The following is a 144,179-nucleotide window of genomic DNA, read 5'->3' on the forward strand; positions in this document are numbered from 1 at the left end:
ATTAACGAGTTACAAGTGATTGGTAGCTGCTAGTCAATTTAATTTTACAACTAAAAATCTATTGGAAAGTAGTTCATTAAATACTAAATGTCTCTATGAGAAGAGGATTAGTTAGCAGCCATAGAGACGCTTGGAGACAGTGAAGGAGCCATAGCACAGCAGATAGACACACTGTGAAAGTGATTGCGTTTGCCAGAAGCTATGTGGGAGATTCTAACAAAAGGTAACGCTGAGCTTTTTGTCAATTTCTGTGAAGCCGTGTTTGATGTAATTTGAACACTGCACAAAAGCACAAACTCGCCATCCGCTGCATCAAGCATGGTGGTGGCAGCATCATGCTGTGAAGATGCTGCTTTGTGGCAGTCCCCTTGTAAGCTTGTACATGGAAAGGTTAAGGTAAATGCGGCAAAAATACTGACCAATCAGAAAGAAAAACCTTCATGGGGTCTGCAATAAAGCTCTGAGAGGTGGTTTGGTTTCTAGCAAGAAAATACACCTAAAACATAAAGCCAAAGCTAGACAGGAATGTCTTCAAAACAAAGATACAGTCCAAAGACCAAACCTCAAGCTGCGGTGAGACTTGAAAAAGGGTGTTCACTCTGAGTCCTTGTACAGCAGATGAATGATTTTAGTGATGAATATGCATGCAATGCTACGTTTTATATTTGAATTCAGTGCGGACATGTTTTCCTGATGACTGGTGTGAAAACAGCGCAATCACATGCACTAAATGCAACGTAAAAGAAAAACCACAAGGCCAATGTGAGTAAAGGTTCTCTTGCATTTACCACATTACAGGCAACTAAAATACATTATTATTAAGTTTTGTCAGTGTTTTGCTCTTTATATATGGTTTATATAACAAACTTATCCTCCCATCTGTACAGCCCATTTTAAAACAAACCAATGTGCCAATTCTGCCATCCAAACGTGAAATCACTTCTACAGTCTTGGCAAGGTAATAGTATCTCACTTAATCTTGCTTACATATTAAATTTTAAGGGAAAAAAAAAAAAGCCTAAAGTAAAATTAGATCGTGCTTGTTGCAGACAATCACGCCCACTTCAAGATGTGTCACAAACAAAAGAAGAAATCAGGCCAAAATGCAATTTCAGTGATTTATTTGTACAATAAGAATTGCACTGTACAAATACCCCAGACATAAAGACAAAGGCAAGAACAAAAGAGTGTATTCTGCCTGACCTGACCATCCCTGAAACCTCACCGTGAAATTCGCCTGATGGAAACATGCCTGGGAAAAAATAAAAACAAAAATTATAAAAAAAAAAAAAAAAAAAAAAAAAAAAGGAAAGCTTTAAAAAAGAAAAAGCTACTTGCCAAACAAATTTACAGGGCAAGAAGAGAACCTTTCCAACCAAGTACCGAAGCATACTGAAAATACTGAAATTAAAAAAGGCAAAATAAAAACTAAAACGTATCATTTCCAAGCTCAACCTTTATGGCAGTGGAGCGAATATGGCCTCAGTTTAAAGAGCATGCAAAAAAAAAAAAAAAGGAAAAAAAAAAAAGAACTCACAGTAGAGAAAAACAAAAAGCATATGGTGATATCTCTATCAAGTCCAAGTGCTTATCCCTCCTGTACCAACATTGTGAGCTTTTACACATTAGACAGAGGACACGTTTCAATTTAAAAAAAAAAAAAAAAAAAAAAAAGTGGAATTGTTCCTCCAACCCGCTCCACGTAAACAAGTTTCAACAGCAATGGAGGTAACATGGTCCATTTCAATGGCATATGTAAAGTTTTCTCTCAAAGCAATATCAACTTACATTCACTCAAATTTCCATTAGTCATTCACTAATGTTACCACGGTAACTGAAAACATTGTATAAAAATATAACAGACTGAAAACTCAACAAAAATATATTTACAGTCTCAAATGTGGGGCAGGGGCTGAGCGTCACGGCCAGTAGCTCAAATATCCAATATATCATGTTATATCTGGGGACTGCATAAGGAAGTTGCACATATCAAGTCTGAGTAGCAGCGCTCTTTCCCCGCTCGCCAGCCGTGACACAGTGAAAGCCGCGGGTTCCGTCAGGACCCCTTGGCAGCCTCGTTACACCTGGTGGCAGGCCGTCAGCATTCTGGATCTTTCTACCCATCATCGGGCTACCAACTGGACTACTCTCCTGAGATGCCACCTGCTTGCGCCGCTGAACCCATGGGCTCCCTGAAGGGGTGAGACTACTGTCTGACGAGTAGTCTGCCCAGCGGCGCCCAGCCTCGGGGCTCAGTCTGCCCTCACTGGCCAAGGGAGACTTGTGTGAATGAGGAGCTTTGCGTTGAGGACAGGGGCTGCCACGGGGGCTAGACCAAGGACTGTTACGTGGAGACATACTAGGACTCAGGTGATTGTTCTGGAAGCTGATGCCTGCAGTGGTGGGGCTGAGCTTGTTGCAGGACTGGGACTTTCTGGCCAGCCTGGGGGAAGTAGGGGTGCTCTCAGTCTCTGAGGAGCTGCAGGCCGAGTCCTCCCCGTGGTACTGAAGCTCTCGTACTCTGCTGTTGAGCGAGCGACTTTTGCGCATTCCCCCCTCCTCACGTGGTCGTTCCTTGGGTACCTTCTTCTTGGGTGGCTTGGTGCCAATCAGGACCACTTTCAACCCCAGTGAACTGGCCCCTCCATCCTCGCTCCCCACAGCTTCATTGGCTTTTACAGCAGCTTCCACTTCCTCAAACTCCACGATGGCACATTCCTCGGTGCCTAGCTGGTTGTAGCGGCTGCTCAGCCTCTTTAGGTCAGCCGGCAGGTCCTTCCCAGGCTTCAGGACTCTGACAGAGGCGATGGCGCCATATGTTCCAAAGGCTTTCAGCAACAGCTTCATCAGCTGCTCCTGCTGAGTGGCTCCTCCCTCGATGCCTCCGTTATCCTTGGTGAGAGCAGCCAGCTCTGGCCACCTCTGCAAATCACTTAAAAGCAGCATGCGGCTGGGAAGCGATTCGCTGGCAAAGACAGGCACTGGGGATTTACGTCGTACTTTACGCCCCTCATCATTCAACTCAAGTATCTTTGAGTGTCTCAGCGCATAAGCAGTTGTTCTCCAGTCACGAGTCAAGTGTTTCACCTGCAAAGAGACAATGCTTATGTTACACAGGTGAGATGCACAGTGGATTAGGAGAGTAATCTCACAACCATTAGGTCACTTAATTTGAACACTTTCTCCTTCTGAGTTACAAGCCTCAACCTAAGCCTGAGTACTTTTCTTTTAGTCATGCTCCCAGATTCAATACCTCCACCATCCTGGCTTCGCCATTTTCATGTGTTACTGTTTCATTTGCTCGTGTTTAAAAATACATCACAAGCTCATATATTCAATTCCTTGGAAATAATAAAGATGAGCATGTGCGCAGGGGCTAAGCTCACTCGAGGCATAAACACATTGCAAACAAAACACAAGCCAAGAAGTCGGCATGCATGAGTCTAAAGTAGCACCAGCTGCTGTGAATGAATGTGTGATGTCATTGCATCTCCAGTCATCAGTGGCTGCTATTCAATTCTTATGAGCCTCTACTATGCATTGTTGGGAATTTAAAAAATAGCACTCTTAGAGCTTTAGGTTCCCATTGAAAACTACCCTTTTATGCAGCAGCTCAGGAGCATCATCATGCAATTGTAAGAGCACCAAGTTGGCAAAGGGCAGGTGTTGCGCACATTATATTTTGGCCATGTTAACAAAGGCTTTGTTGGTCATTTTCAGCCATATACAGCCAGGGAACCAAAATTAGTTCCTGGGTGTTACACAAGTGCTGCGCAACCATGGATACCTTTTTGAACGAGGTGAGCAGCTTGACGCTGACAAAACCGAGTTTGTTGCGTCTGACATGTTTGAGCAGAAAGGCATCGTGCTCCAGGTTCTCATCCGACAAGTAGTACTCGATCTGAGCGACCAACTTCTGCATGAGCTCTGTATCTGGGGGCTGCCAGCTCTCCTCCTCCAGCTCACCTCCACTGGTTCCTGCTCCACTGTGTGTGGGAAGAGAACATGCCTCATGGTTAGAAGAGACTTTTTTTTTTGTTAGTACATCACTCAAACCGAATGTTTCATATCCTGAACTTTCACCAATCCAACTGTTACACATTTCACTTTCATTAATACAATAAGCCAGAGGCTTACGAGTTGTTGGCTGGAAAACGATCTCATCTTGCCATTTCCCTCTGCAACATGTTGGAGGAAAAGGGCGAGATGGACTGTTTGCTACACCCTTTCAGATTTTCCTTGTAGCTTTTGAGAAGCTGTTTCCTGCTATGGTCGCCATGAATCAGTGCCAGACCTTGACATCACAGTGTCTGACCAATCCCGAAACTGCCAAGACCTCTCCATCTGAAGGGCACAGAATCACAGGCTCTCCCTCCCACACACAATATGGTGGCACGGCACATCAACCTCCAACAGTTTACAATAACTGATACAAACCCTATGTAGCGGAGGATTTTAGGAACAATTTGATCTCAAATGCAGGCAGATGCTGTAAAGCAGTCAGGTAGTCCCGCAGATTAGAGTGAGGGTCTGAGCAAAAAAAATTTGTGGATGACTCATCACCTCCTCCAGCCTCCTCCCTCACACACCCTCAGTCAACAGCTTTCCACCAGGGTGACCGCACAGCTGGCACAAGCTCACAGCTTCTTCGCAAGCATGCAAAAGAGAGTACTGCCACTCATTCAAGAAAAACAAACATCTGAATGAAAGGGGGAAGAAAAAAAATTAGATACACTGATTTTATTTTCTGTTCAGTAAGCTGAGATGAAGTTACCTTACACACTAGTAAGAAGTGCACTGATAGTCTCTGAAGGAATGTCGCACGAATATCACATCAAACAACAGCATCTGATAATCTGCAGGCCTCTCTGGTAAGTTTCGTACGTGCTTCCCATCATGTCCACCCACCTTAAAATCCTTCCTGTGTGCAAGGTGCACAAAGGTACCACGCAGGTGGCAAAACATTTTCCAGCACAGAGCCATCAAGGTGTGACCTGCAAGCTAAATTGCAACGCTTGGTATGGAGAGAAGAATTAATTTTCGCCTTTGGCCTTTATATCTCTGACTCAGTATTTGCGCAAGTAGTAAACGTATAGGCCAAAGGCTAAAAATAGCAGGCCGTGACGCAGGGGAATTAGATTAAAATGAAGGCGCCATCCTTTACCCCCCCCCCCTCCCCTCCCCTCCCCTCCCCTCCCTCCCCTCCCCTCCCCTCCCCTCCCCTCCCCTCCCCTCCCCTCCCCTCCCTCAGGTGTCTGGTTTTACAGCAAAGCTGCCTGCAGGTGAATAGACGCGTCCCAGTCACCTCACACATGAGATAATATCCGTCAAGAATGTCTGTGGAGGATTTACACTCCCGGTTGTTCGAGTCCATTGTCTTCCCCACTCATTGTGGCGTTTGCTGTCTTTGTTGTCATTGTGAGACACCTACACGTATTGCAGATGGGTTTGAACACCATCTTTCTACACAACTGGCACCGTTTCAGTGAAACAAACCGTGTACCCACGCTGCTCATGTGGTGCTGGCAGGGATTTAACTAACAGAGACTGTAAAAAAAAAAGTTCAGTTAAACCTTGATTCTATCAGGAAATCTGAAGGTTGTGTCATGTAAACGGGACTTCGAGTTGACATAATTCAACCTTTGGATAACCAAACCTTGATGACTGACAATCTTCACCGACATGAACAGGAACCGTTTTAATTCAACTCCAACTTGCTAAATCCCATTTGTGCCTTTGCACCGAACATCACAGTTTATAAAACTCTTTGTTTAGGCTACTTAATGATGCTGTCATCGACTTACATGTGGTTTATACAGCCCACCGTGTTGACAGCACTTCGCTGCCTATTAAGTCAATAGCAAATAAACCCAAACCTTGATTTGTCATGTCTTCCGATTTCGTCCTCACTACAGCTGCCTCCAAGGAAGTCAATATTATTGCATGGCACTTCCTCGGGCTCCTCGTCCTCCGCCGCTTGAATGGCCACTGTTATCGTCACCGTCCCCATCTCCTGCGTGTGCTGATCCACGGTGATTACCTCATCGATGCCCCGCTCCGCTGACGCATTTGAGGCGCACTCCGCTGACGGGCTCGGACTGGGGATCCCCGCGGACCCGCTCATGTTCCTCGAATAAGTCAAGGTGCGTCCACCCTTTCCCTTCCCTTCACCGTATGTTGTTGTTGTAGTAGTAGCAGTAGCAGCAGCAGCAGCAGCCGCGCCTCCTTGGAAGGTTTTAATCTTGTTCGACTCAAAGGCACAGACAGGATACGAGGTGCGTAAAGCTGCACGATGCTTCTTCGGGCGCCAGTGATGGCGGAGAAGGACCCAGGGGGCTCCGAGGACGCGCTCCACGGCTCGCCAGAGACCCCCGATCCAGATCAGACCCGACGGAGGGCCCTGAGGAGCAGCGGGGCTTGTAGCAGCCAGCGAGACGCAGCCTGGACCTGGTGAGACACACGGGCAGGAGCCGCCTTGTGCTTCTAGTACTGCTGCTGCTGCTGCTACTGCTGCTACTTCCTCATATGTAAGAAGCTTTCTGCTTTTGAAACGAGCTCTGGGATTGGGCCGCGACAGCGTCTCTTCGCACTCATTCCCAACCCACAAGCAAAAGCTGACACAAAGCCAAGAGGGAGGCAAGAGGAAGGAGAGACAGCGCATGAAGGCGTTCACCAAGGCGTGCATATTTCTCTCCCTCTTTCTCTTTATACACTGAGTATTACAGTTTTTCTGTTAGAACACGAAGGCCCCGTTTACATGTCTCTAAGTAGAGGCACAAATCCACGTGTTCCTTTCTGATTGAGAAAATACTATGCCAAGGACAACCTCTTCTCGAACGCTGCTAATTGGATAATTGGCTTTCGGCGTATGTTTGCGAGCAGGAGCGAATGGAACATGCACCTGAAAAGAGGGGTTACGAAAATAAGGAAGAGATCAATGGTTGCCAACCCCGGGTCTCAAGGCTCTGTGATCTGCACGTTTTCCAACTAATGCCCAACCCACCGCTGATTACCTGGATCAGGTGTGTTCAGTCAATCAGAATTTGGAAGATACCAAGTTACTTTGTATTCCCTCACTTCACCCTCGCCTAAGATGGTATCGTCCAGCCAGCTTCTGATTTACTGAACACACCTAATCCAAAGTGGGTAGTGCAAGGAAAACAAGCAGGGCAGAGGTCCAAGAGGGCCAGAGTAGGGAAGTCTGGAAATGAATTGGTGGTGTATTAAACACAACTTTTGACAATGGCCAGGATTGTAAAATACTGATCCCCGTCCAATAGCAGGTGGCATGTGTAACAAATGTCACACTGGCACAGGCAAATGGGGTGCACCTACTCTTGTAGGGTTTAAGGGTTACTCTTGGGTCCATAAAGATGTAATTGTAAACAAATTGGAACATGCATGTTCTTGGCTTATTTTAAACCTTTACATGTTGTTGACTGGTTTTAGTATGTGTTTCATGTTGGAATATACTCTCTGAAACTTTAAGATACCATCTTGCCAAGGCCTCTGTTGAAAATAAATATAATCTCCTTGGTAATCTACCTAAAATCCAAGAATATTAAGACAACCTGAAAAAAAACCTCTTGCCATGTGTTTGCTTCCACATGTAAAAAGTTATAGACCCATCATTGCCGTAAAGCTGTGTATAGTCCTATAAAATCTCAGTGGTGGCTAGGCCTGCTCTAGGTCTGGCACTTATGAAACCAGGGTATAACAAAAGTGAAAGTAAACTTTGTCGACGCTTTTTTTGTGCAGTGGTAACTAGTCTCTTCAGACGGGGTTGGTCGAGTGTTCATTCCCATAATCAGTGGTTTCATTGATGTTGATTTGTAGCACAAAAGCATATGTAGGTGTTCAGATGGTATAATTATAATTACAGCCATTTCAGTACTTCTCTGCAGACTGTTCAGCTCAAGTCCATTTTTGTAACTTGTTGTTGGCCTCCATCCTAATAACCCTGTAAATCACCCACACCAATGTTGTTGACTGTTGCCAACCCTACATGAAATATCTTTACTCCTCCCCACTGTCAAGCCAGGCTCACAGCTGGTGGGCAGTCTGACTCATTCTCCGCACCACATGCCATCGAGTACAATTTGTGTACAGTGCAACATGGGGGTAGAGAGATAGGCAGACAATGGGTTGAAAAAAAAAGTAGAAGGAGGGGTGTAATTAAGAGATTGCCAACAAATAAACTGGAGATATTTAGTTTCCTATTGAAGAAATTAGGATCAAACACTAACATCTGCTAACAGATTTCATTTCATTAGTTCCATGGCAAATAAACAAGCTACAGGAATGTTCATGAATCACAATCCTCACCAAATAAAATTTGCAAATATTTTTTTCCTAAACAACAGAATTAAAATGAAAGATCTGTGTGAAATGGTCCAGCAAGTAATGCCAAGATGGCACTATAACCTTTAGCCTATTAATGGATTACTAAACAAACCTACTGGGCACAGGCTCAGGGGCCCAAGGATTCAGAGGGCCCAGGCCCTAAAGCGTATGTGTGAAGCATGTTGAAACCTAAAATGATCACCAAAGAGACTACAAACACAAAATGACAACAAACAGTTAAAAACCAATCGCAAACAGACACGGACAAAACAAACACACAAAATCACTGAAGATGATGTAACAGAACTGTGTAGTTTATGTGTCTTTCAGTGTGGGGGGTTTGTATATAATGGGAGCGAGGGAGGGGGCCTATTGACTATCTCTACCCTGGTATATATTTTCTTATAATCTGCCAAGGAAAAACCACGTCCCCTTTTCAGGTAAACTATTGTCAGTTGAAGCAAGTATTTATATTCAAGAATTGCTATGGATGCACACTAGTTTGGTTTCTGATATCAGGAAGCCTAATGTGTTATAAGGAGAAGTTAAAAATGCAGACTATCCTTCCATTATCGCTCAGCACAACACCAAGTGCCCTTAGAAGTGTCATGTAGAGGTAAGAAAGGCTTTAGTTGTTAAAACCTGCTCTGCTACTTCTATAATTGCCGTAATTGTTTTAAGGAGAATGACAAGTACAACAATTTTACTCAAGGTCAATGAAAACAATCATTGTTTTCACTTATCAAAGCCTCCCTCTCTTGGTCTTAGCAAAGCTTGATATGATTTGTACAGTTTAATCTGTCGGCCACAACATTAAAACCACCATGTATTAACGTTGTGGCTGATCGTGTATAGTAAGTTACACTCAACCCAGCCTAGCTAAAATCACTGTTACGTACAGGGCTCTCTCTCCCTCTCTGTCTCTCTATCACATCTATCACAGTCACTCACACACACGCACACACACACACGGTCTAACTGACTGCCAGATGGTAAAAAGCAGCACATCAACAGTATATATCACCTATTACTGTATTTATACATTGATAGTGATACTGCGTTTACAAGTACTGTCACTTTTTCTTCAGCTACATGTCCTTGATCAGCTAACGCAGGGGTCATGATGGGCTGCTGCCAACAAATCAGCAATCCTGGTATCAGTTAGCCCACACCATGTTTATTTTAACCTTTTTTTGTGGTCAAGTTTTTATTGATTGTATAATATTTGAGTTATCTATAATCTTGTCTCCATGTCATGTGAAACAGTTTGGAAATTGAGTATTTTTGTGTTTTATGGTTTAAGGTCCAAGTACAGCCGAGATGCAGATGATATATGATGAATACTAACTTTTATTGTGCCTTTTTTTCAGTGTGGCCTGTCACAGTCTGCTGATGATCCCCTCCCATAATATGTACCAGTCTGTGACAGGCAGTGTGTGGGATGCCCCTTTGATGAATCTCGACTTGTGTTCTCTGAGCAACCACTTATTACTGCCAGCGTAAAAAGGCAGAAAATACACAGTACAATATATTTGGTCATAATTTGTGTTCTGTGCTGTTAGTGTCTAAATTAAGTGTTTGTCACCATATGTATATTGTTAATTCAGCAAAGAAAGACCCCCAAAAGCATGGGTAAAGTGAAGAACAGATGCTCAGTGAGGACATTTTGAGGATATAGTTAGCAGGAGGGTAATGGCACAAGTGAATTTGCATAAAATATTCTAAGATATCTGAGAAATTCAAGTGAACCACCAGCATGGCTTTTGGCACAAAGAAGTGGAACACAGCTATCATTAGTGTTATTTGTTGCACCTGTGCCTCTTTCCGTCATGACAGAATGTCCACTTTGAGAAAGGTCTGTTATTATTGTTCATGTGTTCATTATGACAGCAATCTCTTTCCTCACTACATCAATTTTATCTAGACTACAACAAAGGAACATAGAACAAGTCCAAATAAAAAGTTAATATGTTCAGGGACATAATAATTTGCTTTGGTTTTGTTTTTAAATTATGTGTCGAATTATGACGCAGCATTCACCCTGCTATTATGTGTAATTTCCATCGCTGCAAATACACTACACTGCCAGCTTATGTCAGTGTATGATGTGTTACCCTTTAGTGGGTTGGGACTAACCTCTGTCTAAATGATATTCATTTTGTTGTGTTGTGAATGTTGTATGAATACTGTAGTTCAGCTGGGTTGCTACAAAATTGTACCCACATCTCAAAAACCCGTGACAGCCAATAACACAGGCTGTTAGTGTTTACTTTTAGGCTGTGTTCATCAGACCATTTGTTTTTCTGTTGTAGATATTCTCAAGTAGGTGTATAAATGATTGCCTGAGGTGTCCATTTAACCTATAACAAGAAGACCTAAATGGGGTCCATGGTGATCGTGTGACCTGTGGACCCCTGTGATGCCACGTATGTCAGATTTATGTATGTAATGTGTACAAACCTCATAAGTATAGCTCACACAGCAGACACATATGTCCAATTAGTTTAATGCTTTATGGGTGTATTTATAAAAAGTAGAATTCAAAGAGAGTTTTGAAAGAGTTTGACAGAGAAAATCATGACTAATAACTAAGAAAGTTTTAACTAAGAGTAAATACAACTTTAGCTTCAGAAAAATTTTTTAGGACTCCGTTTCCTAACGGAGGACTTTATAAGTGACACGGGAAGCGATCGTAACCCAGCAACACGTCGTCGTTACCATGGCAACGCGCTTTGTCTCCGTCTCTGCCGCGCCTATAATCAAACGGGGTCCGTTTTGAAATAACATATTAAGCTTTAGCAACATAATAACGCAAGTAGACTCAATACAATTAACTTGAGTGGTAACTGTTAAACTGGCACCTTCCTGGTGTGGAGTTTTCTTTTCCCACCTCACCGTTAGTGTTTGGTCACCGTTAGTGTTTGGGGTTCATGTACAGTATTAACTTAAGCAAAGGTAAGCTAGCATTAAAAACGTTACCTGGATGGATCAGGAGCGGGCTGAGGGCAAAACGACGCGTTCTCATAAACGTAGCGCCACCGTCAACGATAGATGGGTGTTTCTTCCCCCCATGGTAACACTTTTACGCTACCGTTACAAAGCTGCATGTTAAGTTTTGTTTTTTTATCTAAGAGAATAATCCGTTGAAGTTTGTTGCTTCAGGGTCGTGGTTGAACACTGGGTGTCTTTTTTAAAGGCCACATACTTGATCTGTTCAGTTTTATCTTTTTCATCGGTGCAATATTTCCGCAGGTCAACAGCTGCAAGTTGCACCCTACAACTGTCAAATCAGTAACACCAGAGAGAACATTAAAGGTTGGTCAAATACTCTATAACACATTATCCTGGAAAACGCGCTTTCACAGCGTTAAATTAGGAGTCTCCAGTCTATGCTTCGCTGTTTATCAGATATTTGCCGTTTTGCAGACGGACTTTCAATATGTTAAGGAAAAAAACGTGAATACCACCCAGACAATGAATCATTCTAACCAAGGTAAGATTGATCTAGTCCATGCATTTGACCACCCACCCACCAGTTACCTCAGATGTTTTTTTTTTTTTTTGTAATTCAGCATCTTATTGTATATTCATGAATGGCACAATTAAAACACTATGACATTACCTCTGCAGAAAACAGGGGGCATGCGTGTGGCCAGAGAAAATTTGTCCAGACACCCACAGTACCATCATTTTCCAGTGAGATTACAGAGTGTTCGACTGTACCATCAGCAGGTGAGTCTCAAAGTGGTTGGGCTGCAGTCTCACATGCAGCACAAGAAACTGTAGACAAATATAGCAGATCTACCCTTGGCACAGGTGCCACTTACTTCTGTAATGACTTCAACCTTTTCAAGCCAGCAGGTACATATGATATCACATAGCAAATATATAGTAAATTGCGTCTCCTGAAATCAGTGTCTACTGTAATGTCTATTCCAGGAGGTTCCAGAGGATTTAACTACACCACTGGTTTTCCCTTTACTCAGTTGCCTTGTGACAATTTTACGTCTAATTTTCAACGACTCGACTTGGACAGGTACTATTTATTCTCTTAAACATTTTGTAACAATAGAATTTGTTCCTTTCGTTGACATGTTCCAGTACATGATCCAGGATGTGTGATTGACATGCCACGAGTGATGCCATTTCAATTTTATTTACTTGTAGTTGCAATTGTTACCATCTCTTTGTCATTTTATTTTAGGAACTCAGTGGGTCATTTATAGTATTTGCATTAGTAGTAAGACTTTGAAATGGAAATGCTTGGGATTGCCACCAGGGAGCAGCAAAATCATTTAAAATACAAACAACTTGCCTCCAAACATCAGTGATTGCTGAAGAAGTATTTCACTGGTGAGAGTGAGACAAGTCAAGAGAAAAAAAACACAAGTACTAAATGGAGTAATGTATATATTATGTCTAAATGTGACTGGTTATTTTTTTGTTATTTTTTTCAATTATCCAGGCGCTGTCTGGAGGAAATCCCCCAGCTCGGTATCATGAATGAATTGCAGCTTCTCAGCCTCCAACACAATCTAATCACAAGGATCCAGCATTTGTCACAAATGCAACAGCTGGTTTTCCTAAACTTGTATGACAATCACATCTCTGAAATGGCCGGCATTGAAACTCTAAACTCTCTGAGGATCCTTATGCTGGGGAAGAACAGGTCAGTGGTCAGTTGCCTCGGAAGGAGACAGAACAGAATATGTACGGATATGTACGTTTAGACATCAAATGACATTAATGTCCTTTAATGTCTGTGATTTAATCTCTTTCCTTTAATCTTTATGTGAAAAGCAGCAGTTTAAAGTTTAAAGGATCCTGGTATATGCCGTTGATGTATAGATTGTTTCAGTTCATCATGTTGTTTGCATGTAGTTATTCAACCATTTTATACAATACACCCTTTGGTCTTAACCCACATGGACAGACCTGGACAATAAGTCCCTCTACACTACAGTACTTTACTTTGAGTTTCCACAGGGAAGGTAACAATACTTGGTGGTGTGACAGTCATAGTTGACTTCCCTTCCACAAAGGTGGCTGCATTTTGTACAATCAAGAAGCTTAAACTGTGTTATTGAGTGTTAACATACATTTTATACCATGCTCACCATCTTTCCCTGATACTTCTCAGAATCCATAAAATATGCTGCCCAGCAAGCCTGTCGAAACTGAATATCCTGGACTTGCATGACAATCAGGTACTGTCCATTTACCGTCATGTGGTTAGTCTTATTTGACTGGTCTTTCATACTGTTTTGTGCACGTTTTGTAGTAGTGGGCAGTCTTTTCCACCTTGTCCACGTGCTAGAATACACTGTAATTCATTAGTCAGGTATGTTGTGCTATTGACATCCTTTTAGCTATGGCAGTTTCTACAGGCCCTTGTATTTGTTTTAGTTCACAGCACTGTTGGAGGAAAAAAAACGACGGAAATAATAAGAACAGTCAGAAATAATCAGAATACTCCCACTCCAATTCTTCAGTGACCCCAGCACAATTTATTGAACGGGCATAACTCTTTCTATGTTTTCAGGATTGGCAGTAGTTTTAAACTGGAGCAATATTTTCTGTTCTGCTATTAATTTGCCCGTAAATCTGTTCTTGTAGCCTGTTTTTTTTTAGCCCCCACGATTGAAGCTGACTCTCTGATATTAAAAGCCTGAGAAATCAAATGATTTAGGTAATACCAGTGTTCGACGAGAATGTTAGCAAATCTCGGTAAAGGAAAATAGAACAAAAGCTTCCCTTGGCTAAAATAGTGTTTTGCCAGCATGCCGCCCACTTCCCTCCTTAGAGAGCTACTCCAGAGCCCTGGTAAGACTCCCTTTCTTTCTGATGTTGGCTGCTCTTTACATGAACAGACAACCCAATTACTATTCAATGACTGCCACAGTGTTATGTTATTTTTTCTGACAGAGGATGCTTTGTTGCCTCAGGCTCTGTCAATTTGCTGTGTTACTAACTGCATTTCTTTTAAAACAACTTTGAAGCTATTCTGACAATGTGGCACATAAAGGTTTGACTTTAGAATTAATATGTAAATATATTTTGTGTGTCCTTGTTTAATAGTACGATTGCATTGTATTGATAATTAGTAATTTGCTGGCAGGCTCCTATTGATGAGCAGAAGCCTATAACTCCAAATAGAACTGGTTTGCCTTTTCACTCACTGACCTCAAACACTCCCAAATGTAATGTTCAATGCTGCACAGTGATGATACAAGATGTCGGAATTCAGGGAAGCAAGTGGTCATTGTTATTCTACCCATTAAGGTAGTTGTTTAGCTACTATTGGTCACAGAACACCAGCTGCCTGTCCTTTATTTGTCCATGATTTAACCACAATCTGTAGCTCACAGTCATTCTGTTATTCTCCCATCTTCCAGCAGGGAGGCTTGCATCACTCCCTGGCCATCATTTGCCCCATTTATTTGCGCAGCATCATTTTGGTTTGGTTGTAACTTCAAGTTGGATTTTCCTTTTGGATAGTTTGCTAGAAACTATTTAAAACAAGATATTCTCTTTGGGATTGTGCATAAAACCCACACTCTGTGTCAGTGATGAGTAGTGGAGTTCAAATTTGACCTGACATTGTTGAATAACTAGTATTTAGTTAGGCTGTGGTGGTTTCCACTCGATCAGTCCGGCTTAAATACACCACCAAAATGCCCTACAGGGATGTAAATTGAAGAAGAAGAAATATAATCCCTCCTTCAAGTCAAGATGAACATTTCAATTAATTTTGGCTGAATCTACCATGTGTATAAGCATAACACTGTATAAGCAAATGAAGTTAGGTCATGAGCTCCCTACAAGAATGCTGTAGGCTGTTGCAACCAATGACACCTGTTACACTTGTTTTCTGACAATACAGGCCATTATAAGAAATGTTTTAGATGTGATTACAAGGAACATACCAAGATCTGTTGTTACTACTCTTCATACCAGGCCCCCAGTAACCATCAACTGTCTTGAAGAACTCTATGTCCTACTTGGGAAACAACATTTTTAATTGACAGTGTTAGAGGTTTTTATACTAATATCTAATAACTATCCTAGATATTATTTAAATTCCCATTCAATGTACTTGTTACATTTCTCATGCTTAGTAAAATAATAGTAAGGTACAGTTTTACTAGTGTAGTATGGGTCAAAATCTGTGCTTAACCACTGTGCAATATTCTAGATGCTTGACCTACATCACTGGAAGGCACCTTAATTATGTGTGTAACACATTATTGTGTACAAGATCCTGTACAGGTCAGGGATGCTCAAGTGTAAACATTAGATAGTGATCTAGTTATAAGAAAGTGACGTTTCATTTCAGCTATTTCAGCAAAAGCAAATCTTTAAGCTGTTGCAACAAAAACAGTTCAGTGCTGAAGGATTCACAGTGCGTTTTCTAGTTTATTTGTGTGTCTAAATTTAACTACATTTTATTATTTTAACCATAGCTGAATTTTTAGTCCATTTGACCTGTTTAACTTTTGAATCACAGTGATACCTTGGGAGTTATATTTTGAAAGATTCCCTGAACCACTGTTGCCCTTTTATCATGCCACTATGTACAGTGTGCACTAAAAGGAGCAGATATATTATTCTCAGAGCCACTGGGAAATTTCTCTGTAATATTTAATGACCTATTATGTGATGACCTTTAAATGCATGACTTAAATGTGAGAATCTGCACTGAATGTATACATTGGGCTATGCCCTGCCAGTCATGACTCCTCCTATGTGTTATACAGTATCTTTATCCTTTCTTATTGTGCTTTTACCCAGATCTGCAAGATAGAAAACATATCTCACCTGAATGAGCTTCGAGTGTTAAACCTGGCGGGAAACAACATCTCCAGATTTGAAAACCTGCAGGGCCTTGACTGTTTGACTGAGCTCAACCTAAGGCACAATTGCATATCTTTTGTGGTAAGTGGCCTCTTTCCCGCCTTCCGTAAAGCCTTTTATTTCCTGCATGCTTGCAAGCACCGACTGTTCAGTATCAAGTATTTAGAAAACACTTTGTTTTCAACCAATGCTGTGCGTGGCTTCTATTTTCCCCCCTTTAAAAATACAAGGAGTAGGAAGTTGTGGAACTGTTTTTAGCTTTTTTTGCATAGTGAGAGCGAGACTGCGGAGCATGCGGTGTTTGGTGGCTTGTTTCATCATTGTGAGATTGGCGAGCTGAAGAGTTTTGCTTGGTATCTTTTGTGTGGTGATGGGACCACCAGATGCTGTTCGTTGGCAGAGCACAGTGGATGGAAGGGATTATAGAACCGAATAAGAAAGCTAAGAGAAGCAGGAGCTGTTGAGACGGGAAGTGTTCAGGAAAACGTTTCTCACAGTGGACGGTAGCTTTGTGTTTTATGTTTCTGTGTCATTTCTTTGGAGATGTGTCTTTGGTTCTTGTGGTTGGGTCTGATTTCCTCTGTTATGTGATCACATATAGCACTGTCACTGTTACGAATAATAAACAGAAATTACATCAACATAATCTCTGTTGCAAATTCAGCAGTGAAAAGTATCTCACTGGCGTTACCTAGGGAGACGTAGCTCATTAACCACAACCTCCCACCAACTTTTTGGCATAGTGAAAAAGAAACTGGATATTCTGAACACTGGAATTGACTCTCTTTGGTTTCCATAGTTTTAGTCTGATAAACAGAACAGCGCATGCCAAAACAGGCCATTCATTTGTATGCAGATCCTTTAAGCTCTTGCCTGCTTTTTGGGGTTGAAAACTCAGAGTCCAACACTGTGTTTTATTAAACCTCTTCCCATCATCCACCCTGTACACTTCCTGCAAGTTTCAGTTCTAATTATGGGATGTAATGTATTTTTTTTCTGATTTAATACACAGGTGAGGAAAAATGCTACCTTTCAGCAGATTCTCCAGTCTCTGTCATTAGTGGTGTTAGGTGCCAAGTGCTTATATCAGGCACAAAGTAAATAACCATCCACCAGGTGTCTAGGTTTTCTTGCTCTTATGAAAGACCTTCTGCAAAAAATAGCTGTCATTGACAAATTTAAGTTGGATTTATTGTGTGCTCATCTAGTATGTGTGATTGCAAAGTAGTGAGCATAAGCAGTTGTCTGACAAACCACAAAAGTGTCATAGACAGTCTGACGCTGTGGATTAGCAGTTTTTTTGATGGGCCTGTCTTCTCATGGGGTCGCAACTGAGTCAGGCAACATCAAAATGGAAAACATGAAAAAACATGAAATGCTCTTTAGTAGCTTGGATTCAATGACTTTATACTCTATGTGCGTGTTTGCTCTTTCATAGCTTTAATATATGGTGTTACTGTTTGCAGTCAAAAGATCCAAAAAAATCAAAAAGCCAAAAATCTGTGTGGATGAACAAACATGATGCGTCAAAAGAAATATTCAAATTAACAACTATAGTATGTTATGCCCACATTGCTAAAAGACAAGCTTAACCTGGAAATTCTGCTGTTGCAAAAAGAAATTCAAAACTCTACTACGGAAAAATTAACAAAACAAAAACATTACCAACCAAACATAGAGACACTGACACTGTCAAATGTAATGTAAGAACAAAACAGAAATGAAGACTTAATAACACAGCATCTGCCCACAATACCCAAGGCCAGATGTGTGCCAGCAAAGCTCACATCTCAAGTGTGTGCTATTCAGTTAGCAACCACAAAACCCCACAGCTTATAATCCTTGAAACTGCCTTAAGCATCCACATTGTACCTGTGTTTGTTTGAGCAGCTTTCATTCTTCTTTGTGATTGTGTGTTGTTGCATGCAACAGAGACCATGGTGATGAGAGGTAGTCCTGTGTGTGAGGAGTAACGAGAGTGAAAAAATGAAGACACGCAAGCTGTCAGTGAGAGAAGGGTGGAGCAGGCAAACAAATGCATAAACACACATCCGCAGGCATATAGAGACACAGCAACAGAGCTGTACCCAGCTTCTGTTATCCGATTGGTTCAGATCAATCAGTTTTTTTTGAAAAAGGGACCACATTGGTGGGCAATTGTAATGCAGCACATCAGCTCAGCGATGACATCATTCAGTCTGAGAAAGGGCTTCTATATTTAGTCTCAGACAGTTTTCAGTGGCTGCTGCTTCACCACCATCCATACAGGCACTGGGATACACAGTGTCTCTGGGCGTGTGGAAGAGGATAAGTAGTAGCTAGCACTGGATGCCATGACTTGCAGTTTTATATAAGTAATAAGGAGATTCTTCTTTCCTCAAATTAAAAATGTACTTATTTAATATATCCAATACACTGTTCTCAAACAAATTTTAATTCTTCTCTCATGTTTTCTTCCTCAGAAATTGCTTCAAAATAATTTTCCCAGGCTGGATTATCAAATGCTCATTGTTAGCATTTTTGCGTACAGTTGACAAATTTCACATTCAGCAAACACAGAACAATGTGATGATGCTTTTATTTGTTTAAGACAACTGACAGTCCAGTAGTAACTAGCCTTTAAACCGTATAAAAAAATAATTTAACTAATGAATTTAACCTGCTAGATGCTCAGTTTTCTTTGTAAATCTTTGTTTCTGCCTTTATTAGAGTGTGAGCGCATGACATGTAACAACTTTTATGACACTCAAACCCAGGACGCTGCAGTTATGTCATGGCTCTGATGTACATCACTCATAGACTTTGCCTTATTTCCATCTTCTGCAGGTCAAGCACTGTATAGTCACAAAAGTATTGCTTAGTGGCAGTTTAATGGGGGTCAAACAATTCCTAATTTACACCATTATCAGTTATTATTTGCCAAAAGTATTTTTTATAGCCTTGTTTTGATGTCTGAAAAAAGACCAGTACAATATTAATAAAGACACAATTTAAACAGTTTAGGCTAAATGCCTATGAAGAAAAAGTGGGCAGTTCAGATCTAGTAAAGATCTGAACGATGGCTGCAGATGGGCAAGGTGAATAGTGTAGTCAAAGAATATCCTATCTTGCATCTATATTTCTTACACCAAATAAAATATGCCAAAAACTTACAGCATACTGGAAACCAAATACTAAAGGATTTCAATGGATTGAGCATCAAATACTGAAAGACACCACACACTTATAAACAGAAAAAAACTCTCTAGTATTGTCACATACAGTCAGCAGTTTGGCTCGTGGAATGAATGAACCACGGATGAGTAAAAGTGTACTATATTTATGTGATTGTGGGAAGCTTTGTGGAACTTTTTAAATAATGTGACTTTGGTGCCCGTGCGCTAGTGTTTACTCCAGAAAAGCGTGCAATGCTAGGCTAATATATCATTGGACTGGAGACTAGCAACAATGCTGGAAGGGGCTGTGAGGCGGTGGCTGCCATATGGGTGAATGCTGATTCAGCTCATTCAGACTGCTGTTGGGAGTGTCCTCTTTGCATCCAGTGTGTGCATCACTGCCCATAGACATGCACGCACAGCGCGCATTCAGCTTGACACTACTGAACATGATTCCTCTCACATTGTCATCTGAATTAGCTGATGATGTGGTGGTTGTGACACTGCCTGCGTCCTTGTTTGTCTTCTTTAGCTTACCAGCCAGCCAGCTGCTGCGCTTTCCTCCACCTCCTGTCTAAATTCTGTATTGATTTTGATGTTGAGCCTGCCTGAGGATGAAACAGCCCCCATTCATAGTCCGATTCCACTGAATTTACCCTAGCGATTGTTTTTGCATAATAGGTTACAGTAGCTAGCTGTAGCAATGGCTTATCCGTGTGTTTCAGTGAGCATTTTGAGTTAGCCTCCTGCAGCAGGGAATCTCTGCATTAGCGCAGCAATCAGCTCTCCCTCCCCTCCCCCTTTCCTGCTCATGCTCTCTCTCTTGCTCTCTCCCTCTCTACTGCCCCTCCTCTCCATGTGCAGACAAGGCAGCGTCCTCTCTCTATATATGTGTGTGTGTGTGTGTGTGTGTGTGTGTGCATGTGCAGCTTGGATGGGGATGCTGTATGCTGAAGCTGAAAGCTGCAAGGTGACTGAGGGAATGGAGAGGGATACAGAGCTCTGACGACAGTGACGATGCAGTGCCCTCTTCCTAAAAACCTTGTCCTCTTCACATCCCCCCATCTCTTTTTCTTCCCTATCCCTCTTTCTTTTTGTCATTCTAGACTGAGGTGGACCGCCTGCCCTGCTTGCAGCGCCTCTTTCTTAGCTGCAACAACATCACCAGGTAAGGGTTCATATCGCTTAACTCCCTCCTTCCCACAGGGCAGGGACAGGGATAGTGGCAGGACAGTGCCGTTTCCCCTCCCTTGGCTCTTGGCAGGCCTGTCCAACAAGCTGCAGGCAAACAAACACACATAGCCAGGCGCACAGACAGGTTTGCTGTACTGGGCAGTTTGTGTAATGTAGCACAAACTGAATGTGCTCTTTAGTGTTTCTACTCACACTGTTACCTTAGAAATGGCCTTATCTTTAAAGTTCTTCAGACAACATAGAAACAGGCCGGGTGAAGGTACTACACTTCCAATAATGTTAGTTTGGATGGTATAAATAAAATGTATGTTTTGTTGCTTAAGTCCCAACATAAACATGCTTTACACACTTTTTTAAATATTTGTGCAGTTTTGTTTTTTTTGCTGTTCCCCCTTTGAGCCCAGGTAACATTTTGCCATACAGTTAATTTGGTAAAACAGCACAGACTTGTCATTGAACATGAGGCTTTAAAATTTCTTTTGTTTGCCTGGAGGTGGGGCCTTAATATGGGATTCAGTGTTCCTTAGCCTCCCTGACCATAGTGAATTTGTGCAGTGGTAGATCTGGCCTGATGTTTTTAGCCAGGCCTGCTGTTTTAGTTTTTGTATGGTTCAGTGTCTGACAAATGTTACAGTAAGGTTTATGAAAAAGAAAAGAGCAACGGATAGTGAATTTGTGTTCTTAAACTCTCCAGGACTTTGCCGAGTGGCATTGTGATTCAAGTACAACATGGATTTAATTAATACTAATACTTTAAGCCGCTCTTTTGAATGTATGGTGATAATGGCAGTTCAGAAACCCAGTGTGTACCTTTTGGAACTGTTCACTTCTGATAGGAGAACAGTTCTGCTCTGTTGCTAGGTAGAGGGACAAGAGACACTCATCTTGTTGCAGTCAGAAGGCAGGAAAGAAAAGGTGCAGTGCTTGTAGTGCTACTACAGATGAAGTTGGAAGCTACACAGTTTTCAGCCACACCCCATTCTGCATCCACAGACCACATACTACATTGTGAACCATACTTCTTATTTAACTTTTTTATACAATCCCGGGACAGATTTGTAGACACAATTTAAATTTGAATTTTTAAATTTGAATTTTTAATGTATTACTATATATATACTAATATATTTAAATGGGAACTGGTTCTAACAGTTAGGCCAAATAAATAAGATGCAGTAAAAAGACGTATAATTATACTTATAATATAAAATACATCCTGAACATTGCTGCTGGAATAACAGAAGGTATGGTACATGCAAAATACATAGCACACACACTAATCCAGCTTACTGGTTACTGGATGTTTTAAACTGTTAGTTGTCTGAGCCCTACAGTGTCTCCAGTGCAAAAGATAATCTGAATTGTAAAAAATTGCTCAGCATTTGCTAGAGCTGGAACAACAGTGTTCCCTCATGGGTATACTTGCTTTGTTGGTTAATCAGAGGTTACTGTCTGACCCTGTTTTGTTTTTGCATCTGAAAAAACCTCTGGCTAGTATCGGGCACGGCAGCGCAGCGGGTCCATCAGTAGTTGCAGGCAAATTACTCATCAAGGTTATTATGACAAATTAGCAGCTGTGTTTTTTGTGGCCCCTTTTGCCACAGGATAATATTAACAGTGTGCCAGAGTTTTCTCTCCTCATTGCCCTCTGAGTAATGTCAGGCTGCCAGTGTGCCTGTGAAATTACCAGTTCTTCGTGTCTTCTTTTAGCTTGGTTCCTTTCTGTCAGTATAGCCCTAGATTAAAGGTTTGAGAATTTAACAAAGGGGTAAGGTCTTATTTGACCTACACTGTGCATGACTCAGGCTTCCCAATACTTATTTAGGCCATCAAGCCTGTGTATCATTATAAAGCTTTCAGTGTACTTTGTTTTTTGTTGGAAATGCTGTTGATCTCATTCAATATGTCATTTCTCCATTTTTAGTATTCATCAGCTAACCTGCCTTGGAGAGTCACACTCCCTGTCTGAGCTCACCCTGGATGGGAATCCTGTAGCCCTGGAGACATGGTACAAGCAGGCCGTCCTGCGCTGTGTGCTTCATCTGAGACAGCTGGACATGAAGCGCATTACAGTAAGACTTACAGTAAATGTTTTCCTATATGTGTGTTAACAAAAGTAAACTGGCTACTGGCCAAATGCTGCTGATTGTTGCTATGACTACTAAAGTTTTAGAATATTATGCATTATCTTTTAGATGTTTTCTCTTTATTTCTACACACTTAGGCCACCAACTCAAACAACCACAATGGGTAAACATGACAGCTTTACCACTATGCCGTAATCAAGCATAAAGACGATAGGCACAAGATTATTGATGCAAGCAAAAAATCTTAACAAAATTATGCCAGATGTGAAAATCTCATGTAGAGTCATTATAAACTTAAAACTGCTAAAGCCTCAGCCCAGGGCTATACTGTACATTGTATATACAAGTGCCTGTTTTATCATGTCGTATCTCAATCAGACTTTTATATTCAGCTTATGACCCCAAACCTTTATGCCACTGTCTGAGCATATGTACCTACAGGCACTCTGCATGTTGATTCTTGAGAGTGACTCTGCCTTGACATAAGCTTCATTACGATTTCAGAGTTCAAACTAGATTAACCCACACAGGCAGTCTCTCATTCACTGTCAATTGTGCATTTCGAAGTTCTGCACATCTTGATGATATTATTTGCAATAACCTTTGTTCTCTGACGTTGGCATTACAGCATTCACTATGTTCTTAGCTAAACACTGCATCAGGAACTAAAATGTGACTAAGACCTAAGTATTAACAATAAACATAATGTATATCCACATTAACAAAGAAATATTTATTCTCAAGCATAAAAATGAAGTCATTATATTTATACATTCTGCCAGCGAAGTGCTACAGTGAAATATCAGCCTGCATTTAGAGGCTGTCAAGCAGGGAGCACCCAGGTCTGAGCTTGTACTTTGAAGGAATCTGTACCACACACCTTGCCCTCAGAACATAATGCTTATACAGGGTAAAAAAAAAGTTGAAATCTCAAATTCCAACAATTTCATATTTTAAGTTGATTGCACATGCGGATGACAACAGGTTTAACAAGTTTAATGACCCCATAACCATGATCTAATAGTGGCAACTATCTAGTTGTCAATCCTGACAACAGTGCTGTTGTCTTATTGTATATGAAAGTTAACGTATGGAAGGAAGTTTTGAATTGACAGCACAGGAGCTTTTATGTTTTCAAACTTTGGTATGATATTATTACAGGGGAAACTCCAAACTAGCCACCACATACCTGCATCTTTTCCCATCCAGCTGATTTGGAAACACTTGCCCCCGGTGCATTATGCTGTCAGGACAAGCGCAGATCAAATAATTTAAGATAAAATCCCTGACTGCTTGCTGATTGACTGTTGTTCATGAATGCAATAGGAGTAAATACGGCAAATTAAGAGATAAAGTACTGGTGTGCACTTGAGTCATTTACCAATGCTTCCTCTGTGTCTATTGTTCGCCCCAAAACAGTTTGGCATCTGTCCAAAGATAACTAAAGAAAGTTATCATACAGTTATATGTCATATAGTTATATCATATAGTTATATTTCTACGGAAATAGGAAACAGACAAATATTTCCAGAAATAAAAGTTTCAATGAGTTAACTTGCTATTAAACTTCAAATAGTGTAGTTAAAATCTTAGCAGCCTAAAATACTTTTTGACATGTACCAAAATAGAATGACTGCTGTAAAACAGCACCCACTACATCAATTAAACATTGATCAGTCACAGATTATCATGTGCTTTGCTTATTTTACTCATTAGAAGTTCTGCTTTCTAATTTAGTTTCAAGTGACACACAGCATCTTAGCTGACATCAGTGCCTTGATTCCAGTGAGGCTAGCATTTTGCTTCTGTGGATCCGACTGAAGCATTGTCTCTGCTAGCTTGACACAGACAGCTGAATATCCCCTAGCTCTAAGCTGGAACGCTCAGATTCTGTTGGCAGCATTGCATTCTGGGATTTTTGGCTTTCCCCAACAGCTGGGCTCAGCTGATCCGAGTCTAAAAATCAGACAGATAATCCTGTGATGCACCCGGCTGGTGTGAGAATTTCTTCCAGCCTCTATAGTGGTCCTGTTCTGTTGTAGAAAACAGTGTTTTGGACAGCATCTTTTGTTCCCCTCTCTCCTGAATAATTCAAAGCCTATTAATGGAGCAGCACTCTGATTGCACTAGCTGTTTGTTTCAGGACGAGGATCGGCGCATGGCTGGTGTACAGGCTCGAAAAGAGGAGGAGAAGAAGAGGGAAAGTCACAAGCAGACAATTTATAAGGTACCACTCAGATCTCATTTCCTCTTGTTGTCTTAGTCTGCTTATATTTAGATATTAAATATATAGCGGATACACACAGATGGACACTATGTGTCAGACTCTACAATTACCAGGGTTCTCTGAATATACCTGTGCCTTTTTCATTGACCAAGTGTTTCTTGGTTAGTTATAATTGGTAGGAAGACGATAATTATTTGCAAAGGTTCAAAGGACAGAACAAAGCTTTGATAACATCAATGTTTTTAGCATTTTAAACGATCTACATACTATGACAAATGGTGTTACCCATCAAACGAATGTTATATTTAGTAGAGTACATTTCAAACCTTGTTACAACATTTACGTTTAGCTTTACAATTACAAAAAAATTATAAAGTATTTACGTCCTGCTTAGAAGTTTTGCAATATTGTACTTCTTTTTACACCTTCAAAGTGGAGTACCTTACCCACAACGGTACCTTATCACTATATTGGCTTGTAAATGATACTTAATTTTAATTGTCTAAGATGTTTTGTCTGGCACAGGCATCTGTTTTGCAAGTGTATCTTTGTGAAAGTACATACTGATATGCTCCTGCTGTGTCTGCAGTGCTGTCTTCTGCAGAAAGGCTCTCTGTTCAGAATACATAGTCTCTCAGTAACCTAACTCCTGCTAATCTGTAGTGTTGAGAAAATGTTCTATTGAGTGCCAAGGCAAAGGCTTCATAAGGGTGAGGGATTTACTATCAAGCGATACTGACTCACCACTGCATCGGGTAGTGGCACATTCCATTACTGAGCATATTGAAACAACAGGTTGACCAGGAAAGAACAATTGAAAGTCTCTAGAGAGGTGGAATAGTTTTTGTAACTCATTATAATTATATGGTGTCTCAGAGAGCACATCACAGTCAGAAAGGTTCCATTTGCTTAGAATAGAGACTCTGTGTTCTGGTTCGAAGAACTTTCATTTGAAACTGTCTCTTACCTCTGTGTGTGCTTGTTTGGCTTTTGTGTTCAACTAGGAGAAACGGCGTCTGGCCATCCGAAATGCAGCGCAGCAGTGGGAGGGTGTCAAAGCCTGCCTGGAGCTGCCACCAACAAATGGCGCTAAAGAAGAAGTTAGTCCAGAGAATAGTCCTGCCCACAGCCCAGCCCAGGCAAATGGCCTCATACAGGAACCTTCCCCAGACGAGCCAAGGTACAGTACACGTCACATCATCAGTCACATTGACACTGTGGTTCTGGTTTAGTCATCATAATTTCTATACATTGGCTCAGTTTCAGGAACATGTAGCCCCTCCAGGTACTTGCCTCAATACACAACCATGACTAGATAAAATAATAGACCAGAGAACTCAAAATAGACTGAGAACTGATAGATATGACAGCAAATTCACACAAGACACTTTGTATACAATTAATTTTTGAGAATTAAAACACAATAAAGCTAAAATCTTATTTCTCTTGTGGTTTTCTTGAGAGGAATGGGGAAGATACACCAATTGAGTGTAACAAGACAGGTCAAGATCTAAAAGGGATAATATTTGTCTAACTACCTGTTGTCACATAGTTATGATAGTCGTTGATAAAACTAATAGTTAGATTAACAGCCAGGTGTTGTTTTCATGATCATTTTCAAATGGGAATTTAATTTGGATAACTGTTCTGTCCATTTTGAGAAATTAAAGATTTTTTTACTCAAAATTTTGAGAAGCATTGCATGCAGTAGTTCTGTATGTAATGCAGTTATTTTTAATTGTATGTAATTATACATTGGAGTAGACCAGCCATAAAATGTATTATTATGTATGTGATTTAGCCCTTAGCTGGCTTATTTTCAAGAGAGAGAAGCTGAAAACGACGTTAGTAGTATTGCTAAGGATTTTTGATGATTTTTAATTTTAATTTTTTTAATTAGACGTGTAAGCCCAGGTTCAGGACCAGAGCGACTATCCGGGGGAACGGACAGCAGACTTCGCACCAACAGTCGTCCAAACAGCCCACGTGACCCCAAGTAAGACGACAGTCAATGTGTGTATGTCTCTACACACAGTCAACAATTAGATGTCAGCAAATTATTTTCATTCAGTAGATTAGTAAAACTTTATTCTTAACAGTACATTTCATATAACACAAAATAATGCAGATTTACAGTAAAGCGCTCTACATTAATGATCCCATTGCACACATTGCAAAAACACATCTTCCCTCATAAATACACCTAAAATATTAAGGTGTGTCACTGAGTTGAATAGCCATTAACTATGATATAAAACTCTGAAAAACAAATTATTACAGTAAACTATGTTAAGAAATTCACTTGACACATAGGTCCTGCCACCTTGTGCTCTGTGTCTGGCATTCTTCTCTGTTAAATATTAAAAGTTTAGCCTGGTAATACTTCCTCATCACTAAGCTGTGTCTCTGTTATCTTTTCAAGTCAATTTCTATATGTGTGTAATTGAGATCAGAGCATTTCACTACACAAGATAAAATATTGACACATCTCTGCAACAGCTGGTGCTTAAATCCATCTTGACATATTTATGACCAACATACTGACTCCTTAATTTAGTCCAGTGGTCTGGGTCTCGCTTGCTCACCAGTAAGGGCATGCATGTCCAAGAAAAAACAGTTTTCTCTTTAGCTTTTTATGACATGATGTTTTGTGAAATACTATGATAACATGTCTGGGATTAGTCTAATATGAGGGCAGGACTTTGGTATAGTCTAGCCTTCTACACAGAATGGGATCCAGATCATAAGACGAAGGAATGACATGAAAGTGGGGGCTGTGTCAAGCCTATTATTACATGCTTCAAAGACAGTTTTTTCTTCCTGCACCAGGATATGAAAATGGCCCTGAAGCACAATTCCTTAATGTCCATAGCTTTCCTTTACTGTCTGGGGTCTTTTATAACATCCCTTATGTGACATAACAGGTCATAGTGACAAAGAGGACTCACGCAATTCAGTCTACTCTGGTGCTTATGAGTTGGGATTTAAATGACTTTAGCTTCTTTTGTATGATAAAATAACAAGGAAAACTCTGGAACTACCAGTAACTTGAAAGAGAGCCAATATCTGTGGCTATAAGCTAAATACCTGGGAAAATTACCAGCAAGTGTAAAATGTTAAGTTTTTTTTATTCAGCAGTGTGTGGGTTTATAGAAGGCTCATAATGCCCACGCAGTTTAGCTTAGGTTATCTCAGTTAGCTGTTGAAGTACTATATGCTGAAGAAAATTACACCATCCATATACAGTAGTTCATGAAGGGGCAGATGATGGATACAGTTGTCTCTGTCATGTGGCTCTGCTTGGTGGGATCCATCAAAACAATTGCAACCACTTGGTGCATGTTTGCTTTTCTCTTTGAGTACCAAACTAAGGACGGCCCTTTTTTTCATAAAGCTCAAAGCTGCTACTGGCAACGATCATCTCACTCATTTTAAAGCTACAGTATCCAACATTTTAAGAATAGATTAGAATTAGGCTCCCTAAATAATGTTAATTTTAAGAGGTTTTTCAGGCCTAAACACAGTGACATATCTAAGCAGATGCTTGCCAAACCTTTGTATGCAGTAGCATAACTTGTGTCAATGTGATAAAAACGATGAATGATCACCAATTAGTGTTATAAATAAATCAATTTATATTAACTGCACAAAGTTCATTGGACTTTTTGAAATACAGCCATTTGCAGCGATGTACTGATGCATTGATTTACAAGCTTTGCCGGAGCAACGTAATCCTTGCCCAACTTTTGATAATTACACCAAATCCTAAACCCTTTTATAGTTTGTGCACTGTGAGTCAGTGCATTTTAAAAAACAATGCAATTTCAGGTTGGTTTCAGTTGTGTAGTTTTAGTGGTGCATTGGATATATTGGCTAGAAGAGACAATTTGTCTCTTTTATATAGGGAAAAGTTCATGCTTTCATCACTGGTTGGTTGACATTAACACCCTCAGGCTGGTAACAAATTAGAATAATTGTGAACAATGACAGCACATTACTGTCAACCTACAGTAACTTATGGCACAATAGCTAATGTCACTGCCAAATCACAGCTGTGATGCAGGCCCAACTTTTTCCCCCTTGTGAACAACTTATGATTTATTTGACCTAATTTCTCCTGTGAGCTTGAAGTAGGGATGCAATGCAGTTGAAGAGCTATAACTCAGAAATCCAATAGTAGGTTTGGTCACTATGTGGGGAGACGAAAAGCCTTTGTTCTACTAATGCATTAGTCCAATAAAGAGATATTCTTAGGCCCTGAACATGTGGTTTTGCAGGTACATAAATCAATAAATTATCTTTACAATGGTGGGAAAGACGTTTAGTAGTTTCCACACATGAAACATGAACATGAAATCTTAAAATGCAGAGATTTGGTAAAGGTTCCCATATTCATAAGCACACATGCACTGCACTAGTTTTCACTCTACGAAAATAATGAAATGTTTTTTTTGTAATGAGAGCTCAAAAAAGCAATGTTTCATACGAATCGCTGCCACCGAAGATTTAAGCAGTTGGAGACGTGTACGCTAAAAGCCATGTCTTTGGGGGGATTAAATTTCTGACAGAGATGACAGATGTCTGTTTTAAAACTGCTGTAGGATTATGTGTGATAGTCCTAATTGAATTAAATCCAGAGAATAATAGGCCAGAGCAAGATCCGTGTAATAGTCACAGATTCTTCACTCTTCACTTTTTTTCCACCTTGTTCACTTCCTCCATTAGCATTTGTTGCTGGGTTGATGTCAGAAGGGTATTCAGGGCCACCTGGCAGCCTTTCAGCTGCGATTATGGGAGAAACAATATACGACACAGTACAGAGTGTGTTGATGGCACATTTCCAGCCTCGCAGTTACTCTTATGCTCTTTTCGTGACTTATCTGCATGTTACGCTCTTTCTCCTACACCACTCTCCAATTCCTTCTGATTTACTGGCTTTGGCAATCCTAAATTTTAGAGGCGTGGCATATCTTTACAATAAAACTGCCTTCCAGTGGCCCTATTCGACTACAAGTGCTTGCCAAGAGCCCTGTTCTTTTCCATCCTGTCAATTTTACTGAAGTGGTCTTTGTAGAAAATGTTTCTATATTTTCAGGGGATTTGTTAGTTGGAGTTCAGTGGTTGACAGCAAGAATAAATCTGCCATAGTATATCCAGTTTTCTTAATATATCCCTGGGATCCCCCACACTAGACTGCCCTGGATAACATGTAAGGGCACTGTGACTGGATACAAATATGATGATTGAATGGGACATTCCCTGTATGCCACTGATTTATTTGGTGCAGGTCAGGCTGTGAGGGTCAGTTGCTTGATATATGTGATCCAATTATTTTTCCCGGAAAGTGTAATTTGTTTTGTTGTATCTGCCCTACTAATTAAAAGTGACTGAACAAGGCATACTATGCCTCAAATAGGACACAAGACCTCATGCAGGGGCCATTTTTATTTTTGCTTTGCACATTCGTACAGCATGAGTGATTTCATCTCATCCAACATACGTTATAATTTCTCAGTTTTTAGGTTGAAAGTGTCAGAAAGGTGATTCATTTTAAACATGGGGGTCAAAACATTAGAACCACCTTGTGCTATAATGCACTCCAGCACGATTCCAATAACCACTTTGAATAAGAAACACATAGTAGAATTATAACCTTGTAAAAGTAGAATGCACAGCAGAGCCACTGTATTGGAGGGCATTAAATTGCACAGGTGGTCATAATGTTGTGCCTGTACGTGTATATGTGTACATATATCTCTGTGTTAGAAACTCTACTATAGCTTTCATTTTAAAAATAACTCTTAATAATTCAACTTAATTAATTGCCGATTTCTTTTAATTGCCGATTTCCTTTTGCTGCACAGCTGGGAGAGTAAACTGTTTTTCTGTCCAGTACATAAAGGTTTGATCTTTTAGTGATCAGTCTGTGTGAAACAAAGAGGGCCTTTACACTGAAGCTCCAGTTACAGGACGACTTTATTTTATTTTCTTACTTCTAAAGTGTATTGCTATCTCTTTCTTTCTTTTCCTTTTCCTTTTCTCTTTCTGCCTCTGACTGTCACTTGTTCTGTGTTATCCCTCACTACTCAAACACACCACTGTGGCTTTTCTTGTGCCGCTACATTGGGAGTGTAAAATCGGAATTAGCGAAAGTTTGCTGGTGTTCTGAACCCAGACTTAGGTGCGTTGAGTCTGCAGACCCAGAAGGCCGAGCACATAGGTGTCGTATGGGGAGATTATATCTTCTTGAGACTCACCCAGATTTTCCACTCTCACGACTTTCTTATCAGGGAAGGTCATTCCAAGTGTTGTATACAAGAATAGAAAGCATTCTGGCAACATGAAAAGGACACTGTCCAAATGACTGAGTGTTCTGCAGTAATGTTTCTTTTTTCTTCTCTTTACACAATCCTTGCCTTCACACATTTTTGTGTTTGTTTGTATTCTTTGCAGGCTTGTAGAGGCAGGAAGCAGTAGTGTTCAGAGCTTGTCCCTGTCTGACAGTCACCTGGCAGAGCTGGATGGAGACACCCTGCGTTTATTTGGACTCGGGGCCCTTGAGGCCCTGGAGAGGGGCTGGGGAGTTCAGACTGCTGGTGCTGTCACTGTAATAACCTTCCGCTACATCAACTTTGATGCCATTGTACCAACACTGCCACGAATAAGAGTCAAGTTCCCTAATCTATCGGTGAGGTCTTAAGCTGGATACCGTATGAGGCATGGGATAATGTTTACATAAGCTGATGAAAAAGAAGAAGAATGGAATGTACAATTTTTAATTTAGCTACATGAGTGTTTGTGTGTAAATGCTAAATGTCATCTAAAAACCAAACTGCCATGTTAATGACACAAACAATGAGGGTTTTGGTTTTAGAAAAACTAGAATCACTCAATAACTTGGCATTTAGTTTCTAAACCATTTCCAGTAATAAAATATACGCATAGGTATAGGATTTTTTGTGGCAGAACTACAAACCTAATTTGTCCTTATAGCAAAATTGTCACAGTGCTCTGGTAAAGAGAGCATTTTTTTAAAGGGGAAGAAATACACTACTCACAAAAAGTGATAATCAGCTTTCGGGTGAAATTTCAGAATGCACCTACAATGCACTATAACCTTTACAGGTGACCTTAATTTGACCTTCTCTAAACTTTTAAATGCACATGTCCAACTGTTGCGTGTTTCAGTACTCATTGCATAACATACTTTAACAAGGTGATTACAGAAAAAAAAACACAACGAAAATCATGGATTATGTCTAATCTATGAATTGACCACTAAATGTTCTGGTTCAGTGACACTGTCGGCACCTAACAATTGACAAGTTATTGAGACATTGACATTTTTTGTTGTGTTATAGCCACCACTATTGTTAGCTTCTGTTTCAGTAAATTGTTTGAGATGAAGAAATTGCCATTGCATGCCCCTACTTAAATGCCCTACTTTCATGAAATAATATCACTGTAGCATGAACTTCTGTCTTTTTCAATACATTTCACCCAGAGTTGAATATCCCAAACTTATGTGATTGAAACTGTGACCTAAAGCGTCTGATATACTGTATGTACTTCTTATTCCTCGACCTCACTTGCAGCTGCTTCACTGGTATTCCTGCTCCTGGGCATGAAATACCCTTAAGTACACAAAGAGGCAGGACTAATGAGGAAAGATGTGTGTTACCTCTATACATAGGAAAAAAAGAAGGGAATGTGTAGATTCAGTAGAATCACAAAGATCTATGTGAATGAAAACAAATATTGATTTATGCGTTAGTTCTAACTCTCTGTAATAAACTTTTTCTACAGCACATGATCTTCTTGGAAACCAACATCAGCCGTTTGCCGCAGCTAGCGGCCCTGGCTCAGGTGAGGCGTCTGGAACAGCTGACCATCCACCCAGAGGGTAACCCAGTGGTCAGTCTGTCTCTGTGGCGCTCTTTCATTATCTACCGCCTCCACCACTTCAACCTGCAGAAGATCAATGGCCAGGAGGTATTAATATGCCATATTAGAAAAATAATATTAGAATAATAATATTAGAATATATATTAGAAAATAATAAAATAAATCACAAAGTTTCCCTTACTAAGGCCCTTGTCCTCAGATTTTCCAAATCCTGTCGAATCAGTTTAATTTACCACAGGTAGACTCCAGTTTAGGATTAGAAACATCAAAGATCAAGAATACTTGCTCTTTCAAAAATAAAATATTTTCTTTACCACTTCTATGCACATACATTAACAAGTTATATCTGTATCTCAAGGAAAAAGTGCACATTAAAGAGAATTAGTTGCCTGCAAAATTGTCTAATTCTCACTGTGCTTTTGTTTGGATTAAACAAATCAGATGCATCATGACAATGTGGGAGGATTAGCACTGCTGGATTTTGCTTGTAACCTACATGGACATGATAGTTGATTCCACTCTTTATGCTAAGCTAAGCTAGCCAGCTTTTGCTGGATTTTAACATGTAATAGGGAGACATGAGGGTGGTATTGATTGTATTATTTCAGTCATGATTACAACGTAAAACAGTAAATTTAACAAATTTTACAAACTATTCCTTTAATCTTAAATCTGAGTCTCATGTCTCTTGAATTGCCTCTTAATTAAAATTAAAAATGTTTTTAGACTGCACTTCAAAATAATACCTTATTTTACACCTGCTCTTTTTTTTTCTCGTGCACTTCTTACTATTATTTCATTCTGTTATCTGTTTTTATTCTGTTTTATTTTCAGATTGTAGAGATACAATTAGTAAAGCAAGTGTTTTTTGCTGTGTGTATGTTGAGCCCATGTCCATGTTTGTGTATCTGCTTCAGGTGACCATGAATGATGTCATTGCTGCAGAGCGTGTGTTTGGTACATTGGGTCATATAGCAGCCACGGAAACTCCACATTGCCGGCTCCTCCTGCTGCTAGAGGAGTCCAGGTGAGGATTTAGTTTCCATAACATAAAATCACGTACAATTTGATGACAGGTGTGTGCTCTGTCCTAGGCTATGTGTCATGTTCATTTAAATATGTCAAGAATGTGTGTATGCTTAAATGTGTATATGTGTTACAGCTGAGCGTGCAAGCTACCACACATGTATGTGCATGCCTGTGTAAAAAGTGTGTGTATACATTTGTGTGTGTGTGTAAGAGATGAGACAGAGCCTGGCACCGAAGAGCCAGGAGAATTAGAGTAAGGGTGGGTACTTGGCACTTCGGCACATGCATTCCTCTCTCTCCACAGCCAAAAGCTCTTGAGGTCTGTCACTTGGGGTCAATGAAAATGGTTTACTGCCAATCTGCCAACTTTGTCACGCACAAGAATGATTTTGGTTCTAATCAAAACTGTGAGACTGCACACATTTTACTGCTACTCAAAGAAAATTCGCCAAGCTGAATCATCTGACAAGTGAAGAGAACTACACTCATTCATTTTGAATATGGTGGCCAAATCATTAGGACCACCTCTTCTTATAATGCACTCCAGTACAACTCCACATTAGATTGTACAGATGTACCTAATAAAGTGCCCAGTGTACACTACACATAGCTCCCTGAATATCTCCTAAGTAGGTGTTTGAGTTGGTGTTAGAAAAATTAAAATACTTTCTAGAAAACCTCATGAGCTACTCTGAAGCACTGTAACGTGAATGGAGTTTGAGCCTCAGTTGCACTTTGGGGATTGTATTAAAAATGAACTAGTAAACTTTAAGAACTGGCTTTTGGCTGCATGTCATCTTGGTTCATACATACCATGTTATGAATAGATAATATGAATAGCCCAAGGCTGGGGATTATGTTCCTATCACCAATGAAGTCTTAATCACTGTTTTCTGCATGCAGAATCACTACCCCCACAGTCAATTATAAATGAGTAAATGCTGTTTTATTTCACATCTATTTTCTCAAAACCTTTCTGTTGTAGACTTTTCTTTTCATTTTTTGTTATTTGTATGATGCAGTCAACATAATGAAGGCAACACAATGAAGACAATATGACACCAACACAAAATGACCTGCTCTTGTGTTGCACAGTGGATTGTGGTTTTGACACAATACACTGTGGAGATTAGTGTGTAGGGTTTGTGTCTCAATTCCCACTGGGATCCCACAATTGTAAGCTTCAGATGTCACAAAAGCCTTTTTTAAATATAAATATGCATGTTTATTGAAAATAACCTTTACCATACGAACCTTTACTACCTTAATAGAATTGATGATCTTATTACAAGACCGTCCTGTTATTATTTTATTAGACTAGACTAGATGTATTTACATGAGAAACACTCACTAAATTGCATTAATGCTTTTCTGTAAACCCCACATTTAAGTGGGATAAATGCATTTAGAAATTTCAATATGACCCAGATATGACACTATTTTGACTGCATGTAATCCTTGGCTATGGACTTTTTTTTAAGGTTTGAGGTAGGTAAATAAATTCTCCCTTCCTTCTACAAAGGGTGTACTGTATTTGCTACTAGCATCAAACATATCCTAGACTACACCATAAAATACGCGTCAACTGGTTTTGGTGTTGCAATTTGCCAATCTTCCATGTTCACTATTTACAATGTAGTATTGTGAAGACCTTGAAAAAATAATAAATGACACATTTACATCGGGTTTTTTTTTATAACAACAATATTTGTTTTCAGAGATTTTTCATTTCAACTTATCTCTTGACCTTCTTCCCATGACAGTGCGGAGAGCAAACATGTTTCATCAGAAGTCTCACTATTGGGAAGATAAATTAGAGGAAAAACAGTTTAAACATGAAACTAAATAAACCTGCTACAATGTTTAAGGCACTTGCTGCATAAAATTGCATCTTACCGATTGGAAGTGCATACATTGCACCTTGAAATAGGATTTATTGGCTCTATGTTTATACAGCTCAATCAGTAATTAATAGTATCATTTTAACTTTTGGCTGTAACCCATAATAAAAACATTTATTCTACATAGAAGTTTTCATGATACATTTGCATAGTAACAATTTGTTTGACTTTGGGTATGATACAACCTGATCATAACAGTTGTTCTCTTGAGGCATATTTGCATTCAATTACTGTACATTTAACAAATACAATTTTTTTGATGAATACACAACATTCACCATTTCTCCTGCCTGTGTGATTCTTACAACTAGTGACAAACATGAACTGTGGAGGTTTTTCCCATCTTAGTCAATGTAATTTCAAAGTGATGTGGACGCACACTCATGCACACATACAGACAGGCTCACACATACTGTCTTATTCTATATGGAATGTGTGCCTGCAGCTTTACATGAAAACTGTTTCAGTATCCTCGCACCGAATTTTGGAACATGTTGGTGCATTAGTATATCACATGATATTTCATGCTTACAGAAAGCAGAATTGGGATGTAGTTTACATCACTTTCGGGGTTTTCTGCTACCTTTTGGAAATGTAGACATCCTGCTGCTACGTTGATGGAGAATGTTTAATATAGAGACAGTTTAATTGAAGTATGTTTCAACAAATGCAGGGTGATCCATTTTCTAATATCAATTCTAATTAACTCATTTTTGTTGTCATTTTTTAAAATTGTGTTAGGCTGGGTTTATTTCTCAACAATGTGGGTCTGCAAGGGTTAGGCTTAGAGAGTGTTATTTAATGGACAAAAAGTACAAATTTATCACCTTGTTTTCACTCACCTGTTTCTCTCCAGCATAAGTCAGTGTCTAACCCACCTCTTTTTCACCCTGAAGGAAGCGTCAGCTGCAATTCCTGTTAGAGGGGCGTGGGCGGCGAGCAGGGCTGAGTCCAGAGGAGCTGCGAGACAACGGGAAGCTCTTAGGAGAAAGCCTGAGCAGAGCACTTTTCAATTACCCAAGAGACTGCAGTGCAGAGAGCCCTGAGGTCAGTTCTGCTTTATTCACAGCACCTGACCGGATTGAAAAGTCTCTGCCACTCATAAAGTTAGCCCATTTTCTACTAACAGACGGGCCTTGTTGAGAGGTACAATAGACTCCCCTCATACCTTTATAAGCACAAGTAACGATAATCTAATTCAGAGTATTTACATGAAGAATATTGCATTCATAGAATTCATAAAGACGCCAGTGGATTTGTTTGGATTTTTCTTAAAATCAAGCTTTTGGTGTCACTAGACGTTTTCTATCGAATGGATACCACTCACCCAGTGTCGGCAGATCTTTGACTGACATGTCATATAGACCCAACATCACTTCCAGAACATCTAGCAGTAATTCATGTCATTTAAAACTCCACATGCGCTTACTTCTAGTAATAAATAATACTTAAAGGGTGTAGTTTTTCTTAGTACACATACAGATATGCCAATAAACTTTCCTCTGATTTCCATATATCAAAATGTCTTTCTACTTCTATCCAAAAAATGCCTCCAGATGACATTACTTAAAAGGAGCCTTCAGTTTAGATTATGTTGCTTGTTACTCATACGATGGAGCTTGTATTCATAGTCAACCAGCTTTTCCAGAGTTCCCCCTGATGACATCATCTGATGATGAAAAAGTTTTTCAGTTAGAAGCGGAGGAATATTTTATTATAGTGAAGTCATAGGGACGTTTGAAAGCATTAATGTACCTTAACTAAAGCCATAGAGAGCAAGTTGAAAAATAGTAAAGTCACCCTTTAAACCGTTAGTCACTCTTCATTTCTGCAATAATAAATACATGGGATTAAGAATAAGAGTCCTTTCAACCACTACTTTAAAAAGGTTAAAGTAGTGTATCACAGTGTATTAGCTACTTTGACTTCAGAAAGTTTCACGTTTCACTCATGGAGTTGTGACTCAATTTTATTTAAATTAAAACTAAACTTCATCTACAGAGAGTGGGAGAGGTTGTGTTCGTGCTTATCAGAAACCGCAGTGTTTTGTTGGCACCTGTTTTTGTGAACATTTACTTTTGGAATGACCTGCACTTGCATGTTTTTATCAATTGCTAAGATGTGTTTAAGGAAAGTGGAAAATTTGTTGATCTTTATCATTATCTTCTTAAAACGTCTCTTGAAAATGTGTTACCACATTTCCAATGGTTTCAAGCATTTGTAACCCTTTTGTGAAAACAGTTAACACTAATGTCATCCAAAAAGTCCAAACTCTTATGGGTTAGATTTATCAAACAAAAGGAAAACACCAGCTGATAGATATTACTTGCAAAATTACCGTATTAATCTATAATCTACATGCGTGTAACTCCCTGTGAGCAACCCCATAAGCAAAATCAGTCTTTACTGTATTTATATGTTAAAGGATCAAAGACAAGAGAAGACCTCAAGTGTCCTGTGGTCACCACACATAACTTTAATTTGAATTCTTTTAGGTATATTTTTCTTTATTTTTCACAGTGTTTTTTTTAGTATTTAACCATTTCGCAATGGACTACTCAGACAAAATCAACATTATTCTTCCTCTCTTTTTCTCAAAGGAGGGCAGTGTGGAGTCATCACAGCGTGCTGCCATGATAGAGCAGTACCTCCAGGAGTTGGTCCGGAGGGCATCAGACACAAATCTAAAGGGTGAGGCTCTTCACAAGCTCTGGCCCTCTATGTTTGCAGAGATGGTGAGAGACTGTGTGTTGGAGATGAGGGACAGAGCTGCCTTCCGCCAAGCCAGCCTTGCAAAGCTCACAGAGACCAAGTGAAGAGGACGAAAGGTTCCCTCTTAGGCCACGCACACATGGACATAATTTTCACAAGGACATCTAGTGCTTAATCTTAGTCTCCATCTCTATCACGTCATCACTCAGTGACCATAGATTGTTATATTCAAATGCTACATATGCTGCTTTGGCCAATTGCTGCAATATGTCGACGATGCCACTATATTGGAGAGGGCGAGACTGGCCTGTAGTTTTTCTGGATAAGAAGCACTATTAGGTTTAAATTTGTTAACCTGTTTCGATAATTTGTTTTCTATAAAATGGTGGTTGATCTAAGTTTAGTACAAAAAGCGTTTTGTCTGCACTAAAAATTGTAATAGTTTGGCTGCAAAACAGTTAAGAGAGGTGTGCGTGTCATCGGAGGATTGCATGAACTCTTTTACTTACAAGGTATAAAACAATTATGAAATGGAAACATAAAAACTCATGTTTGTCAAGCATGGATTTGACCTATTTAGAGGGTGTTGGGTGCAGCAAAACCCTTGGCATATAACCAGTCCTCAATGGATTGTGTTGTTGAAATCAAACAAACTATTATATAGAGGAAATATGTGCTGTTACTTTTGATGAATGTGGTGTATTTCAGCAAATTTTATTAACATATTTAGTTTTTTTAAATAATAAAGTATTTGGGGTAAAATGTACAACAATCAGTCAACAGTCAACTCAAAAACTGTCAACTTTCCAAGGTTGCTAATCCAATTTCTCAAATGCTGTGATAAATGTTACAGTTCTGACTGGTTTTAAAGCTAAAGTGGTGAATCTAACCACTTTAGCAAATTGTTGCATCTTTCATTCCCTAAACTTTTATTAGAAATATAAAAATGTGAATAAAATCATGTAAATACGCCACCTTCGCCAAAACTAATCTCCTCCATAAAAACTGCATAAATTGTCTTTTTTTTCCTTCTGTTGATGACTACTTGGATACCAAAGATTTTGCTTCATGAATAATAAATAAACATGCGGACAATGAACCTCTGCGGCGACCCTGAACTCACGGGGTAAGCCGAAAGGACTAAACAAACAAACAAACAAATAGTAATAATAATAAAGAAACATTATTGACTAGGAGAACAAAGAGTGGGTGGTGTCACAGCACCCACTCAATAGGTGAAATCCATGCTTGACAAACATGTGCTTTTATGATTCCTTTTGAAATTTGTTTTCTACTATGTAGGTAATTTAGTTCATGCAATCCACTAATGATAAGCACACCACTCTTAAGTGTTTAGTAGCCAAACTAACCAGTAGCCAAACCTTCCTGACAGTTTCAACCTAAAAACTGAGAAATTATAACCTTGCAAAAGTAGAATTCATGGCAGAGCCACTGTATTGGATTGCATTAAATTGAACAGGGGGTCATACGTAATAATGTCTTTTATCCAGCTGTAGTTGTAGCTTAGTTGGTGAGGCAGTTGTCCCGGTACCACAGGCTCAGTGGTTCCATTCCCGGTCCCTCCTGGCTATGTGTCGAATTGTCCGTGGGCAAGACACTGAACCCCAAGTTGCTCCCGGTGGGCCAGGTGAGCACCTGACCACTGCCATTGGTGTGTGAGTGTCAGTGTTAATGGGTGAATGAGAAGCAACATTGAAAAGCGCTTTGGATAAAAGCCCTATATAAGCAGCCATTTACCATTTACCATCCAGAAAACCAAAGCTCGTTGACATAAGTTCCAGCGGGCAAGGTGTCATCGACGTATATTGTATTTGTGCTAGTGACTTTATCAATTATAAAATATTTGGAAACTAAGGAGTGCATTTCCCCAAAGTATGGGGAGATATTTCTTAAGGTGGATGTAGACTTTTTTTTAAAGATGTCTAAACAAATTCTCTTGACAAAGGTGTCTTGAGTGAATGTAGATTTTCACTGAAAACACATTGATTATTCAGTGCTTAGGGGCTGTAATAAACTTGATGGAAGTTAAAGGCACTCATGGTGCTTTGCGGTCCCTGTGGAGTGTCCTCTGCACTTTAAAAAGCTATCTGTTTGTCCCCTCTTCACTATTACAGTCATCAACTGAAAATGACTAGTGTCTCTTTAGTTGAGACTAGAATGATTTTTCTGTGTCTTAAATCTTGTTTCACGCATCACTTACTCACTTTCTCCTGCCTGATGTAAAAAGAAGGACTCAAACAAGGACAAGGACTTTTCTTTGTTTACCACTGATTTTCAGAATTGTACTTAGTATTAAAGAATTCTGTATTAACACTCAGTTTGTGAACATGGTGTGCATGATTGTTTTCTGGACACTGGACATCACTGCATGGTCTCAGGATCACTTCCAGAAATCACTGTCTGTGAACCCAGTGCGCTGTTAGTTAAAGCTGTATCATGCGAAGAAGAAGCCATATGTGAACACAGACCAGTCAGTTCAAATGGATAAAGCATCCAGCCATTCCTATATACTGCATGAGTCTACCGCCAACATATTTATTTTTATTCTCAATTATATCTCATATGGTTCCTCTTCTAGTCATTTTGAAGCACAACATTATCCCCACCTTATAAACCAATGGTCTCCCATGAGACAGGGACTGTTTTTGTGTGTGTCATGAGGTCCTGAAACTATAGTGCAATGTCTTACTGGAATGTCCCTAAAGGCACCAGTTCCTTGTCACCTGTTCGTGCATTCCTCACTCAGACCATCTTACAAGTTTTTACTCCTTATTTAATGAGGCCTGTCAGTAGAGATTACAGAACCAGGAGTCGCTGCAGGTCGATGCAGTGGTAAACAGCTCCACGTACACATGCGAACAGAGTTGACAGGTAATGCTGTCCAGTGTCATCCACTCCACTGGAGATACGTGCTTTGCTCAAGGGTATCTGATTCAAAAAAGACGACCTCAGGTTGTATGTTAAATGAGTCTCTCAGCATTTTTGCAATCACTGAATGTTGATGTCAATCTTAAGCATGCAGGTGTTAGACTGTCTTTTGAAAGTTTGTTCCAAACAAGGAATTTGTAATTTTACAAAGCTACAAAGATAGCCAGTCTATCTCAGAGAGACTACACAGACAGACAAACAATCACACTCTCATTCACACCTATGGGCAATTTAGAGTTCACTGTTTAACCTAACATGCATGTCTATGGACTGTGGGAAGAAACGAGTACATGGGGAAAACCTACACAAGCATGGGGAGAGCATGCAAATGCTACACAGAAAGGCAGCACCTGTATCAGGATGTGTACCAGGGACTTTTTAGCTGTGCGGCAGCAGTGCCAATACCTACCCATAAACAATCTGTAACCCAAATTAAATGTAATATTTGTTTTGTCATTATTTGTTAAGACCTTGATCACTGTCAGTGTATAATAACCAGTTCCACTATCTTAGCACTGCTACACATAGAGCTTCAATGAAATGATGATGTCCGTAGTCCCCATCCACTTATCCACCCAACCTGTTTGTCCAGAACAAGGTATTTATATTCTTTGAACTTTGCCCTGAAGATACCTTCAGGCCAACTATCAGTGTTTTATAGAAGAAGGCCAAAAACCAAATATTGACTTTGACATTGTTTGATGCTAATGCTAAATGGGGCAACATGCTTCTGGTTGGAATAAACCCAATTATTACTATTCCATCCACATGCTTAGTTTTGTGGATTATAATGAACAGTTTAGTTTCTGTTGACTGATCTTCGGTTATAAACCTCGTCCCAATCTAGTAATACTATAATAATGTACTACAACGAGAGGCAATAGATTTCAGACTCTGTATACTGTAGTTTTGACCAAAAAATGTTTTACTTTATACAACCCCAATACAAAAAGGGAAAGATTTGAAATGTAAATCAAAACACAATGCAATGATTTGCAAATCTCATCAAGCTATATTTTATTCACGATAGAACACAACACATATTAGATGTTGAAACTAAAACATTTTACCATTTCATGGAGAATATGAGCTCATTTTGAATTTGATGGTAGCAACATGTCAAAACGTTGGAACAGGTTGAAAAAGGTTGAAAAACTAATTGCCACAAATCAAAAACAAAAGGAGGAGCATTTGACAGCTTGACAACAAGTCAGTAACACGACTGGATATAAAAGGAGCATTTCAGAGAGGCAGAGCCTCTGGAATGTATAGATGAGCCGAGGTTCACCAATCTGCATCTAAAAATTGTAGAACAATTTCAAAAAAAAATTTCTTCAATGTAAAATTGTGGAGACTTTGAAGATCCCACCATCTACAGTAAATAATATCATCAAAAGATTAGGAGAATCAGAACCAGAAATGCTGCTGTGGTCTCTGGGCTAGAAACCTGCATCAGACAAGAATGGAACAACATTCCTCTCCTAAAATCCAGCAACTGGTCTCCTCACTTCCCAGACATTTACAGACAGTTGATAAAGAAGAGGGGATGCTGCACAATGGTTAACATCACCTTATTCCAACTTATTTGAGATGTGTTGCTGCCATCAAATTCAAATTGAGCTACTATTTTCCATGAAATGGTAAAATGTCTCAGTTGCAATATCTGATATGTTGTTTATGTTCTATTGTGAATAAAATATGGGTTTTTGAGATTTGCATTTTCAGATCATTGCATTTTGTTTTTATTTACGTTTTAAATATGTTCCTCTTTTTTGGAATTGGGGTTGTAGTGTTTTGCTTCCTGAGGTAGAACAAGCTCTTCCACGTACAAGCTGTTAGCTCTTTTAAAATCAAATTATAAACTTTTAACTTTATCACTGACTTTGTGCTTTGTTTTAGAGCCTTCATCACTCTTTTAACATTTAAAATTGCTATTTACTAACTGAAATCTCTCAGGTAAAAGTTTCAGATGATAAATCCAAGCAGTGTTTTCGGTCTTGTCATAACAGCATCAGTATAGACCTCAGTTGTCAACATACAGTACAAATATCAGCCAAAAAAAATGAGCTCAGGTGATGAAAACAAAATTGTGTGGTAATTTTGCACTCCTGTCAATGATCTATCATTTTAAGGATGCACATAATTAAAATAATATTCTTATAAGTTGGTTAAATACTTCCTTTCATTTCATAACCTCATTCATAATCCAAAGAACATGCCTGAATGAGTTTCATTCTTCTGTAAGTAACAAAATAATATTTTTACAACATTCATCTACACGTAGAAGAGTAATAGTTCAAGGATTGTATAGCAAGAGAGGCAATATTACTAATACTGACTTACTAAGACAACAAGGTCATGCAAAATTATCTAGACTATATGAGTTTGGCTGCATGAGAAGAAATAAATTGCAGGTTGCAGTGTTGATGATTTCGATGGTCTGATAGACTTTTATGTAGTCTGGAGACATGGCTGCCAACTCGTTTCTCTTCACCGAACCATCTACTACTTTCTCCTGAAATCAACCACACTGTTTATTGTAGGTGTGCACTGCAAAAAGAAACCATTTGAAACTGGAATTTCACAAGAATTTTCTGTTGAGTTACATCAAAACAGGATATCACAAATATGATATTTTCTGCTGAATCAACCAACTTCAATAACTACTGTGAAACTGATTTATCCATGTCATCCAGAAGGGGCTCAATAGAACTACTTTTAAGATGAATATACTTTTTACTGAAAGCAAAGTTATATTATTGTTCATATAAATGCCACCGTTTATATTCCACATGATCTGAAAATTGCACTCAAAGTTACATACTATACGATGCTGTAGTCCATGGAGTACTGGGTGGGATTTGACATTTGAACACTTCATGATTCAAATAATTGTTTTTCAACACTCAACACTTTTCTTCTGCACAGTATCTGCATGGCAAGTTACAATAGGTGCATATGATGTGATTTCGCTCTGTATCCCTGTTATAATTTTGTCTACTAGTCTAATGTTGATTTGTTATTGTTGATTCTACTGGTAGCAATGTAAATGCTGAGCGTGGCCCATCGTGGGTGCAGCTTTGGCTTCACCTTAGATAATAAATGAGATCACTAACTTGCCTGTGGCTGTAATTTGGGAATTTCACTGTGAGGGACATAGACACAGAGGGACACAGACAAACGGGATGAGTGTAAAATGGTTGCGCTCTCACTCTTCTGGCTCTTTTCCAAATCCCGGCGCGCCACTCTCGCAGTGGGAAAACGATAGGCACACTTACGTATTTATACGACACACACACACACACACACACACACATAGTAGTAACTGCGGCAGGGGGCGCAGCAGAGGTTGTTTTCAATGCCGTGTTGGTTTCCAACTGTCTGTCTACTGTACCGGTCCTTGTGCGTAAAGGCAGAGCCGCTGGTGTCACCGCGTCAACCAAAGTATGGAGTTTCTACTGTGAAAGGATCTAACGCACAACCCCGGATATGAATTCTCTGATCCACGCGCCTTTCCCACAAGATTCTGATTTCAAGTTTCGACAATGAGGATACATGCGCTTGGAGACGGATCTGTGAACGCTCCAGTGTAGGCATATATTGGTTAGAAAGTACAAAGATAGAAAGTGAAGTAGCAAATACTTCACCTACCCCTCCTCTGCAACCTACAGGTAAGTTGGTAATATAATATGTGAGCTGTTATACTGCACTGTTTCACTGCAACAACCATACTGCTACTAGTGAAAATACCTTTATTAGTCCTGTTATTGAATTTTCTCCAATGTGTCGTCTATAGACAGTTATGTTCATAGTGCAGTGTAACATGTAACTTCAATGGTACTTCGTTGTATTACTTAAAGTCTACAGGGCAAAAGGTGCAAAGTAGGGCTGAGTTGTATGGTCTGCCGTCGTCAGGCCTCCTGTCTATAGACGGGGGGGGGGGGGGGGGGGGGTCAACACACATGGTTAAGTGGGTATATTGGGTGGGTTATTAATTTTTTCCCCCAGCCAGTGTCTAGAGGGGTTAGCAGATAGAGCCCTGTGGCAAATGATAAAGTAGCAGGATTTCGAGATTTAAGAGATCAACAGAACTGATAGTATGTCAGTATAATTTGTATTTATAAGATTGTTCGCCATTTGTTGCCCAAAGAATTTATGCAAGACAAAATTCTTAAGTATATGTAGATGTCTAGTGATCAGCCATAGTGTAGGTAAAGTTTTAGCCTCCAGTACCTCTGGATTGTGGCCAGACACATCAGTTGTGTTGCAAATGCCAGTACCACTGAATAGGTTTATGCTAATGTGAAGCTCTTGTCTGTCTCAAAGAATCCTGGAGCTATGCACAAAGCCTGTGTCTGGATTGTCAGGTATTGTAAGCATGACAATTATGTATATGTTTGTAATATTTCATGTTTAACATAGCATGCAATAGCATCAGAAAATTGCTATTTATAATCCAACAATGCAATGTGAGTAGCATCACCAGTAATCACTTCTGTGTGTTGTCTCTAGAGTCTCTGTGCTGCTGTTGCTTTGGTCAGACTCTCTGGACTGCCAACACACAACAGACCACAGGAAGGTGAGCAGGTGGTGCCCCTGGAAAAAAACAATAAATCTGTTTTCTAACTATGATAGTTTTGGGAAGTTTTCTTGCTCTTTGTGCTTTATCTGGCACAAGAGAGTGAAATGTTTGCCTCCAAAGATGGCATATAGGATTGTTTCTTGTTAGCATAGCTAAATGCCATCTAAGGACATTCATTCCCCCTTCTTCTGCCCCAGTTTGTATAGACAGTGAGAATTCCCAAGGGAAACCTAATCGGGGTGCTAGTGTGTTAGAATGTAGAGTAAAAAGTGTTGAGTGCAGCACAACTTAGGGCTTATGTCTACTGTCAGCAATCACCTCTTGAACTCTAAAGGCACATGGAAGGAAACTTGTGGATGCACCAGGTGTATGAAGCTGACTGACCAATCCACTCTCCAATCAGTTTGTGAGGAGCTGGTGCAAGTCAGCCCCATGTGTTCCCACTGGGTTAGCAGCTTTGTGACCCGCAGCTGACCTGGGAGATGACAGTAGTGTTGAGTTACAAAGGCTGAAGCAGGACAGAGGTGGTAGAGGGAGGCCTGAGGTCTCTCAATAGCTACACGGGCTGATTGACGGCAGAAGAGCTCCCTGCCAACTCTCCATACTGCTTCTGTATTCTCTTTCAATCCGCTAAAAGTCAAAAGCCGCTGAGCTTTTACTACAGCCATGTGTTTGCCCAGAGAGGTTACTATGAATGGAGACAAAGTGCTTCTTAAAGAGCAGGATTTCCACGCTGCTTTACAGATAAAGCCCTCTTGGCACAAGACTCCTGCTGGCAGATTCCTCAAACAGAGAGTACAGTGAACGCTGCTAATATGTCCTTGGCAGAGTTGCACAGAGGGATAGAGTCAACAGTGAGAAATGCAGGTAGTCAATAGGCCACTAACAGACACCCACTAATCAGCCAAATCAGGCCTTTATTACTGTGAACAGAGGTTTGCTTTATAAACAGTGGTGGGAGACGGAGAAGCAGGGCAGTCATGTTGATGAGATGAGGTCACTGACTTGTGCTTTTATACAAGGCCATGATCTGAGGAGATTAAAGTCTCATTGATGTAGACTTTCCATCAGGCTTTGGCATCCACAATCTCGTGTCACTGCTCTAATTCTGTGCGCTTCTGGTGTGGCTAATCATGCTTGTTTCGTCTCCATACAGGTTCCTCAGAGGGCAGAGTCCAATCAAGAGTTTAGGTCAGAGCGTGGAGAAATTCATGGTTCCTGGGGAGCCTGGGGGGCTTGGTCAGTCTGCTCCCGGACCTGTGGAAAAGGGGTACAAGAACAGAGCAGGCCCTGCCTGCCTGTTTACAGTCCGTCCCAATACCCCTCCAGACGAGGTGGTGTTCACCCCCAGCAACCAGTACATGTCATCTCAGCATTGCGGCCAGCAGTTCCTCTGCACCATGACACAGGCAGACATTCCAACATCAGTCGTGGTGAGCTGAGAAAGGAGGCCCGACCTGGTGGACGGAGGTACTATATTGGGTTTAATGAAATCAAACCACTGTGCTTTTAGCTTGAATAGAGGAGGTGTTTTGATACAGATATGACTTAAAGAAAAGTAAAAGTGTAAATGAATGGATAAAAATTATAGGAGCAGAGTAATAATGGCTGCGATAGAGAATTGATCAGTGCATAATAATCCCTTGTATGAACTAATGAATTAAAATGGTGTATGAACTAAATTTATACTAATGTATACAATTTGGAAAGATTTTTTTTTTTCATTACACTGCACTTTTTGACTTACCGTGTTTAATTGCAAAAGTATTCAGTTCGATCCTGACCCTAAGATCCTCTGTTGGCATTTGGCATTCCAACACCCGTCTGATGTTTTTTTCTCTTATACAGTATTTGTTACTTACTCTCACAGAAGATGCTCTAGTAGGAGTGATCAAATTTGTATTTTTATATGAAATCTCTTCAATTCACACATCTCCTCAATGAAGCTCAGGGTTACATATTGAAGCCCTCTCAATTATGCCAAAAATCCATGTCTGTATCTTTTGCAATGCGTTTCATTTTGCTTTTCTTCACTATTGCAGCTCTTTGTTGAAATCTGTGTATGACTGTGCTGCCTGTTGAGCATCCTGGCCTAAAAGTGACTCTCTGGAGCCATCAATGGGGGCAATCTGACTACCCTCCATGGATGGTGTCAAAGGCTCGGCTTGGCTTGGCAGCTTTGTGACCTCCTTCCTGCTGTGCTTGCCTTTAAACAAATAGCACTGACAGCTGAGTAATAGGGGGTTGTTTGAGTTAGAATCTAAGGAGCCAATTAATGACAAAAGCTCCATGAATTCTGCTACTGGGATCCTGGTGATTCCAGAACTTCCTGTTTGGTTAAAGTCCCTTAACATTGTCCTCAGTCTAAGGAGACATTTTGCTTAAACATTCCGATTAAAACATATTGATCTAAATATACTCGAAGGCCTCTGTTGGATGTAAACTTTATTTTCTCTAGTTGAACAGACAACAGGTAGTTAGATGCATTTTTATGCTACAGTAGTTAGCAAGGACATATAGATCTTGAGATGGAGGTGAAAGTGTAAGTTTTTGTTTCCTCAGGAGAGTCACAAATATCATCCCAGGGAGATATGGCTACGGGAGAGGTCCTTACATTGCTCCGTTAGAGATGGACACAGGGCAGGGCCCAAAGACGACTCACCCCCAGAGACAGAGACGCTCTCCTGCTGCTGATGCCCACCACATCACCACTAGAGGACACAGTGCCCCCAGGCTTAACAACCTTGATCTCTCTAAGAAAAACCCACTTTACAGCCGACCCTACAAGCAGGCCAGGACGCAGCAGCCCACAAATAACCACATCTGGGCCCCCCTCTACCAACCCGGTTCAGCCAACCAGCCGGAGGTCCAACAGGAGCGACAGCCAGGAAGCCAGTCCTCTGGACCCCATCAACATAAGGAGAGACCCTACAATCCTTTACCTACTTCTTTTTGTACAGGGGAGCATACTCACTACAGGATCTGCAGCAGTAATGTACGCAGCTTTCGGTTGAGTATTACCATTACCATAGACATTTATCATTCAAGCATAGCTTAGTTTGGTCTCGTACAACTGATCACATCTTGCTAGCTCAGTTTTGCTGCGGGACCTAAAAGAATCAATTTCAGGCCCATCAGATTCTACCCTACACACACCTCTTTAAACTAGTCCGAAAACATATTAACATTTATTACAGGGGAGTAGCATAGATCTAGGATGTTTGTTGGTGTCTGCTATGAGAAAGTCTAACAAAAACTGGAAGGGATTCACATTTCTGAATCCTTGTATTGTGGTGGTCTAACTAGTCTTTCAGTCTATGTCTTTGGTGCACAAAGGCACACTGTCACATTAGGCTCCTGTAGGCTCCTGATTAAATAGGAACTACAGAGGTAGTCAGTAAGAAGATTTATTTACTCTGTGACTGCAGTCAGGCCAGATCAGCATAGGCAATTTCAAGCTATTCAGTACTAACACTAAACGTTTTATGGTAAAACTGTTGGTTTAAGACGCCCTAGCAGTTAACCACCAGAGGTAATGCAGACATTGCTGGACAAGCTTAGCTTATCTGAAATGGAATCCACTCTGTGCATTAAAACAAATGCAAACAGTGTCTGTTTCTGTATATTGTCTCTGGCGTGTGATGACACAGATATTCAAGCAAAGTAAAGCAGACCGGGGGCTTGTTTACATAAATGAGATACGGAGAGACAGCATGGAGGTTGGGTTTCACGGGAGAACTTTTGTAAATATTGGAATCTAACTACATTGCGCAGGAAAGAATGACCTTCAAGTGAATGGTTAAACTGTTAAAACAGGTTACTCCAGCAGTCAGTCGGTGGCACCAGAGCATGAGAAATGTGAGCTGCTGCAGTTTTACCTGTTGGACCCTGCATCTTAATGAAAATTAAGTTGTGTGTGTGTTTGGTCTGTCCTCAGATCTGTCTTCCATCCAGCAAACACATCAGGGCTGTTCAGTGTTCTTCTTACAACAACCAACCTTTCATGGGCAGACTGTACGAATGGGAACCTTTCAATGAGGGTACGTTGCATGTTAAGCTATTTTCACTTTTAGTTTGAATCAAGACTCAAGATTAACTTTGTTGTTCTCAAAATTATTATTTGTGCAGCAGCAGAGTCACACAAAGACACAGTCAATACAAAAAAAATAGATTACATAAAGGAGAGAACTTACATTTTACTACAGTGTATCCTCTGTAAATGTACTATAGTGATAGCAGAGGCTAGAAAAGTGTTTGTATCTGGCGAGTGGCTGTCTGAAGATAGAATAATACTGGACAAAGTACCGTAAATGATGAGCTAATGATGCTAGATCAAAACCTGAGGAATCACGTAAGGTATTACCAAAGTTCATAATAATGCAGTATAAATTTCAACCTTTAAAAAGCTTCATTTCACAAAATGCACAGTGGGCAGTGGACTGAAATGTTGTTCATTTTGGCTCATGGAGTAGGTCAATTTAATACAATTCAACAGTAAAGATAAAAGAATTATTCTGTAGGTGTATTTATTATGATACTTAACTTAAAACCATGAATGCGAACCACACAGTTGGCTGCGTTTCCACGGTTCCACCGTTGTGTCTTCCGGTGCCAAACCTATATGAAGGTGCGTTGTGATGTAAGGCCTTCAGTATGTCACCCATCAGATAAATAAAATTGATATAACTAGGCAACAGTCAAAACCCCTTTAGAAATTTCATTACTGTGAGAACACTATGTAAATGGAAATAACAGTCAAATTAATATCTTGCCAAAGAGATGCATATTTATAGATTGTGTTGCCATGCTGCTGCTTTGAGTGACAGGCAATGCAGATGGAAAGATGAAATAACCCCAGGTAAATCTGGATCATTTGACACTCATCTTGAACAATGCTTTGACATACTCTTGTACATCTGTTTAAAGAATACCTGGAGTTTTGGGCTTGTAGTCGATCTAATTGTTAACAAAATGGAAAGAACAGGCATCAGGATCATTTGTGGTCAATTACTGCTGTTTTTGTGCACTCGAGTAAAACAGGGAATCTCTTATTGAAAGGAAGGAGCTGATTTCCAACAAATTCCACCAAAATTAAATGTTACATTTGTGCCTGTCAAAGTACAGCCTGAGGTTAAGACTCGACGAAGCCTGTATATTGGTTGTAGTAGTATCATGGTAATACATTACAATCTTGTGCACTGAATAATGTGACCTCTCACCTTTTGAGAAATTAATTCATGTATTTCCTATGCAAAAATGATTCATTCATTTTGATTGACCTTTGTGTCGTTGTGTTGCACCCCACTGCACACTGTGGAACTAACATGTTGTCCAAATGTCTCGAGATGTATTTAATAATCACATAAATCTCCTCTCAGTTCCTGGGGGTCAGCATTGTGAACTCAACTGCCGGGCCATAGGGTTCAGGTTCTACGTGCGACAGTCAGAGAGGGTGATTGATGGGACGCCGTGTGGACAAAATGATACCTCTCTCTGTGTGGCAGGAAAGTGTACGGTAGGCCTTGTTTTTATTTCTAAAAGACAGTTATTCAGGAGAATAACTTTAGTAATGTAAGTAATGAAACTCATCATCCTCATGTTTACGCACTTCTGTGTATTTCTCAGTCCCTCCAGGCATTTGGAATGTTGTGATCTCAACAATTAATTCAATTATTCCCCCATGAGTTCTGTGTGACCTTGCAATTTAAAACATCATAAAAGCATAAATCAGTGTTTTTATTTTAGAAAAAAACGTCCTGAAATCTGGCATTTTCGGCTGCAACAATGACAAAAATGCCCGTGAAACCCCTGAGGGAATAATTAATCAACTGTTTTCAGCTCAGTCATAATGTACTTTTTTTACTACTGGCCACTACACGTCTTCATTAAGGCTGTTTGCTGCCATGCATGTATTAATCTACAAACTTAAATGATTTGACCCAGAAACCTTTTTTAGTCATAAGGTAACAGCACGTTTATGACCACCTGAAAAATACTAATCACATGTTTTGTTAGCTGAATCTTCCTCAAACATTGTTTGTCTAACATGGCATAATTCTTAGAATCTTGTGGTATATGTATATCTACTTATCAAAGTAAAATACAAGGACACAAAGGATGGACATCCATCCATGCATCATCTGTACCTGCTTATCCTATTTGCATCCCATCGGTCATCCTGAAAATATTTTAAGTTTGTATTAGACCTAATTGTCATAATTAATAAGGGGTAACTGTTTTCACCCACACTTGCATCATAAATGAGCAGATGTTGTAAATATTTCTCTCAACAATTTATTTGGATTTTCCATGCTGCACATTTGGAATATGGGTCATGAGTTATGAATTTGGCATATCTTTATCCACAGTGTGATCCTTGACCTTAAGATCTAATCTCATCCTAAACTTACGCAATAAAAGGTGTCTAATTAGTGAAGAACTCTTCACTAGTATGGCACAACCTTTGTTCACTGAAGGCAGGACGTCTGACATGGTGATGGCTGTGAGCAGCAGAGGGCAGCACAACATTAGAGTGAGTTCTTCCTTTATGATGTGGAGGAGTGAAGTAGAGGTCAGGAGAAAGCTTTTAGACCCCTTGGGCTGAATCAGGAGATCTGGAATCTCAATGTTGGGCATATTTGTACTTCTGACCCCATATTTAATACACACAATGAAAACACACCTGCAAGCTCAGAGTTGGAGAGACATAAGTCGCTTATAGCTGGCGACGTCTTTACTGTGCTGGATTCACTTGAACATTCTTTGATCAGGGTTTAACTCTTAAGAAAAATGTTGAAGTAGGAGTTTGTTTCCAGTGGGTAATGCTGACCCTGTCTATTTCCCATGCACTCTAATCCAGTGACAGTCTTTGTAATATTAAGTTGTAATTAATTTAGAGCCCTCTGATCTCTCATTTTGGCCTTGATCACATTTCTACTGTTAACACACAGGACGAGGTAATCCTTAACATGGGTAGGGTTGAATTATTGTTAATAATGGAAACTGAATTTTCATTTATAAGTGTAAATCGAGCAAAAGGCTAATTTATTTACCTTTCTTAGAGTTTGTTGGCGGATTATTTTAGGATTCAAAGCTCAGTTTTCAGAAAAGGGAGGTTTTCTCTCATCTCTTTCCCCACTGAAATTTTCTCAGCTGGCCCAGCCATTTGAACAGAAGATCCCCTTAAGCTAAAAGCCAAGAGATAATGTAAAAACATCTGGATAATTTAATTTAAATCAGAACGGCTCTCATTGCTGAAATTAAACATGATTGTAGGAATGGACAAACTTTTGGCAATTGGGGTCCGGCTCTCCCATTTAAACATAAGTGGACGCAGCAGATGCGGAATATACAGTATATATTCATCATAAGATGTGGGCTGGTCGAGGAAATAAGCAGCACAGCTTTTCATCAGCAGCAGCATGGAGCAGGAAGGAATCACAAGGAAGAAAAGAGGAGCTGGCAGCTCAAACAGATTGTTTGAAGTGTCAGTCATGATTGGTGCCTGTTTGGATCAGCTGACAGTCAGCTGGTTAGGTGCACTCTGCTTGACCTAACGTGAAACTTCAAAACATGTCAAAATATAATTTAAAACGGATCAAATATTTGCTAATCTTTTAAATGTAATAAATTCTAAATTAAATTAGCACCGTGGCATTTTGCCGTGTTGCTCACTTATAAGTCTTTTATTAAAGCGTCAAATGACTGAATGTAAATGTTTAGCCGTGCAGCTGCCGTGGCTCTATGAATTGGTGGTTTGATGGTCTGACAGTTGACCACTGTGGTTCAGCTACTGGATGGTTTGCCATTAAATGTTGCACAGACATTTATGGTTCCCATAGGATGATGATGATATGTTGGTTTATGACCAAATACCTGCGAAAATAATGAGATTTCCATCACCCTCAGCTGTACTTTGTCTTAGTGTTAACAAATTAACAAAACTTAGCATGGGGCACCGGGTAGACCAGTATAGACTGTGAACTTAAATATTAGTTGCTGTTTGCTGACATTGCCGGTGGCTAACCTGTGTGCTGTTGTTTCTGTGGCTGCTGCAGCAGACAGAGTCCGTGTGGAGTAAGTGATTTGTCTTTATGTGGCCTCGGTGGCTTCTAGCTCTGTCCAGGAGCCAAACAGCTGCTATGGTCAGTGGATAAGAAAGTACAGCAGCCAAGCCAAATCACTACGTGTGTTAAGCTGTTTCATTGGTCTTTTTGTCACATTTCTCACAAAAATGTGTTCTTTAGCCTCAACTATTTTAGTTGGTTATTTTAAAGACCAATAGCACCAAGTAAGGTACAAACTGAAAGCTATGTTGGGTGTTTGTAGATATTTTCCATAACTTACAGAAGAACACTGCAGAGATACACTATACCATTGTAAGATTTCTTACCAATTTCTAATGAGTCAGAAAAGATCAACCCCAGTGTGTCACATTATGACACGAAGGGGAACCTTGTATGTATCTACATACCTTTTTATACTCAAACCCCATTGTATTGGTGGACAGCTGGCCCTTCTTTAAAGCTCCTCTGCTAATGTAAACTGAACGAGCAAACGCTGATCTAAAGATGCTCCAGTGCTCATTTTACACAAGTACTGGCACCGTGGTATCAGTGGCTTATGTTGAACGTGTCACACGCACGTCAGATATACTTTGCTGCCACAGCAATAACGGTAGTTAAAGCACACTATGCCTTTATTCTATAGACCACAAATTATTCTGGTCAATCATTCAGTTTCCTTTAGCAGCATGTGTGTGATGATAAGCTGTTGGGGAAACAGGCTCTCTGGGACCACTACGCCATGCAGAATAAGTAAGTCCTCCTGTGTCTCCTTCAGCGTAGGCGTTGCCTCAATGCCTACAGTAGACAGATTATGATGATTATGGCAAAACAACAGTAAAAAATTAAAATAAGGAGTTTAACATTACTGTTGATAAGGTGGAGCTGATTTTAACCACTTTATGTGCTGAGATGAGGTTAACCCTTAATAATACAACAGGATTGATTAGTTTATAATATTTTTTATTAAAAAAACACATCATATTTTATAATTCAGCCACCAGGTTGTATTAATATTTTGGCTGATGGTATATTGTGCTATAGGTCTTGGTGATATACAGTGGTACAAGCTGCTAAAGAAAAAGCCATATTCCCTAAGCTAAAATCAGTTTGTTCATCTGCTCTTGTTGCTACAAGTAGGTGTTTGCGTGAAATGTCAGAACAAGACAAACTCGTGACTTGGTTACGTGATCATAATACCATTGTTATTGTAACATTCCCGATGAACCAAACCACGAAGGTCATGTGCCACGTGTGGTGATGCTACTGCTGAATGCAGAGGAAACACTCAATCATACCACACAGCCCACATTTTGTGTGGTCCCTGGTACTTCTCCCCGACACCTTTCATGCTGCATCAATAACAACCTAATGCTGCTCGTGTTACCTTTGACCCCCGGTGTCTCTGCAGGTCATCCTTTCATCCATCTCATATTTCTGAGTCTGACAGTTTGGCCTGTTAGTGAGACTCATGTCTGTCAAGTCGTACAAGCGAAACTAATGAGACAAATTGAGGTCATTTAAAAATCATACCGTATGGTTTTGGACTTCATGAGGGCATTAAAACCTTTTGAGCAGCTTTTTGAGACTTTCACTCGTACCACCTGGATTGTTGCTTAAAATAAAGTGCTTCACTACTGTACGTATATTGGCACTAGTACCTGTTCCAAACTAACTGGTTTGGATAGATTTAAGGGTTTAGTGGGTCCAAATATGTATGTATCCTATTAGAAGGACATAGCAGATTTTAGACCTGCAGTACATGTTTATGTAGTTGTTTTAGGTTTTAAAAGCCTACCAATGTTTTTTTTACTGGGTGTTAGTCATGATTTGTCCTCCCTGAGACATGAAGCGCAGGCTCCAAGCAGCAGCTTCAAAACGACTGAGTAGCACTGCATGATGATCTCAGTGTCTGAGACAAGCTCCTTACCCACTGTCCATGGACTCTGCCAACAAGAAAACTTGAATTGAAAAAAACACTGGCATGCTAACATGTTTACAGTGATAAAACTTAAACAAAATGAATGTTGGACCTGATGAAAAGTGAGGACATCACCAAAGTTAATGAATTCATCTTAAAAGTGATCATGAATATTTGGACCAAATTCACCAGTTACTGAAACCACATGCTTAACATACTTTTGCAAAATAAGTATTTATAATTCGGATTATTTCCCACCATAAATAAATGAACACAGTCTAATTTGTTTAATTGGTTGCCCTTTATCTCATTTTGGGACATTTTTTTGGTTTATATTTATGCAAAAAATTCTTACTTTGCATTCTTTTACTTCCATTTACTTTTCTGCTACAGTGCCAGTGCCTAAATGCAATGTGCTGTAGGGTGTCCTTGAATTGTGAATCTTGATAAAATGATAGTATAATAATATTATGTAATTTGTGTTAATAATTTGAGTGATACATTTTTGAAGAAATGTTGACTCTTTCTTGGGCTTCACATGTGCACATGAGTAAATTAAAAAAGCCAGTGCTGAGGGACTGGAAGCCTCTTGAATGTGGTTACTCGTTTCAGATGAACAGTGAAAGAAAGATCCCTTTATGGTGAGAATTCCTTTCAGCTGCAACTTCTCTCCCCTTTATACTAAGGAAGTACATTTGAGAAGGGTGTGTGTATTTTTAAAGGGCGATGACTGACCACACACTTATTTTCTGGCGTTGGTCGGCCCAGCTGAGGCTCAAAATCTGTCTTGCTTTGACTATTATAGTTGGTTTATACTATTTCCTCCTGCCTAGCCCAGTTAGATGGGAGATAATGATAACAGGAAAACAGGCAACAGAAAAAACTGTTATAAAAGCTAAATGTTTAATCCTTGTGGATCCTAGTGGATATTAACTGTGACACATTTTGCTTTAATACTTATGTAGCACTGCGAAAGAGCAGTGCAACATTCACCTGAAAGATTTCAGCATTGATTTAGATCTATCTGAGATAGAATGAGGTTAAATCTGACCCAGTGCAGTGTCAAGGTCCCAGCCATAGTCTCTTTCTCTGACTTGCATGTTTCCCAGAGCATGGCTTGGGCCCAAACGCATCAGACAGCAGCCTGGGCCACTCCTCACTTCTCTCCTCTGACAGCTGCATCTGTTTTATGCATTCTCCACTGTGGTGGACAGGCAGACTTGTTAAAAGGGGGATGAGTGCTCTGATATACAGCCTGCCTGGCACATGCTGGGGAGATACCTCAATCCTATCTCCGTCCCGTGAAGCCCCAGCTGCATGTTCACAGGGTGTTCCCCATCACATTAACTGCGTGCAGTTATTTAACAAACAGTAATAGATAAGTCATGTATCTGTTGTAGTATATGTAGTTTTTATAATATCAGCTCTTGAGCTTAATGAGTGAGGGTATCTGCACTCACTGCTGCCACACTGTCGTTGTTTTGTGCAAGAAACGTACAGTAGCATCTCCCTGATTCCCTTTACAAAAACCTAGTGGGAATTTTGCACTGGCTTTTACATTTTTGCTGAAAATAAGATTCATAAAAAACAGATACATACACATTTGGTTCAGCAAAACAATCTTCACAGATGAACACCACTTTTTTGACTTTTTAAACTTAAACAATGGCGGAAGAAAAGGTTTTGGGTTATAAACGAACTAGAACATCGTTGCATGAACATTTTTTTATTTCATTTAACGCACTTTTACAAAACCCTTTCGTTATACAGTGACCCCATAAAGCTGTTAATCATGAGTATAATGTCAACAAAGCTGTGAAGGTGGATTTTTAAGTAGATGAGTCTCAGTGTCTGACATGATGATGTTTAATGGTCCTGAAGTCCTCTGTAGTGTTATTCAGCCATTTGTTTGCAACAGCCATATAAAGACATGTAAAAATGCACAACTGGGGTTTTGACTGATGAATTTTATAATGTAGAATAAAACATGAAAATCACATGACCTGATGTCAACTACAGACCTTATTAAACCTGTAGGCTTTGGGGTGAGAGAACTGGACGTGCTCACTGAATAATCCTCAGATGATGTACTGTAATATAATTATTGAATTTTCGTTAATTACGTTGTCTACAGAAAAATCAGATGAGCACAGCTCAGTATCATCACAACCTCACCTTGCAGTTTGTAGTGACTTGTCAATAGTCTATTTGATTATTGACAAATCACGTCGCTCTAACTTGATCTATTAATCCACAACTTTTAGACTGGACTGACTACAGGATGACTTTGATGAAACTTTGTAGAACCAGGCAGTGATTTGTTGTTGATTACTTTAAGTGGTAATTTGCAAAAGGTAAAATGCTAAACTCAGTGAACACTCTAGAAAATGTACTTTATTGAGGGTAGATTTGGACTAGTTTGTGTTAAAGGAATAATACCAGCAACTTTCTGGCCACAAACGTACTTCTCTAACCTTTAGGCCACTGATGTGCCAAAGCACAGCCTCACAGAACTGTTATCATGGCTGTGATCTTTTAGTTTAATTTAGTTATTTTTTTTAACCCAGACCTTAACAAATCAACCTCAACAAAAAGTTGCTTTGTCTGCAATGTAAAGAAAAAAAAATTAACAACAAAACAAATATTATAATTCCCCATTAATCTGATCAGTCAATGGAATGAAGACACTGTGTCTTCTGTCTCACCTCCACAGGGAATCAAAGGTCAGGTTTAGCTGTAGAGAAGCTGCTCTGGAGCTCCTGCTTAATGAGACTTGTTACGGCACTTGTTGCTGCCAAGAGGGTTAAATATGAGAAATCCAGTTGGAAGACAGCTGAGACAAATGCTGCCCAAGAACTTGAGCTGTGAAGGAGATGACAGATTGACGTCTTTGCTTGGCCAAACTTCCTGGATCTTGATGAGCTTTGCTGTCCCCCCTACTGGGCATCACTGGCCCACATCAGCACTCTTGCTGCTTCTGCGAGACCCGTACAACCCTGGTAGGCTGGAGCCCTCTGGGTTCGAGGGTCAGACACTTGTTCTGCACCGCTACACTTCTGCTGGGCTCTGCTACAGCTCATAAAGTTTTTCTTCAGGAGACAGGGGAGTGTTTAACCTTGTAAGTGGGGCCTCCTTCAAGCTGTGAGAAAGCTAAAGTGTCTGCTTTTGATGGGATCTCCATTTGATGTGAACACAGTAGTGGTTCCTCTGTTCATATCCTGTCTTTCGGTCTGTTAATTTCCATATTTTGGATTTAGATTTTTTTATTTCATTATCATGGGGATTAATAAACATGGCTTAAACGCTTTATTTAAGACACAGAATTGAACCACTGACCCTGTAGTTCATGGATGAGTTCTTAACCCACTGAGCCATAGTTGCCCGCTTTGTAGTGGTTGTATTCTGTACTGCCTTGCTTTTCTCTTTAAGTTGTTTTCTCAAATATAAAGAATAATGTATATACAGGGATGGTTATTAATTTCAGACTTTTATGAGACATTTTCAGACTATAGTAATGTTTATATGTTACTACACAGGAATACAGGACCACAGAAATAGTAGAAGACAAGCCAGTGTTCAGCTGTGTTGAGCGTTCCTGATTGTATTCTGGCAGCTCAGCACAACAACTGCCCCTGCCCCAGCCCCTTCAGATTTGAATGTCAGCAGAAATAAAGAAAGTATTTGCACAAGCGGAACCACGCACTTTTGTTCTTGGTCTTTATTTGAATGACCACCAAAACGCCCTCCTTAGACTCTGCACAGATGAAGGAAGTTTACACCAAGCTGTAATGATGCTTTTTATCTCAACCAAATGCATTTCTCATGAAATCATGGTTTATCAGCTGTGTTGTCACAGTGGGCTGATGTGTTTATTACATGGGGTTCAGTGTGGACAGTGGACAGATGACAGATAGACAGGTACAGGGCTGATGATGTGTGACAGCTGATGTATAGTGCGTCATGTGTTGGCACACAGCAGGTCGAGTGCTGTAGTGGTGTTATGAGGGTAGAGAGCAGTGACCCTGTGTCCGGTCTCAATTTTATATTGTCGTACTTTACAGAAGGAGGTTGTATATTTAGCACCGAGCGGTCACGCAGGCCTTCTTCAGACAGACAGCTGTTGACAGTGATTGCCTGCTATCTGGGTGGCTGTCAATTGAAGAGGCAGTTGAGCACATTTTATGCCTCATCGGTTTGTTTGGAATGTCAGAGATGTGCAGCTCTCAATGTGTGGTCAGCGCTTCCTGGGCACCTGGAATTTAGGGTCACTTAAGAATAAGATAAGATACAAAAGTGTGAACATGTGTCATGTCATCATGTGTTAGTGTGTATGCTTTGTCTCTACTGTTGCTATCATATATTAGGCGCTTGTCTTATGTTTCTAACAGCTTTATGAACAAAAAGGTTCCTGCAGGTGCAGAAAAACACAAGAACGTTTAAGCTGAATTCGTTCTATATAGTCAGTCACAGTTTCTTCCTTTTAAGGTGAAGACTTGCGAAAAACAAATGGGGCCTCAGCTTGTGTCTGCCATCAACTTTCACACAATGAGTATATGAAGATGATTTTCAACCACAGATAGAAATGGGAAACAATGTTCTGCTGCTATACTTCTTGGCTGGAATGACACCCTACAAGCAGTAGCTGCGTGCTTGCTTCGGGCTAGCAGACCGTTTTCTGTCTCCTTTTGCAGACTTTGTTGCCCACTATCAGCTGTTTTTTGAATGAGGCAAATAAAAACAGCAGCTTCTTGCAGCCACACCTTGCCCCTCCCAGCCCAAGTGGCTTTTCAACCTGCTTTTTTCATCAACTGTCCTGCCTTCTTAAGTCAGATACATTGCTCCAAGGGAGGAATCCTGGGACCAACATGCCTGGCCTTGCTAATATGTATCCCAGATGCACAGCAATGATGTGTTTTCTCTTCCTACTTAACAGATTAGACTATTGGGAGGACGTGGATTAGAATACAGGGATATTTTGCATTTAGGATTTGTTATTCATTTTAAATATGGCCACCAAGATGTGAAATGAATTGCAGACTTGTGTTCTGCATCCTCCTCCTCCTCTCTTCCTTCATGTAGCGTTTCCCACCATCAAACATCAGATACTGGAAGTTTGGAAATGTGACAAAGAATAAGAAAAGCAGCTGAATATGGCTAGTGTGTGTGTGTGTGAGACAGACCCTGATGGTGTATAGTAAATGTGGAGCCCACCCGCTGTAGAGCGTGACTCTGATGTGTGTGGGTTTGAGGAATCAGGTGCCTGGAGCCAAGGTTGCTTTGGGCCTAACCCACATGTTGAAGGAAACAAGGACCTCAGGGTATAGTGGAGAGTCAGCCTGGCCCTGCCTGACCTCTGGGCTCTGTGCTTCTTTAATAAGATCTGTCTACATCAGAGGTCGATCAAGAGACAACATCTGTAGCTTCATTGTGATGGACAGGCTGCTGAAAAGCCCCCCCCACCGCATGTCTGCAGCTGTTCTTGCTTTTCTTCCTACTGTGATTACTGTACAAGGTGCTTTGTGTGTGTGTGGTTTTTGTGTGTGTGTGTGTGTGTGTACAGTGATTCACTGAATCATTCATAAAATCACTTCTCTTTTTTATTTCACTATGAACGTGTCTCAGCTTTCAGACTTCCAGCTAGCTGCAGGTGTGGAGATGCTTGTTTCTTGCCTCATTTCCCCACAACCAATGCCTCTGCTTGCACTGCAGAATATTGGAAACGGTAGGATGGTGTGACTTATTGAATATAGTGCCAAAAGGCATATCATTATCCAGCAAATATTTGGCAATCTGCACAGCTGACTTGTTACGTGTGTGGGTGCAGACATATACCTCAAGCTTTATAGCAGCTGTTAATTTTCTGTGAGATGGTGTTTAAGACACTGCAAATTTACAGCTAGTAGCGACAGGGCGTATGGAAATGCGTATAATGTAGTAAGTCGTCGTACAGTGGACCACATCATGTCAGTATCTGTCTGACCATCGGTCATCTCTTTGTCTTATGTGCCTTGTTCTTCCTTTTCCCTAAAATTAAACATTTTCCCTTTTCTCAACAAATAAATCAATAAATAAAAGCTTATAAGCTGACTTACAGCAGCAGCTTTATTGTCCCGTGATTGTTTTTACATTGAGTTAAGATATGTTTCTTATAATGCTGGTAGAAACAGATGCTCCTTAATTCACAAAGATCCCAAATAGAACCCTTGGCTTATCAGCCCACCTTTGAACTTTATTCATCACCAACTTAATATTCAATCTGTGACATTGTTAATAACTCCCAAAACTCATAGAGATTGAATGCACTCTATACATTTGTTCATGTTCTATTAGATTTGCACATACTGAAAAGGATACAGCGAATAAACACTGCAGTAAAAAAAAGCCTTAAAGTTACGGTAAATCTTGATTAAAGATCTCTCTTGCAGCAGTTTTAGTCTTTCTTTCTTAAGCTTCTCCTTAAACCTCCCTTTTCAGTATGCGTGCCCTTGTCCTTGGTCGATCTGAGACTTCAGGGCATACAGCAGATCGTGCAGCAGGCTGTTGCGATGTCTGTGTGCCACTGCAAAGCAGAGCAGTTTTTAGGTGTCTCACACATAAACCAAGCCCGTGTGAGCAGAATGTCCCTTTGTGCAGAAACAGGTCCAAACACCATGTCCTTCATGTGTTTGTTCTGTCCATATAATTTTATGAGAAAACCAACTGTCAGATGCGAATATGAAGAGTGTACTCCTTCCCTCAGTATGTCCTGGTGAATTAGGGTTTAATGTAGTGGAAACAATGGTGGCGTAATAGGAAAACCATATGATGGTTCGGGTCTTTTTGGCAGTAGTAGTTGGGCTTTCAGTGTTGCAACGTGGCTTGTAATTAAGTAAAGCAATCTTTTTGTTTTCTAACTAAATTCATATAGGACTAATTCTGTGTGAGATTGTTCGGGAAACATATGAACTCCATTTTGTTTGCCACTTTTTCTGCTTTGTGTTGTAGTATAAAGAATGAGCTACTTTAATCCTATAATTCCTATTGGTTGGCACCCACTGAAGATGGCATGCCCACCTGCCAATTATTTCCACAGTTTAACCACAGTTTGCTTACACATTCATTTCAGCCATGCAAGAATTTCCTTCCTCTCTTACTTTTTTTTTTTTTTTTGTCACATTGAAAATATTCCCAAAAACTTCCTCTCTGACTTCCAATTTACTGTCAGCACTAGCTGCCACACTTTCCTTCATGCCTCTTTTTCGTCCCACCTCCCTCTTCATCCTATTCAGTTTCTAACTCTCACTCTCCCTCCCCTAAAAAAGCTCTGGTTCCTCTACCTCCACCAGCTGCACCTCCCCCAGCTCAGTTTACAAGGGAAGCTCATAGAGATCAGGTCTGTAGTGAGAGGTTTTATTTGGCATTCTCAGTCCTGCAGAGGTGAGGAAGAGGCTGACGAGAGCAGCCACTGGACACGTGTGGAAGCCTGAGTGACTTGTTGTACATTTCCTGTGGCCACATGAGAGAATGCTGTCAGGACTGGCTCTTCTGCTGCTTGTCTGCCTCCACATGCGTGTGCAGGGGAAGCTGCGGTCACAGGTAGGACACTGCTTCGCCTCTGTTGGGTACTGGAGGAACCTAAGCGAGGTTTTCCCAGGACCCGTTTTAGGTTTCTCTGGTTGCAAGACTTGCACAATGCATTGCTCGATGAAAGTTTCTTTTGGACTCTGTCTTTGTAGTAAGGTTTTAGATGTGGTTGACATGCTGCCACATGCTTGTCATCAAGAAAAATCTTGTGTATTTACTGGACATAGGGATTAGATTAGCTCTGATTAAGACATCTAAATCTGTGGATGTGGACATGACTAAGCCTGGTACTCGATTCCAAGCAGTTTGTTGAGCTTGTAAGTAGCGCTAGATTGTGCCACTATATAACTTGGAGTCAGTGCAGCCCCATGACCCTGATCCATCCACTGAGTATTTACAGTATGGCTGTATCCACTGTGGCTCTGCTTGAACAGTTTCTTTTTCTACTGCACATTAACAAGCTGCTTGTACAATGAGATTTCCCCACTATTGAAAGTCTTAGTGAGTTGGGCCTGTCCTGGGACTATAATGATGTACTTGGAACTTTTTTTAAGGCATCAACTGCAAGCTAGAATTAGGCTGTGCCTCACCTGTGTTTGCTAATGATTAATGCGGCTAGCATGAGGTGCCTGAGGTTCTTTATGTAAATTTGTGAAGCACCAAGATCCCGACCAAGATGTTTAAATAGGGCTGTCAGTCATATATAGCTGAAATGTTAAAATCTGTCAATGCACAACATGCAGTTTGAGTTGCTGGAAATAGGCAGGTGAGACTGCATCTGTATCTGGAAGTAACATAGACATGTGTCACATGTGACATTTTCATATTAAATCTTACTGAACCACCAGCTACCTTTGATTTAGTGTTGTCTTGTATATGAAATGTACTCCATAAGGACAAATATCAAATCATCCTCTTTTTGAAGATGACACAGCATGTGATTCCAAGCACATCCATCATTTGGTGTTTGATGCAAGCACATACACTTGCAATATTCGAAAGAGTGTTTCAGTGTTAAATGAACAAATCTATGCATTGCCATTAACATCCACAGATTTGATGCACCTACTTAGATGTTGGGGGGAAAACAGACTGAATAGGAAATGATCTATTGTTGCAAAAATCAAGTTGACAGAAGTCATCATGAATGTTTTATAGAATTATTACCTGTATTATCTAATTAAATGCTTGTAACATGAGTCCATACCAGACTGTACATTCATCCTATAGTACACAGAGAAGAGAAAAAAATTGTTTACAGACAAAAAAATAGTATGTTAACTTAAAGGTCACATATTACATTTTGTGTCAGGTAAAACCCAACTACTCTGGTCTAACTTCTTTGGAACAAACCAGTCTAATATGAATAAAACGATCGGTGGGATTTGGGAAGGGAATTGATATTTGGCAGCAGTTACTGATACAATACATAAAAGTCTTTTTCCAAAATCATGCTTTTGTGTTGTTTGTTTGTTTGTTTATGTAAAACCACATAGACCTGGCCAAGATGGCAGCATTACATTAGCCATTACAGCCAGCGGGAAAATGCACCTAGTTACAGTAATAAGATATGAAACAATTAGCCAAGGCTTTCTGTAGGTTTGGATGTCGCATATATTAGAGAAAAACAGCATCTGTGTCTCATTGATGTATTTAATCGATGAAACAGTCAGTCATCATCTGTATAGTTTTGGTTTTTGGATGTTTTAAGTGAGAATTAAACCCAATACCTCTCATTTGGTCAGTCTGTTACTGGACAAGTCTATTTAAATCAGAGTAGTGATGAGAGAAGCTTATGGATTGTAGGCTCGTACACCATATGACCTGCTATTTCTCAGTGTTTACAAGAGCCTGTAATGAAGACTCCATGCCCTTGACCCCAGTCCACAGACGAGGGCAGTATGTGGTGTGGATGACGCCTCTTTTATTATTGGGATCAAAGGTCACACCACTCGTGCTTACATCTTTACCCACCACTTGTTCGTGACTGCTGCTGGTAGAAAATCCTGTAGATAGGATTTTAATATGATGACTTTTAATCCTGCAGAATTGTCCACACAACACTAACATGTATTTGAGGAAGTAAAAAAAGACACAAACAGCTACCATAGGAACCACAACTGCCACTTGTTCTGTCCTCAGCTCATCTTGTCACAGTTGTAGTAATTGATCCCATCTTGGTTTGACACATGTTACTATTGATTCTAAGAAACACTGCAGTATGTTGTGGGGAGCACAAAGCTGATTGATTACCATCCAAACACCAGAACTTGTGTTTCTGTTTGTGGTTACAATCCACAGTTAGTTGTGTATTGACTCTTGTTAGTATTGACATGAGATCTGAGGGTACGGAAAAAATGTAATAAATCTGCAAGTTTTTAGCTATTGATGAAGTCATATGTTCCATCTAGTACATTAATAACTGGGCCAGAGTCAGAGTTTGATTCTTCTAGGAGGTCCCATAGAAGCTTGTCTTTTAGCCATAACATCATTTGTAATTTAGGAATGTATTTCTGAAAGCTTCACGGATTAAAAATGTGGTTGACAGTTATTATAAAAATGGGGTATAATACAGTAAGGGTCATATGTACAGTAGTATATTTTACTACAGTACACAGCAGTTTAAACAATTAGCGCTTGACTTCAGACAGATCTTTCATCCTCCCCCAAATTTCCCAACAAATGTTCAGCCATAGATGGTTCATTAATTAAGCTACTGTACACTACTCCAGGAGGTGGCTGGAAATATCTCTGGTTTATGTTATGATCCTTTCAGCTAATATCTTTTAAAAGGAGAATCTTCTAAAGGGGTCTTATTTTAAATATTTGCTTAGTGGATTTGCTGTATACTGTATACGTGATATGGTAAAAGACTGGAATCTCTCTGTCTCGTAGTATTACCATAAAACCTGATGGCATTCAGTCCCTCTCTATAATGGAAAAAGTTTTGGGGTATATTTTTGCTTAAAAAAATATTATTATAAAGTTAAACTGTGTAGCTTTAAAAATTAGCTCTTGAAAGATTAAAAAACCCTCCAATCTCTTAAGCGGCTTCCCTTGCTACACTACTACCCTGAATATAGAGCTTGACCTGTCTGATGTTAAGCTGCCAGGAAACAATTGCTGTTCTGAGAAAGGTTTTATAGTCACTTCCTTTTGGATGCTCCAAATCTCTTTGCATTTAAGCTCAAATCTGTGTCAATCCATAGATTTGTCTATTTAATATTGAAACACTCTTTCGAAGATTGCGCGTGTGTGTAAGTGTTTCATACACAAAAAGACAGTAAATCAATGGTAGCTAGTGGTTGAGTCAGTTTATATGTATGTCACACGTGACACATGTCTATGTTACTTCCAGATACAGATGCTTGTGACGTGCAGACTGAAGTAAAAGCAGTCTCGCCTGCCTATTCTCATTAAAACCAGTTAAACCTCCACAGCATCCTAGCATGTGGGAGGCAGATGCTGGTAGCTGTGGCAACCAAAATGTGCACTTCACATGCAAGGGAGATGGTTTATTATCATATTATAATCTTATTTATCCCGATCACAACATAATTTGAAACCTCTTTTAATCAAACATAGTGACATTAGATTATTATTTTTTTTTCAGTCCACGAGATGTTTGTAAGAGCTCAGTAATGCCATTTCCAGGCCCAGCGTTGTGTCACTTCCACTATAAATTCTTTGTCTTTGTTGCTTCTGTATACTCAACCTGGAAGTCAAGTTAGAGCTATATTGCTTTTCCAGACCAGCTTGTGTGTCACAGCTGACCAATTTGTGATCACTTCATTTGCTATTTGCAAAAGAATGCAACAAACTTTCTAGGTGTGAAGACCTTTAGAATTCCCCAAAGTCATCACTAAAACTGCCCTTTCTATCCCCATCTACATAAATATTTTTAAAATACCACTCTACTTCCATGTGTTTTTGTAGTAGAAAAACATAGCCTGCTCGACGTGTACTGTGGGGAACTGTGTTAATGTTACACTAGCTTTGCAGGGTAGGAAACCCAGGGTCTGCTGGCATGAATCCGTAGTAATGGAACTTATTTATTCATTTTGTTTACAGCAGCATAATTGCATTGGTACATTTGAAGATAGTGAAACCATATTCTGAAGAGACAGCAGTCTATGTCTCTGAGTATTATTATTTATCTTGCTTTTTGTGGTCAGTACGAAAGCTTCTCAGCTTTCGCCAAGACCCAGGTTAGAAGGTTCTAGTGGGACCTGAGCCTCAGCCAAAGGGGATTCATGTGAATCCAGACAGTATTTGCCCGAAAGACATTTTGCATTTTTATGTTTTGAGGCTGATTGATGCTAATGTCTGGAATGTTTATTTAACATATTCATAACAGATCAGTTGTTTGAGTCATGTTGAGCCTTAAAACACAACACATACAGTTCATCAAACAGACTAATGAGATGAGTTCCAAAGACGGCATGAGGAGTCTGAAAGATGTATAATATTGAAGCATGTGCATAGTTTCGTATTCGGGCTTCTTTTTCACTGCCCACGCTTCAGTGCTGCTGATGCAGTGAATCTCCCTTGGCCATGAGCATCTGCTGGTGTCAGTAGGTCAGTCTTGAGGTTGGTGCAACACAGAAAACTCGAAAGCTTGAATGCATTTTAAAAGTATGTAATGTATAAGTATCAGCTTGGCCTGTGTGACAAAGAGCTGTCATACCTGAGGGCATCTCATCTAACCTGGTGAAGACAGAAACCTGGTCTCATGTAACAAAACCTCGCAAAAACATAGAATCACTGCAAAACTAATCCAGTTCATTTAAGGTTCAGAAACACATTCAAACATTCTCTATCCTTATTTTTTTTTTTTTTTACCACAGCTCAAGCTTCACTTATTCTAGTAGATATGGGGGGGGGGGGGGGCTTTAAAAGCCACAACATTGTGTTCTCTACTGCTGTTAATTTGAGCATGATATCATTACTTTTTTATTCATCTTTGCATTCCCGGAGTGGAGCCACAAACCAGGCCTCCTACAAAGATAAAAGCACTATTATTGCAAGGCAGCTGGGAGATTGTGCCAGAGCTGTCAGGAAGAGGCTGTGCATGTGCAACTGTATATCTTGACATTGTGCGTGTTTGGTGTTAGGGGTGATACAGATGTCTGATTTTTGCCACTTTCCCCACGCTTTTAAATTGGTTTAGACAATTTTTCACTGCCTCTAAATCATTATTTCAGAGAAGAGACGCCTCTGCACAGATGTCAGTGAAATAGCAAACTAGGAATAATATCTACAATTACACTCAAACAGGCAGACCTAGGAGCCTGCCCAAATCATCACTCATTCCTAGGCTACAATTTAAAGCTCAGGATTAAGTATGTGGCCTACAGTATGTAAGAGTCTGGATTAAGATTAAGTAATGTGTATTCCGAGGAATTATCACCTGACTCTGCAGACAGCTGTTTCCTTTAAATCCACTCTTCTCTACGAAAACTGAATGTAAATAAAATACAAATATGGTAAATGTCTTGTCCAGTGGGAGACAGTAAAACAATACAAAAGTTCAAATTTTGACAGGATGACAGTGGTGCTTCTTCATTCTCTGTGTCAGCGCTCTGGTGGAGTCTGTGGTGTCTCTCAGTGACCCTTCTCATGGCACTGGCTCAGCTATCCCCTTTTTCTGTTGCCCCACTTTTACTGTCTCTGTACTTCCTGCCAAATACACATCGCCATCGTTTCTGCAGCTTTTCTGCTTCCATCCCACATCTGTCATCTTCCACCAGCCACCAACTGTCTGACTCAGCCATTCCCTCTGTCTCTGTCTCCAGGTGCCCTATGGCTGCCTCTGCCCATTTACTGTTCAAAACAAACCTCATCTCATCAAAATATCTCCCTCAAGTGTCTGCCCAAGACCTTTCCTGCTACAAAAAGCATCTCCTGCTACCTTCATTAGCCTCTTTTAACCTGCATATTGTCCTTCCATTCATGTGATTGGTCAGTGTATCCTTCAAGCTGAACACAGCTGTTAAAATCAGGGATTTATAATAGAAAATAATGTTATTATGCCTGCCCTCCAATTAGGCAAGCATATTAAAAGCATAAAAGCATGGTAAAATCCTAATATAGCATGCAATAAAATGGTTGTAAACTCAATTTATGAAATTAAAATAAACATCAAATCTGAGACAAAAAAATCCAAGCAACATGAAGCAACATTTAAAATGTCTGACCCGTAAAATCTAATAAACTGTTTGCTAATGTTCACTACACTGTATAAAATGTATAAAAATATAACATCTCAATGAACTGTTTCTAGCTTATTTCCACTGCCCCCAAATATCCAAAAAGGATAGTGACCCTAAAAATAACTTCATTTTAGGACCAAACTCACTTTATTTGTTACAATTAACATTTATTCTTACAATTCACAGTAAGAATAGGCTAATAACCAGTTTAGTCGAAATTATTGGAAGTGTTCAAACATTAAAGCTACAAAGTGATTAAAAGTGCTGCCATCAGCTTGTAGTTCAATAAAAGAAACCTAAAAGACTAAAACTCACCACTCAGGATGTCTGTATCTAATTCTATGGTCTTCTTATTTTTTCTGGGAGTATAAGAAATCTCCAGTGACAAGTGCCTTTGGCAAAACTTTGTGTGAGTTCAGTTTGTTACAGAGACTCTGCAGAATGATGAGTTTAACCCAGATGCATCTCGTGGGAAAATACCATCAGGATTTACTTTAAGGTGATGTTGTTTTCAGCGACCGTGAGTTAACTGGGAGTTGCCTCCACGGTCTTGACACATGTAAGCATTTCCAGATGAAGGTGGGCTTCAGCGACATGTTAAAATATCCCCTTATAGCTCTTGTGAAAACAGGGCAGTTTCCCTCAACAGATGGCACAAACCTCCCACAGTGAAAAAAAACGTTGATGCGGTCTCAGAGTGAAGGAACTAGACCAAGGCGTCAAAGCTGCCCCCTCGTTCATCAACCACACTGTGAGGAAGCGGCTGCCCTCATGTGTCCTGACACCAGTGACGCCTCATTTTAACGGGTTCACAGTTGAGGTCACATTCATCTGCCAAAGCCTGGAGGGCAGATGTGACAGCGATGGGGATTGTGTAGGTGCAGATGGGATGTTAGTAAATTGTACAGCATGCTACTGCAAAGCTACAAAGTTTACTTTCCACAGCAAATTTAATAGTGCAACCATCCAAATCATTAGATAACAAGTAGCCCCTTAATGCTCTAATGCTTCCTGTGCTGGAAGTGTCAAACCTCTTGGTATGTTTTTAAATCCACAGCCACAAAATATTAAAATCACAGTTCAACTAGGCTATTGGCTTAATAAATTACACTGTGTATACTCCCCGCCTACATTAATGTGTTATTTCAGACATTTTCCCTTCCAAGTGGCCACAGATAACCTCTCATCATGTCAGCCTCTGTTTTATGAGAGGAACATTTTTCCTTTTTCAGGCAAATGTTGCCTATTGCTATAACTGTTGTTGTAGTTTCAAGGGAGTTGTGGTGAAAATGGAGACAGGGAGGAGATATTCATTGATTGTCATGTCACCATCAGCCCACCACCACTACATTTTTATTTGTTTTCCACTGGGGACTTAGTACAGCCACTTTAAATGTCCTCAAACGTGTCTTACCATGCATTATGTGTTCTTTATCGCTGGGCTGTACAATTCTGAGCTGCTTAATATTCACTGATGTGTTAAGCGAGGCCATGAAATGCAGCAATGCTTCCCTGAATGTTATTGTGTTATGTTTAATGAAGTTTTCCCCCCTGGCTTTATTCTGCCCCATGCTGTACTTCAATATAATTCCACATTGACCACAGAAGCGTTTGGCATTTTTTTTTTTTTTTTTTTCAGGAGTCTTAGTCTGCTGTTCTTTTCTCTCATCACTTATTTCCTGTGTAGAAAGAGACACTTCATGTTTGTTTTGGCCCAGAACCGAGTGAGCTGCCATGGGTGAGAGAAAGCCAGACTCTCCTCTTTTAAGTTCACCCCTACTGCCTTCGAGCCTCGGCCACTGTCTCCACTTCCATGTCTCTTCTATGCGATTTTCTTTTACCTTCCCCCTTATTCTCTTCTTGCTGTCAGTCTGTCTTTCTGTTAGCATGCAGCTGATTTACAGCTGCTCTAGTAAAACCAATGGAGAAGGCCACCTTTTCAGACTTGTTATACACTTCTTGTAAATGTGTTAATGTCATTCATTTTTACAGTTAGTTTGGCACCTCTCAACCATGTGTGAAGGTCAAGAGCCACACATTAGTTTCTGTCGTTGTGGGAGTTAAAATGTTGTTTTAATGAATGTGGGGGCTCAGCACATGCATTGGCTGCGTTACCAGACAGAGCTAGAGAGATATATCATGTGCTATCAGGGGATCAGTATAGAACTCAAGTGAGACCTAAAAACTGACTAGACGATTGGCTCACAACCAGTTACAAAAAGGCTTTGTGTTATTAGATTTTTCCCACTCTGATGCACACTTGGTGGTTGTTTTTTCTTTTCTTTTTTTTTATTGAGGACTGTGGTTTTTTTGGGACTTACTTGGGCTCTGCAGTAGCCACAGGCGAGTGTGTGTTGAATGTACAGTAGCTCACTGGGACCAGTTTTGGCTCCTGCACCACCTGTTTGCACAGTGAGTTGCTTTTACTGCGGGTTTGAGTGAATTTATGGACTCGTGATGTTAACTGTTCTATTTTTTACTGTCCCTGGGTTTCCTGTAAATTATCTCCATCAGTGTGACACAGAAAACTCACACCCTAGAGATCTGCGAAGGAAATTGCGGAGTCTGTGCTGAGACATTCATGACCAAATGAGGCCTTCTGGAGATAACAAGATTCCTGCTCATTAGTTGTTTTGTCGTGATTTGTTGTGATGTTGTGGCTGATTATGTAATTTAATACCAATCAAGTGAATAAGTATTGTCCACAAACAATACTCCATATACAGTAAACCATAAACCACTCTGTTATTGAGCTCATGATCTCCATAATTGATATTTGCAGCTGTTTCACTATTTTACACTCCTCATTTCATGCCTTCTTATTTGAACTCCCCTTTCTCCTCTGTGTCCCAGAGTCTAGGCTGTGATGAGTATCTCGGATCAGGAAAGGTGATGGACAAGTGTGGGGTGTGTGGAGGAGATAATACAACCTGCCGGCTGGTCTCTGGAGTCTTCAGACACAGTTTGTCCAAGATCGGCTATCACAAGATAGTGGAGATCCCAGAGGGAGCCACCAAGATCAACGTCACAGAGATGGTGAAGAGTCGGAACTACCTAGGTGGGGAAAAAAACACTCGTCGGAATAAAACGGAACTGTAGATTCACAACTGAAACCCTTTAGCTAAGTGGCGGCGGTCTTCCTGCTCCATCCTTTTGACTCGTTCTGACAACTGTCAGCTCTGAGCTAGTTCACGCAGTAAACTCGAACCTTCTCGTACTTTCACACATTAAAGCCTCCCACAACATCACTCACTGCCACATTACTTGTTGTGCAGGTGCTGCTGCACCTTCACCTGGGCCTCCACTTGTAGCCTGAGAGTCTACAGTGTCCTGTGGGCGAAAATTATCAGTTATTCCACATTCTGTACTGTAGCTCAACTTTCTGTTTTCTTCTGTGAAGTGATGAGGTAATAGTCTAGATGCCAAATAAAAATGCTGCATTCATGTTACAATCATTCCATGTTAGTTGAGTTACATTTGGGGGAAATTAAAGAAAAACAAAACTTGTTCTTTGCTGATTTCCACTATGTTAAAATTGTGCTTAAATAATACAGTTCTGGCATCTGGTAGCTTGCTTGAGAGCGGGGTTTTAAGTTTTTCTGTAAAGTCACCACAGTGTGAGCAGTAAATAATGCTTAAAATCGACGGAGGTCACTGAACTTGTATTTTGTGGTGACTTCAATAATAGGGTACAGTTTAATAGGCTGAATGCCAGAAATGTTTGCATGTAGAGAGGTTGTAATAATGGAGGCATTGGTACTTAGTGGAATCTGACTTTTACTTTCTGCTCTGAGCTGAGCAGGCTTTAAAGTATGTGAAATGTGAGGCCTTACAGTGCTGGATGGAGTACTTTTGTTCTGTCACAGCTAATCACAGGTTTGTAGTTTCATGAGCTGCAGAGTTCTGCTTTGATCCCATAACAAATGAAAAAAAATGGGCCTCAGCCTTTTTCCACTGCTGTAGTTTTATTTTTGACACTAATAAAGTTCAAGGAAGATCATGAAAGAAACTAGTAGGTTGAGGAAATATTTGTGATTTGATATGTTGACATTAGACAATTCAATTCATTAGCTGCTTGCAAAATGAGAAATCCTGTATTGTCCCCCATCACTGTGGTTATAGGCTTACAGTGGAGCCTCCGAGTGAGACATAGCACACAGATAATTGATGTCTTCGTAGACACAGTAGTGGGTCATATTCAGAAGTAACTGTTGGAATGTCAGACATTGTTTAATGAGAGCCACACACATGCTCAGCAGTAGGTGAAGAGGATGAAGGGAACGACCCTGATTGTCCCCCTTTTGCCGCTTACCTCGAAAAAAGTTTCATTTCTTTCATTAGAGGACCTCACTCCTCAAGCCTCACTATCCCGTTTAATTAAGGTGAGGAATGTTACCGCTCTGTAAAAGAAGAACAATGAACACAGATGGTCGATTGATCCAGTGGTTACCTTTCTACTTGGATGCCAAATACACTCTGCTTTACTTTGCTCTAGTGTAGCAAAGTACATACCTCTGAGTAATTCACTCAGTGTGGTGAAGTACTCAGAGGTATGTATAGCCACTCCCACATAGTCACTTTCATGTACCCATTTAAATGCAACTTCTGCAACTTTTAATCTCACACACAATTTTGTTTCAGAAAAGTGCATCCACCACCGTTGTAAGCAAACAAGAAGTCTTTGCATAAAAGAAGTCCCCTTTCACTTTAATAACATAAAACAAGCCCAAAAAAATCCAAGGTTAGAGTATGAAAAAAGTAGCAAGAGCACCAATTGTATCCTCTCCATGTCCCAGATTTCTGTCAATAGACCTCTGTTCTATGCTGTGCATCTCTAATAGTGCTTTTAGCTGTCCAAACACTCTTTTAAAAGTCTGTCTACTGTTACGCTTCTAATGCTTTTCTAATGGCCACTTGTACTTAATCCATGACATTAGTGGAAAACATTTCAGGAGATTTTGTTACAGGATTTGCATGCAAGATTTGGCAGCTCACACAGATGCAACATTTGCTTTGAACGTGCATGTAAGAGCTCTTATTCAGTTAGCTATAATTACCATTTTAGGGTGGAGAAAGTGTGTGCGAGAGGGTTTTTTTAGCTACAATTTAAAACATGCTTTTACGTTGAAGAGTAATTATGTGGACAAAGTTTCACTCGTAATTTCCTTTTGTTGGGCATCAGGGGTGTCAATGGTAATTTTGTGGTTGTTCTGTGTTTATTCCAGCTCTCCGAAGCCGATCAGGTCGATCCATCATTAATGGAAACTGGGCAATAGATCGACCGGGGAAATACGAGGGAGGGGGGACCATGTTCACCTACCGCCGCCCTAATGAAATCAGTAGCACAGCTGGGGAGTCCTTCCTCGCTGAAGGGCCCACTAATGAGATACTGGACGTTTATGTGAGTAACAGATGAGCTTGAAGTGGACACCAAGAAACTTAATGTATTGACTCTTCATTTTTTGTTATTCTGAGAATAATGGTCTGGAGCCCAGAGTTTTCAGAGCACATATCACACTGGAAAAGGGCAAATATTTGAAGTTGAAGAGTGTTTTGATTTGAGTCTCATCCACCTTTCCCTCAGATGATCTTCCAGCAGCCAAACCCTGGTGTTCATTACGAGTACATTCTCCCCTCGGAGAAACTAGCTGAACCTCAGCAACAAAACCACAAAGCAGAAGGTAAGTCTGACCCAATGTTTACTCTCACAGCTTTGTCTGATTGCTCAATATTTTTTATACACAAAATCATTCACTGTAAAATTAATGGTCAGATCAATAAAATAGACTTACACTACTTATGTTACTATCCAACCAAATATATTAGTCATCCATGTCTAATGTTCACTTTACCCATCCAGTCACCACAGTGCATCTCTTCTTATGTGTCCATGTCTTAGGCAACACTGTGAATGGACAGGGTGGATATGACCATCCTATTAATGCTCACCAGGAAAACTCAAACCCAGCAGGTGGGGGGAGGTACCCTCCTCATCTCCCCAACACCCCGGTACCTGCTCCACAGTCTCCCAGACGTGAACGAGAATACAACTGGAAACTGGCTGGTGCCACAGAGTGCAGCACCTCCTGTGGTAAAGGTGTGGACACATTCATGTCATATTATTTATTGATGCTTTAGGTTTTTAGCTGAAGACATCCAGGGGGATCAACCCCTAACCCTAATCTCAAATTAGGCCATGGATATCTATGTCTTAGGCTTCAGATACTCCGTCTTTCACTGTGTCCACCGGCTGAACCATGTCCAGGTGTCGGATGCTTTGTGTGACAGCAGCAGCAGACCGAGTCCACAGGAAGAGGCTTGCAGCCTGCAGCCATGCCCAGCATTGTGAGAGACCACACTCCTCACACACTTGTGCACACTGCTGAGTGTTACTACATTTAAAAGACGTTTTACCAGATTAATCTATCCAGACATCTAGTGTAACCTGGCACTGAGAGGTGATGAAGTAAAATGCACTTTTAGGATCACAAGTGGTGCACGATGCTCTGTGATTGGCTAATTCAGGGAGATGGAGTTTTGTAGCCAGCGTTCTTCTATTTGTGTTTATTTTTGCGCAGCATACTTGTTTTAAAATGGAAGAATAAAGGATTTACAGATGGGCCAAAATATTTTACAAATTTCAATATTGCATAGTAATAAAGAGTCCAAACACACTTCCAGATGAACAAATCACCATAGAAACAACAAAATAAATAAAGTAGATTTAGCACCAAGCCTTTGTGATTTCCATCTGAGTAGCTGGGACATTGGAGAGTGGTCAGAGTGCAGCAAGACCTGTGGCCTGGGTATGCAACACCGGCAGGTCCTGTGTCGCCAGGTTTACGCCAACCGCACCCTCAACATCCACACGAGCCGCTGCCGCCACCTGGAGCGGCCTGAAACTGCCAGTACCTGCCAGCTGAAGATCTGCAGTGAGTGGCAGATCCGCTCTGAGTGGACCGCTGTGAGTGATAATGCGACTGAATCGCATGCCTAACAACAGGTCCAGTCTTCTCTCCAAAGTACCCTATTAACCATGTGGTCTGTGTGTCTGTAGTGTTCTGTGCCGTGCGGGCTGGGTCAGAGGTCACGCGAGGTACGCTGTGTCAGCAACGTGGGCGATTTAGTTCCTGATGAGGAGTGCAACATGAATCTGCGGCCCTTCGATGTGGAGAACTGCGACATGGGAGCCTGTGCCAAGAGCTGGTTCTACACTGAGTGGGGCAATAAGGTAGGTGTTAGAGTCAGTGCTAACATACAGCTTTCATTCATTTCTACTAACAGCAGGAGCCATTGTGTAGGTCTGTCTTTATGCATCAAGCAGCTGTTCTTGATATTATGTAGAGCTTTTAATGCTTGTGAAATTTAAACGTTTAAGCTAAAGTTTCATTTGTCCAACAAATGATGCTCCTTTCTTGCAGGAAACATCCATCCCTCTAAATGCCGTCATCTACAATGGCGTACAAAGGAAGTAACAGTAGAGAGGGCGTCACTGCCTTTATCCCAAGTCATTTGTACAGTAGATGTTTAAGAGTCAGATGCAGAGTGAACAAACTGTTACTGTGGAGAGTAGGACTGAGGATATTAGAATGATTAAATAGAGAAAATAAAATATAATGTACTGAGGAGGAGTGTAGGGAGGTTTTTCCTGTTTTGAGCTCAAATCAGAGGACTGTGGTGACAGTGCAGAGTAGAATGACCAGCAGGTCACTGCGAGGAAGGAAGAACTAAGCAGATGACAGGTGCTGCAATTTTTGTTTCACAGTAATGAAAACACTTAACTGTGCAACATGAAGACAAAACAATACACCAGGAAATGAATTCACCAACCTCAGACTTCATGCATGTAATGTAACCACAAAGCAAAGCAACAGGGTTGTTCAAAGGAGCCAAAGGCCAATCACTGACAAATCATTTTGCCCTTATAGTGTGTGTACTATAATTACAATCAATCACTGTTGATAAACTATATGAGTTGTAAAGTGAGTGTGATCTCCACAGTGCTCTGCTGAATGTGGGATGGGTGTCCGGACCCGCGGTGTCCTCTGCCTGACCAACCACATCAGCAGTCTTCCTCTGGAGGGGTGTGGCAGTGAGAGGCCTACCGACTCTCAGGTCTGCAACAATGGTCCCTGTGAGAATCGCATTGAGTGGTTCACAGGCCCCTGGAGTCAGGTATGAGGACTGGAGGTCAGGCTGAACTTAGGGGGACTGTTGACTGTACAATGGAGTATTTATATACATGAGATATTTAAAAGTCACATACTAGGACTTTGTAAGTGAAATCCATGTGATTTATGCTGTTGTTGTATGCGTCGCAGTGCTCTGCAGAGTGCGGTGCAGGCAGCCAGCAGAGGTCAGTTGTGTGTCTGATGAAGTCGGATGACGGATTCACCTTCATGCCACCGTATGAGTGCTCCTCTCTGGAGCGGCCCCTCAGCCAGCAGAGCTGCAAACTCAAGGCCTGTGGAGCAAAGTGGTACCACACTGAGTGGAGTGCTGTGAGTAAGCTGTAAAACCCTCGTTCACTGTTGGGATACCGTTAAATAAGGCATGTAGACGTGCACGTGGTGATTTGTGTCCAACAGGACTGATAATCTGGGTTGACTCGGTGTCCTATACAAGATGCAGAGGTTCACTAAGAAAGTAGGCCCCTCGGCACAGACAGAGTGGATCCACGCATCCTACTGTATATAGGAAATCTAGATTGCAAAAGACATAGAGCGACTACAAATGGGGCTGTCGCATTGTTTCTAGTCAATTTCTCTGTCTGTTTGGTAATTTCTCATCTTTTTGTAATCTATAAATTATTCTGTATTATTACGTGTCTAGTTTTGGTCATTTGTGGATTTTGTTTCTTTGAGCTCTGTGACTTCACACAAGTAATATTTACACTAATCCATCCAGTGTTCAAAAACATGTGAGGGAGGTTTCCGTGTGCGCGAGGTGCGCTGCCTTTCTGATGACATGCTCTCTAGTGAGAGCTGTGATGAGCAGCTGAGGCCAGCAGAGAAGGAGAACTGCAACCCTGAACCCTGCGTACCTCACATAGGTCAGTCCTCTCCTTGGGTTTCACTAATCATTTTTGGCATCACCAGGAACACGAGGGCCATTGTGGTGGATGGTTAGCCCAGTAGTAAGATGTTCTATCTGTTGCAGATGAGAATTGCAAAGACAAGTACTTCAACTGCAATGTTGTGGTCCAGGCTCGTCTCTGTGTGTACGATTACTACAAGACAACGTGCTGCGCTTCCTGCTCACGAGTGACCCACAGACAGTCGACTCAGCGGGGCCGCAGCTAGCATTCTCTACTATAGTCCCTTGGCTCCCTGTCGGGCCAGACCCTGTACCTACTGCAGTCACTCTGGTCCTGTGCCAGTCAGCCAGGGGAGTGCTGGACTAAAATGGACACTTGTTCTGTTTAGCCAAGGACGGGAACTGAAGAAGGAACATTTGTGTTGGCTCATTTGGAGAAAGCTATACCTAACAGGAGCTTAGAGCCTGATGGGGTGACAGAGGTACCAACCCTAAGAAGCCTACAAAACACTTTATGGATTATAACCACAACTTCTAATAATTCTATCTTGTTTCACGGAAAGCAGTTTGCAGTCATGTTTAACAGCTCCTGAAGTGGATTACCTAAGAAGAGGCGAGCACCTATAAACATTAAACTATGTATCGACTGTATATGCTCTAATATGATTATTTACGCGACAGTACTCGGGTTTACGGCACGATGTCATATGAAGTAGGTCCTGTCTCACCTATATCCAACTATTTAACACCCACTTTGTTGACCAAAGACAGTGACAGAATAAGTCTCAAACCATTTCTTTTGTTGCTGATGCTGTATCCTTTACACATCCTGGATTCACAAGAAAAATATTTGAATTCTTTGTTGTCCAGATGGGGTTTTTCTGGCAAACTGCCTTTTTCCCACAGTACCTGTGCCCCATGATGTATAAATGCAGCCTTTGTAATATGAGTGTATATATGTATGTATGACATGAGTGAATGTTAAGGGTCTTTTTAAGGGTTGTCAGACAGTCCTGCCAGCAACCGAAGAGAAAAAAAAGTCCCTCTTTATTTATTTGTGTGGTTTATCGGCCACCGGTGGCCCTTCCGTGGCTGCAGGGATAAAACACTTGCTGACTCTCACAAGCTCTAAACTTACTGTAGGCATTCCACAGCCTGCTAGATGCTACAAGCAGATGGTCAGAAACTCTCGTGTATTTTGGTGCTTTTGAGGAGAATCAAACTGTAAACTGTATATCCATTATTTCTCTTTGGAAAAATGATCATTCCACATTTAGACAATCCCTTATACATAAGCAATCACAAATTCACTGAATTATTCTTGTAACATGATTCAAATTGGATAGTAAAAAAAAATCACGGCAGTATTTACCACGATGAGATTTTAAATAACAGTAAATCTTTGTCTATGAACAGTAACTTCCTGCCATAACAGGTTTTTGTTTACTGCTACGTAAAACCTGCACAAATCTCTTTCCCTCCAAGCACTATAAACATACCTCTGGTCTATAAGTACTGTATCTGTATAAGGTTCTGAATGACTCAGTGTGCATTTAATTCCATTGTGAATTTGCCAACATGATGGCATGATTTTTGACTTTCCTAAAATAAATCAATATGACTAAAATAACAGAATCTTTAACATGTGACTGCAGCTAATGACAAGTCTGTATTTGTCTTATTTTAGGTTGACAGCGTTCAACAATTGATTTTCATTGAGTTCTGATATTTTCCGGAATAAACACAATTACTGGTTGTTATTGCACTTTGCAGGTAGTTCAGTAGTTGATTTGGTTCGTTTATCACATGCTCTGATTCTGATTCATGTCACCCATCTTGAGGACAAAGGTGGAATTACAACAAACGCATTTACAGTAAAGGCTCCACTTATTTGGATGATATACATAATGATTTACAGCTGCTTCACAGACCAAGAGAAAGTGTGGCCATTTATTTGGATCATAGTTCAGATCATCTTTGCGGTGTGATGTCCTACTTTGCAGAATGGCTACATAAACATGTCTTTTATGTTGAGGACACTGTAGAGACAAACTACACAATTAGATATGTTAATCAATGTTTACAAAGAGCATCAAAGAAGAATAAGTATTAAAAAAGCAAAACATTGTTTTGCAGACAACAAAGACTCTGTTATATAAGATGGGACTGGAAACGTGGTGAACCATATCCTGTAGATCTTATTGTTAGTGACAGCAGATGATGATATGACTAATCTTGTCCACAGAGAAAGGACTGAGCCACTTCCTCATCACTCTGGGTTAACTGTCAGACGTGGGACTGCACAAAAACCCTTCACCACAACCTGAAACTGCCTGTGTTCAAAGATCAGACAACACTTCTCTCTCTCTCTCTCTCTCTCTCTCTCTCTCTCTCTCTCTCGTTCCTTGTGCAGAACTTGTCCCTGTGGTTTGGCCTCTTTTTTGTTCCACTCTGCATCAAGGCTCTCTATTATTGATGACACATCAAAATTTTAAGGAATGTGTTTTCTTCTTCTTCTGTCTGGAGAGTTTGATTTCTGTTACAACCCTGCTGGTGGTTGTGATCTGGGCCATCTCAATGCCCAAGTTGACCCTCAACATGTCAGGACCTCAACAAAGTTTTTGAGCAACAGAAACTTTGATACTGTATGAGCTTAAACTTGAACCTGGTTTGATGGCTTGGGAGAAAGCAGGTTTGTGAGGACTTGAGGAAAGTCTCATATTTAAGCCTTTGGTCTGATATCTGAGGTGTAGCAGTAGTATTCACCAACACAACAGGGGACAATATGTCAAAACGGTCTTCTTGAGTTATTTACAAAGTAGATTACCTGAAAAAAAATTCAATTAGAGCAACAAAATGTTGGCATGTTACAGAGATAATAGTCCCGTGTAGAACAACAACAAAAGGACATAAAGTATCATTTGGACTGTTACATCTTGTATTTTAAGTTTTTAATGAAACATCTTTGAACGAGTAATTTATGGATTTCATTCACACACAAGCTTCAGAACTGGCACTGCATGTCTGCAGGCTGAAACTGCTGCTTTCATTTCGCTGCACTACATGTTGCAGGTTGGCATGTGAAGAATTGTTTGGGGAGAATCTGTAGCCTGCTTTAGATGGATTAGTGAGTTTGTGGTCGAATTACAAGTCACTGCTTGCATTCGAAAACAGCTGAAGGAGAAAAAAACCCAGCAAAGCTACTCACCATGTCATCATCCATAATTGTCTTGTGATTGGGAGTCCCACACAGCTGCTGAAGATGATGGAACAATCATTACCACAGTTGAATAATGAACAGTAGGTATATATGAATAATCTCTTACACCCCAAAGTGATGTGTGACTTGTTTAAATGTAAATTATTTTTAAATGAACACATTTTTTTCAGTACAGCACCCATCCATCCGTTTTTTCTAGTCCTTTTGACTAGAAAACCTACACATGCTTCCTCTCTGAATATCAAGTCCTCACTTTTCGAGCTATTAATTTGAACAGGAAAACAACTGGCATCCACTGACAATTAATCCCCAGTAAGTCCTCATTACATGTGGCCTTTAAAACAAAAGAGCAGAGCATGAGTAACAACAACATCTCAGGCGTCTTCATCCATTATGATGCTGCAGGCTGACAGCTGAAAGCCTTGACACTCCACAGATACATGGGTACAAGGTGTGACCCATCCTCCTTAGTGGAGCAGTAGCTGGAACAGGCTTCAAAGAGGAAAAACAAGGATTCAAAAAAGAAAAGATAAAAATGAAAAGAAAATCTAATCTCTATCCGATTTTAACACATCAGAGATCAGAGAAAACATCAATTACCTGTAGGACTCTGACTGCCCTCTTCCTGTCTGCATGTTGTTAGAGAATTCATTCAGCATCCATTCTTTAATCATCACACCGTCAAGCGCATCAAACGCTTCTGTGGATCTCGGCAGCCTCGATTCCAGGTTCATCTTACACAGCAAAAGCCTACAACATGAGTCAAAACACCTTCAGTACAAAAAGTGGATCCACTGACAAAATACACCACTTATCCCCACATTTCAGATTCTTTTCATCCAGGTTTCACATGCCTCATACCTGAGGAAGGGGATACTAGTTTGGTACGTATATGGGCACAAAGCTACTGACTTTGTGACACAAAGCGTCTTAAGGTTAAATTTGTTATAATACATACAGAATCCCATGGTATTATTTTGTGTTTGCCGAAGAAAACGCGGCGTTTAATAGGTTGTTGTAGTGTTGGTGACTACGAGCGTCATTTGTAACATTACCACCTGATGGCGCCAACATTTCAAACCAGACACCCAGGGATGTTTGCTACAGGGGGCGACAGCTTGAGAAGCATCAACCTAAAGAAGCAGACACTGGCTAATTAGAGGACTGAGGTTTTCTTTTGGTCTTAAGCTACAGAATAAAGGTCACATTGGTATGTGTCATTGAGGCCTCTTTGAGATGACTGCCATGACTGAAATCATTAAATTATTTAATCACTTACTTCAATCTGTCTGAGTCAGAGTGTTTGAAAACTAGAACACTGCTAAAATATTTAAGACCTCCCTCAGGAAAAAGAGCATTGTAAAATAATTGCAGAATACCAGCAAGTGATCTCTTTGTCTGACAAGATGACAGATGAAAAGGATGTTCAAAACTGATCCGGTGTCACATACGGCTTTAGACGATTCTAATCCAAACCTACGGCGGGTCCTTCTATCTGACACCAGACGCATCAGCAAGACATGCACTGTCTGTTTTTGCGAAGAGGTTCAAATAAAAGAATCCTAATTTCCAGTATTGTTGTCCTTTGCTAAAACGTCATGGTCCTGTGACTTAAAGTTCAGCCCCTGCACATACAAAAGGTCGCACCTGTCAACACATGCAAGACACACATCTGGAAAAGGAAAGTACAATAAAATCCTGAGAGCTTTAAAAGCTTCTACTCTGGGGTCATTTGGGTAAGGACATAAAATTGAAGGCCTTGGCTGCATTTTAATGATAAACCCAATGCAAAACCTACATTCTTGAACTTGGTTTAAAAGATCCAACTGTGTAGCACATGACTTTTTCAGCCCTTCCTCTATGTTACATTTCACAGCGATACACCAGGTTAGTGAGGATTATTGGCCATGAATACAACCATTTGGAGATTAGTGTGACTCAGGCTTCTGGCACAGCCGCCTGAGAGGAGATGGGTGCAGGACCTGCTGAAAGGCCAACATACTGCTGGCCTTGCATCCCGCGAGGATTAGTAATGGTTAAGTAAATCAATAAAAGCATGCTCTTGTTGATGAGATGCATAGTCCTCTGATCACAAGTCCTACGTATATAAAACGTGCTGTGTCCACCCCAACATTTGAACATTTGTTCGTTGTCCAACCAGCAGACAGAGACAGAAGTATATATATATATATATATATATATATATATATATATATATATAGTGTAGATATGAGTTCTCACATGATGTAGATACAATAATGCGAACAATATAAACTATTACCTTTCCTGACCAAGTGCAGAAATTAAAAGTAACTTGTGTATAATCTCCATTGGAGGTATCGAGGCACAGGAAATAAATGACAAATACATAACATACGTATTTTATGTTGTCCACCATTTTAAACTCCAAATACTCATAAAACGCAAACAAATAAACAAATAGCTGGAGAGGTAATGATTTCTTTTAGGGACTATCTGCCTCGCTACAGGGAATATATGAAATGAGAAAACATATCAAAAAGCATTTTATTTATATAGATTTATGCGTCAGATTTGGTCAGTTGCTCTAATAATTGTGTAGCAGCTACCTATCACCTTTTCAATCTGACATTGGTGGTTGCCAGTGCCGCTCTCGGACCCCCCTGTGGCTCCACCCCTGACCTGAATATTATGAAAAATAATTATTTTAAAAAATAATATAAAGCCTGTTAAATGTAGCACTTATCTGTGAGTACTACTAGCTTTGTCTCATATACATGTTTTGTCTCAAAGTGTTTGCAGAACTGCTCCAAGGACAGTTATTGTCTAACAGCAGACACAGCATCCCACACTGTAGTGACCCAGAGTCACTCCATGCTCACAGCTGCTTATCAAAGTGCTGAAAAGGGAAAAAGTTTCCATAAAAGGAGAAAAGCGCCGTAAGCAGTAGCCTGAGGGTGGAGAATGTTCTGCCCAGCAACAGAAGGTTCTAAAACTAATGTGTGATGTATGACGTTTAGAACTGCATAGGATGGAGAATTGAAACTGATGTTCTTCTCTCTTGCAGGATATTAAAACCCTAAAAAACATCCTGGATGTTGAAGCTTCTTTACTGATTACACCTGATGTGTCTAAGACCAGATATTATCATTTTTACCAGGACAAAATATACAACAAAAAGTATTTGATTAATTTAAAAGTTTGTCACCAGGAGTGATTCAGTTGGCTATTGTCCAACAGTTTCAGCACTACCTGACAGTTTGATACTTAATGTCAATTCTTATATTAAGGTGGCATTTATAAGAAAGAGCATCTGTTCTCTGTTTTAAACACTTTAGGTATTTGAACACAATGATTCCTGGACCTGACTGTCCCCTTATACATTTTAAAGGTAAACATTCGATTTTTATTCAGTGTTTTATGATTGTCTGAAATAAATATCATGAATATTTTGTTGTACAGTGGATCCAGAAAATATTCACAATCAACTTTTTCCACATTTTGTTATGTTACAGCCTTATTTCAAAATGGATAAAATTCATTACTTTCCTCAAACTTCTACAAACAAGACCCCATAATGACAAAAGAAAGGAAGTTTGTTTAAAATCTTTGGAAATTTATTAAAAATAAAAAGTATTCATCGCCTTTGCTTAATACTTGGATGGGGAGCGTCAGTGCACATCCATTTTCCGATCTCTCCAGAGATGTTCATTCGGGTTCAAGTCTGGGCTCTGGCTGGGCCACAGAGTTGTCCCGTAGCCGCTCCTTTGATATCTTGGTTGTTTGTTTAGTGTCGTTGTCCTGTTTAAAGGTGAACAGTCACCCCAGTCTGAGGTCCAGAGCTCTCCGGAACAGGTTTTCATCAAGGATGTCTCTGTACATTGCTGCATTCACAGGTGGACTCCAATCAAGTTATAGCTCTCAAGGACATATTTATATCTCAAGGACAATCGGTGCACACAGGACGCACCACACCTCAATTTTGAGTGTCATGGCAAAGGCCATGAATACTTATGTACATGTGAATTTTGTAATGAATTTGCATAAATTTCAAACAAACTTCTTTCATGTTGTCATTATGGGGCCTTGTTTGTAGAAATTTCAGGAGTGTAATGAATTTGATACATTTTGGAATAAGACGGTAACATAACAAAATGTGGAAAAAGTTAAGCTCTGTGAATACTTTCTGGATGCACTGGACACTTCAGCAGTTTGTCTTGTGTGTGATTCCTAAACTGGGCCTATATACAGTACATCAGATTGACAATGACAATTTTTTTTTTCATCCATTAAAGACTATTCTTTTGAATGGTTCACAGAAACACTGTGGTCCAATGTACTATACATTTGTGTGAAAGAAATATGTGCTGCAAACAAGTGCAAACTGAACTGTTTAATAAATGAAACTTCACATAATGTTTTTAGTGCAAAAAATATAATTTACTCTATTTTAGAATTAAAGTAGAAAATGTTCATAGGTAAACGATGAAGAACAAAAATATGAGCAGGATTTTTTAATGAAAAAAATCATCAAATTCCCCAACAATGTTTTTTCTCCACAACCTGCAGTGAGTGACTTTGATGCCTACAGAGTTGGCCAGGGCCTGGTCCAGCAGGTGGTTGATGAAGTATATGCCAGGCTCCACAGTGAGGAACATCCTTTCCTGTACGAGACGGCCCATCCGAAGACTCCTCAGTCCAGGCTCATCGATACGCTCCACTCCCTGCACAGAAGTACAATTTGTTAAACCTGGGCTACACAGTTTAAAAAAACAAATCATTAAATTAAACCATTAAATTGTTTTGCAATAGCAATAAACAGTATCAGTGGCCTGGTGGCTCAATGGGTAAAGCATCAGACAGGGATGCAGAAGTCACCAGGATCAAACCCCAGACACCCACCCAGTGTGTTCTTGAGCAACACATTCAGGACTAACTCCCTAGGTGTCAGCTGTGTGTGCAGAATGCTCCTTCAGGTGGATGTGTTACATGCAGAGAACAAATTTCATTGTAACATGTATGTGTAACTGTACATGTACTCAATGACGATAATAAAAGCATCTATTCTAATAATCACGTACTTTGACTATTGTTGGGGTAAAAAACTGTGGAGTATCTACAGCCAAATGGAACAGAAAAACACAGTTACTGTACTTTCAATAATGAACATTTTTCAGTTGTTTACAATTTCGCTGCAGCCAAATGGAGAGCAGAAAATAGCTTAAAAATTCTGGTTTAAACTGTTTATAGATGAATGATAATAAGTTGATTAAATCATCTTCTGAAGATGCAAATGAAAAAAGAAAAACCTATTATCTCTAGAGAAGCAGGCTGAGCACTTTATTTAAAGTGTATTCAGCACAGTCTAAATTGAGACCTTATGCTGTTGAACACTCAAGAGTCCCACTGGAGCTACTGTGGGTCAACTGTCTTCAGACTGTCAAAATCCTTTACCAAACGTGAAACTGTTCGTTCAGACATTTCCCCTTCTTCTCTTCTCATCTTCAACTTGGCTTCTTTTAGTTCTACTCTCACTGCTTTATGGAGGTTCTCTCTGTTAATGATGGCACATCAATTTTGTTTAGTTGTGCTGCTTTCTGGAGATTTGCACTGTTACATCACTAAATACCTGTGGTTGGGATGTGAGCCATGTGAGTCTCAGTCTGCTGTTCTCACCTCAGGATAACCTCCCACATCGTGCACGTCAATGCCCAGCAGGTGTCCCAGGCCGTGGGGCATGAAGACAGAGCCCAGGTGAACTTTCATCATGTCTTCCACGCTGCCCCTCAGGATGCCAATTTTCACCAGCTCCTCCAGGTGAACCCGGTCAGCAAGGCGGTGCATGTCTGACCACTTCACGCCTTAAAAATAAGCAGCTTTGTTAATGAACAGAAGATGTGTCTTTAACTTAACCTTTAAAGGAAGTAGTTTAATGTTTATATTGGATAGTCTAAAAACATAAGTATCAAATACTACATTTCTATTTTACACAAAAGTATTATTTACAAAATGCATAGGAGGAACATTGTAACAGACACAGTGGTGGATGACAACAGAAGCCTTTCTTCAAGTTCTTCAAGCGTGCAAATGTTTTTTTAAAGGAGGTAACACCTACAGTGCAGATGTGACGGCAAACTCTTAAGCACATTTCCTCCTACATTTCCAAATGTGTACTTCAGTAAAGTGTACTCAAAAGCTATACTTAAAAGATGATAACCTGGTTTGATGGCAGCCATGACAGCTCGGGAGGACTTGAGGACAGCCTCATAGACGGCCCTCTGGTCTGGAGTGAACTTTCCATTAGCTGGGAAGGAGCAGGTGATGTCTGAGGTGTAGCAGTAGTACTCTCCACCCATGTCAAACAGACTGCAGGAGGACACCATAAAAGTATGGACACCAACTAATTGTGTTTGTGAGCAGTAACACTAAATACTGCAGTTTCAAACTGAACCACGCCATTTGGAGTCACTTCAACAAAGAACAATTAGTCTGATGCAACAGTTCCCCCTTTAGGAAACGTATGTAGAAATTGTGATTGGGTTACAATCTAGTTCCATAAGGTGATGGATGTAAAAACTACTGAAAGCTACTCACCACATGTCCCCATCCATAATTGTCTTGTCATTCGGAGCCCCAGCATGGCCATAGTGGAGGACAGAGGAATTATGACCCCTGATGTTAAGACACAATGCATGAAATAAAGACAAATAGTTTATGAAACTTTTATAACATTTCCTAACTGACAAGATGGTTATTGCATTGAATCTGATTAACAAACTCAGATAAAACATTTTGAATTACGTTGTGTATTTCAGGGCGTCTTCAAAGTTCTTAAGTTGAACAGGAAAATAACTTGCAACCTTGACCACCAATATCTAGGAGATACTCATTACACATGGCCTTTTATATTAAAGGCCAGACCATGATTAGCAGCTATGTCTAAAAATTCTTCATCGATGTTGATGCTGTCAGCTGGCAGTGACCTTGCATGAGAAAGGGAGGTTATGGACTGCTTTAGCAAGCAGGGTGTGTTTAGGCTGAGGGGATATGCAGGATTCAGCAGTGTTACAGAGGGTCTGTTCCTCTGCATCTATAACTCTGCTTTGTGAGTGATGAAGAATGTCCTGTTATATTGTCCATTATTTCCAGTGTTTGTGTATTCAGTAACGCTCAGCACAACACGTGATGGAAGGAATTTGTTGCTGTTTATTCCAAATACGTGAACTGGTGTCTTATCGAATCCTCTTTTTACAGTAAACAAGTTCTTTATTTATAGCTACTGTGTAACTAATCAATTAAGTAAGATATTAAACTAAATATCAACTTTTTTAGGAGACAAGTTTGGCTCTTTTAAATAAAGTTAATCTATTTGAGTTACTCTAACTGTCAGAACAATTAGGTTTACACTTACAGAAAAGCCTGACTAATTCATCTTTGCTTCAGTTCAGTAACAGGCCTCACGTCATGTGGTGCTCAGCTGAGTGTAAGCTGAGGAACACCTACAGATGTTATACTGTAATCACATACCCTGCTGCTGCACAAAAGATGAGCAGTCCTGGCAAAATTGGAGAGCTGGGATGCGTTCAGTGGCTGCATCTATATAGGGAATATCATTAGGCAAAAATCTCCCAAAATTGGCAGCTTTGGTCACACATCCCTTTGAAAACTAAGTTGTGTAAATAGACAGTTAACTGCTCCTCGACCCCTAAAGAAGTTTTTCATGGTGAAGAAATCTTGTGGAGTAGTAAAATATTGCTCTAATGTTCTAGCTTATTGGTCAGAGGCTATCTTTGTTTACTGCCAGCCCATGAACAACTGGATGGAGGCAAAATTGACAGCATTTAAACAATTTAAAGCCTTAGAGGATCCCAGCATCTCTGAATCCTTGTGATATGTTTTCAACTCCATAAGCTTCTTGATATGTCGAGCATTTAATTTTAAGGTCTGGGCTCTTCATTTGTTTCCTTCTTTGTTTACCCTTCTTTAATTGTCTTAATGAGCCAATTTGAGAACCCCAGCAGCATAGTGGTGAAGGGGTTAGCACTGATGCCTTAAAGCTAAAAAGTTCCCAGTTTGAATCCCAGCCCAGCTTTCTGTATGGAGTTTGCATGTTCTCCCTGTGCTGCGTGGGTTTCAAAGACATGCATGTTAAGTTAATTAGTGACTTTAAATAAGCTGTACGTGGGAGTGGATGTCTGTATGTATGTCTCTGTGTGTTGGCCCTGAGATATACTGGCGAACTATCCAGGGTCTATCCAGAGCCTTTGTGGAACTCCAGCCCCAAACTGGCCAGTTCTTAATTTTCCGCAACACCAATAACTCCAGGTTGAGCTCTATGAAAACCTGATTTCCTAAGATAAAACGGAAGTTTAATTATAAATTAAACCATAAATGTATCGTGAACCTCTATCAAAATGATCCAAATGTAACACTTCCACTTTTAAACTGGAACAATCATATTATCTTCCACTATCAGCTCATCTACCCAATTACACTCCCTCTGTTGATCATCATTGTCCATGCCAGACTGTTATTCCTGGATCTGTGTCATTTTACCTAAAGTCCTCTTAGTGATTATTAGATCAATAAATATTCATTTGTATACATATATCTGGAGATGTGTATTCTTTTGGGGATAAAAAAACAGATGAATTATCTGGAGAACAGCCTTGCTTTCATATGTGACTGAATAAATAATTTGTTCAGGTTAATCAATGATTAACCACTTTTAACAAAGTGATCATCTCTTTTAACTAATCAAGTGCCATATCGAGAAGATACATTAGTGATTAATGTGCATATTGCTACAGTTCTTTGAATACATGTTGTTATTCATTTCCAGTTCATTTCTTCACATTGCAATTCTGGTGTTAAACACTCTCATGATCTACTGTTACAGCAGTATGTAAGAGTTTTTGTCTCCTTATTCACATGAGTTCTCATTTGTTTGTGTTGGGAAGGCAGTAGCACCACTTTTATGGCTTGAAATGAAAAACACACAAGAGGGTATTAAGGAGTTTTACAATAACAGGACCACATGAATAACACAAGACAGTGGTAACCAATAGTAACACTAATTAAAATAGGAAATGCCTATTAAAAGAGAACCATGCAAGCTGCAGACAGGAGAGGGGACAAAGGGGTTCGATCAAGTCTTTCTCCCCAGGAGGTGTGGCTGAAAAGCGTTCCTCTTTATTTCAGAAAATGTCAATTCAAACTCTAAGACCAAAGACAACCAGGTAAGCACGGAGTCTAGTACGTCTAAAAACTAGCTACAAACGACCAAAGAACAGCCCCAGTTTGATGATTACCTGACTGGTGAGTCAGGTGTAATTGTTAAACCCAGCATAGTCTGACTGAAGAAACTTCAAACTTTAAGGAAGAGACAGCAGTGAGCTCATCTGGAAAACAAATTGGCTCACCGTTCCATGATGACTGGGTGCAGAAGAGTGTTGTGGACTTGGACGCCGACAAACAAGCAACAAAAAAACAGCATCATTATAAAAAGAAACACAATTCGATTGTGCTAATTGTTATAATACCTTTGAACTAAGTAAAGGGTCCGAAAGTTGAGGAGATAAATTGGAGCAATGTACGTGGTTTAAAAAAAAGAACAAAGGACAGCATCAACATTACCATTAGCTGAAAACAAGCAAAAGCAAGATTGTTTTCTTCATTAATTCATACTGAGAATTAGCTGACTCAGGAAGTACATGCGAGTCTGTTGTAATGTTGGTATAAAAAAAACAGCCTCCCAAATAAAAAAAAAAAAAAAAAAAAAATAGAAGTAAAATTGTGTTCATGCAAATTTACACCAATTAAACATACAGACTAACTCCTTTAAATGCGGCTTCAAGACTGATGCTTCCACTATAGGTATTCTGTTCTCGCTGCATGAAAGGAGAAACACAAAAACAACATCATCACAAAGTGCATTAAAATGTTTTTAAGGAGATTTATATCCAGGCTGATGATCTATCTCATAATCCCAGACACACACACACATAATTGACATCTATACATTAGTAAAAAGCGAGTTCATGATTGTCATGTTTTTGAAAGTTGACACTGTTACAGAAGTGAAGCAGGTCTGACTGGAGTTTTTACCTTCGACCTTACAGAAACTGAAAGAAATGCTCTTCATATCTGTGATCTAATATTAAATGATCTGATAGATCGTTTTCTGTAGTCAAAGAAAAAGAATGATGCGTACCAGTGTTAGGAGCACTGCTGTTTTCAGATTGGACAGAACATCAGCGATCTGTGAGGAAGCAAACAGGGAATAATTAAAAGAGTGGGATGCACAGTATGGCAGTGGAGACAGCAAGCACCCATTTCTTTCCACTGTCAGGCTGCAGAATAAAGGTCACTTTGGCAGGAGCCATTGTGGCTATGTGGCCTCTCTGTTGTTCAGTAGCAAGCTGAATGACAAACCTCAAGTGACTTTTTTACTCCTCGGCCAACAGCCTAAATGCCAAAAAACAGAATCCTGATTCAGTGCTCTCAGACTCTGTGGTGATATTTGAGCATAGTTTTAACTATTATCCTGAAACGTTTGCTGTATTGTCTTTGTTTTGCAGCATTTGTAGATACTGGAATTATTTCCATGGCTGAGATGGTTGAATTATTCTTTAAAGTTTTAAAAACGAGTTTTGTGGACCTGCCAGTTAAACAGTGATCAGCAACCTCAGAACACGAGAGGCTGCCTAAATCAAATAATCCTTTGTTGAATAAAAATAAAAGATCCTGTAGATTATAATTGCATTTTATGTAAAAAACAACAACAACAAATTGTTTCTTCTTTTGTTTGTTTTTAATAAAAAGTCTACTTGCAGATTATTGTTGACTATTGTTGTTGTTTCTCCAAACTACTACAACATTAAAAAGGTGAAATGTCTGCATGTTAAGCAGTGTAGTACTGAGAAGTGTGTGTGTGCAACAACAGTCTTCATTCCTGTTTGAAAAATAGAAAACTTTTTAAATGTTTCAAATGTTCAGGACCTGGTTCAGCTAAAGAGAAATACATTTTATGCTATAGGCAGCATTGCTAACTGAATGCTAAATGCAAAGGTTTCTTTATGTGACTAAACTGATTTATTAGATCAACAATCGCAGTTATGCATATTTTATATTATTTGGTTAAGCTGCTATTGCTTCATTAAAGAATTGGCTGTTGTTTGAAGTGATAATTTCCATCTCAACCTGTGAAAGCTTTGCAAATCTAACATCTCAGGCAGGTGTGGGGATAAAAGGTACAGTACAGTATGTGACATTACTCAGGGCAGCAGAAAGGGAACCTTCATATCAAGGTGTGTATAGGGCCCAGAATGTGATGTTACTGATGGCAGATGAAGATCTGGGGCTACTGTTTATGGTAAGTGGCCACTAATATAGCGCTTTTATCCAAAGCGCTTTACAATGTTGATTCCCATTCAAACATACTCACACACTGATGGCGGTGGCTGCCATGTAAGGTGCTCACCTGACCCACCGGGACCAACTTGGGTTTAGGATGTGCATCAAGTTCTGAGGATGTTGGAGATATGAGACGTAGCAGTGGGATCACAGAACTTTGTGGTTTTTAGTATTAGAGAGCTTTGCAATTTGATTGGTTCCCCATTTCATACACTCAATGTCTTTTCACAGTTACATTCTGACAGCTTCACAGAATATGCTCATTTTGTTCATATTGGCAACACAGAGATTAATGTTACTTTCAGAAGACACAATGCTTATATTTCTGAATATGAAAACTGAATTGTAATCACATACTTATGTAATTTATTTTTTTATTACAAAAAGATGCAACAATATTATATATAGAGTGGACACAGGAATCAAACCCATGTTTCTTACATCCGGAAAAGTAAGTGGTGAGTGTTTAACACATAGACTTACAACTACACGACATCATTGCTTGGCTTCAAGGGCCATTTCCACAGCTAAAGTCAGGACACAATATCCAGTATTAACTTGTTCGATAGCAGCAACACATTTAAAAAAAGGTTGGAACAGGGGCAACAAAAGGCTGGAAAAGTAATTGGCACAAATCAAAAACAAATGGAGGAGCAATTGATGACTAATTAGGTTAATTGGCAATGGGTCAGTAACATGACTGTGTATAAAAGGAGCAGTTCAGAGAGGCGGAACCTCTCCAATGTAAAGATGAGCAGAAGGCCTTTCAGGGGAGGCCTTGTCTATTCAAGCAAGACAATGCTAACCACATACTGCATCCATCACTACAGCACGGCTTTGCAGGAGTACAGCCCTGGACCAAATTAGCCTGCCAGCAGTCCAGACCTTTGACCAATAGAAAACTTTCAGCGCTTCATTCTTACAGATATCACAAAATAGCAGACGGTCTCTTACTTGACAGGTGCAGAGATACCTGCAGTTACTGCCTGTGTTATGAATATTATTAAAACTAAAAGAACCTATTTCGTAGTGAGATATTCAGGGATCTGGTCAAAATGTTATGTGTCTGAATTTATAAATGTATAAAAGCTACGCTGTTGTGTGAAGAGTTGGGCATCCATGTGTAAAATTTCATATCCCAATACTGATATTTATCATGATAGCGCATTTTCTATAGACGTAATGTAATTATCACTTGGCTGATCTCTTATCACAGCTTGAATTGTATATTTTACCAAAAGGAGCTCATACTTGATTATTTTTCTGCTTAGACTCTAGTTGCAAGGTTTTAATTTTACATATCACAAAATGCACAGCACACTTTCATCTGAACATGATCTTGTGCTGTACAGCAACACGATTCTTACGTAGATGGTAGTGGTGTTAGTCCCACGTGAGCCACTTTTTTCCATCCAAGTGAAGGGAAAAGATTTGCATAATCTGGGTGTAATTCATTTAAACTTTTGAAAGTGCTTGAAGATCCAGTCATCAGTAAACTCCACCCTCCCCCCATCCCGTCTTTGCAATGCAACAATGTCAATGATAGAAAAGCATTTGAAACTATACTTGTTTTTATATCGGCAAACGATATCTACTGTTCAGTCCTAATAATCTGTATCTGATAATGTTATGTTATTTACTGCCCTGCAGCTTTTTTACTATAAGGTAATGTTTTTTTTCTCCAACAAAGGCTGCATGTTTTGCACGGCTTTTTATTTAAGAGTGTTTTATTAAAGAGTGATGCATTTTATGAAATGGATTATTGACTGTGATTATTGAACATTGCCCACTATCAAGTAAAGAAATTGTTTAAAATTGACAGTCCTAACTTATAAAATAAAATGTGTTGGATCCCTTGTCTTTAGGGGCTGATAAACCAATAACTGAAAGGAGATCCGCTCAGGACATGCAGACATAAACTCAGTAATGGCCTGTGAACAAATTCTGAGTGGATGGATGGATAAGAAATTCAAGAACCGCAGTGTGAGTTTTGTGATAATCACCTAATGAACTAATACCAGCCTACCTGTCTGAAAAAGGATGTCTCTGTCTGTGCAGTACCTCTGCGTCTGCTCTCCTCCCTGCAGCACCACCAAGGACTGTGGCACCACTTCATCTTTAGCTTTTAGCGTTCACGGTTCTCAGCAAATAGGGCAGCAGACACCCTCAGGGTGTCATTACCCAGCCAGTAAACCGCTCTGAAAGGACAGGGGGACACAGATGATAGGGTGGCTCAAGGTGGAGCAGTGATTGGAGAGTTTGGAGGGATGAAGGGGACTGTCATGTCGTGAGGTACAGGAGGCTATGCAAACATAATTTCTTTAACAAGCCTCCTCACTCGTATTCAACAGTTCTTACAGTTATTCCTGCTGCATTTAAGTAGTAATTATAAACAAAACGGTTTGTGATAATTAGCACAGTGGAAACTAAAATACTTATTCACGAAAATACATAGCAGCAGCATTGGTGATATAATACATTTTACATTTTGAAGCTGGACATGTTGTAGCTTCAGCTTACAGCAGACATTTTCTGCCAAAGTACACAGTGATAATTCAGTTTCAACAATCTGATATTGTTTCTCCTCCTTCTTTTCTCTCTCTCTCTCTCTCTCTCTCTCTCTCTGGAAAGAAATGTTTGTTCCACACTTTTGTAAATCCCAACTCTTTTAGGAAAGACGGAGGCTGCAGTGTAAATTGTTGATTAAAGCTTAAATTGGACACACAACAAGCAAATTTAGGAGAATCGTGTGTTGAGTGAGCAGAGACCCATTATGTTTCCAGTTCTGTCTGGAAGTTAACATTTAGACTTTGATCATCAGATTTAAACCTAAAGACAAGTGAGAACCAAAGCCCAGTTTGCCCTCAGAAAGAGTAAAGACACCCTGTAGATACAGGCAGCTCAACAACCTTACAGCTGAGAGGTTTTAAAGGTTATGAGGTTATATCTTGGTATCCGGCCATGGGTTTGCTGATAACTAACACGACATATCTGATACAGTCTGGACAGTAACAAAGGTTAATCCATAACCTCACAGTATTTTATGGCTCAATGATTCCATGTCCTTCCTTGTTGGCCGAGTTTACAGGTGTAACTGTGTATCTGTAAATCAGCCGCACAAAATTGGTGCATCATTTTGTACCTAACTGCAGACCCCATCCCAATGCACCGCACTCTCACCCACCCCACCCTCCCCCTAGAGATACATATGACATTTTTATTATTATCACAGCTGATTTCTGCGTGGTTTTAGCTCATGAGGTCAACAAGTCAGTGTGTGTGCTGTCATATTCATACTAAAACGAATTCCGTTCTACTGAAATCGATAAACAATTATTTCATTACTGCTGTAAAATTATTACAGTCAAAATGGATACAGTCAAAATGACGGTGAGAAATGGTTATGTTTCCATGTTTCTGCAAGAAAACACATATTTATACCGATGGTGTTAGATAATTTTCCAGCTTTGGGGTTACAGCAATCCTGAGTTTTTAGTTTAGAAAAGTTAAATTAACTGCACCCTTATGAAACTGAACTGGCTTGTAGTACCGTGAACTGATTTGATCATGGGTTAATTAACGTTACACAGATTGACAGAAAGTGTGAAAAGTATGTTTTTTTCTTTAGAAAAACTCTCAAGCTAAACACAGTGAAATCGCAATGCAGCTCTGGCCTGACCCTAACAGCTAAAACTCTATGTACTTTTACAATCTAAAACAGAAGCCTGTTTCTGCCACTGGTGGAAAAAAGAATCAGGATCCTGCATCTCAAAATAATGAGATACTATATCCAAACTGTCACGTGAGCTTTGTGCGGCTTTGAAGCCAGTTAGCTGACGTGGCAATGTGCTGCATTCACGTCGGCATAAAACCTTTAGTTGTTCTTCCCAGTCCTCTGTCTGTTTAGTTTTCCTGAGTTCACATAGAGCTGAGTAGAGGTCTGGCACAGCTTGTGGGTTGCTGAGTCAAATACCTTTGAGGTCTTTTAGGTATCTGGATACAATTGGTATCTAAAAAATGATTTTGATCAACTGTTTTGTAATTTTATAAATATTATATTATATAATATTAGCTATTTTTTACTCTTCACAGCAGCTTTTCCCGATTCCTAAACTGCTTTTGTTTACATCACATTTAGGATGAAGAAATGCTTGGTCATATAGGTCAAAGACAGGATAACAAACATACTTCATATTCTCCACATATAAAAGGAATTTGCAGTATGAGTTGATTTAATGATGTTCCATCTCCAAAAGAAACTGTCTGGAAACGTTCTTCAGTTGAAGACTGCTCTTGTTGGCTGGTTCACTGAAGCACTGTGGTCCAATGTACTATACAACTGTATGAAAGAACTGTCTGCTGCACACAATTGCAAATTAAAGTTTATTTACTGCAATTTCACAGGATATATTTATTGAATTTAAAAAAAAAGACCGTTTTTTATATAGAGCCACAGAAATCAATACCTTGAGTGTCCTAAGATAGTCTCTTAAAGGAACAGTCTCTATTATCAAAACTCTCAAACCATTATAAAAGCTTTCTGAAGATACTTTTTTTTTGTTTCTTATTGCCATGAGCCATTTCTACTGCTTAATAAAGATATTGATTTTATCAGTTATGCAGATCATACTCGATGGTTTATCACTGAAATGAGAGACCATTCAGAACTTCTCACTGCCGAAGACTTTTTCAGAGTCTGCCATGAAAGCCTCAATCTCCTCCACCGTGCGAGGGACGCATGTCAGCAGCTCTATACCATCTGCTGTTACAGCAATGTCATCCTCAATGCGGACCTGCACACAGTATTGACAAAGTACTCAATAAAACAAGGAATCTGAGAATCGGAGTAGAAGATATTCAGAGGCAAATTGGATGATGAACAAGAATAAGAATAATAAGCTGGATTTTTTTCTCCACAGTTTGCAGTGCACTGACTGCAAATCCATTAGCAGCAAAATACATGCAAGCGAGATTTAAACAAACTAACAAAAAACACTCTGTAGATTGTATTTGAGATTCTTAGCCTTTAGCTTTTGTAACCTTGGTTCTTAATGAAACTTGACTTGTGTCTGACACTCCTCCACTGAATCCAATCCAACAAACAACCAAGTAAAACTGTGGTGCCATACTGACCCCTCCAGAGCCACGAAAGCGAGCCAGCACTTGGCTGTTGATAAAGCAGCTCTGGGCAGAGTTGGCCAGGGCCTGGTCCAGCAGGTGGTTGATGAAGTATATGCCAGGCTCCACAGTGAGGACCATCCTTTCCTGTACGAGACGGCCCATCCGAAGACTCCTCAGTCCAGGCTCATCGATACGCTCCACTCCCTGCACAGAAGTACAATTTGTTAAACCTGGGCTACACAGTTTAAAAAAACAAATCATTAAATTAAACCATTAAATTGTTTTGCAATAGCAATAAACAGTATCAGTGGCCTGGTGGCTCAATGGGTAAAACATCAGACAGGGATGCAGAAGTCACCAGGATCAAACCCCAGACACCCACCCAGTGTATTCTTGAGCAACACATTCAGGACTAACTCCCTAGGTGTCAGCTGTGTGTGCAGAATGCTCCTTCAGGTGGATGTGTTACATGCAGAGAACAAATTTCATTGTAACATGTATGTGTAACTGTACATGTACTCAATGACGATAATAAAAGCATTTATTCTAATAATCACGTACTTTGACTATTGTTGGGGTAAAAAAACTGTGGAGTATCTACAGCAAAATGGGACAGAAAAACACATTTACTGTACTTTCAATAATGAACATTTTTCAGTTGTTTACAATTTCGCTGCAGCCAAATGGAGAGCAGAAAATAGCTTAAAAATTCTGGTTTAAACTGTTTATAGATGAATGATAATAAGTTAATTAAATCATCTTCCAAAGATGCAAATGAAAAAAGCAAAACCTATTGTCTCTAGAGAAGCAGGCTGAGCACTTTATTTAAAGTGTATTCAGCACAGTCTAAATTGAGACCTTATGCTGGTGAACACTCAAGAGTCCCACTGGAGCTACTGTGGGTCAACTGTCTTCAGACTGTCAAAATCCTTTACCAAACGTGAAACTGTTCGTTCAGACATTTCCCCTTCTTCTCTTCTCATCTTCAACTTGGCTTCTTTTAGTTCTACTCTCACTGCTTTATGGAGGTTCTCTCTGTTAATGATGGCACATCAATTTTGTTTAGTTGTGCTGCTTTCTGGAGATTTGGACTGTTACATCACTAAATACTTGTGGTTGGGATGTGAGCCATGTGAGTCTCAGTCTGCTGTTCTCACCTCAGGATAACCTCCCACATCGTGCACGTCAATGCCCAGCAGGTGTCCCAGGCCGTGGGGCATGAAGACAGAGCCCAGGTGAACTTTCATCATGTCTTCCACGCTGCCCCTCAGGATGCCAATTTTCACCAGCTCCTCCAGGTGAACCCGGTCAGCAAGGCGGTGCATGTCTGACCACTTCACGCCTTAAAAATAAGCGGCTTTGTTAATGAACAGAAGATGTGTCTTTAACTTAACCTTTAAAGGAAGTAGTTTAATGTTTATATTGGATAGTCTAAAAACATAAGTATCAAATACGACGTTTCTATTTTACACAATGCATAGGAGGAACATTGTAACAGACACAGTGGTGGATGACAACAGAAGCCTTTCTTCAGTTCTTCAAGCGTGCAAATGTATTTTTAAAGGAGGAAACACCTACAGTACAGATGTGACGGCAAACTCTTAAGCACATTTCCTCCTACATTTCCAAATGTGTACTTCAGTAAAGTGTACTCAAAAGCTATACTTAAAAGATGATAACCTGGTTTGATGGCAGCCATGACAGCTCGGGAGGACTTGAGGACAGCCTCATAGACGGCCCTCTGGTCTGGAGTGAACTTTCCATTAGCTGGGAAGGAGCAGGTGATGTCTGAGGTGTAGCAGTAGTACTCTCCACCCATGTCAAACAGACTGCAGGAGGACACCATAAAAGTATGGACACCAACTAATTGTGTTTGTGAGCAGTAACACTAAATACTGCAGTTTCAAACTGAACTACGCCATTTGGAGTCACTTCAACAAAGAACAATTAGTCTGATGGAACAGTTCCCCCTTTAGGAAACGTATGTATAAAATTGTGATTGGGTTACAATCTAGTTCCATAAGGTGATGGATGTAAAAACTACTGAAAGCTACTCACCACATGTCCCCATCCATAATTGTCTTGTCATTCGGAGCCCCAGCATGGCCATAGTGGAGGACAGAGGAATTATGACCCCTGATGTTAAGAGACAATGCATGAAATAAAGACAAATAGTTTATGAAACTGTCATAACATTTCCTAACTGACAAGATGGTTATTGCATTGAATCTGATTAACAAACTCAGTTAAAACATTTTGAATTACGTTGTGTATTTCAGGGCATCTTCAAAGTTCTTAACTTGAACAGGAAAATAACTTGCAACCTTGACCACCAATATCTAGGAGATACTCATTACACATGGCCTTTTATATTAAAGGCCAGACCATGATTAGCAGCTATGTCTAAAAATTCTTCATCGATATTGATGCTGTCAGCTGGCAGTGACCTTGCATGAGGAAGGGAGGTTATGGACTGCTTTAGCAAGCAGGGTGTGTTTAGGCTGAGGGGATATGCAGGATTCAGCAGGATTCAATTAAATATGATATTAAACTAAACACCCAAGTCAGAAATAAAGGTAAAGAATTCCTTAATAAAGGCTTACGTTCCACAGATACAGGTGTATGAGGTGTGGCGCATCCCTCCTTTGGTGTAGCAGTAATGCTGGAAGAGGCTGCAATGAAAGAAAAAAACAAAAACGGGTAAATTAGATAAATATTAATGTAAAAGTTAGGAAACTAAACATCTTCAGCACAGCAAATATCAGAGAAAACTTCAATTAGCTGAATTAGACAATGGACCTGCTCCTTTCTCGAGACTTTAAAAATTCATTCAGCACTAAATCTTTAAGTGTCAGAGTCAAGCACATCAAACAGTTCTATGGATCATCGTGGTGCTGCATACACATCAACGACAGATGAGCATCACTAACAACTGGGTGAAAAAAATAGCTAATTATCTTAATAAATGTACAAACAAATTGCTTTGTAATTGCTCTCCTTGGCCTTGGATTAAAAATCTACATACACCCTATCACAGAACAGTTGTGCTTCTGCAAAAAAATCTGTTTGTGGTGAATCAGAAAATGATCATTTACCATAACACAATTTCCAACATAAGCAAAACCAACTTCGTAAAGTAGACTGTTTATACCCTGTTACTGCAATAATTTATTTATCAGTATTTCATTCAACTCTTCATTTACTCTTTACTTTGCATACAGCAAAGTACTAAAACTACCTGACCGTGCCAAGTCTACCACTTTAAAGAGTGTAACATGATGCCACACAAACAGTAAGACCTTAAGAGCATATAGCTTATTGTATTTATTAATATATATTAATTAAATTGTGCAGTCCTTTCATTGAAACCAACAAGGGTGTTATACAAACACCTTCACCTGCTGCTCATTTCTAATGTCCGGTTTAAGGTTTAACAAGTCAACAAGTCAAGTCATTTTGGGCAAACGTTTGCATCCCCTTATTTTGAAATAGCAAAACTTATAGTAAAACTTTTTTCCCACCAACATATGTTTTATTGCAAGTTGAAGTAGTACAAATGTTCCTTCTCCTCCTACTATCATGAGAGTATGTGAAAGTAAAAAAGTCCATTGACAAAATGCACTACTTGCCTCTCCATTTCATATTCTTTTTTTCCAGCCTTCACATTCTTCATGATCTACAGAAAAAAGTGGGATTATATGTCATTCGAAAAATTTAAATCCACTACAAGTCGAAAATTTCTACTGACTGTCTTAAATCTGATCATTGTCCAAATGTTGCAGAAAACCCCAAACATATACTGTAACAGGCAGGTTGTAATGTTGTTAGATTGAATTACGTTCTGTCCACTCCACTTTATATGCAAAATAATGAGTAGGTGAATGGATTCTTCTACTAAGCTACTGTATTTTTTCCTTTGTTTATTCAATTCAAGGTTATTAGCATACTCTGCAGGATTTATGCCAACTGAGCATAAAGACTTTAAAAATTGGTGAGAGTGCCCTCAAGCACTGGATCATTTGTGTGAGCATTTTCTCTTTCTTTTTCTTACACAGCTATAGGGATTGTCATCAGTGAAAACTTTCCCAAAGGGTGGTTTTGGAGACACATGGGTAACAACCTCCCTTTAAAAACTAAGTGTAATGAGAACAACAGAGAGAAAAGAAAATTGAACCCTCATGGGGAGTGATTTCTGAGGACAAATAACCTTGTGAGTTAACTGCTCCTCAAACCCTAAAGAAGAAATTTTTCATGGTGATAAAGCGAAATTTCGTGCAGAACTAAAATATTGCTTTAATTTTACAGCTTATTGGTCAGAGGATCTCTTTGTTAAACTGCTGGACCATGAGCTACTGGATAAAGTTAAAATCTGTAGCATTTAAACACTTAATAACTGTCAAGGATGCTGACATCTCTGAACCCTTGTGAAATGTTTCAAATTCTGGACATTCCATTTCTTTCTGTTTCTTTCTTTTATTGTTTGAATACACCAATGTGAGAACCCTTGCAAAGGATTAGTGTGACTAAGAGGGATCTCACCATTTTGTGGGCTTCACTGGAAATCCTGTTGGTGTACCGAAGGACCTCCAGCTCCATATCTGTCTTAATCAGACGGCTGAAAGAAGAAGTTATACGCTAATTTATCAGTACTTACACTATGCACAGCCAAACAATATACAGAATGTATCCAAAACTGTCACAATAACCTAATGCAGTATCTGCATTGAGGTGGTGGATATGGGCTATTTTTCACTTCGTCTTTATCACCACATACAGTACTTATCCAGCAGACTGTCGTCCTGCTCTACGTAGTAAAAAGTGACAAGGACCTGTCATTGTTGGAATGAAGCTTAATAATAAATATCTTTTCCCTCACACCCTGCTTTGTTTCTCTGTTGTTCTTGATGTACACTATTCGCCTAATCTAATTCTCTCTGTCACTTCCACTTTTTTATTTGTGTTGGGAAGACAGTAGCAGCACCTTTATCGCTAGAAATGACAAACATACTAGAGGGTGTTAAAGAGTTTTACAATAATAGAACCACATAAATAACACAAGGCAGTGGTAACCAATAGTAACACTAATGAAAGTTAAATAAAAAGAAAAGGCCTATTAAAAGAGACCCATGTGGGGTGCGGACAGTAGAGGGAGCAGAGGGGTTTAATCAAGTCTTTCTCCCCAGGAGGTGTGCTTGAAAAGCATTCCTCTTTATTTCAGAAAATGTCAATTCAGTCTCTAATGCCAAAGACAACCAGGTAAGCACGAAGTCTATTACATCTGTGCAGACTGACTTTTGACGCTAACGGGGGAAACAACAACCAAAGAAGAGCCCCTGTACCTGATCGCACACACATGATTACCTGACTGGGCAGGTGTAATTGTAAAAACTAGCAAAATCTGACGGAAGAAACTTCAAATTGATTAAAGGAGAGACAACAGTGATCTTATCTCAAAAACAAGAACTTACCATTCCACAATGACTGGGTGCAGAAGAGTGTTGTTAACCTGGAAGCTGATGAACAAGTCACAAGAATCACAACATTTTAAACAGAAACGCAATCTGAATCTAATTGTTATAATACCTTTGAAGCATATGTGGGACTTCTTTTTTCAAAGCAATTAGACTCAAAATGTTGAGTCGATAAAATGTACTTGGTTAAAAAAGAATATATGGACAGGAGCAATATTGCCATTACTTGATAACTAATAAGCAAAGGCAAGATAGTTTCCTCCATACTCAGAATTAGCTTAATCAGAAACTATGCATGTATGTCTGCAACCTCTCAAAATAAAGTATAATTATGTTCATGTAAAATTATACCAATTAAACATACCGACTAATTCCTTCAAAGGAGGCTTCACGGCTGATGCTCCCACTATCAGTATTCTGTCCTCGCTGCATGAAAACAGAAACACAGAAATGACTATGAGAACTATAGATTATTAAAAAGGGAGTTTATAATAGTCATGTTTTTGAAAGTTGAAAATGTTTTAGAGGTGGAGCAGGTCTGACTCGAGTTTTTACCTTCATCACTAAGAACTATGCTGTACAATACGCCAACATTACGCTAAACTATCTTTTCATCTTCTTCTTCTTTTCCTTTCGGCTGTTCCCTTTCACGGGTCGCTACAGCGAATCATGTGCCTCCATCTAACCCTGTCCTCTGCATCCTCTTCTCTCACACCAACTAACTTCATCTCCTCCCTCACTACATCCATAAATCTCCTCTTTGGTCTTCCTCTAGACCTCCTGCCTGGCAGCTCCAACCTCAGCATCCTTCTACCAATATATTCACAGTCTCTCCTCTGAACATGTGCAAACCACCTCAATCTGGCCTCTCTGACTTTATCTCCGAAACATCTAACATGAGCTGTCCCTCTAATGTCCTCATTCCTGATCCTGTCCATCTTTGTCACTCCCAAAGACAACCTCAGCATCTTAAGCTCTGCTACCTCCAGCTCTGCCTCCTGTCTTTTCTTTACTGTCACTGTCTCTACCACTCCACCATGAACTCTTCTGTCACACCTACAGCTCACCTCACCACGGTCTTACAGCTCTCATACATGTCCTGCACCACTCTCATATACTTCTCTGTCATTCCAGACTTCCTCATACAATACCACAGCTCCTCTCTCGGCACCCTGTCATACACTTTCTCTAAAGCTACAAAGACACAATGCAACTCCCTCTGACCTTCTCTGTACTTCTCCATCAGCATCCTCAAAGCAAATACTGCATCTGTTGTCTCTTTCTAGGCATGAAACCATATTGCTGCTCACATATGCTCACCTCTGCCCTTAGCCTAGCTTCCACTTCTCTTTCCCACAATTTCATTCCTCTGTAGTTGTCACATCTCAGCACATCATCCTTGTTCTTTAAAATGGGCACCAGTACACTTCTCCTCTATTCCTCGGGCATCCTTTCACTCTCCAAGATCTTATTCAACAAACTAGTCAGAAACTCTACTGCCACCTCTCCTTGACACTTCTATACCTCCACAGGTATGTCATCAGGACCAACTGGCTTTCCACTCTTCATCCTCTTCAACATCCTCATCCCTTCACTCTTACTAATCTTTGCTACTTCCTGTTCATTTTCCTCATTCATCAAGTAGATTCGGTACTGTTTAATTTGGCATCTGTTTTACATTGGATGCCCTTCCTGCCACAACCCTCTGCATTTATCCACACTTGGGACTTACACAAGAAGACAGGTATGCCCCTTGTGGTTGCTTTAAACGTCTTATCTTTCATATTAAATAATCAAAAAAAAGAAAAAAAGAAAAGGAACTATGCGTACCAGTGTTAGGAGCACTGCTGGTTTCAGATTGGACAGGACATCAGCGATCTGCAAGGAAGCAGACAGGGAATAATTAAAAGAGTGGGATGCACAGTATGGCAGTGGAGACAGCAAGCACCCATTTCTTTCCACTGTCAGGCTGCAGAATAAAGGTCACTTTGGCAGGAGCCATTGTGGCTATGTGGCCTCTCTGTTGTTCAGTAGCAAGCTGAATGACAAACCTCAAGTGACTTTTTTACTCCTTGGCCAACAGCCTAAATGCCAAAAAACAGAATCCTGATTCAGTGCTCTCAGACTCTGTGGTGATATTTGAGCATAGTTTTAACTATTATCCCTAAACATTTGCTGCATTGTCTTTATAAGAGGGAAAAATCCTCCTAACCATTACTTCTGAAATTGCAACACTTTTAGACACTGGAATAATTTCCATGACTGAAATTATTAAATTATCAATGTTTTGAATAGAGTTGTGAGGACCTCATTGTCAGTTTAACAGTGATCACAATTAGCTGTAACAATAACCTCAGAACATGAGAGGCTGCCAAATAATCCTTTGTTAAATCTAAGTAAAAGATTGAAGATTACAAGTGCATTTGGTGCCTGAAGGTTTACTCGTGTTTCCAATGTTTAAGTAAATTACACTCGTTCTTTGCTCAAGCAAAGCTAGATACAAGAACTTTGACGTTTGCAGAGCAATGAGAAATTTTCCAAAAAAAGGCAGAACTTTAAGAAAAAAGGTAAATAAAAAAAAACAAGGTGAACACTTTTTTTGTTTGTTTTTGTTTTGTTTTTTCTCATTAAAGAATTTACTTGGAGATTATTGTTGAGCCACTGCTAATACTTGAATTAACTCAAAATATCATCAGAGGTAAACACTAATTTAAGGAGATTAAAAACACAATTCTCTCCAAACTACTGCATTCAATATTAAAACGAATTGCCTGTTAAGTGGGGTGGCATTAAGGAGTATGTGTGCAACAACATAGTCCATGCCTGTTTGAAAAATAAAAAAATATTCAAATGTTCCTAATGATCAGAACCTGGTCTGCAATAAAGAAATATTTTTTATGCACTACTATAGGCAGCATTGTAAACTCAATGCTAAACACCTGCAAAAGGGTTTTATTTTTGTCACTAAACTGGACTATTAGATCAACAACCACTGAGGCAAGTTTTATATGAATTGATGTTTTCTAATATTTTAAAAAGGACAACCTTTATTGTCATAGAGCACATACAGTGTACATATTGCACATACATGTTACAATGAAATTCTTCCTCTGCATTTAACCCATCCCCCTAGGGGGAGCAATGGGCAGCTACAGAAGGTGCTAGCGCTGAGCATCTAGCTCAGGGACACACACCTGGTGGACAGGCTGAGATTGGATCCTGCTGATTTCTGTTGCGCTACCTACTGAGCTATCAGGCTGCATAAATATTATAATGTTAAGCTTCTATTGCTTCATTAAAGAATTGGCTGTTGGTTGAGGTGATTATTTTCATCTCAACCTGTGAAAGCTTTGCAAATCTAACATCTCAGGCAGGTGTGGGGATGTAAAAGTGCCCGGGGTATCAGCAGCAGGATGAGTCATCAAAAGTTTAGAGTATAAATACAGAAATACACATTTAAAAGTATCTGAGATCTTCTTTAAATGCAAACTTGGGAGTGATTTGTTGGCCAGTGAAAGCAGTGATATTAAAACGTGAATATGTTATTTTGATTTGTCAACATTCTCACATCCAAAGCAGCTCTGGAGCTGTCAGTTACTAGTATAGCTCCCCTGGGAATCTGCTGTCAACACCAATATACTGTTTACCCAAACTCTCAGAGCAGGCAATTACAGTCACACTGAACAAAGGTGTGTTTAGATACTGTTGATAAAATGAAGAGAATGAAGCTGCAGGTTACACATTTTATCAGAGATCCCTAACACTGCTGTATTGCTCTATTTAATTAATTATCTGTATGATGCCCAGTTTCTTAGCCAATAGCACTGATATCAAGGGCTGGCAGCTTTTACATATTACTATAATATAAGTGCATGTCTCCCAGACGCATTGTACTTTAGATAGTCTTACAGTAAAACTGATACTAATGCTACCATGACATACTACTAATGTCTTCTTTTGGCAGGAGGTGCAAAGAAAAGAATGATGACTTTCACCTTTCAAACAGTCTGTGAAAGCTTTGAAAGTGCTTTTCTCTCACATCATAACTGGGTGACTTAACACGCAGGTTTGGTTACAGAGCAGCGAAAAGTCAAACACAAACACACACACTTACATCACAGGTATAATGCACTTCGTCAACAGCATACTTCTCCTTGAATTTCTCTTTAGAAAGGATCCTGTAAACAGATATGAAACACACAATTCTCAAAAACATACTTAAACTTTTTGCTTCCAAATAATTTATAGATGTGAAAATGCAAGAAGAACCAAAGTATATAGGCCATGGATCATAAGGAGAAAGCAAAACTAATGACCTCAATACATTGAAGTGCTGATAAAGGAACTTGTGAGGGAATTTTTTTTTTTTTTGATGTCAGATGCTTTGAGGTGTATGGCTCATGTAAGAGCAAGCATGTGACATGGTCAGGTTTTTTGCAAATCATTATGGTTTCACTGATTTCCCTTTAAACACAAATGCTAGAAAGTCTGTAACACTGCATGCGCCCTTTTTTAAATTTCACAAATTCCCCTAGTGCTGAAACCAAATGTGTAAATATTCTTGTTAATGTCTTCTCCTTTTGAGTGGAATTTGGGGCATTTTGTAAGATTAATAATTCATAATTTCCAAATTGAGGTATAAATAAATTTAAAACCTAAACCTAAATCTAAAACCGAGAGACTAAATGCACTCTCGGCAACCTGTGTGCTACAAATACTAGAACATTCTTCAGTGTAGTGCAATGTGTCACTGATGTAGTTTGGGGGATAACATACAGTATGATCACAATTCTGCATTTACAATGAACTAAATTCACACATGGTCTAACTGTGTTGAACATGACTTTTTCAGCCTTTCCTCCATGTTAAATCCTGACGTTATACACCAGGTTGGTGATGATTGTTGGCCATGAACACAGCTCTTTGAAGATTAGTCAGACTCACTCTCCCATCCAAGTAGCATAGCTTTCAGGCAGTTTGGGAACAAAAAGGATGGATTTCCCAGAGTCCACATCAATGGCTCCAAAACAGTCAGCCTCAGTTACTCCAAAAGTCCAGTGGAAGAAAGACTCCTGCAAAATTAAAAAGACTCAGCCAGGACATTACTGAGGAAGATTATACTAGTCAACTAGAGGAAAGCAAGAGCTAAGCAAAATTTGGTCAAATGATTATATGAGACGTGTAACGATGTCCTTGAACTGTTAGGTCAGGCCCACAACTAAACTCGATTTCAGAAGAAGTTAAGGATTTATGGCACTTCAAACACAGATGTTAATGATTAATTATTAATCGATTACCATTGTTGTAATTTACTGAAGTAAAATCCAGATAAACCAGTAAATGAAAGGAGATGGAGCCAGGACAAGCAGAAGAGACATAAACTCAATAATGGCTTTGGACCAACCCTTGGTCACTCATGGATGGAGGGCTAAAAAAATCCAAGACCTTGCCCACACCTCAGCGTGAGTTTTGTGATTATGCCCTAGTAAACTAATACCAACCTACCTGTCTGAAAAGGATGTCCGTGTCTGTGCAGTACCTCTGCGTCTGCTCTCCTCCCTGCAGCACCACCAAGGACTGTGGCACCACTTCATCTTTAGCTTTTAGCGCTCTGGACAGTCGTTCACGGTTCTCAGCAAATAGGGCAGCAGACACCCTCAGGGTGTCATTACCCAGCCAGTAAACCGCTCTGAAAGGATAGGGAGACACAGATGATAGGGTGGCTCAAGGTGGAGCAGTGTTTGGAGAGTTTGGAGGGATGAACATTTGGAGGGATGCCATGTTTATCACATGCCATCCCTCCAAAGGTGCAGGAGGCTATGCAAAGATAATTTCTTTAACACTCTCCTTGGCCAAAGAGGCCAAACTGTGCTGTTATACAGTAAAGTGGTAATTCCATTTCTCTAATCTGATATTTTTTCTGTCTCTCTCTGAGTACATGCTTGTTCCACACTTTAAAAAAAAAAAAACCCTACGCCTTTAAAAAAGATGGATGCTGCAGTATAATTAAAGCTTACATAGCGCACTCTATGAGCACAACCAGGAGAACCACGTGTCAAGTGAGCTGGGAAAGGAGACCCATTCTGTTCCCAGTTCTGTCTGGAGGTAATCGCTGGGATTTGATCAGTAGATTTGAGCCTAAAAACCAAGGTAAAGCAAAGCCAAGCCTGCCCCCAGAAAGAGTAAAGACACACTGTAGATTTAGACAGATCAACAGCCTTACAAGTGAAATGACTTCAGGGTTATAAATCTTGGTATCCAGCTATGGCTTTGCTGATAAGATAACAAACACTATATACAGTACCTGATCCAGTCTGGACAGTAACAAAGGTTAATCCATAACCACACAGTATATTATGGCTCAAGCTTTTCTGTATCATTCTCTGTTGGCTGAGTTTGCAGGTGTTATTGTGTAATTGTGCATTTGTGAGGACAAATTGGTCACAGCAAAGTGGTACTGATGGTGCTAAACTGCAAGCTGTGCCTAGCACATTACCCGCATGTATAATGCCGACAATCATTAAGTGGTGTCATTAAGGTATTGATTAACCCAAGTTAACTTTTAAAGGCAAAATCTTTGCTAATGTACTCGATGACATAATACTTTAAAGTGGGCCTGTTGTTTACCTCAATCACGACAACCTCAACAGAAGTAAATCTGCACATTTTATTTTTTTATGATTATCATAGCAGATTCCGGCTAGGATTTATCTCATGGGGTCAACAAGTCAGTCTATTGCTCAGTGTGCTGTCACAATTACATTAGTAAAAGGTTATTACAGTACATATTTTCCCAACATAACAAAACTCATATTTATACTTTCTATTACTACTTTCTTCTGTTTCTTTTGAAAAACTGGACACACTCCCTTCTCCAGTCCAGTAAATCAACCATCTGTCCACAACCCACAGCCAGGACCTTCTGTGATTAAGGGGCATAAAGCTAAAACCGCTTCGTTTAACAAACAGTTACAATCATTCTATTAGATAATAATAGACACACACGTATATATAAACATACAATTATAATTACATAATAATTGTATAATATTGTAAGAAGTCGGCTCATCAGGAAATTACTTCAGCTTTATAGGCGCAGGGTTAGTTATATGTTAATGTTTAGAAAAAAAGAAACCGAAAATAAGCTCTATTTGTGTGCAAACGTTTAATTAAACGCTGAAATAAACGTGCTATTAAGAGTTTTTGGCTAGTTCACAAAAGGTAAAGTTAACTGCACCTTATGAAGCTTGAAGTAGCGGTAACTGATTGAACTAACGTTACGCAAACTGACGGATACGATGTAAAAAGCTCATTGCTCTTTGCCAACTGTGGTAACATTTCAACGAGCTCAGGAGCTAAACACAGTGCCATCGCCATGTTGCTCTGGCCTGACAATAAAAGCTAAAACGCTACAGACTCTAGACGTTTTATAATCCAAAACCAAAAAACATTTTCCCCTGTCAGAAAAGTTCACTCACCGTGGACCTGCAGCCATGACGACGTTCTGGAGCAAACTGTCACGTGCTGATACGAGTCACGTGAGCTTTGCGCTGCAGTGGCAATGTGCTGTGTTCACGGTGTCGGGAAATATAAGCATCGACAGTGTCGTTTTCAAAAGGACAAAGGTCAGTAGAAACGGACATCAGCAAATGAGAAGCGAAGAAGAAGAGGAAGTTCAAAACAGTGCACGTCCTCAAGCTTATTCCTCAAAATGCTGGTGGAAATTCTTTACCCCATAAGTGTCTAATCATTGCAAGCAGTAGCAGTGAAAAGGGACCAAAACTACTAAATATTGTGTCCTTACAATACAATACATATATTATAATATAATAAATCAAAAGAACAAACAGAGGTTTCACATGTACGAACCCAGAACTTGAGTAGAAGTGCAAATAAGTGACTCAACAGATACTCAACTACAAGGAGAAATACCATTTTGAATGTTTTACTGAAGTTGAGGTATTAAAATACGTATTTTAAAACTATTGAACTTGACTATTGAACACCTCATAAATTGGGTTATAATTCATGTAAAGCTTAAAAGAGATTATTATAAACCTTATTTATGAAAATGTAATTAGAAAAAAACCATCCAACATTACGTTCTTTTATCTAGAAATGTAACCTAGGCAATAAAAAAAAAATCAAATGTTGGGGGCTACACACTATTAATGTGTAAATATTGATAATCACTTGTTTATTGTTTATAAAAAAACTGCCATCCATAATTAAAAATCCTCATCAACATCAAAGTAGAGGAGTAAAAAGTATAATAAAATGTATAATCTGCCCTTTGAAATTCCAGTGCAGTAAAAGTAATAATGTACTTAAATATTATTTTCCACTACTGGAAAGTTATATAGTGTATATAGAGATACATGGGTGTATACAGATACATGTATGGCTACAATGCAATTCTCTGATGATTAGTATCAAGCTACATCTGCAGTTATATATTAGATATTTTTTAATTTATAAAGAGAAATACCACAATTAAAAAAGCTGACCTCAAAAAGTCACGCTGAGATTTAGCTTTCAGTTCTTCTTTTGTCATGTCTAAGGAAGTAAAATTATCCACTGTCATGAATATCAATGAGCCCACACTAAGAGAACTAAAACCCGTTATATAATCTACAGGGAACAAATTTTCTGTTCACAAGAGTACGTGATGAGGCACAATAATTTTATAATTATTATACTTTGTCCCTGGTGCTCAGCCGGTGACTTTTTTGAATTTGCAAAATGCTTCAAAACCAGTTTAGTGAACGCAAAACATTCAATAGAACTATGAAAGATGTGTTTAAAGCTCCAACGCCTTCAGTTGTGTACATTTCTATTTATGCCAATAGGCAGAGGACCTTAGTTACCACACAGAAGATCCAGATAAGAACTTTCAAGGTTTGGAAAAAATCAGAAGTGAGGGCACACACAGAAATCTCTGGCAATATTCAGGATACTATCTCTTGGTTTGATTTGGTGCTTTTACAGTGAAAACAGTAGGGGGAGATGCAACTCTCTTTTATTACAACGCAGGGGGAATTTGAGAACTAATTCATTATAACGAGTGAGTGCAGACACATGATGCAGGTAACTTCAAACAATGTTTCAGAAAAGACAGCATCTAGACATAGATGAAAAACAGTCAAGGGGATTGTTACACTCAAACATGAGCAGCTTTCATTGTGACGTGTGTAAATAAAAAAGATAATTCAGTGATTTCCTAATAATTTGGAACATACTGTATCTTTGATTGTAGATAGAACAAAAGCACGATATTTAAAGGACAAAAATGGATCACCCAAAAATGTGATTGTTTAACAAAAATGCCTGAAACACAAATCCATAGAATTTGGGGATTTCCTCATCAGTACACGATATCATGATACGTTTTAGAAAATGTGGAGAAATCTGTGGGACTAGGGATAAAAACCAATAATGACAGAGATTGTCGGGCCCTCAGGCAGCACATAAACAGATCATATTCTGTAGTGGAAAGTTTTGAATGAGCTCAGGAAACGCTCTAAAACTCATTGTCAGAAAACATAGTTTGTCACAATATCCACAAATGCAAGTTAAACTATACATGCAAAGGAGCAAAAATATATAAACAAGATCTAGAAACCATGCCTCCTTCTCTGAGCCCAAGCTCATTTAAAATCGAAAAGTTTGTTCTGATGAGTCAAAATTCAACAGAAAACCATCAGAAACCATCTAACTTGTTGTCAGCGTATTGTTTAAATGCCAGGCTCTGTCATAGTTTGTGATTTTTTTTGAGAAGGCATCATTAATGTTGAGCAATATCTACAAATTTTGGTGCAACATGCTGGCATTCAGACAATGTCTTTTCAATGGAGACCTTAATTATTCAGCAGGGCAACGCGAAGCTAAATTGTATGTAGTGCAACATCATGTCTCCAACCTGATCTGCCTCCATTTTGAGGTGAACTAAACTGTTGAGTAGTTAAATCCTATATTAAGGAAGGGTAGTTGAAAGCAGAGGTAAGTGGTAAACGGGTCCCAAATTTTTTGAAACATGTTGTTGACATCAAATTCAAGTAAGCAAATCCAAAAAAATAAAAAATAATATTCCATTATTTTGAGAGGGTCTGGTAGCTCAGTGGTAGAGCATAGGGTTGGGAGGCAGAAAGCTGTGGGTTAGAATCACAGCCCACCAGGTGTGGCCCCCGCCCAGCCACCAAGGGCCATCCAGTGCCGGTCCAAAGACCAGATGAAAAGGGAGGGTTGTGGCAGGGAAGGGCATCTGGTGTCAAAACTCATGCCAAATCAAATCAATTCTGCTGCTGCAAGCTGAAAGCTGTTGATCTTTTATTCCACTATTTCATCATTTTAAATATTGTCTTTTTATCAAATAATTTGCTAAATATTGCATTGTCTTTTTGTTAATGTTTTACACAGCATCCCAACTCTTATGGAAACAGGGTTTGTTTTTGCAAATGTAAGTTTGTGCAGTGAGTTTGAAGTGTGCACCGACTATTTGGACTTAATATTTGTAATATAATTTGAAAAATGAACACAGAATACTTATTTAGATTTCTAGATATTATTAATAAAACTCCTAACCTTTCCACCACCTTTTCTCCTAGTGTGGCCTAAACTAAATGAGGCCATTGCTCTCAGTACGTTTTGTCTAATTTAAACTAGAGGCAGTTTTTCTCACTACTCATTATATTCATGTGCATACATTTGCCACTTTGTAAAGGCCAGAGTACAGTATATTCCAATTATACCCAGACTCGCATTGCTTGCTAAATATAATAAAGTTACAAAAAACCCAGATGAGATCACAGACCAGTCGGTAACTCGATTCACTTTTTCCCAGTGTGACAAGAATCCTCACATGACACACTCATAATATTGTTTCCCTCTCAGTGGCCCCCTGGCAAAGAACTAGTGTTTCTGCTGGTAGACAAAGGAAGACCAGATGCCAAACCACCACTGTCACCGTAGACTGAGTGCCAGTTCCCCAGCATCCTAAATTTTATCTCTAGTACCAGCTGTAAGTTGTGTTGATACAGTTGAACTGCCCAGCTTTGAACTCAGAAGTTTGTTGCTTGCAGGCTTTGGACATTTGCAATGGAAGGCGGGGCGTCTTCAAAGACACCAAGAGTATCTAGACATAACAGGACCCAGAATAAATACATAAAGCAGGTCGGTTGGAGACAGATCCTCGCATGAAATAGTGATTTTACAGTAAAACATTGACACTAGAAACTTGGTATTTTACCTAACTGACTCAGAAAGCAAACAAACTTCTTAACTCCTGTAATTTCTGTCATCATTGACTAACTTCTTTGAACAAGGCACTCAACCTCTAACAGAAAAAGGGAGATTTCTGAAGGCAGCTTCCAGATATGAAAGTATTTGTATCCTGTCTTGCTTATAATTTTAGATTATTCCTACAAATACGTTGTTTTTAACAAAAATGCAGTCATAGGTTAGTACTGCAGACTACAGTGATGCAGTACATACAGATGGAAAATGGTGGTAATGCTTCCATATCGTCCCCAGGAAGGATACTGAAACAACTGGACTGGTCTTTACCACTTGTGTTCAATTCAATTCAATACAATTCGACTTTATAGCGTCAATTCACAACAAATTAATGTAAAAAGTCAAGAGTATAAAGATGTATAGAGAAAACCCAACAAGCAATAGGCTGAGCAATAGGCAACAGTGGAGAGCAATAACTCCCTTTAACGGAAGAAACCTCCAGCAGAACCAGGCTCAAGGTGGGCGGCCATCTGTCCTGATCGGTTGAGATGAGTGCAAAGTGGGGAGAGGAAAGAACAGGGAACAAAAAGAAACAACAAAGCATCGGGCAGGTTTGTAGGACCAGTAGCTGCACACTGGAAAACACACAGATCCAAACTAAGGACACCTGCAGAAAGGCACAGAGAGAGGGAAGGAGAAACTGATGTGGTGAGGTGTGGAGTGGTGAGAACGAATTGATGGAAAACAAACTTTTGATTTTGAGAATTGATGCCTTGTCAGAACTGGACGTCAGTGCCATTCATCCATACTGACCAAACTACAGACATTTCATAAGGGGTAAGGTTTTCATATTCAAAAGACAAATCAGATCACTTTCAACTTCCAGTAAGAACTCGACCAAATCCCTCTTCTAGAGTAATGCTTCAGTCAATTAGGCAGATAGTGGAGTGTGATGAAAAGCACTATTGACTCTACACTATTGATTATTTACTCTCTTCAGATGACCAGAGCAGGGTTTAATTAAAACACAAAAAGCTGCCTGCAGGCAGATGGATTGTCACTATAATACCTCCTGTTGAGCATGTCTCAGAAAAAACTCCTATCATCAGGCACCAAAGCATCACATACCACTTTTCTTAGCTCGATCCTTTTGGCCGACTTAGAAAACAATGCGAATTTTGTTGAAACTACTTGTCTCCTATCACCTATGATATCAGCTCAGTGGGAATGCAACAGGTTTACCAACGCTGTGTACTTGATGGATCTGAACTAACACAAATCGTAAACTGACCTTGGCTATTTGCATAAAACATGCCTGAAAATTTTAAGTTAACAAAATGAGCCATGGAAATGTGAGCACGATTGGGAATAGTATCAAGAAAAATGTATTTTTTAGTTAACTCTGTATAACCTTCCTGCCTTAAGAAACTTTCATTTATTTACTCATAAACTTTGTCCATCCATCCAGGAGGCACTTGTTCCAATTCGCTTTCTAACAGTAAGGCTCTCTTTGTGCTGGAGAGCTCAGGTGGGCAGGCAAACATAAGTATGAATGTGAATGAAGGGAGGACAGAAAAAAAAGAAAAAAAAAAACACAAAAAACTACTTGAAATTTAAAATAACTGGTGGGCACAGCTATACATCTGTTGCTTTATCTGATGTTTAATTATGAGATATCTTTCAGTGTCACATTAGATTCACATGAGGTGTCACAATAAATGTGGTGTCCCATAAGGGTCAATACTTAGACTGCTTTCTCTTTGTGTGAACACAACAAAACTTATGGCAGACTACTAATACAGATAATAATAATTTTCTACTATCCAACTTTTAATATATTGACATAATAGATATTATTGCAGATGAAGGTTGTCTGTACAATATGGTATAATATAACATTATTCGTGGATACGTGTTTGATAGACTTAAACAATCTTGCTTTAATGGGTGGAATTGAGCAATTGAGGCCACATGTACACTGTGTTGTATGCATTTATCATATTGCACATGTACTTCTTCATTTCTTTATTTATACAGTATGTGTGTGTTTAGATTTTGTGACAAAATCCATATGGTAATCATCTGATTGTTTATAATAAAGACTAATAATAGGCTTGATCAGATGTTATTACTGTTTTTCTCAAAAACAAAAGACGAACTACTCACACATTTATAACCATTTATAAGTATTAAATGACAAAGCCAGCTTTAAAACGTATCCACAAACAAATACACCAACATGACAAAATACACTCACGACATTGTACTGAAATGTAAATATCAAAGTCTTGACTTTGGCAAAAACAGCACAATGTCGTCTACATTTGTCTATAAGACTTCTATCCTTCAAACTTTGACGTCCCCGTCCCCACGGGTGCAATGCTGGAGGCACAAGTATGATGTGCCAATTCTTTTCCATCTGCCCAAATGCCACACAGAGAGATGAATGGTCCACTAGAGTTGGCTCTGCTCGTTTCCATCTTGTTAATATGCCTCAGAGAGGCCCACTGTAGTCAGGAGACTCACTAGAGGCTGATCTCCAGAGAACTGAATAAGATAAACATGGCTATGGAACGTAGTGGAAACCCTCAGAGCTAAATGACCCTGTGCAGAGTAGAGGACACTTTGTTCTGCTATACTCTGTGCAAACAGGGAACTAGCGAAAGCTGATAGATAATTATAATTAATATGGATAAATTATAAACCTGTAAGTCGGCAACTAGTTTAAATGGAACTTCAGTAGCTTTAACCAGCTTAGGGCTCAGAGCTCAATTATAAAAGGATCAATAATGGAAAAAAAACATTTCCGGTGATCTAACCTTAAGTTGAATTATCATTGCCATCCGAATCCTGCTTGGCTCTCTGCCAACTTTATGTTGTACAAGTACTATATCTAATAATTGGGGTGAAAGACAAAGCCTAAAGTTTCCTTTGAAACAGTATTTGTGGTTTCTTGCACCAAGAAAATGAGCTGAAAATGAGCTGAATGGCTAAGAGCTGCAAAGATGTGAAAGATGGATCTATGCCTCAAAGTTGGATCAGAGGTCATCAGACCCACATTAGCAGGAATCATTTTGGTTCAATATTAATAAAAATATTGCTCAATCTAACATTAAGTTAAATGGATTCAGCTATGTGGTACAGTAGGCACTGTACTGCAGTTGGGGGCAAGTTTTATACCTTTAAATAATTACTCTTCAACCTTACTTTAACCAAAGGCCTGAATATAATATAATGGTTTGGACCTATTAGTCCTGGTTTGGACATATTATGGCTTCATTAAGATAATCTCTTAAAGCCAGTTTTCCGAACTTGAAGATTTGCCATATCAACAGAACGCTCTTATTTATGTCCTCATTAGGTTTTGTCACATGCAGTATGTATGAAACCCAGGGAAAACAGTTCTCACTTCTCACCAAAAAGGAGTTACTGAATGAAAAAGTAAAAATAACATGTCTGTTCATGTTCAGAGTGGAAACAGCCTTGAACATATCCTAAACTGTATCTTAATCATTTCTTTGCAAATTATGCAAAGTGAGATTTTTTAAATTTTCTTTTATTTACACATTTATTAAACATTATTATAGTGTCTACTTTAGATTGTCTAAGCTGGGTGCTTTGCCTGATCTGCTGTTCTTCAAGGATTTAGTTTTCCATTTTTTTCACTCCTTTTCCTTTTTATAGACAAGGCCTTGTTGTAAATTACTTATTGAGAGTGTAATAATCCAAGTACCAGAAACTATCACTTCTCAATGAAACAACTGATATTTACTAAGCAGTGGCTAAGCTGTTAGGTTTGCGTCTTCCCGTCGACATGTCAAAGTATCCCTGGGCAAGACACTGACCCCCCAACAGCCCACCCCCCAGGTACGCAGTGCCGGTCCCCGTTATAAATTGGGGAGGGTTGCGTCAGGAAGGCATCTGGCTTAAAAACTGTGCCAAATCAACATGTGGACAAATGATCTGCTGTTGCGACCCTGAACTCACAGGATAAGCCGAAAGGACAAAAAAAAGACAAAAACATTCCAAGAAATTAAGTTCACATTGAATGATACCATCCATTCATCCATTATTCTGTTCCGAAATCTCTCCCTATTCACTCATTCACTGCGCTTCCCCTTATGCTGTTTTGTGGGATTGTTGCACAAATTCCATGTATAGTCATTATTTTGCTGTGGTGTCTTTGGAGGAAGTCTTAAGTACACTAGTGGAAATACACAGATTACACACAAAATGGCGAACACACTTTAAAATGAATTATGTAGTAAGTAGAGAGTGATCTTGGCCAAAGAAACTGTGCTTGTTCAATGTGTACAGCCAGGGCTTATATTTAACAGTGTTAATAAGCTTTTAATGAATCTTTACAACAGTCTTTTCTAACCTTTAACATACCACCACTTTCTTGTGCTAGAAACCAAGAAACAGTGTTTTTTAAAGATGTTCAGATGTAGCTGGGTTAGATGTTTCATTCAGTTTAGATGTCTGTCGGTTGCTCTGAACAATCACATTCTTTCATCAGTTACCACAGGAAGATTTCTCTAATGCTACACTGAAGCACCTCAGAGTTAAAGTCAGATTTAGATTTATTTTGATTATTGCTCTCACTATCCACTAGCTATTAAACCATGGCAGTAAACGCCGCATTTCCTGATTACAGAATCATATACTGTACTTATAATCAGTGTTTAAATAGCACAAGAAACAATATCTAGCAACAAAAGGTAGTCCTTTGGGAAAACTGCATAGTTCCAGTATTAAGCTTTTGCTTCATTAGCAGGATTATTTGGGCTGAATGCAAAAGAGTGGATGCGGAATACAGAATACATTATGAGACATTTTTTACTGCTTGAGCAATACATCATTACAATGTTAATACTGCATGTAATTTCACACCACAGGGTCTTAGGATAAATTCCAGCTTTGGCCATCTCTCATGTAAACACTTTGTCAGACAAAAATAATTAACTTAAAAAGCAGAGCAGTTTCCCTGGAGACTGCAAGAAATGGTATAAACTATACCATTCTGTGACTGGAGTCAGCAGCATCCAGATGCCAAATGGCTGTAAGAGAGAGTAACAACCAGGACGCATGTGTGTGTGTGTGTGTGTGTGTGTGTGTGTGGGTGCATGCTCAGTGACTGGAGCTTAAAGCAAGGTTGAAAAACAAATAAAGGCTCATCAAGCAATAAAACCTATTTTTGATGATGCCTTTCCAAATGTATTTTAAAACACAAGAGTAATAAAAGTATGACAGATGGCAGGAAAAGGGATCAGGTTAGTCCAGGCCGACCCAAATCCAGATCAAATGCAGCTCTCACCACAGGTTAAGAAATGATCACATCCATAATGCAGGACAGCTGTTTATGATTGAAGAGGATTAGGGACAGCACACATATTTCATCAGGATTTGTCCTCATCAAATTCTAAAACTGGATTGCTCTAAAGCCACTCACTTTAGCTGCTAAATCATTTCAATTATTATGCAACTTCTTTTCACTGTAGGTCAACCAGTGTCCCAGCACTTGGCATATCCATCATTATTAACCACACATGCCCCTCAGGTTTGACAGTGCAGGAACAGAAAGAATAGATACCATCAGTTTTCATTTAAAAATGACACAAATGCTTCTCTGAATGTGCAGTCAATCAAAATAAAAAAACAAGGACTTACGTTGAAAAAATGTAAGACTCTTTGACTTTAATCAACAGAGAGACAACAGACTTTTGTAGGATGCTGTATCCTGTTAGCTGTCCATTCAGTACCTTACAGTACACTCCTACCCCACCTACAGTTCCGAGGCAAATATGATATTTCACCTACCATCTTTGTTTTCAGATTTTTTACAGTTATCATATAACCATCATATTGAATATGAAACATTTTAAACACATTTAAAATGTACTATAAACTACTCAGTATAAAAACTAGGAAAACACTGATATGAACTTATTGTTAGTAATCAAACAATTATAAAAGGACTAAAACTGGACTGGTGCATGGCTGATTGAACAACTTAAACAGCAGCAGAAATTGACAAAAATAAAAGGGTTAAAATCTTATAATTTACCTCTTTGGTAGGTGCCTTTCATTTCTTAAGAAGTACTATTGGTTTTGATAATGATGTTACATTTTGTTTCCAATACTGCTGTTCTCCTACTTAAATAAAATAAAGAATGCAGGATATTCATTTGTACATCTTTGTGTTGTGATATTACTGCTTTTATATATGTAAACTGATGAACAATTCACCCATCAATTCATTTCTGTAACCTTTATGGATTTGGAAAGAAGTTACAATCTTCATGCTGAAGACAGTGAAAATCCACTGTGCATTTTTGCTTTGTTGGGTTTGAGTGGTGTATTTAGTTAGTGTTTGGATGGTGCTATTTTTGGCAGTGAGGAAGACACACAGGAGCGAGTATCAGTGCCCAAAGACACTTGACATGTAAATTGTGTAGGAGATGGGGATTGATCCCCTGACCTTATGGTTAGTGGCCAACCTGCTGTATCCCCCTGAGTGACAGTTGCCCTTGTTTGGGTCCTGATTAAATTTCCCTCTTTATCATCATCAAGGTCACATCGTCATCAGGCTTTGTTCATAACCTGAACACAAATGTAGATTTGCATTCACAGATTTCTACATAGGAATTTGGGTACATGAAATTGTATTGGTGCAAGAACATGACAAGTGTCAAAAATTTGAAATGTCCTCATTTCCATCGCAGAAATGGAAAAGTCAATATTTCTTACTTCTAATACTACTTACATCTGTTCTCCTCGAGAATTTTAAGTTAAAGGACACCATCACTGATATTGAACTTGCTTCTTTTGGTTCTAGTTTGAGTAGTACATGTAAAAGAATACCATTAAACTTCCCTCCAACTTCCCTACATCAAAATATTTCTTTGCTTCTAGCTGAAAAAGGCCCCAAGATGAAACTTTAGTGAACCTTTAGTTCATAGTTCAGTATGTCATCTTGTTTTTCATACTATGGAATTTGTAATCATGGTCAACCTGCTTTTCCAGAGATCTCCCAGACGACATCATCTGAATTCCTAATGATAAAAAATTTCTACAGATGATGTAATGTAGAAGCAGAAAAATGTTTTAAGATAGGAAAGTCAGAGCAAAGTTTAAAAGCATTGATGTACATTTACAGCGTAAACTAAAGCCCTAGAATGCAAGTTAAAAATCGGTGAAGTTGCCCTTTAAAGGAACTGAAGGCCTTTTGGTATTTCAAACTTCATGTCTCCTTGCTCTAAAAATGTGCAAAAACAAAATCCATCTAGAGGCCAGTTATGCGACATGATAAGACCAAAGCATCACCCTAGAAGCTTTTTTTGAGGAGTTGAACAGCTGTGAACAAGATCAGAGGTGTAAATGTGGTACACTGCAGAGACATTTAATTTGGATCAGTTAAGTCTGCGTAGTGAACACAATGTCAAGACTGAAATGGAAAATGAAAAAGGTAAGTACCCTCTGTTCTGATGTGAGAGATGACTAGTTGGGGAAATGCTACAAATGAAATGTGATAGTCGGATTTATCATCATTTTGCTGCGATGACTTACAAAGTAATGAGCAGTGCCAGTTGAGATACTGCACTTTTTTGCATTTTGAACATTTTGAACTATTTTAAATCTAATTGCTGTTTTAATCTTCAACATCAGGGAAATGTCCCTGGTATAAAATCTATTATATGTGTAGTTACTTATATCACAGTGGACAGTCTTAGGTCATAAATACTCATTAGGTGATGATAGTTGGGGGGAGACTAGCAGATTAATAAGAATTGGAAGAGCTTGTGTGTGCCATTGTAATGAGCTTATAATATCCCTAACCCACCAGAACAAGCTCAACTGATAGAAACTGTGTACCATAAATGTTATTTATGCTTTGGAGGGGATTGGAGGGTAGAAGTTAATTGCCGATATATTGGACTTTATATTCACACAGCAATGCCCCCTGTCCTCAGCGGTGGGCTGTGACAACTGGTTATTCATTTAGCAGTGACACTCCATCACCACAAAATAATTGCCTCTCCTGCCAGAGATAATATGAGATGAAAATATTAATATAATTTATCCAGATAATGCATGCAATTTTTTTTTTTCTTTTGGTTCATCATTATGAAGTGTCCAAGCAAAGATATTTTTAGCCGTGGAACTGCAAGTAGACTAGCAGATGCTGGATGCTTTTATTCAAGTGTCATAGATTCAAGGATGTTGAGCCCACATGTGTTTACAATCACAAATTCATTAACTTGGTGGATCCAGCTTCTACAGGGAATAGGGAGAGAATCATAGAGTTGTTCAATCGTCTTCAGTAATACAATGATGGTACGTTCTGATAAGCAGCAGTGAAAAAAAAAACATTCAAAAGCCAAAAACATCAACAAAGTGCCGCATGTGAATGCGTCTAGCACCGTGTATTTAATCTGTGGGCCAAAGGTTTTGGTTGTTCAGTCTAACCCAAGACTAAAACTGTGTAGCACTAGGTGGGAACCAGGACTCTTAAAAGGGTTTCAAAAATGACTCCTTTGGACCTGCTGTGAACTAAAATAAGTAAAAGAACAACTTTTGTTTCTTTGAACTTGGATTCTTTGACTTGGATGCAGTGACATTCCACGTCTGAAGATGTCTTTTTTCTACAAACCTTTAGCCTTCAGTGCTTTTCAAACCCCAAGCAGACTTTCTTTGGTGAGTGGGGACAATCTGGGGGACCAAAGATAATGACTGTGTTGCTGAAATAATCTTGAAAACCGTGAAATAGAGAAGAATTCTTTGGCTTTTTTTTTTTTTTTTTGTTCCTTATTTTAGATTAGGATACAGATCTGTAATAATCTCTAGAGATTTATATTTTAAAAAGAAGTCCTCATCTTTTAAATCCCCTCCCAGAACCCTTTGAAGTCAGTGTGTATACAAGTGTATAGCTTGCACCCTATGGAAAGATAACTGTTTGAAAGAGAATTATGAAACAGCTAAATGTATTTTGAGGGCATCTCAAACTGAAAAAGAAAGTATGTTATCACTATATAAAGTTGGGGGAATGTACTGTAGTGAATATGAAATGCATGTGGGGGTTGAACCCCTTCAGCAAAGCAACTGAAGGCATTATCTACTTCATTAATCCTCACGAACCAGCACACAGCACCACAGACTGATTAACATTAAATTTAACCAATACCCATTTACTTTACAAGCAAACAGTATTGAGTATAGCCTGACAACTGTCATTAATATTCATTCATAAATTGCAAATGTCATTTAACTTTTCCTAAGGAGTTACAGTGTTTTATTAGGTTCACAGCAGTCAAATAGAGTTGAAAATAACTTTGAACCACATCCTCCTCCTGTAAGCCTTTTGGGCTGAGCACAAAGCTCCTCCAGAGTTTGTTTCTGGAAGGCTGTGTGCGACAGGGAGTGATCCTGGTAGTTACTGACAGGGAATCAGCAGAGGGAGGAAATTCATGCAGCCTATCTTATCGTGCCTCCCACTCGCATCATTACTGGGCTCTATTACCATGATAGTCATTGCCCAGTAGTGCTATGCCACACTGATCAACCGTTTTCATGCCCTCGCTGGCTGCAAACCTAAATAGTAAGTGCCCTGGCGTGTCACAAATCAAAAGAAAGCCGTGACTTGTTATCTCATTGCAGCTCTTCCCCGGCCTTTGCTGAGGAGCCATATCTGTAGCTTTGAAGTCAGAGCCACTGGCAATGTCTCAAGCGCTGCTGCCATCAAGTGAGCGCCTCTTCATTAAATCCTTGAGCTCCTTCTAATTACGGGCTGTATCAGGAGACCCTCTGTGCAGGGCACTGGGGCAGAGGACAATGTGCATGACACAAATGCCAAAAATCACAGGGGAGGCTGGGGGACACAAACCTCAGTAGACAAGAGAAATCGTCCATATTTCACTGATACTCTGTTTCAGGACTAAACAGTCATCAGTGCAGTCTTTGCCATTGCCAGGCAGTGCAGCAACAGAAAACAGAAATAAAATCAGACATCCTGATTTTAAGTCAGCCTATGTGCATTCCTCAACTGATGCAGCACAGGTTCTTTTTGTCGGATGTTTCCAAGTCTGCCTGTGCTGATGTAGCCCTTTAAGTTAGCAGATCTGCAGCAAAGGATTGTGGGGTGGATTTCATCTGCGTCTTTCATCCTGACACTCTCAGTTCTCTCGTCTCCTACACTCCTAGCTGCTCTATTTATAACTTGTAACCATAACAACTGGTCTTTTCTCTTTGCCTAGGAAAAAGATTCCTGTCACTAGGTGTCTTTGTGCTTGAGAGAAAAAGTATGCCAAAACTTTCATCACTTTTGTCAAAGCTGATGATACTGTCACAATGTGTTAATGGTGAAAACTGCAGCTATTAGCAGGGATTTACGTTATTATCTTGCAGAGACAGCATCCCAGAGAAATCAGGGCTTTGTGAATTCCAAGAACAAATCTGGAGCACTTTGTTCCTGTGTGATGAATACATTGTCAGTGCTGAAGGGTGACGGGCAGACTTGAATGAAACTTTGAAGAGGACCGTAGGCATTGTTTTCTGAAAGTTTCATCTACTTCGCATCAGTTTTCAGAATGGAGAAGCTCAGATCTAAGTGTCTTTGTCTGTGAAGGTTTTGATGAAAAGAGAAAGGAAACTGGTCTAATGCACATTTGAGAGTTTGATTAGGAACTTTGTGGATTTTATTGCAATGCAATGGCCTTGTCACTTGTATTCAACCAGCTGACCACATGTGCGCACACACACACACACACACACACACACACACACACACACACACACACACACACACACACACACACACACACACACACACACACACACACACACACAAACTTCCCATTATGACGTGATACATGGAAGCAGGTTTTATTAAACAGTCTAAAATCACTCTAAGCCATAGTGTATGCAGCTGGGGAGTAGTCACACAGAAACACAAAAATGCTGGCAATTCACCCTCACAGGAGCTGGGGGTAACAGGCGTTTAGCTGACGAAGGGTGAAACCATTGTTTGACATCTCACTGCTCCCACCACCCCAGATCCTTTAGCGAGAACTAATTGCTCCCACAGGGACCAATCCCGTGGTTACAACTAAATGAACCTGACCAAAGTGCACTGGGAGTATGGGTGATATTGTCTCCACTGTCGACCGGTGCAATCTCGCATGCATCATCGTCAGACATGCAAGATCTCCTCAACACAGAAGAGACTTGTGGGGGGGGGGGGCATGAGAGGTGAAGCATTAATTCCTCTTGTGTGAGAGGGAACCAAAACATTTTTTTGCAAAGGCACTGATAAAAATAAACAGCGCTATTTGTCTTGTGGTGTAACAGCATGGGGGATTAAAAATGATTATCAAAATCTTATTATTTCTGCATGTGCTCTGACCTTGTTTGTAATGTAATTTGGAGCGCCTTAAAAGATTATGATGAGTCACATTCCAGTTCTCAAATTAAGAAAGAGAAAGGTCTGCAGAGGGGTCCAGATGAATGTTACCCTAAAAATATCGATTCAATCCATTCCAAGGCCAGTGCAAGGTTGAACAGTTTAAGGCCCAATCTGTCACTCCAGGATATCAGGAAGATTTAAGTTCTGAGCTGTATTCAAGTTTGTTTTAATTTTGGATGATGCAATATTGCAACATAAAAAAAAGAAAAAGAAAAAAAAAACAAGGACGGGTAAACAATAATTTACACTATAACACACCGGCCTTCAAATTAATAACACATAAATCTGATTCAGTGGATTTATTGGGTGTCACAGTGAGACTGATCTGCAAACTGTATTACGTGCTGATCAGGTTTGTTTCTTTTACTGTTTCTTTGTCAATGTCATTGACGGTATTGTTAAAAATAAGTGTTTCTGCTGCTAGTTATACAAAGTTGCTGTCTTAGTTCCGTAGCATCCTCTGTATCTGAATCTTGGTTTCTAAACATTCATTTATTAAAACAAATTCATATTAAGCTGATGTAAGTTTGGTCACCATAGCAACTTTCTGACTTTGTTGATATACCATTTTTAAAGGGTGATATTTTCAAGCTCAGTTTTGTACTTTTAACCATTTATGCCGAGCACACAGCAACACAGAATAATTGGTTCGAGCCAATAATATTTTAATTTTTTAAATTTGTTTTCACTTAAATAAGAAAGTCGGGGTAGATAGACAGTCAATGAAATATTTTTACGTACCTACACAAACTAAACCCATCACGGAAATAGTGTGGAATGAAAACTTTGTCAGATTTGTGGAGTAATAAAAAGTGATATTAAAATAGACATGTCCTTATCATGGCTAATGAAACCAATGAAAATACACATTTGGCTTTTAATTTCACATTTTAAAGACACTGTGTGTGTATTCATGAGGACGCTGAGGTGTCTTCTTGTTCCCTGTTATCAAATAGCTCTTTGTTTGATTGCTGCAGGTAAATAATCTTCACTTTAAATGGTATCGGCTTAAAATGGAGCAGCTTCAAAAAATCTCTCTTTTCCTTTCCTTTTCTTTTCTCTCAATGCTCTGAGAATTACTACAGCAATAAGCACAGGAGGATACACAAACAGGATTACTTAGTGTGGGCATGCTGAAAATCAATTCAATACTGTTTCAGTTGTGAAAACAAGTAAATGTGATTTATTTTCTCAGAGCCACATGTAGCCTCCAAAAATCACACAGTCAATTGTAAACCTGCAATATTCCTCCATGTATCATGTACATTCTATTTATTCTGCAACAATTACACAAACATTAATGGCAATGTATGTAAGCACAATGAGACCTGTTGCACACAATGGTTATGAACATTTTATATAATTGGAATAAAATGTCTGCCAAAAAATTATAAATAGGTTGAATGCCAGGCTTACAGTTTGAATTGGTGCTCAATGAACTCACCTGGTTAAACAAATGAAGAAAGAAAGAAATAAAAAGTACAGTTACTTGCACAAGCTCAATTTCCTTCTGTTAGAAACCTAAATAAGACACCATATGCTATTATTGACTGGATTACCGAGGCACGTGCAACCTTATGCCAGAGGTTTTAAACACAGGAAAAGTGCAGTTTCCATAGTAATAAGTTTAGTGGTGCTGTGTGGTCAGGAATCAATTAGAACAACTTGCTATTAATAGTGTTGTGTTCAGCACCTAATGTGGGGGTAAAGATGGGTCTGTCCAGTTTGTGATCACACTGTTGTCTTATAATGTCCACTCTTTAGTTTAAACCCCTGCCCAGCTCTTTAGCTTCACAGCTAGAAGTTCTCTGGTTCGAATCTACCTGCCAGCTGCAGGCTCTCTGTTTGGAGTTTGCATGTTCCCTGTGCTTGCGTTGGTCTCCTCCAGATACTTTGGTTGCCCCCTACAGTCCAAAGACTTGCATATTAAGTTAATCGGTGACTCTAAATTGCTCGTAAGAGTGAATGTGAGTGCGACTGGTTGTTTGTCCGTCTATGTCTCTCTGTGTTGGCCCTGAGACACCTGTGCAGGGTGTGTCCCAGTTCTCGCCCAGTGACAATTGGAATAGACTTTAGCCCCCATTGACCCTGAAAAGGATAAGTGGTTACAGATAATACATTGATGGATGTTACTTTAGTCAGTGTTGTTTTTGTATTTGTTTTGTAAACCCCAATACAATTTTTCCATCATTTTGATTTTTCGTGTGTTTCTACAGAAATGATAAGGATGTATTTTTTTGTCACTAAACCAAATGATATTAGGTCATTATCATGTAACAACTAGCATGTGGAACAGATACCTACTGAACCGTCTAAGATCTATGGTGATAATAACAACAACAGATAATGGCATTCGAATGGCCTTTGATAGCACCTGGGGAAGTGAATTTAATACTCCAAACATGCTAATTTAAAAAACCTGGTCAGGATGCAGCAAAGTTTGTCAACAGTGCAGGATGAATACTAGGATTAGGCTGAGAGTATTAACAGGCACATGTAGTGCTCTTTATCAATGTCAATGTGTGAAGACTCTAACAAAAACATTCGGAATGATGAGGGTGGAATCATTACAAAATGATACAGCAGAAATAAGCCCTGAAGCTCCTAGATTACTGTAATACACCCATCATAGTCTCATGTTCCAAGAGTTTTACATGAGATATTACAAATTCATCTCGTGATGCCAAAATGATTCCTTGGAGCATGGTCTGAAGCTGCGGTCCATGTGCTTCACATACTCAGCTGGTAATGAACAGATCAATAAAGACACACTGGAAGACGGAGGGCAGGACTCTGGCACTGAAGAACTGGGATGAGGGAATGGTGTGAATATCTGGTGCTTAGTGTTTGACGTTTATCACAGCGATCCAACACAACATGTGGCCTGTTAAGAGAAGAGGGATGAAAAAACCGAGCTGACATGCAGAGAGTTGGTGTCCACCTTATCATATTAAGGAAGAACCACCAGCTGGCTACTCTGTGTGATGCTGCAGTAATGGTCAAAACACACCACCTTATTCCTGCTTCAGTGTTCAGGAATACGTTCTGCTTTAATGTTAAACTAAATTATTAGTTGTCTGTGAAGTTTCTCAGTCATCCAGGTCTGGTTAGATGTTGTCCAGATCCAACAGAAGGACGACGGACAGAGCAGAGACTCTGAGTCAAAGGAAAAATCTGGTGATTCCTTACATTGCTGGAGTGTCAGAGAAGCTCAAAAAGATCTTCAGAAAGCATCACATACCTGTTCACTTAAAACCCACCAACACACTGAGGTAAAGACTCTTTCACCCGAAAGACCAAACACCTAAACAGATGAAGAGCAATGAAGTGTATGCACTAGCTCTACGTTGGAGAAACCAAAAAGCTTCTACACAAGAGGAAGGCCCAGCACAGGAGAACCAACACCTCAGGACCAGAATCAGCAGTGTACCTACACCTGAAGGACAAAGGACATTCATGAAGCCATTTATGTTAACATGGAGAATCCTTCTCTCAAAAGAGGAGGGGGCCTCAGGCAAACCTGTCCCCCATTTTTATGCTGCCCTTTTATCCATCCCCAAGAAGCTTAAGACCACTTCACACATCCACCAAGAGGGCCACACCTAACGAAACCCATTTTAGGGGTTTAGGGGGTTAGCAGTCGTATTCATCCCGTCTTGATGACTCCACCTCCCACTGGATGAGACTATTCAGGCTAGGGTGGAATAAAGTCCTACTCTGGCGGATATACAGTAACTGGGTTCACTAGCCACTTTTATTCAGTCTGACGAAGCTGCCTGGATAAGTAACGAGAAATTTTCAGTCCAGTTGACATGATTGAATCTTTGGATGAATTCTAAGTTTTAGCTTAAATTACTCTGTAATATAACAAAATATCTTTATGCGATGGATGTCCAGATAAAAATATTATATACAGTATATTATAAGTACTATATATGTGGAAATCTATTCTGTATAACCTAACCGTGAAACACAACTTATTGCTTTATGGATAAAACGTACTGAATCAGCACAACAGAGGCTTGTTAGAATCAAAGCAAAAAATTTTGTAATAACATTCATAAGCTGTTAGAAGGCTATGATGCCCAGTAAAAACACCACTTGACATTCATACAAATACTGTACATCAGAGTACAACACTCATACTGTAACCAATGTAGTTCAACTGTGTAACAACAATTTTTTTATATGCATGTGATTTACTTTGCATTTTTGTGAGTTTTAAAGATAAACGAATAGACACTGAAATGGCCTGCTTAACTCTGACAGCATTCAACTCTCAAAACTTTTCATATAACATAATTTTACAGGGAACGATAATAACTTTCTAACCCTCATACTGTAGCATTATGGCAAAACAATTAAATTCTGTAACCTCACATGTTGTATTAGTAAATGAGATAAACCTACTATAAGCTAGATTGAAACGTATGTATTGAAATGAAATATGTATTAGACACTGTTCTTGCTTTCTTGGCAGCAGCTCAGTAGAAGTAGGGACTGTGTAACTCTGCTTTGATGTAACATCCTTATCTGTCTCTTGTGAGGCATTAATAGTTCCTCATTTCTTTGAAAAGCTGCACTTTCCTCATTCTGCAGTCACCAGGATAGTTTGCAGAATTCTAAATTAAATGTCTGTCCGAAGCTTTTGACAAAAAGCTGTAGTTCCTCCTTGTGGAATTATGTATACCTACTTCAGCAGCTGTGCTCATATTTACATGCTCAGCGCATCCCTCTGCCTGTTACCTTCACAGTTCAATATCTTCTGATTCACACAGTTTAGTCAAAGGAAACCACATATATGGTTAAACTACTGCATTTGTCATAGATTCTTATAGGTGTTCTCTGGAAATATGGTACAGCCATATGGGACCTTAACCTAAGGAGTAATAATACCATAGATATTTTTTCATTTGACCTTTGTTTTGCTGGACAGACAGGAAGTATATTACTGTAGGTGCTGTCTGTTACAGCAGCACTGTGAGGCACAAGACCCTGTGCAACCACAACATTTGCAATGGCTCCGGTGGTGTGCTCCAGTCAGAAGTGCACCATCCATTATCCATCATCTAAACTGCTTACCCTGTTAAGGGTTATGGAGGTGCTGGAGCCTATTCCAGCTGTCATTTGGCAAAAGGCGGGGTATATCCTAGACAGTCGCTAGTCTATGTCAGGGCTGACATATAGAGACGTACAGAGACAGTCATTCACACACCTAAAGAAAATGTAGTGCTGCCAATTACTCTTACATACGTGTTAGATTAACACACACATGGAGAAAGTATTCAAATTCCACAAAGAAAAGCCTTGCCTTGCCAGCCTGGATACTAACAGGGGACATTCTGTGAGATGGCAACGCTAACCACTCCACCAGCGTGCTGCTCCCAGTATTGCACCATGGAGATTTATAGCAGACTTATTATTGCTGGCGCTCAAATGTCAGACAACTGCTGCCATGGGAAACACTCCCTCAGACACCATTTCCACAAATATATCCCAAAATAGTTTTATCTTTTTAAATGGAAAAAACAGGTGGATAGATAAATAAATAAATAAATAGATAGATAGATAGATAGATAGATAGATCGATAGATAGATAGATAGATAGATAGATAGATAGATAGATAGATAGATAGATAGATAGATAGATAGAACAAACAACCTATGAAACAAACTATGAACTTCGACATAGACAATGCCTGTGGGTGATCCCTTCAAGTATCACCCGACAATACACAAGCAGCATCAAGCACCAACCATCTTTTCAAAGTTGTCCTTCAAGCAAAGCTGAAATAAATAATTAGGTTCAGAGTAATTACATTTTCCACCATTGCTGACTGTGGAGACCCCCTGACTGTGATCACTCAATGCAACAAAACTCATTAATGAAACCACCAAACAGTTTCTAATCTTGTCAGATTGAATCCCTGTGGATAACAAATACAAATACATGTCCTTCCCCTGATTTTCATAACAGAATCAAAAAGCATCTTGTACATCTCAGTAGGTGCACTTCCAGACTTATGGATTTCCATTGAAACCTTCAATGTATGCGATTGTGGAGATGTGGAGATGATTCACTTTTGAACCTCCTGGGAGTCAGCTGTACTTTATCTATACAGATACTTTAAACTCTGAAAATTCTGTAGATGTAGGCGTGTAGATCTACTAAATGTTTCTTCTCATTGCTTTTAGCCGTTTTGATAAAAGTTCATCATGCAGCTTGAAGAACTGTTTTTGAAATGCAAAGAATGTTGCCATTCTTTGTGCTATTTACTGGGATGAAAGCAGATCAGAAACCAGGTGTGTCGTGCCAAGCAGCATGGTGTGTCAGGACACTGCGAATACTGGGTCACTGGCTTTGTCCTCATGTCATATACTATCCCTCACAATGGGCACACAGCTGCCTTCACTGACCTTTTCGCAGGGCCCTGTAGTCCTTCTGTCTCCACATCACGGTACTTGTCCTTCACCTGTACCTCCTCTGCCACATCCTGTCTGCCTTCTAATTAGCACATAGTCATTATGCCTCTCAAAAGCCCTGGACAATATCCCAGTGCCCAAATAGAACTGATGAGAGACTTAGAAACACCCACCGGCAATATGTCTTTTCCTTTATAATCAGTAGGCCTTAGGTCAATGGGTGCATACACATGGGGACATGAGAACAACAAGAGACACAGATAAGATCACAGGTACAATCGCATTTTATTATGCTCCAGTACACAAACAGGACAAGCTGAATACGTACTGTAGTATGTGAGAATAATGTCAGACAAGATCAGTCAGATCATGAGATGAGACATGCAGCACTGCACCACATCTGTGGTCAGTAGTTGCAGTTTTAACACGGCAGATGTCTCTAGATACAACTCTGCTACAACAATAACCCAAGCATCCCTGTGGCATTTCGTTTGGAGACAAAATCCAGCACAAAATCTTATCTTGGCTTGGTCTGAAGAGCCAATTATATTCTGGGTAGCTATGAGAAAAGCACAGTGGCTGTCATTTGGTGTCAGGATAAATAAATATAAATACTGTTCCCATTGAGAAGGAACATAATGTTACTTCAGTGGAGAAGGAGTGGTTCACATCAAATGAGATTCTAAACCTACAATACCGTAGCTACTTTTCCTCAACATCCATGTCCAGGTTATCTTTTTATATTATTGTGGTAAAATTTTGCTTTCAAACTTACTGAATGCAAAGCAGACAAAAAATGCAAAGACAAACTACAGCATGTTATTCATTATTTTAACATTCCGCACACTGTCTATTATTGTTAACTTATCATACATCACCGCTGAGGCTCACTCACCATAAACATTTTTACACTCAAGGTGTTTTGCTGACAGGTAAAGGCCTCATCACTCAACATTAACTATGGAGTATTCTGACTCCAGCAGTAGGACTCGGCTCAAAGCCCTGACAAAAGACGTTGCAAATGCTCCAGTGTTTCTGCTCAAACCCAATATGACACAAAGAACAAAGTCAAGGATGAAAAAGTAGACGGCCCTCTCACAGCTTCACAAAAAACAGCCAAGTCAGCCTGATTCCAGTAGATAAACTTGAGAACAAAGTCTTTGAAGACATTTTGCGGCTCTCTTGTGAAATGAGAAGTAAAACACCAAGAAAGTGCACTCAGAAAGTCACTCAACTCTGTGTCAGTAGTAATGGGGGTGACAGGTGACTGACAGCTAGAATAGAGGTTGTCCTGCACCTCAATTGGTCAGATACTTTAGTCAGAAAATGTGCTTTGCTACCACATTTTTCCAGGGTTGTAAACATTTTTGATCCACAGGTTATTATGGTTATAATGATGCACACTTTGAGGCTAGATTCACAAAGACACTTGACCTACGGCTAAAAAATGTAAAGGGGCTGCTGTGTAAGTGCATTTCCCAGTTGAAATGAACAAGGGGGGTTGAGTTTTTTCATGCAGGGCAAACGAATAATTGGCTTGTGAAGGTGACTGCAGGTCCGTTGGACTGAGTGGCCTTTTGCAGGTTTAAAATAAGAGGAAATTTGCCACAGTTTCCGACAGTGTCTCCATCAAAAGCCACGTCTTCTGCTCAAGTGTCCTTTAATGGCACCAGCTAAATGTGTGAAATGGCAAATACAACTTGTTGCTTTCAAGGTCAACATGGCTGACACTGTTGTTGCAGAACAAAGGACACAAGTGCTGAGTGGTCACATCCACTCCATGTCCAATCAATTTGCTAGATTGGTATGTGTACTCTGTCGCCCAGGAAAATGTCAACAACTGTAATAGAATTGCTGATGAAAAGCAAATTCATGTTCCGGTGAATTGATATGTCTGCAATGTTCAATGGAAAACTCTTTAACCTAATATGTACATGTTGTGCGAATAGATAAAACACAACCAAACTAAGAACCAAGCTGCAAGCTGCTTTACACATTTTCTAAAGTTGCAGTGAGTTGAACCTTAAGGGCCACCGTAGATTTGACAAGTCTTACTGTTTCTTTTGTGAGCTCTAAAATCATTAACTGTATAAGTAGTACTAATTTAAACTACAGTTACTGTGGTCTCACAATCACATTTTGTATGATAGCTATAATTTTCATTCAGTGGATTTAGACTTGAGTCCTGACCTTGACCATGCAAAGACTGAAAGTGCTTAATTTCTCTGCATGTTTGGCTTTGTATACCATATGATTTCTGCACGATAATTTTTAATGTGGCTGCCCTTGAGTCACACAATCTAGGCCAAGCACTGTGATGATTTGTAAAGATCTGCTCAGGTTGCCATCCAACACTCCTGATCTCCATAGACAACTGAGTAAAAAGTGAATAGTCTTGAGAGAAAGTTTATGTTTTAAAAATTGAGCCGGGGCATGGAAAGAGGACATCACATCATAGCCCAGGGAGATAGGGAGAACCGTGATCAGATGCCTAAAAGAGGCTCAGGTGCTGGAAACAGAAATTTAATGATGTCCCATGAGAAGACAAAGCCAAAGCAGCCTGACCCTGTCAAGTCAAAGCCAAGGATAGTTACCTTGCCAGGGCATAGGACACGTAAATGGGCTTGTCCCTCTTCACACTTTGACATTTCAATGAAGCAAAATAATACCCTTTTTAAATGTTACTACAACTAGCAAAGTTTGTGGGTGTATGAAACGGTTTTTGGGACAATAACTGAAGAAATCTTCGTGATTATTCCACTAATATAAAATGGAGTAAAAGCAAAGCAGACTGTGCTATGGTGTTTGAGCTGTACAAGCTTTTTTTCTATAGATGACAGATGGCACGGTCAGCTCGAAACTACGGCGAAGGACACAACAGCTAAGATGTCATGGAATGTCCCTGTCTCCATCTATATTGACTCAGTGTGAATCATGTGAGACGTCCTCACATCTGGCTTCTCTTATTACATACCACATCAGCTTTATAGAGTGTGGTCTCTATTCCCCAGACTAAACCAAGTACAGCACCCTTTCATCAAACAGGTCCAAGGGTCAAATGGCTGTGCAGCCCGCCTCTTGTCAGATTTACAACATACGAGAGGCCTTGAGACACATTCTTACATTTTCTCAATACAGTACATGACAGAGTATGGCCTCTATTTAGAGAAGTCATCCCCACTGGCCTTGAGGATGCTCCTTGCTTCCCTGTGTCAAAGCAAAAATGATGTTGACCTAAAATTACAGTATGTGCAGCCCATCCCACTGCAGTCACCTTTACCTGTGGCTAATCTGCAATGCAGCATTTTTTTTAAAAATGCACTACACTTGAAAATAGGTTGCGCATCTAAAATTCAAAGTCAAGCATTTGGATTCACACAAGCATTATAGCTTGATTTATACTTAGTACACACCGTAGCCTGACATCCCCCTCTCCTGAAATGAGCCGGACTGCAGCATGTATGACTCGTCCACTCACTCCTTCTGCTTCATTCAGCTCAGTGGTCCTATGGACCACCTCCTTCATCATTTTGCTTTCTTTTCTGCCTTGCAGTAATTTTAGAAAAAGTAACTGATTTTCAACATCTGTTAGCTTCAACTCAACATTATCCGTTCAGTTTAAGTCACTATTGTTTGTAGAGCACCAAAAACTCAACACAGTGGTGCAGAAACTCAACACAGTGGCAGTAACTCCAGTGTGACAGACACATCAATGCTCCATTTTAAATGCTCACAACAGTGTACAGTATGTCACTTGTGTAGCCTTTCCATAAAGTGTAAATCAAGCTATAGGCCTCTATGCATGATGCTATAGTTTAGGTGGTCGGAAGGTTTTTGGCGTAAAGTGTTCTTGGTTAGAGCAGGACTTATTTTGTGTTAATATGACTACTTCATCATTGTCATGGTTACAGTGCCGAGGAACAACTGCAGTCATGGTCAAAAGAAACCAAACATTGCTGCTGTTGTCAGCTGTAGAAAAAGAGATAAAAGCAGCACATCTGTAAAGTTTGTAAAATACCTTTAAAACGGCTAAGACAAAAGAATTACAATTTAAGAGACATGTCTCCCTTTGGCATCTGTTTGCATTGTTGAGACATTCAGAATGTTTACGTTGTGTAAAAAGCTCCAAAAGTGCACCTATAGTAATGTTTAAGAAAATGGGAAAAGACATTTGCAGTACTGCATTTTGAATATAAATACTGTTTTAATTTCCTCAACACAACAATCACTTATTCGATTTAGAAAAGCTTTTCACAGAAAAGTTACATTATTGAAGCTTTGCTATTCACATAATGCTGATGTTCTTCTTAGCAAATTCATAATAACATGTTTATCCAATAAAGTTAATAAGAAGGAAAGGAATAGATAACCGAAGATGTCAGTGGCGTCCTACTGTATGACTGTTTCAGAATTAATAACAGTAATTTTCCGCATGCTGCTTTTATTTTGGTCCAGTTAGACCCCCACTCCACTTAAATTCCATGAAGGTGCTTCCAACAGATAATACTGCACTGTAATATAGATGCACAGGCATACCCATGTGCACCGGCCTTGACCCCAGACACATTTAAAGAAAGCCGATGACATTTTTTTCACATGTGAAATCTATTGGTTTTTACTCCATAGCTGCTCCCAGAGCCCTGCCTCTGAGTTTCCCTGCAGTGATAAAAGGGAAAGCCACAGCTGGTGAAAGGAGTGCAGATATTAGTCTTCATCAGAGCGGTGAGACAATGACACTTATGAAGACCTATGTCATTTAATATACATCACCAGCTTTATCGCTGAAAATGGGAGAAGAAAGAACAAGTCAGTACTTCAGGCAGCTCAAGGCTGGGCTAAGCAAGATGCAAGAGGAGAAATCAGCCTTGTCTTTGAAGGCCACATCTGCAACTAGAGGAGAGTAGAAGAGTTTTATTCTGCCCCCAAAATGTATAAAAGGATCTCTCCATGTTCCGTTTCTCACCCACTGTTTTTCCTGGTTTAAAAAAGCTGTCTACCCTGAATATCATGAAAGAGGACCCCCTTCTGATTTTGCACAATCATGTCTAAAACTGATTAACTGTTCAAAGTGTTTTGGTACGCCATATTATCCTCAATCAGAATCTGCTAGTGAAGTACTGTAGTTCAGAGATTTCACTTTTTGTCTCCCCTTCCACAGGCCAATTAAATAACATCTTCACTTTATAATCAGGAAAGACAGAAGGCAAAAAACATATTTTCTCTGAGGCCTTTCATTAATCAATTACAGTAAGCAGTGACAAGCAATTAATTCTCATGGTTAAAGTGCATGCCGTCAATCTGGACTGTCCAATTAGCCTATGCCCAATTTTTAAATGCACATTTCATTTGACCTCCTCTGCATGACCATGTGGTTGTTTGCAGAAAACTTTGTGGCAGAAAACTTCTGAAAAAAATCTTAAGGCCACATGATACATTTAGCAGCCCCCCTAACAGTACAGAACATCCATGAATGTTCAGTAAAAAAAAGGCCACATCCCCAATGTAACCATGACAACTGTAGTGTACACATCCAAAAAGTGGCAAATTTGGTGTCAAAAGGCTTAATAGAGAAAACATCTCTTTGTAAGGATCCTTTTCAGCTTTGGTTGTGAATCCTTGTTCTCAAGGCTCCCTGTCCTACTTGTTTTTCAACTAAGCAGCTAGAGTTTTTCACTGTTCACTTGATATGACATCACCTCACACTACAGCACTGTTACCTGCACTGGAGTTAGCTTGGAGAAGAGGCTAGTGAAGCAAGATGTGTAAAGTATCTCAGTGACAAAATCATATTGAGTTGGGGGTTCTAACTAATATTAAATGAGTTTTGATTTCTAATTAATATCTGATTTCAGCTGCTGATATCACTACCACGACAGTAGACCGGTCAGATATTGTATGTAATCAGGTCACATTATACTCATCTGGTTTGCATTAAAAAAGAAAACACCGATGCATATAACTTTAACTTTCTTAATGTTGGGACTTTTTTTTCGGAGAGATTCTTGATTGTACGAGTCTTTAACATCAAATGTACAGATCATAGCGGGACAATAAGGATGTGGCACAGCCCATTTTGGACTGGTTGTTTGGGTCAGTGTTTAACCTTCACTACTCCAAGTGGGTGCTATGCTAAACCATCACCTGAACTACAATACTAATGTTGCTAGCTGTAGAGCTCAACATTTTAGTTCATTCAAAGATTCAGAGGTCATCAATACACCAGTTTATAACAGTATCTGTAGAAGTATCTGCATGCCAATGTTTTGCCAAGTCACAGGGTCTCTGTGTTTGTCTGTTCTTGGTATGAGTGAAATATGTGATTGTACAGTTTGCACTACATGACTTTAGATTTTTACAGTTTCTTAGCAGTGTACTTTAGGGAAATATTAAAGTATGCATCTTGAACTTTAGTAAAGATTTTGAAGCTGAACTTCTACTTCTAGACAAGTTTTAGGCAAATACTTGTCTTTTACGTGAGTAGTGAGTTTGTATCCTTCTACCACGTCTTCTCCTTAGTTACTGTATGAATAATGCCTTGATAATATCAAATCTCCTTACTGGGAAAACTTTGATACTACTGAATCTGGAGTTAAGATATTCCTACGATTTGAGTTGTGGTGTCTAAAAAGGATCAGCCTTAGGTACCAAACCCTGACCACTGTCCATGCAGATTATTGAAATCTTTCTGCAGGACAATCTGTTGATTGGCCAGAGGTAAGTAGATACAGTAGCTTCTTCTATACTACAGTAACACTGGTGACTGCATAGCTGTAAGCATCATGTTCTTTTTGCTTGGCTGATGAAATTTTCATCAGCAAAAACCTTCCAGCTGTTACTTGACATCTTATATGTTTTGTATGACCAAAGAAAAGACAGCTGTAGAGCTTACAAGATAAATTATTTGGAAAATGGGGAGCAGCTGGAGTCAGGCAAAAGCACTTAAAATGTTAATCTAAAATGAAACCACTAACTGTAGCTGTCAAATTGTGGAGGGAAAAATACAACATTTCCTTTTGAAATGTTGTTTAGGAGAAGGACCCGCACAAATTGTTTTACTGTTGAACATATTTACCGACCTTAAACATATTTAGTTTAAGTATTTTTCCTCCACATGACCTCAGACACCAATAGTAGTTAACATCAGCAACATAAGCTGACTTCTCCTTGTTGCTGCAGGATATTCACCAGGTATTGTTCTAGCCCGGACATAAAGACATTAAATGTAAAGAAAATGCACATCAGGTACAGTGTCCCTGTCCCTTAAAGCTATGCAATAACATTTAAAAACCCAATTCTAGTTTTTAACCTATTAGAATGAAGAATGACCATATTTAAATGAGAAGCACAAAATGAGGAAAAAAAAAAACAAACAAGTTTCAACAAATTTCGTTAAAGATGGTGCAGTTCCGATACTGTGTGCCAGGACCGTGGAACAACCGCTTGTAAATAGAATGCAGATCTTATTAAAGTTACACCTGTGCCTTGACTGCTATGATATGCCAAAAGTATCTCCTGGAAGAAGGCCTATAATGCTGCAGAATATATATATATATATATATATATATATAGTAGAGCACACTGATACGCTTATAATAAACCTGTTAAGTTGATGTGTTTTGTCTGCCAAATAATGTTTGAATGACACACTTGAGAAAAAATCCTGTTATATTAGTAACATTATTAAAAATACGATGTGAATGATGTCACTATTACTAATGCAGATTAGTATCTACATCTACTAGCTTTTGAGTTAAGTAAGCAGTTTTCAGGCTTTAGACAGCAGTATAATCTAATAAAAGAAAATGTACTGACACAAATCATGCTTTTATGTTCTGTGAGTGCAGGGTGGCAGGCAGAGTAATTCAAATTATTTGGATACACTGTTGTATGCAAGTGGCCAGCAATGTCATGTGGATGGCGAGCTTGGTGATACTGGCCAAAATGGACTTCATTCTCAGCTGCTGGAAATTAGATACTGAGTGGAGTGAATGCATCTGAGCATACAAATTTAAAGTGTTCTTATCAAATATTCTCACCTAACATTGGCCTGATAAGTACATGTTAATAAATACCCATAAACAGACACATTGACATGCATACTGTTTTGAATACACAGTTTGAGTAAGACACTAAACAGCTGTCATCTCTGTCTGTATTGCTGAAAGCTTAAATTACAATCTTCCGTTACCTCTAACAGCCTAAACATAACACTGCATATGTAGACCTCCCATCTTAATTAAATTCTTAGATCATGGATTTTAGTAAAATGTGATTGGCTAGAATAAAGAGCTTTTCCCCCTGTGGCAGGACTGCCCAGCCTTTCAAGGTTTAACAATTTACTGGGCTTGACTGGAAATCCTGTTAGCGTAGCACAAAACCTCCAGCTCCTTATCTGTCCTAATCAGAGGATGTGACGAACAGACAGCAACAAGCAAACGTGAGATCCACTCTCTCCGATCATTGCATCAGCTGCTCATCCTGCTTGCTGAATATTTTGCAAGTATCTCCTTTACCATGCATGGATACAGCCAAGGGATACTTGTGGCTAAGTTTTGAATTTCAGTTGCTCTACATTGTAGTTTTCTTACTCCTCCCTAGTGCTTATAGTTCCCCCAAATGTCTTTAACACTTTAATTCCTTAAAGTTAATTAAAGTATTCTATAATTCAGTTGTGAGTTTAGAGTCCCGTTCTTTTAGATTGTTTTCAGATACCTATCTTGTGTAGCCTGGTGTTTCAAATTTACTAGTGGCTCCGTTACCTGGTGTTCCGTCTTACAAATGTGTCAAAAGCAGTTTTTTACTCATACAATACAAACTTTCCCCAGTGCAGAAAAGGATTTGCTTTCTGTGTTTTAACTTTCGCATTCCTGCCTTGGATCCTTTAAGTCTATTTTGTGAGAGGACAATTTGGGAAAAAACTGAACCAAAGTCTAAAAACTGGTTCACTGAGTCGGGTCAAAGCAAGCAAACTATTTTACTTTGAAAACACCATCGCACTGATTTAAGTGCTTGTATTGAAACCATGTTGTGAGTTTGTAGAAATAATTTGGCAAGTTATACATCTTCTCTACATGGGTGACATCAGACTGTTTGCCAGGAGTGAACAACACATCGACTCACTGAACCTCACGACTTGGATTTAGGATCTGACTACACACTTGTCTACACTTATCCTGTGCATTCAGACTGGATAAATGCAGTTGAATTGTAACAAGGAGAGGAAAGAAAACCAGAACTGATTGTACTACCAGATGGCATTGTAGCAGATGTTGAGGATAACTACAAATACCTTGGGATCCCAAAGATAAATAGGAACCTTGAAGAGGTTGCAAGGAAAGCAGCAACTGCCAAAGTCCCGAGAAGTCAACGGAAAGGGCAAAACAAACACCTATGCTTTGCCGGTCATCAGGTACTTCTCTGACCTACTAAGTTGGTCAAAGTAGGAGCTAGAGGGCAATCACATAAAAATAAGAAAGCTACTTACAATCTACCCCAATTTTACCCCAAATACAGCATCTTGAGACTGCACACTTAATTGGGGATTAGTGAGTGTCACAGCAACTTTCCGGGATGAAACAACTAAGATCCATGAATACATCAGGAAGATGGCCCCAAGTGATGATGTGCTTAGTGAATACTTCAGGCAGCAGAAAACAGAAGAGCAAGAAAAAGAGGAGCAGAAACTCTCGTGGAAGGACCCAGGGGTGTGTCCGTACCACCTGCAAATACAGTAGAAGAAGTGGCTGATATTGAAAAGACCCCAATATATTTATATACAGTATATATGCTGTACTGATCTTGTATTTATGTACTTGTAAATATGTACCGCATACATAATCCAAATATTCATGTCTTGGGTTAATATACATCAAATTCTCCTCTGCATTGTGCTGCAGTGTTATTTTTCTCAAACTGGCAGCCTTTGATACCTTCAAAATGTCAGGGAAATCAGTTGTTATCTTGTTAGTGAAATGTTCCTAACGGTCTATCTTTAGTCACTCTCTTATGATTCCTGCTCGGTGATTCTTCAGCGGTGACACCGCCTCTTATGACTCACCGAGCAACAGATACCAGAGATTATTAATGTTTTTACAAAAATAGTCACTCGGAAATAACAGCAGCCGCAGTAACCAATGGAAACAGAGATGACGTCACCTTCTCTCTTTCAGCTCTTCTGCACTTTATTCCCAAGTTACAATTAATTAGAGGTGACAGCCTGTTGTGTCAGGATGTATTGTCACTAAAGCCATTTTTATTTATAAAACAACAACAACAACACATTTTCAATTCATTTGCAGCTGCTCAGCCCTGGAAATATAAGTCAATATATTTTCTCCAGTGGGAGGTGTGCATGACTGGCGCCCTGGCTCATTTGAGAAATGCTACTTCCTCAGAACGGTTCAGCCCTTGAACTCTCTTTGGTAATCTTTGGTAATAAGCAAGGGGAGAAAAGAAATAGAAAGTTTACTGAGGAGAGAAGGGTGGCCATAATGAATCGGCTTCCTGCAGGGTAATAAAGGTCTGTCTCTAATGCCAAGGGCAGCCAGGCAAGCACGAAGACCATTACAGCTGAGCGGGTTGGCTTACAGCTCTGTCTGGGAGGCCAACAACAACACGAAGAGAGGCTCCCACCCCCACCGGCTTTTGACTGCAGACACAATTATCTTGTGAGGTTGCAGCCAATATTTCCTTCTGGTGCGAAAGGTAAAGACATGCTAGAGATGTAATTTAAAAAAAAAAAAAACTTTTTTTTTTTCTTTACAAAAGAGCAAGTGGTAAGTGCACTCCCTGGAGCATTTCTTCAGGACAGCAGGACAGAGAGGATTGGCAGAGTAGGGCAGACAGCAAGACAGACCACAAAGAGACAGTGCACTTGTGCCGCTGGCAGTGGGTCTTAAACTTTCTCAGGTTGCTCTGTGCAAAATTGCAGAAAAATGCCAAAGCAGATTCACATGAAAAACAACTGCTTTCTTGACTACAGACTGCAGTCTAAATAACTACACGCCTTTTACCGCCTTCATGGTGACTAATGAACATTCTTTTACAGTATGTAATGTGAATTTTAATGAATTGCATTTAGTGAAAATAAATCCTCGTGACCAGGCATTTTCTAAGCTGACAAAT

At 39.6% G+C, this 144,179-nt stretch overlaps 5 protein-coding genes across 11 annotated transcripts; 2 read left to right on the plus strand and 3 right to left on the minus strand.

Moving 5' to 3' along the window:
* Positions 1–1,104: 1,104 nt before the first annotated feature.
* larp6a (La ribonucleoprotein 6, translational regulator a) lies at positions 1,105–6,815 on the minus strand. Its single transcript, XM_067495119.1, has 3 exons — positions 5,877–6,815; positions 3,788–3,986; positions 1,105–3,087 (listed from the first exon to the last, which is right to left on the minus strand). The coding sequence occupies exons 1-3, from the start codon at positions 6,683–6,685 to the stop codon at positions 1,990–1,992; spliced, it is 2,106 nt and encodes a 701-aa protein (XP_067351220.1). The 5' UTR covers positions 6,686–6,815; the 3' UTR covers positions 1,105–1,989.
* LOC137111677 (leucine-rich repeat-containing protein 49) lies at positions 6,019–41,918 on the plus strand. Of its 7 annotated transcripts, none has more exons than XM_067495114.1 (19): positions 6,019–6,143; positions 10,656–10,784; positions 11,596–11,658; positions 11,770–11,836; positions 11,974–12,075; positions 12,283–12,379; positions 12,809–13,012; positions 13,484–13,550; positions 16,135–16,278; positions 20,459–20,520; positions 22,471–22,618; positions 24,777–24,860; positions 25,865–26,040; positions 26,761–26,856; positions 31,314–31,548; positions 32,667–32,852; positions 33,683–33,792; positions 36,592–36,742; positions 38,296–41,918. In XM_067495114.1, exons 4-19 carry the CDS (start codon positions 11,818–11,820, stop codon positions 38,509–38,511), a joined length of 2,097 nt encoding a protein of 698 aa, XP_067351215.1. In that variant the 5' UTR covers positions 6,019–6,143; positions 10,656–10,784; positions 11,596–11,658; positions 11,770–11,817; the 3' UTR covers positions 38,512–41,918. The 7 variants fall into 7 exon arrangements, with proteins under 7 accessions (XP_067351215.1, XP_067351213.1, XP_067351218.1 ...); XM_067495112.1 differs by having other exon boundaries at positions 10,656–10,769; XM_067495113.1 differs by lacking the exon at positions 10,656–10,784 and having other exon boundaries at positions 6,044–6,143.
* Positions 41,919–44,685: 2,767 nt separating this feature from the next.
* LOC137111645 (thrombospondin type-1 domain-containing protein 4-like) lies at positions 44,686–80,489 on the plus strand. Its single transcript, XM_067495109.1, has 18 exons — positions 44,686–45,027; positions 45,683–45,723; positions 45,869–45,935; positions 47,095–47,408; positions 48,501–48,933; positions 49,876–49,978; positions 51,317–51,453; positions 72,551–72,755; positions 74,923–75,098; positions 75,282–75,378; positions 75,597–75,794; positions 75,913–76,042; positions 76,457–76,661; positions 76,755–76,928; positions 77,699–77,872; positions 78,019–78,198; positions 78,605–78,749; positions 78,857–80,489. The coding sequence occupies exons 2-18, from the start codon at positions 45,695–45,697 to the stop codon at positions 78,997–78,999; spliced, it is 2,910 nt and encodes a 969-aa protein (XP_067351210.1). The 5' UTR covers positions 44,686–45,027; positions 45,683–45,694; the 3' UTR covers positions 79,000–80,489.
* A 5,151-nt stretch (positions 80,490–85,640) lies between these two features.
* On the minus strand, positions 85,641–88,647 carry LOC137108426 (xaa-Pro dipeptidase-like). The gene is made up of 5 exons (XM_067492971.1): positions 88,527–88,647; positions 88,150–88,298; positions 87,609–87,793; positions 86,522–86,656; positions 85,641–85,733 (listed from the first exon to the last, which is right to left on the minus strand). The coding sequence occupies exons 1-5, from the start codon at positions 88,541–88,543 to the stop codon at positions 85,641–85,643; spliced, it is 579 nt and encodes a 192-aa protein (XP_067349072.1). The 5' UTR covers positions 88,544–88,647.
* Positions 88,648–97,716: 9,069 nt separating this feature from the next.
* On the minus strand, positions 97,717–111,547 carry LOC137111802 (xaa-Pro dipeptidase-like). The gene is made up of 15 exons (XM_067495123.1): positions 111,418–111,547; positions 109,445–109,628; positions 108,884–109,011; positions 108,054–108,117; positions 105,770–105,817; positions 104,304–104,365; positions 103,937–103,981; positions 103,008–103,083; positions 102,098–102,144; positions 101,072–101,140; positions 100,527–100,604; positions 100,149–100,297; positions 99,626–99,810; positions 98,481–98,672; positions 97,717–98,140 (listed from the first exon to the last, which is right to left on the minus strand). The coding sequence occupies exons 1-15, from the start codon at positions 111,432–111,434 to the stop codon at positions 98,009–98,011; spliced, it is 1,476 nt and encodes a 491-aa protein (XP_067351224.1). The 5' UTR covers positions 111,435–111,547; the 3' UTR covers positions 97,717–98,008.
* Positions 111,548–144,179: the final 32,632 nt, after the last annotated feature.

This window comes from Channa argus, chromosome 2, assembly GCF_033026475.1.
Source record: "Channa argus isolate prfri chromosome 2, Channa argus male v1.0, whole genome shotgun sequence".
In the NCBI taxonomy this organism is placed as follows: Eukaryota; Metazoa; Chordata; class Actinopteri; order Anabantiformes; family Channidae; genus Channa; species Channa argus.

What these genes read in the sequence shown, in the direction of transcription:
- LOC137111802 (XM_067495123.1), bottom strand. An exon ending in CCAGTGAAGCCCACAAAATG is followed by an intron (nt 102,145 to 103,007) that starts GTGAGATCCCTC and finishes TTTTTTCTGTAG; the next exon opens with ATCATGAAGAATGTGAAGGC. An exon ending in ATGTGGGAGGTTATCCTGAG is followed by an intron (nt 98,673 to 99,625) that starts GTGAGAACAGCA and finishes ACTTCTGTGCAG; the next exon opens with GGAGTGGAGCGTATCGATGA.
- LOC137111677 (XM_067495111.1), top strand. Translation starts at nt 11,327, where the DNA reads ATGGATCAGGAGCGGGCTGAGGGCAAAACGACGCGTTCTCATAAACGT. An exon ending in ACAAGCAGACAATTTATAAG is followed by an intron (nt 24,861 to 25,864) that starts GTACCACTCAGA and finishes GTGTTCAACTAG; the next exon opens with GAGAAACGGCGTCTGGCCAT. An exon ending in CTGCTGCTAGAGGAGTCCAG is followed by an intron (nt 33,793 to 36,591) that starts GTGAGGATTTAG and finishes TTCACCCTGAAG; the next exon opens with GAAGCGTCAGCTGCAATTCC.
- LOC137111645 (XM_067495109.1), top strand. Translation starts at nt 45,695, where the DNA reads ATGCACAAAGCCTGTGTCTGGATTGTCAG. An exon ending in GCCTGTGTCTGGATTGTCAG is followed by an intron (nt 45,724 to 45,868) that starts GTATTGTAAGCA and finishes TGTTGTCTCTAG; the next exon opens with AGTCTCTGTGCTGCTGTTGC. An exon ending in GTGTGGCAGGAAAGTGTACG is followed by an intron (nt 51,454 to 72,550) that starts GTAGGCCTTGTT and finishes TCTGTGTCCCAG; the next exon opens with AGTCTAGGCTGTGATGAGTA.
- larp6a (XM_067495119.1), bottom strand. Translation starts at nt 6,685, where the DNA reads ATGCACGCCTTGGTGAACGCCTTCATGCGCTGTCTCTCCTTCCTCTTG. An exon ending in GGAAGACATGACAAATCAAG is followed by an intron (nt 3,987 to 5,876) that starts GTTTGGGTTTAT and finishes TCCCACACACAG; the next exon opens with TGGAGCAGGAACCAGTGGAG. An exon ending in TGCTCACCTCGTTCAAAAAG is followed by an intron (nt 3,088 to 3,787) that starts GTATCCATGGTT and finishes GTCTCTTTGCAG; the next exon opens with GTGAAACACTTGACTCGTGA.
- LOC137108426 (XM_067492971.1), bottom strand. An exon ending in ATGTGGGAGGTTATCCTGAG is followed by an intron (nt 86,657 to 87,608) that starts GTGAGAACAGCA and finishes ACTTCTGTGCAG; the next exon opens with GGAGTGGAGCGTATCGATGA. An exon ending in ACCAGGCCCTGGCCAACTCT is followed by an intron (nt 85,734 to 86,521) that starts GTAGGCATCAAA and finishes ACCTTTAAACAG; the next exon opens with GACAACGACACTAAACAAAC.